Source organism: Mixophyes fleayi, chromosome 11, assembly GCF_038048845.1.
Source record: "Mixophyes fleayi isolate aMixFle1 chromosome 11, aMixFle1.hap1, whole genome shotgun sequence".
Taxonomy (NCBI): Eukaryota; Metazoa; Chordata; class Amphibia; order Anura; family Limnodynastidae; genus Mixophyes; species Mixophyes fleayi.
The window spans coordinates 81,134,386-81,278,564 of NC_134412.1; the positions used below are offsets into that span (position 1 = coordinate 81,134,386).

General features: G+C 40.8%; 2 protein-coding genes across 4 annotated transcripts; both read right to left on the bottom strand.

Moving 5' to 3' along the window:
- Positions 1-1,404: 1,404 nt before the first annotated feature.
- PRDM2 (PR/SET domain 2) lies at positions 1,405-85,634 on the bottom strand. 2 transcript variants are annotated; one of them, XM_075189924.1, is made up of 9 exons: positions 85,518-85,634; positions 70,398-70,468; positions 65,593-65,710; positions 62,673-62,776; positions 49,980-50,132; positions 33,934-34,063; positions 9,881-9,985; positions 4,278-8,505; positions 1,405-2,967 (listed from the first exon to the last, which is right to left on the bottom strand). In XM_075189924.1, exons 2-9 carry the CDS (start codon positions 70,404-70,406, stop codon positions 2,955-2,957), a joined length of 4,860 nt encoding a protein of 1,619 aa, XP_075046025.1. In that variant the 5' UTR covers positions 70,407-70,468; positions 85,518-85,634; the 3' UTR covers positions 1,405-2,954. The 2 variants fall into 2 exon arrangements, with proteins under 2 accessions (XP_075046025.1, XP_075046026.1); XM_075189925.1 differs by lacking the exon at positions 70,398-70,468 and having other exon boundaries at positions 85,518-85,624.
- A 10,494-nt stretch (positions 85,635-96,128) lies between these two features.
- PDPN (podoplanin) lies at positions 96,129-119,310 on the bottom strand. 2 transcript variants are annotated; one of them, XM_075191118.1, is made up of 5 exons: positions 118,978-119,310; positions 106,936-107,018; positions 99,980-100,106; positions 99,041-99,149; positions 96,129-97,727 (listed from the first exon to the last, which is right to left on the bottom strand). In XM_075191118.1, the coding sequence occupies exons 1-5, from the start codon at positions 119,048-119,050 to the stop codon at positions 97,718-97,720; spliced, it is 402 nt and encodes a 133-aa protein (XP_075047219.1). In that variant the 5' UTR covers positions 119,051-119,310; the 3' UTR covers positions 96,129-97,717. The 2 variants fall into 2 exon arrangements, with proteins under 2 accessions (XP_075047219.1, XP_075047220.1); XM_075191119.1 differs by having other exon boundaries at positions 96,129-97,724; positions 118,978-119,302.
- Positions 119,311-144,179: the final 24,869 nt, after the last annotated feature.

Genomic DNA, 144,179 nt, shown 5'->3' on the forward strand with positions numbered 1-144,179 from the left:
GCGTACAAACTGTCGTCCTTAACTAGAATATCCCGGCTTACATGATAAGTGATTGGATAACCCTCCTAAATGTAAGACCTGCAATGGTGGAACTGAAAGGGTGAAGCATTGGTTATGATGGCTCTTTTCTCTGGTGAAGTTGATGGGCTAACATGAATCTCTGTGGCATAGAAATTTAGCTTTAGCCTTTGTGTACCAGCGCAGTCCCCTTTCCACTTAAGAATTAAACATGAACCTAAAATGTAAACTTAACCGTTTCCTTTAAAAAAATAAAAATAAAGAAAACAACCTGGGTAACAGATCAGTAATCTATGCAGCATAATATACTATATACAACTTGTGAACTAAAAGTGATGATCCTGAATACGGACATATGCAAGAACTGGTAGTGGTACCCTTTATCCACATTGTTTGGGAACGACCCCCCTTAAATACAAGGTTTTTGGAGTGAAATACCGAACTTAATTCTAAGATGGAACCCCCAAAAGGTTGTTTCCCTAGTCGTTTCCCTTTTTGGAGTTGCAGAGGATCGTCTGCCTACTCGATGCAAAACAATTGTGTTGAGATTTATTTTGTGCTGTGCCCAGACAACTATTTTGCCAATTAAGGAAACCTAAACTATCTTACTGGGTCCAACTGGTGACTGACGTACAAATTTTTAAGGGTTTCCCTAAATACACATTTTAAAAACATAAGTCCTTTCGTACCACATCTGTTGGAAGAAGATAGAGAAGAAGATAGAGAAGAAGATAGAGAAGAAGATAGAGAAGAAGATAGAGAAGATAGAGAAGATAGAGAAGAAGATAGAGAGGACTCTTAAAGGATGAAGCTCTGTGCAATTGCTCTAATTTATAAGTCACAGAACGCCAATCTCTATTAATTTACTAATATCTCTGGGTAGGGCAACGCCATGAGTTGTCTTATTACGATAAGATTATTATTAATAATAATGCAACATGTTCAATATTCATACCTTCTTGAATGTCCACTTCTCACTAATATATATTAAAAATAAGTGAAAGTTATATTACATATTTATTTAAAAAAATCATCATACCAGCTTATGCACAGCTAAGTCATGCGATTTGAGTTACTGCACTGTATATTAAGTCTTGGGTAAACAAGTTTACAGTAGTGATTCTATATATAGTGATTTAAGTCGATGGTTTGTATTTCACTTTCAAAATAAGTGGTCACATATATAGAATTATCTGCTTGAGTAGAACAGTAAAGGCTGTTTCTCAGCCTTTGCAAACATGCAAGTGAAATCCACTTTAACACGCGGTGCATGCACCAAATTAGTTCCCCAATAGCCTCATGCCATAAACTCAAACACCAAATTGTTCCATCTACATGCAAACTGTGATGAACAAATACTAAGATTTAAATGTAAGATTTCCAAACTTGGTTTAATAAAGTTTTTTTTTTTTATTGATTACAAGTATATAAAAGATATCACGATAGCCCCATCTATAAGGTTAAGTGCTTGAAACAGCATAAAAGTTTTTTTTCCCATTTTAAAACACATCTGACAATCACAAGATTTCATGCCAGAATAAAAATAGCATAAACCACATCTTAAGTTGTATACTTTTAAGTAAAATATATTTGTCAAATGTTGTTAGGTTTAAAAGCAGTGACAACCGTAATCGCTTGTCAAATTTGCAAATTGTAATTTCAATAAAATATTTTCAAATCACCTTTCAAAAAAAACAAAAAACAAAAAAAACAATAGAACAAACGGCAAACTTCAGTACAGGAACAGTTTTAAGATTAACATCCCCCAAAAAGTATAACTTTTCAAAACAAAAGTAATCACATAATACAACCGACATGTCAAAAAACAATTTAAATAATTTTAAATATTTTATTTTTTGCCTTTTTTTTGTACTTAAACTTACTACAAATGCTTTATACAATTCATGAACATAAAAGTCCCAGTTAGAGAAATGTAACAAAAATGGGAATGATAGTTAAAAGCGATAAAGTGGCACAAATTCACCAAACAAGTGTTGAACTACAGTCTAGGAGGTAGATTACTTTTTTAACTGATAACAGAGAAGGGTATATCAAAGAAATCCATGTTGAATAATCTGAAGCATTACAGATCTGAATAATAGTGGCAAAAACAAAAAGTTTATAAAGTTTGCAAAATCTATTAACAGGTCAAAGCAATAACTTTCAGCTACCCTACAGTACTAAGAAACAGATGTGCAATATATGTAATTTCTTAATTACAAGACGTACATGTTTTTCAAAGAGCCTCAGCGGGCTTTATTTTTTTTAAATTTTTGTTTAAATGAATCTCAGAAGAAAAACAAAAACAACTGGTTTCAGTTACATACCTTTAGACTAACAGCTCTGTGAATATAAAAATGTGAAAATCGGGATTTGGTAAAAACGATGTCGTAACCATATTAAATACTATTTTTCCTGTGTCTGGTTGCTTAGTGCTGGGAATCTTAAAGTTCCAAACTGCTTTTATTCATATTTTAGGCTTCAATTGCAGGATTTATAGAAAAAAAAAAAAGTTTTAAATCTGTTTGATACTTCTATCAAAAGTACTTGTGTCAGATGCAGCAATATTTGCAAACCCTGAATTGCCAACTTTTTTTTTTTTTTAAATAAAGATACAGAGTATCAAATGTTATATCCCCTGTATAATAATAATAATAATAAATTCTTTGTTCCAAGTATAATCGCATTAAACTTAAAATGTACTCATGACGATGAGTATCTCAGTCGAATGTACGCGGGTCCTCGTGGAATGAACAGTAGTTGCAGCATGCCAGACTGAGGAAACGCGGGAAATCAACATTGCGGCCACGAGGCTGCCAGACTCAATGTGCAGCCCAATTTGCATTCTCTTGTTTTAATCTTGTAGTGCTTTATATAGCTTGATCATGCAACAGCTATTCCATAGTTCACCGGTCATCATAGGAAGGTATACATCTTTAAAACTGGCTCCTGCGGAGATAAAACACATGGCGATATATTAAAGTCTACAGTGCACACGATGAAGGAGCAGTGTCATTACTGGAAAATATCTATGGACTAAAAGGTGACCTGTCAACCACACGCAGCAAAGATGTCCATTTGTGTGATCTGCCCCCATATTTAATCTATCCGTTAACAAGAGACCTGAGGCTCTTTAACAATTTGTATTCTCAGGAATACATGAGCCCACGAAATGTCAGACTCCATTTTAACCTTTACGATCAGTAATACATCAGTCACTTATTGCATCATGCGGTCAGGGGCAAACGCAGGATTTGTAGAGGGGAATTTCCACACCAGGCCGCCAGTGGGCGTGACCAGCATGCATGGGGGCGTAGCTATCATTTTAGACAGTGCTTGGCTGCTCTCCAACTCTTCCTATCCCCATAATATACATGGGCAATGCTACGTGCGCTACTGTTAGGTGCACGCAGCTCTCCCTTTTCAAGCAGAGCCGTGTGAATCGGGGGCAGGGTCCAGCCACCTCGATTATACCATGCCCCAGGCTTGGAGGGGGTTTCCAGGCACTAGTAACCCCCCACTCGGTTTGCCTATGGCTGTTTACCTGTTGCATGCAAGTGGTGGCGGTGGAGCATATTACAAACATTGGGCCTGAGTCATTAAGGAAAGTAAATCAAAACAAGAGTAAATTTACACCTTGGCAAAACCATGTTGCATTGAAGGGGAAGGCAAGTTAAAATGTGAAGGTAGATTTATAGTTGGGGTAGGGTGTGTCTTAATAGCTTTATTTGTACACTGAAATTTTAAAGCGGATCTAAGTATTTGTGTGCTACATGAAAAAACAGCCAGTATTTTCCTTACATGCAAAATAATAAAAACTAATTTGCACACACTGCAGTGTAACATGGTTTTGTCCAGGATCAAAATTTACTCTTTTTTTTTGCCTTGCTCTCCTTAATGACTCAGGCCCATTGTATCTATACACATACAAATAGAGTGGGCATTTAATTCAATGGGTCAAACAGTTAAACATGGAGAAACAGTGCTGTCACCAATCATATTCTAGTTATTTCTACAGCAGTTTAAAAAAATGGAAAGTAATTATTGGTTGCTCTAGGTAACATCACTGTTGCACCAAAGTTACAAACTTAATTTGAGAAGCGAGTGAAATGCATTAAAACAGAAAGAAAAATACAGTTCAGTAATGTCTCAAGCCGACTAATGTCAAAGAAACGCAAATGAGAAATAAATGTATTTGTAAAAATGTTCCCTTGCACCCAAGTTTCCATAGATTATTAGAAAGGCAGATCTAGAATTACCTAGAATCTTGTCGTCCATCCTCCCTCTTATCGGAAGAGTCTGCAGAGCTACGGGTTCGGGGTCCTCCAACTCTGTCCTTCGATTTACCTTTGAACTTGTCCATTTTTTTCTTCTTAGCTAAGTGTTTGTTTGGCAACTTGTTCTTTTGTATTTTGACATGCAGATTTCGCTGGGTTTTCCCAAAAGACTGGGGTAGGACATGGAGTGCCGCTTTTTTATATTTTTTCCCTTCTAGAGCAGTTTGGCTTTTAGATATTCTTACAGGGCTCGAGTTCCTTACAACAGGTATATTCTGCTTTTTGGACTTCACTTGAGGAGCAGATTTCACACTTTGCTTCGACTTGAAAGGGATTGTAGGTAGCTGAATTGGTGGAGGGACTACGCTCCTGGCTCTCGTTTTCCCCAAATTTGTCCCTGTGCTTTGCATTTGTATTTCGGCGTCTGCCGTCCGTCGCGTGATGTTGGCTGCGTGTTTCTTGGCAGATAAAGACTTCTTTAAGTGTTTAGGAGCATGCTTTTTGGTGGGTGGAGAGACTGGCTTCTTGGGACAACTAAAGGATGCATGTTTGTTCAAACTTTTAATGTAGGTAAACTCGCGATTGCAATACGGACAAACATGAGACGGATAATCGGACGACAGGCTAATTTTCAAATCTGATGATTTTTGTTTGGCTTTCTTATTTTTTTGCAAAATTGCCTTGTGAACGAGCTGGTTTTTCCTTCTTAGTGCACCCAGCTTGAGCTTTCTAGAAGACATTTTGCCGATTTCAATAGTAAAATTAAGTTTTTTAGGTTGACCCATTCGCCGAAATGAGTTGTTATCTGTAGCTTCCAAAAGTACAACTCCTACCCCATTCTTAGGCTGCACAGTCTGTTTCAAGGGTACCGGGTTCTTTTTAGGAGTGTATCGCTTTTTGTCACTAGCAGATGCACATACTAATATGTGCTTGTGTAATTCGGGCATGTTGTCAACCCCCTTTCCACATTTAGTGCAACGTATGGCAGTAGTGAATGTTTGGGGAATATTATGAGTAGTAAAATTAGTTGCAGTTGTGCCAATACCCATGGGATTTTTGGTGTGGTATTGAAAAGGTGGTGGTTTAAAGCTCGGGTAGTGCTGATTAAGCCCCATGCGTACATCTGGGTTTTTCGATTTTTCCCCTGAAGCCATAATCTTAATTGTTGTATATAGTTCTTCGGAAGAATCATTTAAATCCCCATCATCTTCCGGGGACGGTGTCATGGGATCATCATCCATTCTTTGATTTTGAATTAAACTTGCCTTACTGGGGTCTGTGAAGTTCTGTGGCCTAAGAGTCCCACTTTCCAATTCGTGGTGACTGTACTCTTTATCGGCATGCAGATCCTGCTGATGCTGTTGTAAGTTACAAAGGAAAGCAAACTCCTTTTTGCATATGGAGCAAACGAAAATCTTCCCCACCCCATGGAGCAAAGAACGATGGTCTGAGAGATTTGATGCATCTTTGAAAAGCTGCACGCAAAATTCACATTTGAAGGGCCATTCTTCAGCATGCACAACTAGATGCTTGGCAAGGTCTTTAATAGATGCAAATGGCAATTCACAAACATTGCACACAAAGGTCTTGGTAAAACCTTCAGAAATGGAGTCATTTTGACTCGCCGGCAAAGAGTCTTTAGTTACAGCCAATTCCTCCTGCTTCTCTTGTTTAATAAACATCGCTGCAGATTCTAGATTTAAAGAGGGAGAGGAGATTGACACACCCAGAGACAAAGGCGGAGGAGACGAACACGAGGATGAAGAGGACGATGAACTGGTAGAGGAAGAGGAGGAAGACGATGAAGAGGAAAGGGTGGGAGGGCCAGGTGAAGCAGAGCCAGAAGGTTCATAAGTAGTAGGGGAAGGAGATGGGGATGGAGATACTGGACACGAGAGAACTGGAAGTGGGGACTGTGTTATAGCGGACAGGGGTGACGGGCAAGATGGAGTGGGAGGTACACTGCCTAAAGAATCTGGGAGTGAAGGAGCACTAGTAGTTAGAATAGGAGGTGGCAATGTATTGTCCGTCAAAAATGGAGGACATGGAGTAGGAGAAGGTGCCTCTGAAGGAGTCAGAATAGGTGGAGACTGGCAAATTGGTGTACAAGTATGTTCAACTGAAGCAGGGGAAGTAACTTCCGGAGGAAGAGAAAGGTCATCACTCGATCCAGCCTCAAGTTCTGGAACAAGTGTCTGCTCATCGGTTCTGCAGGGAAGCACAGGGTTATCGGTCTGTGAAATATTTTCCCCTGGTACCTCCAATTCGTCATATTCATTTAATAGAACTTTTTTCAACATGCATGTTGTAGGCTTCTTCTTTTTGACACCAATGCATAAGATGTTCCCTTTGTATTCCTTTGTATCACTTTCACAGAAGGGCTTCTTATTAACGCTGAGGTCAAGTACAGACTCCCAAGGAACTTGTGATCGACTTTTGCCTTCAGATTTTTGTTTTACTCCACTGGACAAGTCCAGAGGTTGCTGGTTGCAGACGTTACCAAAAGATATATTTGAAGTCCAATCCTTAGCAACCTTCAGGTCTTCACAAGGACTCAAGTTCTCTCTTTCTTCTCTGCCAGATAAACTCCAGACAGGAGAATGGCTATGACTTTCTAACTTTGGTATTTTTGGACCAAGACCTTCATTCCAAGAGGTTTTTCCATCCCCTTGTTTGACAAATTCTTTAGGAGATGGGCTTTGTTGTGGAGAACTGGGAGGAGATGTTGTGCGTCTTTTAAATCTATTGGAACAGGTTGACAAAGTAGACACCGCTGGGCTCAGCTTGGGAATCTCTGAGAGCAGTGATGGACTTATTGGAGACTTGTTGCTCTCTTGCATTTGAAGAAGCTGTTTTAGTTTTGAAGACAAATAAACATTTTTCTCCTTCTGAAATGGTAAAGTATCACCTACAGACACACTTAGCGGAATAGTTAGAGAGCAAGAAGGTGTCACAGGTTCAAGCTCCACTTCGGTTTTAATTTTTGACAGAAGAGGAGGGCTAATTGTTCTCCTCTTTTTTGGCTCCAATATTCCGCTGCAGGAAGAGTCACTAAGTGGATTATCAGAAACAGCAGATGACAGGGGTCTTATATTTTGAGAAACTTCCACCTTGATAGGGGTAAGCAAGCAATTGATTCCTAACACATCTGTAGAGTTGGCCTCTACTTCTATTATATCAGAAGTAGTATTCACAATGTTTGTTGGTAATTTCCCATCTATGTAGTAGGTCAGATTTTCAGATATATTGTTGGAGATATCCATTATATATACGTCATCCGCTTCTCCGTCCTCCTCAATTTCGGTGTTTGCTACATAAATGTTTTCAGCTGGGGGAGACTGCTCGGATTTGAGCTTTGGATCTTCGAGCAGGTGCCCTTTTCGCCTCACTCCTTTCGGAATGAGATGGCGCTCGTGAACTCTGCGTTGGTGCCTACGCATGTTTGTGTGGGTTCCGAATACCTTCTTACAGTATTTACATGGATGCAACTCTCGGCTCGATTCGCCGTTTTCCTCTGAAAGAACAGAATGCGACGTTTCTCTGTCCGAATCGGTCAGTTTACACTGTAATCTAGAACTGCTGTATTCATCAGTTGCTTTAAGAGAATCAATAATATGTTTGTGAGTTTGACCGAATTCACCGGAAGTTGACAGCACCAAAGTTTTCCTCTTTGGGCCAGCTTCATGCCGTCGCTCGTGTCTTCTACGGTTAATCTGTGTTCCAAAAGCCTTTCCACAGTACCGGCATTTGAAAGCGTGGTTAACTGAGGAAACGTGAATATGCATGTGCCGCTCCAGGCCTTGTTTCGTTGTAAATTTCCTCTCGCAATGCTGGCATGGAAACATGAAAGCCTCTGGTGAATCTCCATTGACATCTCCTTTGGGTTTAGAGGTTTTAACAGGTCTCTTTTTCGGAGAACCTTCTGGAGTTTCATCAGATGTACTTCTAAAGTCATCAAGCATTTCAGCGCTATCTTCCTCCTGATTTACAGACTCTCTCTCTGAACTTTCTTTGTGCAAGTCTTCAACGATCTCCTGCTCAATGGTATCATCTTCCACGCTCTTTTGGTCTGCTATTTTAAGTAGTTTAGGGGTAGGGATGGAAATATGCTCTGGGAGGACATTGTAATTCACCATTTCTTGGATCACAGCCGTCTGTTCAAGAGACAAGACAGGGGAGCCTAGAGGCTTTGCATCCTCTTCATTTGGAGCTGGAAAAGAAAAAAAAAGAAAAGGAAGATTAATCTTGTGATTAAGAAGATTCATCTTTTACGGATCTATTTCAGTCAACTACATATACAACGTAGTCTAAACCTAGCAAAAATTAACAACTACTTCTTCAATATTGTTACCATCACCATTATTAGGAATATAAAGCTTCTATGTAGCCACTTAGCAAGGAGAGGAAGGTGCTTTACATATCAACATCAAGACTATTTTTCACCATTTTATGATGCTTTGGAAATACCTATTAATCCTTTTTAATATATTACGCTACGCAAATAAATTTTGGGACAGAAACCACTTTATTTGGTACTGTATTATAAAAAACAGCTTCAATGCAAAATGTATTATATGGGGTGGGAGTTTATTTTTCTTTTCCATGATTCTGCCCACAAGTATATTCAAGCAATTAGTACAACTATAAGAAGTAACGGAAACATTTAAATCACATTTGCAATTATTGGCATAAGAAATGTGTACTTTCTGGAGTACCCAAATACTAAATTTATCATCTCTCTATCTTGGTATCATCCACATAGATGGCGATGGTATCTGTCAGGTCTCCTTGTGCAACCAGCTTTGGTGTGTAAAGATCATTAGGTGACCACAGCCGAGCATGGACAAGGTACAACTTTCCTGATAAAATCTTCACCCCCAAAAGTACAACAAGACGGTTTAGACAATATGCCGTACATCAGTATGTGTACTAGTTTAAAAATGGTTGTGACTTCGCCACAGATTCTATAGTGCTCCAGAAAATGTTGCCACTTTACAAATTAAAAATAAAAATAATGGTTGTAATGAACTATCAACAAGAGGTCACAATCACTAAAGGTGGCCAATTCAACTTGGTCTGTGCCCTATGTAAAAACACTTTGCTTAATGATGGCCACACAAGTGATATTCAGCAATTGGGCTCATATTGCCAGATGTTTGGCCATAAAGGACTGCAGTGACTGATAATGATCTGAATTTCGATCGTAATATTATTGGGCATGTTGGAAGAGGCAATTGGAAGAGGACTGCAGATTACGGTCATGTCCACAACCAAATCTATGTCTCTAACGTGCTATGTACTGAACGTGCAACTTTGGTTATTGCTAGGTTATCAGTAAAATACATATAAGTGAACAAATCATTACAGCGTTAGCTGTGGAACGCCAAAATGCAACAAGAAGAATTCAGGCACAATGACTACTGCCATTTGTCTAGTTCTCCAGGTTTGAACCACGTTCTGGTCTTATAAAGAAGTGAAAGAGCATGCCTATACCACATGTGTCCGAACCAGGGACGACCTGTGTAACATGAAGCTGATCATGCAGTTTGCTGTATTATAAGACACTACTAATTATCACATCTTACCATCTGGGGAATCCTTCATTTCGGCAGAAGCTATTTCTGGGTCAGTCTTCTTTCCTTGTCTGTTTAGATTTAGTTTATTTTTACCATGGAGTGCTCGCCTTCTTCCTACAAGTGAAAATATAAACAAAATAAATTTAGGAATTATTTTAATACGGTTTAGAATGTAATGCCTGAACTGATTAGGAGAACCACCAAGCTATAAGTAACAGAAACATACATGTAAAAGTTTCAGGAACCTCTTTAAAATAAAATCAATATATACTATAAATTTTAGCAAGCACACACCACTTCCTAAAGCCGAGGAAATTAAATATTTCTGAGCATAAAAAAGGTAGGTTTCCACACATACAACAATTCTATGAGTAGGTGGCTCTCAAAACTAATGAACTCTTATATTTATGTTTTTGCTGAATGCAAGGTGTATACATATACGCACACACTGCTAAGTATGTGGACACCCTTTAAATTTAGTGCATTTTCAGCCAATTTTAGCCATACCTATTGCTAACAGGTGCATAAAATAAAGCATGCAGCCACCCAATCTCCACAGTCAAACAGAAAGAGTAGGGTGGTACTGAAGAGCTCAGTGGCTTTCAATGTAGTACTGTCATAGGATGCCACCTTTCCAACAAGTGCTGTTATTGTGAAGTGGAAACGTCTGGAAGCAACAACGGCTCAGCAGCTAAGTGGTCTGGTTGATGTCTGGAGAACACTTTCTACATGAAAGCGTGATGCCCACGAAAGTTTGGTGGAGGATTAATGGTCTGGAGCTGTTTTCATGGTTTGGCCTGGGCCCCTTAATTCCAGGGAAGGGAAATATTAATCCTACAGTGACACTGTATAGAATTGTGTGCTTCCAACTTTGTGGCAACAGTTTGAGGAAGGCCCTTTCCTGTTTAAGCATGACAATGCCCCAGTGCACAAATTTAAGCTCATCACAAAATGGTTTCTAGAGTTTAGTGTGGAAGAATTTGACTGTCCTGCACAGAGCCCTGACCTCAACCCCATCAAACATCTTCGGGATGGATTGGAACGCCAACTACAAGCTAGGTCATATCGCCCAACATCAGTCCCGACCTCACTAATGCTCTTGTGGCTGAATAAATACAAATCCCCACAACAATGTTCCAAAATCCGGTTAAAGGTCTTCCCAGAAGATTGAAGGCTGTTATATCAGCATTTCTGGGCAAGTCCATATTACTGCCCATAGTTTTGGAAGGAGATATCCAGCAAGCATATGACTGTGATGTTCAAATGTCCACATACTTTTGGCCATGTAGTGTGTGTATAATCAGATTATATATCTATCTCATATATATATATATATATATATATATATATATATATATATATATATATATATATATATATATATATATATATATATATATACACACACACACACACAAACATATGCATACACTCGTATATGGTTATGTGAAAGATTACACTGTTTTGACCAGTCAGGAAATAATTAACAATCATTCAATTTGATAACGCTAATCTCATGTGACAAATTTAGAATACCCTTACTGCTGCTTTATTAACAAAGATGGTGATCCAAGTGCACACCAATCTGTAGTTATCAGGATGTGCTACCACCTCTACATAAAAGCAGATCATTACCTATAGGGGGTGATGTATACTATACTCTAGATTCTACAGATATGCAAAGTCACCGAGTTCAACGTGCCTTTATTCAGGTCATGACTTAATATCCATATAACCTAAACAGTACAAGATACTTTATCTCTAAAATTGCTTTTGCACTTGAACTAAGTAATCAAAGAAATATATTGTTGTAGTAGTAAAGTTAGTGACCGAGAAGAGGAAGTGATATGAGAAAGTGGTTTGTTATGTTCTACTGCCATAAAGGCAGCGGCTTTCAGAACAGACTGCATGCTGGGAAGGAAGAGGGAACCTTAAAACGGGCGGGATTTTTTTTGTTTTGTCGTTTGTGATGTAACGTCTTGTATCCACGTAGCTTCGGTACAACAGAGTACACCCTTATCGAAGCAGCTGTCTGAAAGGGTTAACAAGCAGAATAACTATATCGTAAGTGGATTCTGACATCACTACTTCTCCAATTATAGGTTACTTTGCACTCAAATGTATATGTGCATTATTGTGTAATATGACTAATACTGTCAAAGAGTAATTAAACATAATTAGTCACGACACCAACTCTTTACATTACTGCAGACTGTTTTATTATATCTTGCTTAATTTTAAAAAATCCACAACCCTGTTCCATCTACTGAGATGCAAAGTATCGATACTTGGCCAAAAGTTCTCTGTAAATATAAAACGGACCTACATTAACAGCTAATCCTTGCTTTTAGCCGTCGTATGACAGTTTATCCTGACAGTTGAAAAACCTCATGGGCTATTTTCAATTTCTGCTTTTTGAGAACAATGTCTAACAACTATTAAAATGTTTTGTACAGCTACATTCTGCATTATTCTCTGCTCACAATACATTGAAATAACTAAATTATGCAAACCCTGGTTCATGACATGCCAATATATAGCCTTATATTGGAAATGCATTGTGTGTGTCAATCTGACTCTCTGCATTTATACTCAATTAACCTTGATTGCTCTCTTTGTGGCCTTATAGTAGGTCTCGGGAAGCAATCTCGCAGCTAGTAGTCATTATTGCACCTGCATAGAATGTATCCAGAGAAAGAGAACGTTTCTAAGCAGCTCTAATTGTACATGCTGTATGAAACTAATTGCTATACATTGGTAAAAGCTAACATGAACTAAAGTTACATTTCGGTTACAATACCTTTAAAATGCACACTTTGAATGTGGTGCTATAGAATGTTATAATTGCTTATTAACAATGCCCAGACATATTTAGGAATACAAGGCTTTATCCTCATTATTACAGACGGGAAACGAAGGGGGTGATCTACTTTCAGACAACTTTAATACATTGTTCATGTCCTGCTGCGGCTTTTACTTAACACACTGCTTTATCTTTTCCGTTACTGCGTTTTCCACCAACCCCATTTTATCCAAGTAGATTTATTTTATTTGTCTTTAAGGATAGTGAAAGTAAACCATGATTGAACTATATAAAGTATTTGACGAAGAGCACAGAGAAACAAATCCAGAAAGACAAACCAATATATTTAATAATAGTTACACAAGATCAAATCACTAATAAACTATAGTTCTATGAAGCTGGGAACCACCTTTCCCTGCAGGGATCTCGCTGTAGGTAACACAGGTCAGAATGGTTACTCTCCAAGCAATGAGTAGATTATAATGCAGAAGTTGGTTAATGGGCAGGAGTATTTGGAAGCGAAAAATAGCCAGGCGCATTCACGCTGGACAAAACCGATTAAAGCTCACCAGCAACTGCTAATAGCATGTTACAATCTCTCCCTGTGTAATACACAGAACACACAAATGTTTTCTCAGGAGTATGTATTTATAGAGAATTCCGTGCGGGAAATACTGCAATAATGGTAGAGAAGTGCAGCGCATAGCGATCATTTACTTGTCAGTTACCAGATAAGCAATACAATAGGTAAATAGGGAGCAATCCCTATACTTCACTGTGCTTCAAACTGACCAGGGATGCAATGACATCAAACAAACATATTCCACTGGCAACATTTTTTTACGTTTTACAACCAAATGCAGAATGAGGCAAATATTTAGTGAAAAAAGTTACTACAATTTTGCTCCTTACTACATGTGTATTTCCTGGTTGGACTCTTACGCATTCAAAGAACACTTTCAAAATAAGACAAGCTGGAGTGACTGGATTACTGGGGAGGTGCACTGTGCAAGCTGAATCAGAAACTCTAGCGGTTAAAAACATTTCAGCTATTTACACACTACATTATGCCAGTAGAAAATCTTATTAGGACTTTCGCAAACAGACACTTTCCCACCATCCGTGATATGTTCAGTCTGAGCTGCAATCACCGCTTAATGAAAGCAGCTGGATCGACACTGCAGATATGGTTTATACAAACAGACAGTTCACAATTGTCAAGTGAATGTTGGACAGACATGAATTCGGCATGTTCTATTGTCCTGGGTAAGTGTTCCCACATATGTTCAGATGACACTTTCTTCATAGGGTTCAGTTAGGGCTCAGACCGAAATTTCCCTGGAAGCTGGGTATCTGTGAGTACGAGCCCCTAATATGGTCATGGAATAGCCAACATGTTCTATACATTCCAACGAGTGTATTCCTAAAGTCCTATGTACTGTGCAGAACTTTAAGATCTTAGCTCAAGTTGTCACTAACAAATATACACCAATCAGCCACAACATTAAAACCAATGACAACTGAAGAGAATAACATTATCTTGTTACAAAGGCACCTGGCAGCGGGGTGGGATGTATTAGGCAGCAAGTGAACAGTCCGTTTTTGAAGTTGATGTGTTGGAGAGCAGGAAAAATGGGCAAGTGTAAAGCCCAGAAGAAAATTGTGATAAGTAGACAACTTCGTCAGAGTATCTCCAAAACGGCAAATCTTGTGGTGTGTTCCCAGCATGCAGTAGTTTATACCTACCAAAAGTGGTCCAAAGAAGGACAACTGGTGAACCGGCGACAGAGTTATCCAATCCCATAGAGCTTCTGTAGCACAAACCACTGAAAAAAGTTAATGCTGGCTATGACAAAAGGGTGTCAGAACACACAGTGCATCACAGCTTGCTGCATAAGGGGCTGCATTGCCATAGACCAGAACAGAGTGCTCATGATGACCCTTAGCCAACAATTGGCACATGAGCGCCAGAACTGGACCATGGAGCAATGGAGAAGGTGGCCTGGTCTGATGATGCACGTTTCCTTTCACATCATGTGGATGGGCGGGTCCATGTCCGTCATTTACCTGGGGAAGAGATGGCACCAGGATGCACTATGGGAAGAAGGCAAGCTGGCGGAGGCAGTGTGATGCACTGGGTAATGAATGCCCGGACCCAAGGTTTCCCAGCAGAACATGTGGATGTTACTTTGACATGTACCACCTACCTAAACATTGTTGCAGACCAAGTACACCCCTTCATGGCAGCGGTATTCCCTGATGGCAGTGGCCTCTTTCAGCAGGATAAAGTGCCCTATCACACTGCACAACTTGTTCAGAAATGGTTTGAGGAACACGACAAAGGCTTCAAGGTGTTCCCTTGGCCTCCGAATTCCCCAGATCTGAATCCGATCGAGCATCTGTGTGATGTGCTGGAAAAATAAGTCCGAGCCATGGAGGCCTCACCTCTTGCAAGACTTAAAGCATCTGCTACAAACATCTTGGTGCCAGATACCACAGGACAGCAGCAGAGGTCTTGTGGAGTTCTTGCCTCGATGGGTCAGAGATATTTTGGGGGCACGAGGGGGACCCACACAATAACAGACAGGTGGTTTTAATGTTGTGGCTGATCGGTGTATACTGGCTAACTAGCCGAGATAATGTTGAAAAAAAAAAAACAAACTGCTTCTGGCCTTGTTTATTCATGGTGGAACAAGACTGAACCTGCAGTTGCAAATCTGTAACAAAATAATACACAAGAAACTTATAGAGAACAGCAGCAACAGAGGTCCAGAGAAAACCACAGAACACAAACAGTAAAATCTGCAAAACCTTAATGCCAAATCAGCCAACACTCAGAAGTAGCCGCTAACAATCATTGTTTAACAAACCCGCAGACCAGTAAAATAACAGAACTATAAGACTACAAACATGAATATACAAACAATAATTAATTGGTGAAACGGTGGTTAGATGCATATAAAGGGATCATCGGTGTGTCTGATGCTTCAGATGTCATTGGCTCTTGGTAAATTGGCTGCCTCCCCTGAGGGTATGTGACGGACAGTTACACTTTAAGAACCATACATTTTAATCTAAAATGTACCTATAATGTTAGGGAATTAGAATTACACTATGTGGCAGCATTTTATTTATAATATCAGAAATGGGAATAATGTTCAAAAACGAGATTAAAAGTTAAATAAATATTTGGATATGATTTTTATGCAATTTCTACAACAGACCCGTGTTAGGATTAGAGTGGATTGTGAATCCGAACCACATGGTGCTTTTGGGATTTTTTTTATGGCTTTACTGACATCTAGACAAATAGGGCGAATTAAATAGACAAAACCGCAGCCGGAACACTTCAGCGGTTCAGTTAAAAGTACATATTTAAATTCCCTGAGAATCTTTAATTGTGGACAATGATCCAAGTGTAAGATTAATATGCTAGTGCACAAGAATGTTGAACTAAATGACCTTTGAGTCATTATGTATTAGTCTTCATTGGAAAATTTACTATTCAAAAGCTCCTTATTCAATGGTGTTAAAAAAAACAAAAAACAAAAAACACCCAACAAAGTTTACTTTTTTTTTTACACAAGCAAAAGTAGGTAAACAGGTCTGGGATGGAGCCTACAAGCACTAATGACCCCATAACCCACTTGTGGTTGAGATTGGCGTCAAGGAAGCATCTTTTTAGCAATGCTCCCTTTACTCGTGCTCACACTACATGAATGGAAGGGGGGGGGGGGATCAATGTAGTGCACCCTCCACCGATTCCGCCAAACGCAAGGGCTTGCTACCATAAATAGGATTGTATTCGACACACAGTGGCAACGTCACTCTCTCAATGTCAGTGGGTAACTAGCTGAATAAGGTGTAAGCAACACCGATGGCTACACCAACATGATACAATGTATTCCTGTTGTGTGCACGCATTAATATACATAACAATGAGATTGCCCAAACAACAACAACAACAACAACAACGTATCTTGGATGAATTGGCAAAATGCATCTTAACCCAAAACCAAAAAAACCCCACCACATCTAAAATATTTGATCATCATTTTAACATTTACTAGACAGACAAAATTATAAATACATTATAGCTAGTTAAAATATGAGATATACCGGAGTATGTTATCAGAGAAGCTCTTCTGATCCAGGTTAGATGAAATCGGACATTTTCTGGCACTGGCAACACCAAAAGTTTGATACTGTTTTTTATTATTTGCTATTGATTTAAACATTTATTTATATATTTATTTGCTTATATTGTATTTTTAATGTTGTTTTATTTGCTTTATTACTTCTTACTTAATATTTATTCTACGCGCACCTATTTTTTTCTGCCCTACTCTTCCATCATCATTCTTACCGCAACCATTACTATTCTTCCAACACCCCCACCTCCCGCACAGACAGCCCCACCTCCCGCACAGACAGCCCCACCTCCCACCTCCCGCACAGACACCCCCACCTCCCGCACAGACACTCCTACTTCCGACAGCCTACACATACACCCTTTCTACTATTAGATCCCACCACCTCTATCTCAACTACACATTATTACCACCATATTATATCTACTGCCTACTTTATTCTGTTCTATATTGCTTTCAGCCTATTAACCCAGTTATACTACTTTTCCCTTGCACTTGATATGGTCTATGGGCTTCTCTCCAATAGTACTTAGGGGTCATTAATCACAGAAGTGCTGCACAGCATTACGTCAGAGCGCTACCCGTCGCTCAACAGCAGTTCTAGAACTAGTCCCAGCTTGGGGGTCATAGTGAACTAGGCTACGTAGCAACAGACCCCCCCACCCTAATTCCAGGGACAAAAATCAAAAATATCATCAGGAATACAGGTGTCAAAAGAAAAAACGTACTCCTGCTATGTGCAGTAATATTAATTGTAGCCACCTAAACTCTGAACTAGCATAGCGACTATTCCGTTTACATCTTACTTTTCTTTTCAGGCATAAAGAAACCATCAATAAGAAGGAGAAAAGATTTATTTCAAATCCAAGAAGACCATCAGAACTTACAACGCAACTAAAGAGCAACACAGTGCTGGGATTACACCCCAGGATGTGACGCAAAGGTGACGTAGCTACTCACACAACAAAAAGTACCAGAAAGACCCCATCCAGCGTTGTATGGATAGAAGCAGGGATGGGCAACAAAACCAACGCTGCTCCGGACTAGAATATACATTGCATTTAGAAGAAGGAATGTACCTCTCTCAAAACTTGTGTACACACACACCCATAAAACGAATAGATGTATATTTGGTGAACACACATCAACTATACAGTATACCCCGGTCAGAGATCAACACCAAAGGGAGGACTGCAAGGAAATCACCGTTCTACCAAGTGATTATTGAGAAATCAGATGAAGACGGAAAGAGCTGGCTAAAAACAAGGAGAGAAGCTTCCAAATCGACCAAGGAGGTTTATTAACCTCAATTTATAAATAAAGACGGTATTGCAATTAAAATTTAGGATGATGGAGATACACTTTATGACAATAGGCTGTTTCTAAACATAATAAGCAAACCACAAGGTGTTTTGAGGCACTTGGTGATCAAAATTACATTATGACTGTGGAAAACAGCCTAGTGTAATAATAGTATAATAATAATAAACAACAATAATAATAATAAAATTATAATATAAAAATACTAGCATGCTAATGGCTTTGTGCTTTCTATTAAACACACCAAAACTACACAAAAATCACATGCCCTACAATTAAATGCAATAAGTGAAAAACCCAGACTATGGTGCCAGTGACCTAGGAGATGCATATTACTCATGTGCACACAGGGCTGGAACACCACGTGGAGTGAAAGTGGACAATTTTACATTCAATACTCAAGTGCTGTGCTGTCCAAGTTTTCCTGGGGGGGGGGGGGGGGGGGGGGGGGCAGACATACGTTCACAGGACGGATCCACTAATGAAAAGAATGGCATAGAATATTCTAGTGCATGGAAGTTCTCAGGGAGGCTAACAGCCAAACACAAATTTATGACCCTGAATCTACCTTAAACCAGACTATATCCTGGAAGCTGTCTGTTCCAGATGTGACAGTGATCGTATAAACTGGTGGATTGTCCTCTCATTCCAGGTGCAGTATATGCAAAGTGACAAATGCTAGGGTCAAAACTAAAGGTGGGATTAAATGTAAATGACAAAAAATAAAAAAAATAAAACAAGCAATGAATTACAGTACTTCCTATTTGATGTTTTAGAAAAAGGCCACAAGCAATACATTACCAGTATTGGTATGAAAATACACCTTGATCCAATATAAAAAGTTAGTGTACAAGATTCACAAATGCATTACATAGTTGACGAGGTTAAAAAAAAAAAACAACAACAAAAAAAACAAAAAAAAACAACCACACCAGTCCATCAAGTTCAACCTATTTTGGATCTCCTGTGATCCTGCACTTCTATTTGAAAATTGATCCAGACAGAGTAAGCAACCGCCAATCTGTTTCAATTGTGAAAATCCCCCCACACCCAATATTGCAGTCCTATTTTACCCTATATCCACTACTATCCTTCATTTTAATTAACGGTCGTATCCCTGGATACACTTTTTCGCTAAAAATTTGTCTAACCCTTTCATAAACATATCTATTGAATCTGTCATCACAGTCTTCCCTGGCAATTAATTCCATATTTTGACTGCCCTTACTGTAAAGAACCCCTTCCTTTGCTGGTTGTGAAATTTCCTTTCCTCTAACCTTAGGGGGTGACCGCGTGTCCTGTGTATAGTCCTTGGGGTAAAAAGTTCTGATGTAAGTTCTCTGTATTGACCCTTAATGTATTTGTACGTTAAAGTTCCAAAATTCTAACAACTTGTCGCAGCGGATTATGCATATCTGGTATGATTAGATATTGATTGTTAAGAATGGTTAAACACACACACTGTGCAATGGATGGCCAACACAAGTGTGACACACCGGTCAATCCTGACACTCAGCCAGAGTGCCAGGAAACATTACTAGATTGACCACATGGCCATCCAGTGATGGAGATTAGTGGCTGGTTCCCTCCTGACTCACATAGAAAATTATCACACTTACAGTAAGTATTATAGTCCTCTTTCTGAATTTACTGCATAATGATCACATTGTTTCCCAGCGGATTACGATTGCGCTCGTTATGGGGACAACGCACGTGTGTTGTCAGCCTTAGTCTATAGAAACCTCAAACCCCAATCTGATAACCAACAGCTTTCACGTAAAAGGCCACATATGCAGATATGACCAATATTGACATTTGGGCCAAGTGACTGAATAGCACTGTGACCAGTTTAAGCTAGAAGGTCCATACATATAAATCGAGAATATTAAATTCTGTGAGGGTTGTTGTGTGTAAACTATTCCACACATACAGGTCTAGTGAAGCTTTAAATTACCGAAGTCAAAATGTAATCGCTTGTAATAAAGGGTTAAACTTTCTTTGCAGATCCGTCCGAAGCAGCGAACGTCTATCTAATGAAACTGCCAGGAGAGAAGTACCAGACAAAGGGGATTTCCTTCTTGAAATGACTAACTGATCATGCACATGTCCTTTTAGGACATTAATCTCTTTTTACCAACATTGTGTGCTTGTCAGGCACGTTTCTAGATCAGAAATAATTGTTTACTGAAAGATATGTTCTTTAAAAGAAATTAAAAATTAAGTAAATGTTTTATTAAAGAATACATATATTCTTGCATATTCTTTTATTACAGCATATTTAGCAAATATTTAACTACTTCTGGTAATTTATCAATTTTAAAAGGAAAGTTTCATTAACTTTATTTTCAAGACTTTTTCAAGTTCTTTTCAATGTGTGACATACACAACTCAAACTGCCAACAGGGCTTTCTGTTATACAGAAGCGATGAGTCACAAAACATTCTGCTGCATGGGAACAGATAGGCAAGAACTTGTATGTATGACTACGCACAATATAGAATAAAAAAAAAAGTTTTGCATGGATTACCAAGTAGTATTATATAGCTGGGGCTACAACTGTGAGCTCCTGAAAGGAGACGCGGCTTAGCTTCCAGGCGCTGTGTCATTAATAGTACTGGTATTTGCTCATCCACACAAATGTGGAATCATTAATAGTTATGTTTATCACCAATGGACTGGTGTCGCTGAAGGTTTTCTGTTTTTCTTTCAAATATTAACATATTAGGAATCTATTCACAAAGAATAAATTCCAGACCAGTAGGTCAGTATGGTCACACGTTAGGAACAAAAAGGACATTTACTCAACGTTGGAAGAGACAAGGGGCCCGATTCATTAATGATCTTAACTTGAGAAACTTCCTATTTCAGTCTCCTGGACAAAACCATGTTACAATGCAAGGGGTGCAAATTAGCATTCTGTTTTGCACATAAGTTAAATACTGACTGTTTTTTCATGTAGCACACAAATACTTGATAGCTTATTTGTACACTGACATTTAAAGTTGATATTTGGGTGCTACATGAAAAAACAGTCAGTATTTAACTTATGTGCAAAACAGAATACTAATTTGCACCCCTTGCATTGTAACATGGTTTTGTCCAGGAGACTGAAATAAGAAGTTTCTCAAGTTAAGATCCTTAATGAATCAGGCCCAAGGTGTTGAGAAAAGGCTGGGTATCTACTGGCAAAGCATGCTGGGGCTTGTAGTTTCACAACACCTGGAGAGCCTTGGGTTGGCCACGCCTGTTACAGGAGATACAAACAAGGAATCTTTTATCAGCAAACCTGTGAGCCAAAAATTACCGCCCCAGGTAAGTATGACTGAGGCAGCTGAGAGTTTGATAAATAGCTGCGATAAGAGATTTGTTTATTGTCTCAATATGCGGTAAAAAAAAATAATAAAAAAAAAAATTCACAATTACCGCCACCTGCGCATTACAAATTTCTTAACAGTACATCTAGGGATTGATCTCAATTAAAATTAGGCACAATGGCTACCTGGATCCTGACACTTGTCTATCCTTGATCCAGTAATACAACAGTATATGTTTCAAAACGCATCCTTGTGCATTCAATAATAATGTTCTCGTTTACTGACAGTCAGTCCAATTCAAAACATGTATAATGAGCCATAAACACACAATATAAAAATCGGCAAGTACTATATTCATTAATATGAAGAAATATTCCCAAATGCTGGTACAAGATCGTCACTGTCCCCTCTCCTGTGAGAGTTGCATGAAAATACACCAGTAAAGTTGTAATAGGTGTATGGACCGTCCTGCCTCTACCTTTACCTCTACAGTATCTGATCCGCTTACAAACTGCAGGACCACAAATACTGTAACAAGTGCATCTTAGGCACACAGAATGAATCAGGGCGAAAAATATCACCCCATCTTAACATGAAAAAAAAAAAGAAAATGTATTAAGAGCAAAGAAACAGTTACTGGTAAACTATATATTATTTAATATTCCAAATCAACTTGGTTGTAAAACATGCGTTATCTATTACTCCAGGAAGCTCAGATGTGGTCATTTTACGGCTATATATTTATAGGGACAGATTTTTGGCCAATATAATCTGCGACTTGCAACCAGTTAGGTCTAAAGGTTGAAATTACCTTGATAAAATATTAGATTTTAACAACTGTATTCTCCCAAAGGAATCAATGGCATAAGCTGAAAGTGATCTGTCCCCCTCCTTTAAATCTGATTTATCCAGCATGTCATAGTTGGTGCTATACAGACATTATACAGGATCACTAAAGCCTCGACACCAAATTGTTCAGATATGAACCATAAAAGGTAAAATATGTCCCTCAGTGTTAACCTGACTTCCCATTGGATTTCCACCTCTATCTTACACAACGTAATCTCCTCCTACATCTGTAGGATAGTGCCCGGATGGGGTCTGATACGGGACAAAAAGCTGAGCCTGCGTTACTATGACATCATTGGCCCTTTACATAGAGAAGCACCTCCCCTTAATGTGGCGCCCTGCTGCATAGAAGAGAGAGAGCATGATGGATAATTAGTTAAGTAAAAACTCTTGTTATTTTCATCATTTATTTATATAGCGCCATTAATTCCTCAGCGCTGTACAGAGAACTCACTCACATCAGTCCCTGCCCCATTAGAGTTTACAGTCTAAATTCCCTAATTTACACACATACAGACAGAGAGACACACACAGACTGACTAAGGTCAATTTCTATGCAGCCAATTAACCTACTAGTATGTTTTTGGAGTGTGGGAGGAAACCGGAGCACCCGGAGGAAACCCACGCAAACATGGGGAGAACATAAACACACACAAATAAGACCACATATTTTGAGTATAATATTCAACTCTGAAATATACATTAGATATACAGCACTGTTAAATTCTGCCTTTACTTGCTCTTGATACACTGGGCTAAACAATAAGGGTTCCTTCCTACCTATCAGATTTTAATGTGCGTATTACAGCCGATTAAAAATAGGACTAAAGAGTTGGAGGCATTCATATCGCTTTGTTCTAACACGTTAATACTGCTGTGCAAAAATGCAGCATGTCCAATTTTTCATATGTTAACAGGTGCTATCAGGAGAATAAATTATATTGGTAAAACATCAACTAAAAGAAAGCAGATAATAGACACATAATAAAAGACAGAACAAAAACCCAGTTAAATCGCACGTTAGATTGAACAAGCACTTGCATCCGATTCCTTTGATTGAATCATTATAAGGAACATTTAATCTCTTACTAGTTGATATCCAGAATATTTCTGAATTTATATCTCGGAGAGAAGACAATTTCATTTTGCTGCCCAGAAAATTATTATTTTCCAGAAATATCAGAAAACGGAGTGAAAACCCCCTGGGTACCAAACTTTCAAAAATAAATACATTTGCACAGACATGGGAAAAACTTTCAGTGTGCAAGGTTTTAAAAATCCTCAAATTATTAATTTTCTGCTCAAAGCTTCCCTTGATCCGCTGTTCCTGGAGTATGAACAAGACTTTTCCAATGTTTTACTTTCCTTGTACGTTGTGTTTTTGTATGTAGCACGTAGTATAAATCTCTTATTTTCACATAAAAGCTCAGTGAAAACATTGTACATAGAAATACAAACACAGAAGAAGGGCTACAAATATGGTGTATGAGATGCATTACTGGGCAGCACAGTGGCCTAGTGGTTAGCACCTCTGCCTCACAGCACTGGGGTCATGAATTCGATTCCCGACCATGGCTTTATCTGTGTGGATTTTTTTATGTTCTCCCTGTGTTTGCGTGGGTTTCCTCCGGGTGCTCCGGTTTCCTCCCACACTCCAAAAACATACTAGTAGGTTAATTGGCTGCTATCAAAATTGACGTGTGTGTGTGTGTGTGTGTGTGTGTGTCTACATTAGGGAATTTAGACTGTAAGCTCCAATGGGGCAGGGACTGATGTGAATGCGTTCTCTGTACAGCGCTGCGGAATTAGTGGCGCTATATAAATAAATGATGATGATTATAACACTACTCAGAAAAGACTTCATGAGCATTACATGTACAGCTAAGAAAAGAGATAGGTGAACATTCACATTTATCACAAGCATTAAAATGTTCAGGAAGGCAGTATTTATAAAAATAAAAAAGGTTACTTTTTTTTATTTTTAATTTTTATATAAATGAAAGACAAACACCACTCTATCAGATTCTATGTATTCTCACTTGGCTACCCAAATAATGCTCCGCTGTCTTCTGTCTATGAAGAAACATGGTACAGAGCTTAAAGCTTAAGTATATGTTGAACTTGATAGGACTGAAGTAGCGTGTGTCAAATTAACGTTGGGCGATTCTACCGCTACCGCACAGCGCATGCAGTACAAGTACTCCAGGCGTGATATCAACGTTAAACACCAAACCATTGATTTCTTTCTACATGTAGAACCTTGACTAACCTCATGGCACTGAATGATTGCATATATAGGAGTTCCCAGGGAGAATCACGGTTTTAACCGACGACCACAAGCTGACTTGCAGGTCATTATTGAGTAAGGGGTATATTTACTAAACTGCGGGTTTGGAAAAGTGGAGATGTTGCCTATAGCAACCAATCAGATTCTAGCTGTCATTTTGTAGAATGTACTAAATAAATGATAACTAGAATCTGATTGGTTGCTATAGGCAACATCTATACTTTTTCATACCCGCAGTTTAGTAAATCTAGCCCTAAGAGTTAAAAGAAATAAAAAAAAAAAAAAAAAGGGGGCAATCACTTGCAGTTCTCAACTAATGAGGTGCAGGAACCTATTAACCATGGAATGGGATCCTAGCAGTTCTATCAATGGGTGGGTTACTGGAGTAATATCGCTATAGGGTGGACTTTTTCTTTAAATGCAGTTTAAAGAGGTTAGCACATAACAGACAATACGGAATCAGCTCTACAAACTCTTTTGCCAATTGGAAGCTGCCATGATAATTAGATAATGGCTGTCAAACGTGGACGCCATTAAATACAATGCCGGAATCATAGATGGGCCTAATGGTCCAACTCCACCCTGTCCTCTGCTATTTCTGTTAGGCTTACTTGAAATAAACCCAGCGGGTATCGCTGCTGTAATCCTCCCGCGATGACATGGGACATTAACACCTGCTCCGCTTCTTTCATAGAGGCGGAGCAGGAGGCGGAGAATGGAGTATCTTGCGGGATCCACAGGACCAATCAGGGGGTCCAGGAAACTCAGTGTGGACATTAAATTAAATAAGCGTTTGAATATATTCCATGACAGACCTTTATTGTTTTTTTGTGCAATCTTCATTTACCGGCATAAACAAATTGATATTTACTTACAAAATGCACAGAATATTGTGAGTATCGTTTTATTTTTTCAGTTTCACTCAGGTTTTAAAGACCTGTATGAGAACCGTAAGAAAAGACTAACACAGGGGAGGAGGCGTGAAGGATTGAGGTAAGGGGAACACAGATGGAGTAAAAGGGCGAGTGGCAAGATGGGGTAAATACACCGCCACCAAATTTCATGATGGGGGACGGGGGTCTATCTTGTAGTTAATGTTTGGAGAGCGTTCTTTCCTCTACAGCTGTGTAACTTGGCCAGCTAGATGGAGCAGACCAGACCTTTCTTTTTAATGTCATAAAGTTATTTCTTTTATTTGATTACGCATCAAAAAGAAGTAGTAATGTTTATGCCCTCCCTATTTTCCCACAGCCACAAAAATATATACCCAAATATAAACAGTCATTTGTAATGTTTATCCCAAATCAGTGTTAGTCACATCTAAGAGCCTGTGATAACTATCTCTCCAATACTAGCGGCACACTTCTCTCTATCCCCTGTGGCGAGATGTCAGCAGGGTTTACACCAGTACAGCCTTCTACGCAGAACTCCATGGGCCTGAGTCATTAAGGCAAAATAGGTGTAAATGTTCTCTGGGACAAACCATGTTTCAATGCAAGGGGTGCAAATGAGTTTATTATTTTGCACATAAGTTAAATACTAGTTTTTTTTTTCATCTAACACACAAATACTTAATAACTTTATTACTACACTGAAATTTAATGTTGATCTAGGACATGCCCTACCCCAACTATAAATCTGTCCCCACATTTTAAATTTACCTCCCCCTGCAATGCAACATGGTTTTGCCCAGGTGCAAATGAAACTCCTTTTTTATGCTTTACTCTCCTTAATGACTCAGGCCCCATATCTTTGAATATTTGCAGCATGGAACTAATAGGCAGCACGGTGGCTAATGGGTTAGCACTTCTACCTCACAGCGCTGGGGTCATGAGTTCAATTCCCGACCATGACCTTATCTGTGTGGACTTTGTATGTTCTCCCCGTGTTTTGCGTGGCTTTCCTCCGGGTGCTCCGGTTTCCTCCCACACTCCAAAAAAACATACTGGTAGGTTAATTGGCTGCTATCAAAATTGACCCTAGTCTCTCTGTCTGTCTGTGTGTGAGTGTGAGTCTATATTAGGGAATTTCGACTGTAAGCTCCAATGGGGCAGGGACTGATGTGAATGAGTTCTCTATACAGCGCTGCGGAATCAGTGGCGCTATATAAATAAATGATGATGATGATGATGATTCTTCTGGTTAAATGCAGAACATGGAACCAACGTACAGGATACACAGCCATCATCCCATTACTTGATCAGGAGTGTTATCTCAAAGATAATGTATGTGACATGTGCACTCATTACCGACAAGACACAAGCAGGCACACCGCAGACTATTGAGCTGGTTAAACTTTCACACAGTTTCGAGTAACCTCAAGAGACCAGAAGTGGAAGAAGAACTATAAGGTGTTGTCCTTAGGTAACAGAAATAAGAATATAGGACGTCTTTTCTTTGGTGCTTGTTCTTGTGGGAAAAAAAAAATGTGACAAAAAAAATTGCACTGTCAACACCAGCCAGCCAAGGATGATTAAAGATGTCAAAACTATTTCACAAAGTCATATTTAACACAAACTACTCACAACGTTGAAATTATGCAGATAATTTATTACAGGAATGCTATGACACAAGCTGAAGACTATTTAACCTGTACCTTCAACAGGTTAATTGACCCAGTTCGTAAAAGCAGCACAACATAAAGACAAAAATAGAAAGCATAATATATAAGCAAAAAAAAAAACAAACAAAAAAAAACAACCTATAAAAATGTACTAAACCAAAAAATCAACATTAAACACAACTGAATTCCCACACAAAATGCCAGTAGAGACACTTTACATAAGCTGCACAAATACTACAAGAGAGATGGCAACAAATGTGCTGCTGGTGGGGCTTCTTAAGGTAAACCTGGCTTTTGGATTTGTTTGACGGTCCCTAAATCTCACGTTGTTTGATTTTGTCCTCTGTACCGCAGTTATATGGTGTATATTGATGAGAAAACAGAAGTGACAAGAACAACAACATTCACAGAAGTGATCCCTGTGGTGCCATAAATAAGACAAATACAGTATAACTGAGAAAAACACACAAGGGTGAAGATGTTATCTGCTAAGTTTCCCCTAGTGCAATGTTGGTACTTCCACCACTTGGAGCGTCACCATTTTCCAAAGGATTTCCTCAAGTAACTAAAAGTACAGTGAAATCCAATAAAATGAACAGCTATGAAAAGGTTTTGGAAGAGAGCAGAAAAAACCTCAGACTTACTTTTAAAAAGGCAAAAAGTTTAAATTTCAGTCAATTAACCTATGGTGACATACATGGCCTTGCACGAAAAAATCCACATAATGCAATTCTGTAATAACCAACAAGTCTGAAAAATACTGCAAACCTGAGACTTAGCCTACTATACAAGTTATTATAATTCTGGACAATTAAAGAAAACATACCATGGTGGGGATCGTTGTATAACAAATCACATCTCACGACTACTCTATAAAGGTCCGCTAAGTAGATATAGGCAATGCGTAGTCTTCACGAAAAGCCACAATGGGCCATTTATCACGGCAAGTCAGATTTAATCCACAGTAAAGATGAGCAGCGTAAGAGTTTATCAATGTAAACGGCTGTTTGGAATAGGTTGCAAAGTCCTGCTGAACTCTGAGTTCTGCTTTTGCTTCGCCAGTCCACATTGTATTTGTACATTTGCATTTTGTGAAATGAACAGAGCTGTCTATTCATTCTGGTGAATTGTGAGGCTGTGCAAAGTCTGGGAATACATATATGTGCAACATATGGCAGCCAAGTGGGTACTGAAACAAAGATTTGGCTCATCCTTTAATCCAAAGTTTCTCCATATCAAATACAAAATACTTTTACGAGGTTACAAAGGCATCAACAAAACTGCACCAACATACACGTCTTTCACAGTCTTAAACTCTCTCTCAACTCGGCCCCTCCTCTGTGGACACTCATTACCTGCTCCCGGTTACAGAACATATTTGGGCTGCAGCTGAAAGCTCATCTCTTTAGGCAAACTTATCAAATTCCCAAACTACCCTCTTTACATCCCTAGGCTACTGTACCCAATTACCACCTCGCTACACAGTTCACAACAAGCGTATATGGATTCTCCTTCCATAGTCACAAACCCTCCGACCCCATGACTGGACCACATCACCTCACTAAGCACTTTTCCCACCGCACGCTGGCTGGCCCAATATACACTATGTGGCGCTAACCCTTATATATCGCACTTCTATTTTCCTATAGATTGTAAGCTTGCAAGCAGATGCCCCACACGTAGGGGCTGAGTCATTAAGGAGAGCAAAGCATAAAATAGAAGTAACTTTCCACCTGGGTAAAACCATGTTTCATTGGAGGGGGACAGATTTATAGTTGAGATAGGGCATGTCCTAGATCAATTTTAAATTTCAATGTAAAACTAAAAAGTTATCAAGTATTTGTGTGCTAGATGAAAATACAGCCGTCACTGATAAACTATAGAGGCCAGCCGCATGGAGAGTATTTATTACCTCAGGATCTTTGGAATAGAAATACATCTTTAAACAACAGCTCAAAGTAAAGACCAAGGGGTATATTTACTAAACTTTGGGTTTGAAATAATGGAGATGTTGCCTATAGCAACCAATCAGATTCTAGCTGTCATTTTGTAGAATGTACCAAATAAATGATAACTAGAATCTGATTGGTTGCTATAGGCAACGTCTCCACTTTTTCAAACCTGCAGTTTAGTAAATATACCCCCAAAAGTCACTCGCTGTCTCTTCCCACTCAGCCCCACACGGGCTGGTGACCAATCCCAGCACAGAGGTATAGGAGGAGCTCCAGGAGTGTTCAGCGCTGCAGCTCCTCCCAGGATGACACGACAGCCAATCACTAGTGGCGTGTCGCAGGTCACCTGACAATGTGAAAGCTGTGAATGAAAATAATATACACATATACAGTTGGAGAGAGCAGTGTGCGCACAGGACTGCCTGTTAGCCAAGGTGCATTGTTTAATCACCAAAGGGACTGGTATTTACCTACACGTTCAAAAGCGGTCTATGTCATTTGGGACAGAAGACATCCCACTATCTAGCAAGAGCACTGCCCATATTCACAACTTTGTACACTTCCCTCTCAGTGGCTTTTTCACAACAACAAATTACTTTTCCTTTCATATATGTATTTATATAAAATACCACAGACTTGAAAAAGAGGAAGAAATTGAATAAATTACTAACTATAAAAAAAAACCAAAAAAACAAAAACCTAATTTTTTTAGATCTACTCTGGCAACTTCCCCTCCCCCTTACGCAATGCTAGTTTCCCATCAGCATGTATGTTACACTGCATTGGCAGCAATATGCAATGCACCTGTGGCATGTTCTCAGCAGAACGAAGAAGATCTATTAAACGACCAGGTTCAGTGTATTCTACGTGGCATTATGCAGAAGATAAAAGCCTGACAAGAAGGAATTTCTGGAAAGTGATTACAAGAAAGAACACTTTCTACATGGACAAGTGGTGAGAGATATAGGCAATGGACATTTTATCTTAAAACATATGGGGGTATATTTACTAAACTGCGGGTTTTAAAAAGTGGAGATGTGGCCTATAGCAACCAATCAGATTCTAGCTGTCATTTTGTAGAATGTACTAAATAAATGATAACTAGAATCTGATTGGTTGCTATAGGCAACATCTCCACTTTTTCAAACCCGCAGTTTTGTAAATATACCCCATGGACTTTTCGATTTTGTTCAGTTTGATTTTATGCTGCATAATATGGTTCCACTATATAAACGATATTAAATAATTGGAAACTTAGAAAGAAACCGAGGAAGAGAAAGGAAGAGAGAAACTCACAAGATGTGCTTTCTTCATTTGCACTTTGGATAGAAGCGCGTTTTGATTGCACCTTAACAACTGTTCCTTCTACCTGTAATGCGTACACTCGATTTTTTTACATGCTACAGCTCTGAAAAGACGTGTCCAAGACTAAAAATTATCCATACACAGCAGACCCTGCCACTCAATCCAAGCGGCTGGATCTGTGTACAATTTGGCAGGCGTGTTTGGCCAAATCAGACAGACCCAGCTGCTTGTTCTTAAAATCTGGTTTGTATGGGATACAACTAGTGTGGTTGGATAAAAAGTCCTAATCAACACCAAAATATTCCTAATCGCATGATCAGGATTGACAGCTGTTTAACACTCATATATGCTGGAGTTTGCGGCCGTCTAATACATCATCATCATCATCATCACCATTTATTTATATAGCGCAACTAATTCCGCAGCGCTGTACTCACATCAGTCCCTGCCCCATTGGGGCTTACAGTCTAAATTCCCTAACACACACACACACAGACTAGGGTCAATTTGATAGCAGCCAATTAACCTACCAGTATGTTTTTGGAGTGTGAGAGGAAACCGGAGCACCCGGAGGAAACCCACACAAACACAGGGAGAACATACAAACTCCTCACAGATAAGGCCATGGCTGGGAATTGAACTCATGACCCCAGAGCTGTAAGGCAGAAGTGCTAACCACTCCGCCACCATGCTGCCCACCTTAGATGGCTGTCAGTCAAAGCATGTATGGGCACCTTACGTTGGTTGCAGTAGCCATACTGCATCGACCAACAGAGACGCTATCACGGTATAAATTATTCTGCTGTACTAAAACTGATCAGCCTCGAAGCCACTAAAATTTATGTAACCATAAACCCATAATACAGGTGGTGTTTAGAAAGCAAATACATCCACTACTTATTAAGCTCAGCAATATGCAGCCTTTGTTATATAACTGGTGTGCTTCTACTAAACTAAATATGTCCAATCTGCTATATCTCACACACCTCCGCAGCAGGCCGACATGTAGGGAGAGAGGATCGTCTCTAATTAAGCAGCAGAGTTTTGAGTGACCACTTTACAGAGTTAGGGGAGAAAACTTGTACTAGGAAGGGATAGAAAAATGTACACACACTCCTAATAGTGCCAAATTCTGCTCAAATGACCTTTTAAGTCACTGATGGCCACATGACACTTCTCTGAATGGACACAAGTCGCCTTATGGGACTGCCGGGCCATACCGATAGATTGCGACTGATCCAGATATCAGAAGCTGGTGTCACTTCATGTATCTCAGTTACTGGACATGCTTATCGCCCCTTGACGGAAAAGAGAATGGTTTGAACGCCCTTAACGTGGCCCAATCGTCTACACACAATGAAGGCAGCAGTTGCCTGAACAAAACCAATTTGTACTAGTGACATCACTGAGCCACGAGAAAGCTCTAGCCCTGGGTGAATCAGCAACGGGATGGCTGAGGTTCCCTGTCACACGGACATAGCGCAGATGTGAGAGCGCGTTAGGCTCTGTACCACTTTCCATGTGGCGGGAGAACAGCGGTGTGCCACCACGGTATACTCCTAATGTTGCGCTTTTTTGGAAAGATCGGTGTTCTAAAACACCTGTGTGACTAAAACAGAAACATGTTGGTAGCAATTTATGACTGAATGGAAAGTAATTGGTTAATTGCCATTTAAAAAATAAAAGATCTAATTTTATTCTAACACCTAAGATCCTCCTAAACATCATCTTGCTCAGAAAGTGATACATACACAGCAAACCTGTCACCTTCAGTTATGCTGCTGTATAAAAAAAAGCAACATACAGTTCAGTTTGTTATCGGTCTTGTCTGTTCTTAAGGGTCATATCTGTCCAGACCATAGGCCATGCAGAATGTATTGCTTTAATACATTTGTTTTGCTTCCATCTCTAGTATTTCACATCTTAAAATTAGATCGTTTATAAATAATACTTTAGATTCAATAACATTATTATTTACAAAACAACTGCTAACTCTGGCGAACACGGCTTTGTTTCAAAAGGTGAACTTTTCTATTTAACTATATTGAGTTTTAAATAATAATTGCTTCCCTGTATTTTAAAAAGGATACGACTGATGCAGCAACTCCATTTTACTATGTAGGTCAAATATGATACAATACCGTGTTCCATATTGTTAAGTGTTGGGATTCTCTAGACACAGAACACTTAAGTGTAAGACTATCATTATGTGACAGCCACTAAGACACACACTGGCTTTCTCCCAAAAATACAAATTGCATTAGTTTACTTTGCAACTCACTTGGAAAAAATGAGGAGCTCCACCATGCTTGTTTGAGTCATTGACAACCTCTCTTATATGTAAGAATAGAACTATACTATCAGGTTACCAGAAAAATACACTGCATGGCAAAACTACTTTAATAAAAATGGTTTACAAGCCCCAGCCGATCATCTAATGTTGCATAACCTTTACACTTTGCTAACAAAACACATTATCTATTCACCAAAAAATCTGAATGGACTTGCATGTGACAAGTTAAAAATCAGAATTTCACATGTCTTCTCTGCTTCCCAAGTAGTTGAGCAATAGATCTTTTGATAACTACATCAAAATACTTCACAGATCACCACTTCCTTGTTCCCCCACAAGGCCCTGCCCAGGCTACACGACACAGCGTCTTCAAAACATCTATATAGATCTATCTATATACCTTTATCGCCATCTCTATAAAAACAGGTCGCTGTGCAAATTTATAGTCAGGTTTGGATTCCAAATATACGTGTACGTATGTAAACAGGCTGAGAAGTCAGGTGCCATAAAAGCTGATGCAGAATAGACTACAGGGTGGAGGGAGGGAGATGAAGGTAGAACACAAACAATAAATCAGCCTGCTGTGGAGGAAATGTGTAAGAAAGAGACAAAAACTGGAAGTCACCCTGAGCGCTGCAGCTAGCAGGGTAATCCTTCTACCTAAGGTCTGTCTCTCCCATCATCCTACATGGCTGTCTGAGCTCCAGTTTAACCTCAATAGCAGCCTCCAGACAAGGATGACGCCACAGCTAGAACTTCAGTTGCCATCTAACTCCGCAGCGTCACTGCGAAGACACCAAACTGTCAATAGGATACATAGTTGCCAACTCGCCGCGTAAAAGCGCAGTAAGGCAGGGAACAGACACAATGTATAGGACACAATGTATAGGGCAGAGCGCGTTCTGCTGATCAGATCTTCCCTTTAAATGGTCTTGTTTGATGCAGTTTCCGTCTGAGGAGGGGTAGGGGGATCTCAGGGAGTGTATGCAGCGCTGGCACATACACATCATATGATTCAGCTAAAGGGATGGTGTAAGAGAGAGAGAGAAGGCGATCGGCAGGCAGCGCAGTCTGGGAAAGGTCACAGCGACATCCAGACAGCTCACATACAGACACAGGCACACAGCATGGAGAAATCTCTCCCTCCCTTCCCCAAGTCAATGACAAATGAAGCCCCCCCCCCCCCCCCCTCCTCCCCTCTACCCCCCGGGTCAACGTTCCATACCCCTCCTGGATTTCAGCGAGCTTTTCTTGCCCCGGTGGCTGGCAGCTCTCTCTTCCTCAATAGCAGCTGCTATCTCTGGGTTGTCTTCTCCATTGTACCAGACTAACAGCTCCTCTTCTGGCTCAATTGGCTGGAAGAATTAGAGAGACAAATATAACACCAATCAGAGGGGAGGTTGTTAGTGCATTAAAGAGGGAGAGAGCTAAGGCTGGGGAGAGGGAGAGAGAGGGAGAGAGAAGCAGGCTCAGGGCCAGAGGGCGTGGAACTAGCTATGGGGATTATAAACAGCTGTACTCTGCACTAGCAACATATTTCCTAACTGACTGACTAACCAAACAGGAAGAGCAGTTTAACTATTCAGGCAGTCAGACTGCAAGACAGGAGGAGGGGAGGGCTGGAGGGAGGGATGGAGGAGGAGGAGAGGGGGGGAGAGGGCTGACTGAGCAAATGGCTTCTCAACAATCCCCTCTGCTGGAAGGAGGACTGCATTATTAAACACTCACTGCATGATCACACCAGCAGACAGGACTGGATGCCTGGCAGGGGAGCTGCAGCACAATATTAGACAAGAATGCCCTTTAACCCCTGTGCTCCAAGGAAGCAAGTTTATAGCATCTCATGTCAGTGAGACAGCCTTAACTCTGTCACTGCCATGCATTCAGGGTTATTCCAGTATGATAAGTGGCATCTCCACATTGTTTAAGAAATCAGATGTTAGCTTAAAAAAAAAAAAAATGTAGTTCTATTCTGTAAATGGAGTGTTATCTTATGTGATTATATAGAAAGTAAGAGGTTATGAGAGAAAGATACTTGATTTTTTTTTTCATGCGACTGTATATTTTAGTCATAAACTGACCATAACACCATGCACAGACATAAGCTGGTAGGGCAGTGCTGTGTAACTTGTTGGAAGTGTAAACTCTCTTTTTGCACATGAATTATATAGTTATTTTGCACATGGATTCTATAAACATCAGTTTACATTACAGGAAAGGTCACTGTCTTGGATAACTCATATTGCTTCCTTCCAATAGTACACAAAAAGGAGAAAGGGCACAAAAGTGACCTTGGAGTAGGACGGCTCTTAGGCAATAGCCATAAACAGCAGGGCTGTGATTGGCATCCTAAGAGCAGAGAGGAAGCAGATATGTGTCACACACAGATCACAATCCAGCTCAGGTGTTTAAAACTGAACACAAAACTACAGAAATCTATTTACACTTCTGCATGGTGTCTGCTACAAATGTTTTACTATCAGGCGGTTAAAATATAGTATTTTAATTAGCCGAATTGTACTTTGACCCACAGATATATTTATTGTAAAATATTAACTGAGCTTTTCCAGACTTAATCATATACTTAATCATCACAGGAAGAAAAGTTGTTAACTAGAATAGGTTTAGTGACCAAATAATACACTAGAATATTCTGCACCAGAAAAAAAAAACCACACCATCAACATTCATTGAAACATATACAGTATTTACAAGTTGTCAGAACCAAACAAGAAGTCTACTGTGCAAAAAATAATAGCACATGATTACAACCATGTTAAATATGAAGCTGCCCACATGACTGGTAAATAAATTAATCTGTGGACACTTTGTCCCCTCACGTGATTGGGTGTCAGAGTTCACTGGAGGAAATGTAACCAGAGCACATCCAATAAGGATGCTGCAGGTGCACATTGACGGAACCCCAGTGAGTTCCGCAGAGCTTGCGGCTGGCGTCAGGACAGTGGAGCTCACCACAATCGCTGTACCCTAAACGCAGATTATCTATGATGGGCCAATTGTTTCTGGTTTATTTTAAGATTTTAGAACACCAGGTTCACCTACCAGTGATGACAAAAAAAAATTAATATGTACATTCGTTCCTTCTAGAACCTTGTGACCAATGACATCAGAACCCACTGTTTATACAATTATTATTTACATATATAAACATCACACGTAATATACAGGTATCGACATGCAGTGCTCTAAATTAAAAGTACATGGAAAATCTGCATCTTTTTTGTTAACCCACAATAGCTGTACATAATTTAACAAGCCAAGTAACCATAATGTTGTATATAAACTAAAACAAACCCAAAATAAAGGAGATCAGCTAGATACAGGATGGTGGGCCTTCTAAATCCAGCCTTGCCTATAGAAGAACACATTTTAAGTGTATTTTAGACACTTTTTTGCAATGGATTTTAGCAAGTAGCACGATTCTTCTCTAGCACAGCACTTTTGCTTAGGGTGAATAAAAACCAGTAGGTCTTTCCTCCTGATCATGCATCAAAAACACTCTGCATTTCTGTAACCCTTTCATAACCAGACCACACTTTAATTTTATTGTTGGTTTAAAAAGGTATAGTAAAAATGAAAAAGAAAAAACAAAAAAAACAAAAAAAAAAAACAAACTTCTAAAGTTGATCTAGTCAAGTGAATAGAACACATTTTTTCTGTTGCTTAGGAACAGATAGGACATTCTTATGACAGTATTACAGCAAGTGTAAGCTTTCTCATGTTTAAAAATAGCACAAATACATTTTCTCTTGACTATTTTCCCCAGTTACTTTTAGATAATTAGAGCAATTCCAAAAATGTTACCAGATATGCATACTAGGTGCATGGTTTAATGCAGTTAGAAGACTCAAAGTGCAGTTTTTATTTTTCATAAGTCCATCTTTTTGTGCCAGTTCAGAGGGTAGCCCATGAACAGTACACATTTTAAATGTATTTTTACCTTATTTTTCTTACAGTTTTTGTTGCTGTTTTTTATCTTACCAGGGCAGTGCCTCAGGTTTTCCCTCATGCCGTCATAAATAGATTATGTTTAAAATGCAGCTGACACACTGGTCACGGTTAGATCCAGGTTACACAGGATCAATCAGTACTGGCAAACACAGTCCAGATACAGCTCTCCGCTGCATTTCCCTAAATGGACGGTCTTAACATCACAATGTGATACCAATGGATTTCCTGGTCCAATTCAAAGGCTTGATAAATTTTCACTTTAGAAACAGCCAGTGTTCAGTTCTGTGTCTTTAAATCAGTTAGACACAGCCAATATGAATTGGACTTTATTCTTCTGCAAAGAAATGTCTTCCTATGAAAACTTGTATATAAGCCATCAACAAGGGGGAAGGGTAATACCAGAAATAAAAGTCAATAATGTAGTGCATCTGCTCCTGGTATAAAGGGAGGTGCTGAAATATGTGGCATCATTAAATTGTGGCTCTTAAAATACCATATAGGCATTGTATTAGGTACGGTATATCTTTTTATGCATGAGCAGCTCACCAGCCTTCGGAGGAGCCGCAGAGAGGACAGAGGGAGAGCACAGCGCACTCCCTTTTCCTCAGAGTATGTCATGTGACCTCTCTCCACATTGCTGAGGGAAGTCACTTACGCACAAGTCAGCTGCCCCACCGTTCTGATAAGATCGGGAGCAGCCGGCTGGGGGGCTGGAGGAGGAGGTTTGACGGGCCATCTGTTGCCCACCGCTGTTTTATACACTGCAGATTGTTTTTTAATGTCACCACACACTTTAAACCAAAACTGATCCCAAAACGTGACATTTCCATCTATTATGAAAATAGTTAAATGCATGTTTCAACTTTATGTACACCTGGTTCCAGCAATAGTGTCTACTTGGCAGGTCTCTCAATGGCTGCCAGGGTCAGAGAAATATTCCTTGCTCCTGTTGGCAGCCTGTTGTTGATGGAGAACACACTGTCTCTATGAAAGAGGGCCGCCTCAGTAGGAGCTAGAAGAGCGTACCCCCGACAGTGGCGCACATTGGGACACTCCTGATTAGACAACTTGTTATCCTACAGGCAGCATGTTATCTACTAAAAGACAGGAGCAAGGACCGCCTCCGCAGACTGCTACAGTTACCAAGTCACCACTCCTGCCTAGACATGAGCAAGGACCGCCTCCGCAGACTGCTACAGTTACAGAGTCACCACTCCTGCCTAGACAGGAGCAAGGACCGCCTCCGCAGACTGCTACAGTTACCAAGTCACCACTCCTGCCTAGACATGAGCAAGGACCGCCTCCGCAGACTGCTACAGTTACCAAGTCACCACTCCTGCCTAGACAGGAGCAAGGACCGCCTCCGCAGACTGCGACAGTTACCGAGTCACCACTCCTGCCTAGACAGGAGCAAGGACCACCTCCGCAGACTGCTACAGTTACCAAGTCACCACTCCTGCCTAGACATGAGCAAGGACCGCCTCCGCAGACTGCTACAGTTACCAAGTCACCACTCCTGCCTAGACATGAGCAAGGACCGCCTCCGCAAACTGCTATAGACAGTGGGGAAGTCACCACTCCTGCCTAGACAGGAGCAAGAACCGCCTCCGCAGACTGCTACAGACAGTGGGGAAGTCACAACTCCTGCCTAGACATGAGCAAGGACCGCCTCCGCAGACTGCTACAGACAGTGGGGAAGTCACCACTCCTGCCTAGACAGGAGCAAGGACCGCCTCTGCAGACTGCTACAGACAGTGGGGAAGACACCACTCCTGCCTAGACATGAGCAAGGACCCCCTCCGCAGACAACTATAGACAATGGGGAAGTCCTCAATCCTACCTGCCTGAAATTGAGAGCAATGTACAGACAAAGCTCCTGCATACAAATATCCTTTTCCTATTCAAGATTGGGGGCTTGCTCACTAATTGGCACTTATGTACTCTGATTGCAAGCACAGCACACTAACTGCATTAGGAACAGTGTTATAGCAAGGAATTACAATGCCCAGGGCGAGACCATGATACAGCAGCCCACATACCCCAAACCTCCCCCTCCTATCCTCTTATCTCTCCTGCAGGACAAATTTTTTTTTACGATCAACGATAGTACAATATCAGTGTGTATGCAGATCTCTATAGAGTGTGAAGAGTCACAATCTTTTCAGCAGATGGTTATGAGAGATGAAGATCACAGATCTGGTGGTAAATTGTGTAGGTGTGTACACATGAATCTGCATGCTCATTGGGACTCCGTTGTTGGTAAAATAGTTACAGAAATCGCCAGTTAAAGTAAGATTGCATAGGTGTGTACCCAGCTTAAGTTTAGTATCAGTGTAGATTCTAAAATCTCGCCGTTTAAATATATTCTGTTTTGCAACATAATTAGGGACTTTCATTTATAAGAGCTTATATTACACTAAACCCCTCTCTTTCAGGACAGAAACAAATTGATCCTGCTTTGAAACCTATCAATTGGAGTTAGATGAAGACAGACCTAGGAAGAGATAAGACAACTCCTGTCTTCTCCTGAAAGAGAAATGACAAACTAGAGAAAAAAAAAAAAGACTTAAGCAACTGGGAATTTGAAAAAATAATCAAATGCTTAATTGTAAAAAGTAAAGTAAATTTATATTGACCAGCGTTCAACACAGCTTGCCTGCTTGGGGGCACTCATATCATCAGTGTGCTCATATCAGTAAGCAGGGAAGCAAAAAAGAACACTACCTAGAATTCTCCAGTCCCAGTCCTCATGCAGCAGATAGGTGATACACACGACTGGTAATCGTAACAATCTACACCCAACAATCTAGTCCAGTACATGAAAATACACAAATTGTGGACAAACATCAGCAGATTTAAAAAGAAGAACTGCAAAACTTGTATAAATGGTAAATGAGAAGCAAACTCATTGTATATGGACTGGATTTATAAAAGTAATAAATGTTTGCTCAAGGTGGAAACAAATTTAAGATCCTTTTTATCACTAGCTCTATTATTAATAAGCTAGATTTGGAAAACAGCAAGGGCCCCAGGGAAGTAACCCATATAAATGTGATGGTTGGTCATCTATTACTAGGTAAATAGTCTAAATAATTTAAATAAATGAAGGAACCACATCTGTGACATATGTCAGGTACGATCATGTCACTTCCTCTGACTTCACATACCTGTCTGACACTTCTCCTTTAAAGGTTGATCGACGTGGCCCTGCTTAAAGAATATGAGTTTTAGTACTGCCTGACATGATGAAAGAAGAATACCTCTCTGAAGCTTGTCTTGAAAAATGAAATTCGTCCAATTAAAAAACATTTCACCAAACACTATAGTTCCCACCTTTGTAGAGCATTACAACTTCTAATACTCTGTAACTACTTTTTACCATCAAAGCGCTTCATAATTACCATTCAAATTCCATTATCCACTTAAATTCTCCTGTTCTCTACACATATTCACCCCCTTTGTACGGTCTGCTAACACATTCAAAGCTGAAAAATCGCAGGTTTTTAAAAATAATTTGCCATTAAGTTATTCTTTATATTTTATGTTTCTGTCTTTTCTAGTTAACTAGAATGAATGATATTAGAAGAGAATTATGGGTATTATTAGAAATATGGGACTAACTTTGACTTGGTTGGAAAAAAAAAGTCATGATACGTTAGTGAGTGTTGAAGAATGATGCAGGTTTATTGGAGTTCATACCAAGTTGAATGCAAACTGCATTTTGGCATATAATAGGCTTTTACACTTCTGTTAGTTCCCAAATGGGTGGTTTGTGCTCATGTTCAGATGTCAAAAAAAAAAAATGCAATTTGAGTTCAACTTGAGCACCATTATATTTTAATGTGGGGACATTTCATTTAGAGAATAATTATCACAACTTAATTTTTAATAAAACATTCAGTAAAGACAACTCAAAAACTGAATTTTAGAAGTGCAAATCGTAATCCCCCTGGAGAAGCATTGACGCTTGTACACTAGGAAAGTGTCCATTTACTAAAGCACAGAGACCAATTAGGATTCTTTTTTAATTATTTTAAATATTGTTGTAAGAACATAAAGACAACAACATTTCTAGGAATTAAAAGACAACCATAGAAAAGTACTGGAAATGGTAAGGTAAAAAAAAAAAAACAACAACATTTGTTAAAACTAGAAAGTAACGGAAAATGTATTATGGAACTACAAGGAATTTGTTCAAATACGTAAAAAGGAAAATCAGGATAGCAAATATTGAATCCTAAATGCTGAATGCAAAAGATAGCAAATATAATCCCAAAATATTTTAATGTTTTGACTGTAGTCTGTATTCACAAAGAGGGATAATATGCCAAGAAATAGACTGTGTAACACACCATTAAAGTCGTCATCAACATTTATTTATATAGCGCAAGCAGATTCCGTAGCGGCTTAAAATTGGGAACGAAAAGTAATAAAATGATACTGGGTAATACATACAGAGAGGTAAGAGGGCCCTGCTCAGAGGCTTACAATTTATGGGACAATGAGAGTTTGATACACAAGGGTAAGTGATGCATCATATTACATATTGGTCCAGCCAGAATGCAAAGGTAAAAATACTTTGTGGGCTGTATGTTCAGTCACACAACTATGTTGGTCACTGGGTTGTCGTCTTGTGTTAACTGTCTAGAGGGTGGCAATAGGGTAACCAAAGAAAATTAAGAGGGTAGTACAGGAATATTATAAGCTTGCCTGAAGAGATGCGTTTTCAGGGATCGCTTGATGGTTTAAAGACAAGAGGGAAGTCTCATTGTGAGAGGGAGAGAATTCCACAGAGTGGGTGCAGCCCGAAAAAAGTCCTGTAACCAAGAAAGGGAGGAATTGGCGAGTGTGGAGGAGAGAGACAGATCTTGTGCAGAACGGAGGTGTTGAGCTGGGAGATATTTTGAGACAAGTGAGGAAATGTATGTTGGTGAAATTTTGTTGATGGCCTTGTATGTTAGTAGAAGGATTTTATATTGGATTCATTGAAAAACAGACAGCCAATGTAAAAACTGAGTTGGTCAGTAGGGGAAGAACGATTTACAAGGAAAATCAATCTAGCCACTGCATGCAATATAGATTGTAGGTGTGCGAGTCTGATTTGGGTAAGACAAGTAAGGAGGAAATTGCAATAGTGGATGCAGGAGATGATGAGTGCATTAATTTAAGTTTTTGCAGTGTCTTGTATGAAATATGTACATTTTCTGAAAAATGTAACACAATATAAATATAGAGTTGATGTTGTGTGAGTCAAGGATCACACCTAGGCAGCAAGTTTGAAAGGTGGGATTTATGGTCATTTTGTCAACAGAAATAGAAAGGTCAGGCTTCTGTTGGCGGGTGGGAATATTATTAACTCTATTTTTGAAAGATTGAGCTTGAGTTGGCAAGAGGACGTCCAAGATGAAATGCCAGAAAGACAGTCTGACAACACAAATTTTGAGAGATCAGGAGAGGATAGATAAATTTGTGTATCATCCCCCATAGAGATGATACTGAAATGCAAAAGGAGCTTATTAGTTTTCCTAGAGAAGTGGTATAGATAGAGAATAGCAGAGGACCAAGGACTGAACCTTGTGGTACTGCAACTGATAAAGGAAGTGGAACAGAGATGGATCCAGAGAATTGTACTTATTCAACACAGGATAAAGTAAAATTACTCCAAAATGAAATGAAGACAAATAAATCATCACCTGACCCAGATGGTATCCACCCATGTGTACTAAAGGAACTAAGATCAGTAATGAAAGGACCACTATTTCTTATATTCATTACTTGGTCACAGTCACAAGATTAGTAGAAAGATGATGTGGTGCCAATCATTAAAGTGGGAATTATGAACACATCCTCTACATACATATTACTGGGCATTAAGGAGGCAACTCCCCCCTCCACCCTTCTTCCTAGTCCCCAACCCTGCCAGGTTTCCATCCCATGTTTTCTTGTTGCTATACTGAACCTATTGTAAAATCTCAGATTCTGTCTGATTACTTGATACCAGCTTCTTGTATGTGTGTTATGTATCAGAAGCTTGTTAAATAAAAATAAAAACTATATAAAAAAGGCAATTAGGACATAATAGACCTGCCAGACTGGCTTCAGTCATAAGTAAATTATCTGAAGAGATTTTGAGGTATGCATTTCTACAATATATTGCAAAGAACAATTTGATAACAGTGTTAGCATAGCTTCATGAAGAACTAGTCATGACTAACACATGATTCGTTTTTATGAAGTGGATCATTTCAAACTGGAATTTAGTACTGCAATGATGTGATAGATTTTGTGCAGACATTCATAGATAAGAGTATTTAGTCTGAGGGAATAAGTACCTTCATGGGTAGAGAACTGGTTGAAGAATTGTAGATATTGGCTGGTTATAAACTGAACATATTCAGACTGGACTAAAAGGTTTTTCATAATCTACCCCTGGGATCACCTGACTTTTTCATTTATATTTTATTAATGACTTTGTAGATGACCTAGAATGTGAAGTGTCCACATTTGCTTATGAACTTAAGCTATGTTATGGTTGATGCAGAAATATTTAGACAAAATGGTACATCTATTTTATGGAAATAACGATGCCATTTGCATGCTAAATGGAATAAAACTGGAGAAAATTAAAATGGAAAAAGGACATAGGTATACCAGGTGACAGAGCCGAGTGTTAGCACAGTGCCAGGTAGCAGTTGTAAAGGCCAATACAATTATGGAATGCATATGGGGCACCTCACTGTAAGAAGGACATAGGTATACCAGGTGACAGAGCCGAGTGTTAGCACAGTGCCAGGTAGCAGTTGTAAAGGCCAATACAATTATGGAATGCATATGGGGCACCTCACTGTAAGAAGGACATAGGTATTTTCTTGCTCTGTTTCTATGGATTTGTTTCTTATACAATTTGTTATACCGACTGTACGGTGATGAAGAATTTTGTGGCGCCTTATATATAAACGGGTGATGATAGGAGAACTAACATTGGTTCAGCGATGGGCAACCTCATTAGTAAGGGTAATGGAAAGGTTACAATTTCTAAAGAGATTTGGAAACAAAGGTGCCAAATTAATATATATCAGAGATCAATACAAAGACTTGTCTTATAAAGTTTTAATACTAAGGACTATCCAGGAAGCAAATGTTTCAGCATCAGCATAGGAAGAGATTCTTTACTGGACGAGCGGTTAAGTTATGGAATTCCTTACCGCACGAGGTTGTAGGGGCAAATTCACTAACAGAAGTTAAAAATTAATTGGGTGCTTTTCTAACAGGTAATGGTATCTGTAAGTAAAATTATTAGAGGACATTATGCAGGTGTGGTCGATCCAGGGAATTAATATTTTATGATATCGGGAAGGAATTGTTGCTCCCCTCGGAGGTTAATTTGGCATCCGTCACGCTAGGGGTTTTGTTTTGCATTTCTTTGGATCACAAGTTAAATTTATGAAAGGTTGAACCAGGTGGACCTACGACTTTTCTCATCCTTACTAACCATGTAACATGAGATTAGCAGCAGTTAATGAACAAAGTAACACATTAATATTGTGTCTAATCGCACCTAACCCTTTGTCTTACTACACAATAACCAGGGACCTTGCAGTGAGGAACAGATTTTACCCCATGTTACAATAACTTGGCTACTTCTAGAGACAAGCTACTGTCAATAATATTGAGGTGATTCGTTATCAATTGGATCCAAACAGTTTTGTACGTACTCAAATTATATAGAGGATATGTCTTACATTATTATTCTTTAGGATCTAAAAACAAAACAACTCTCACCATGGAGTATACTTTTGAAAAAAAACCAAAAAAAAAAAAAAACCAACTCAATGATAGTACCTAATCCGTCCACCATGAATTTGGTTTGTTCTAAACAGGCGTCATTGCATTATGACCTATTCAGCTGTCTGAATGATAGCCATGCACACAGTATTGATCATTTAAAAAAACACACGCCCTGCTTTTGCACTAGTGCGCCTGAATGCCGATACCAGCAATACTGGCTCTCCCATCAATCTGGGCCAGAACATTGAAACACTGAGGGAGTTAATGTCGTCACTTTGCAGCAGTTCTTAATATCCTGCGTGTCCGCAAACCTTGATCCTCCTGCGTGTCCGCAAACCTCGATCCTGGACATGGCTATCCTGCGTGTCCGCAAACCTCGATCCTGGACATGGCTATCCTGCGTGTCCGCAAACCTCGATCCTGGACATGGCTATCCTGCGTGTCCGCAAACCTCGATCCTGGACATGGCTATCCTGCGTGTCCGCAAACCACGATCCTGGACATGGCTATCCTGCGTGTCCGCAAACCACGATCCTGGACATGGCTATCCTGCGTGTCCGCAAACCTCGATCCTGGACATGGCTATCCTGCGTGTCCGCAAACCTCGATCCGGACATGGCTATCCTGCGTGTCCGCAAACCTCGATCCGGACATGGCTATCCTGCGTGTCCGCAAACCTCGATCCGGACATGGCTATCCTGCGTGTCCGCAAACCTCGATCCGGACATGGCTATCCTGCGTGTCCGCAAACCTCGATCCGGACATGGCTATCCTGCGTGTCCGCAAACCTCGATCCGGACATGGCTATCCTGCGTGTCCGCAAACCTCGATCCGGACATGGCTATCCTGCGTGTCCGCAAACCTCGATCCGGACATGGCTATCCTGCGTGTCCGCAAACCTCGATCCGGACATGGCTATCCTGCGTGTCCGCAAACCTCGATCCGGACATGGCTATCCTGCGTGTCCGCAAACCTCGATCCGGACATAGCTATCCTGCGTGTCCGCAAACCTCGATCCGGACATGGCTATCCTGCGTGTCCGCAAACCTCGATCCGGACATGGCTATCCTGCGTGTCCGCAAACCTCGATCCGGACATGGCTATCCTGCGTGTCTGCAAACCTCGATCCGGACATGGCTATCCTGCGTGTCTGCAAACCTCGATCCGGACATGGCTATCCTGCGTGTCCGCAAACCTCGATCCGGACATGGCTATCCTGCGTGTCCGCAAACCTCGATCCGGACATGGCTATCCTGCGTGTCCGCAAACCTCGATCCGGACATGGCTTCCTGCGTGTCTGCAAACCAGGATTCAGTGGACTCTACAGTCCTTAGACGTGGCTTGTTCTTGACCCGGGTATCATATGTGTCTGCAAACCTATAACCAGTGGAGTCTGCAGTCTTTGTTCTTGTCCTGATTATCCTTTGCATCCGCAAACCGCTGTCCTGACCTGGTTATATTGTGGATCAGCAAACTTGTAACCAGTGGACAACGCTGTGTTATCCTTTACTTTGCAATCCATGGGAATCTAGACACAATGCTGTCTGTGAGTAATCCTAATTCTTCGTACCCGTGTCCTGCCTGTATTTGTCTCTCCAGCAATAAGGACTCCACAACCTTGTTTATCTTTGTGTGTTTGCAATGAAGATTGATATATTGGGACTCTGACCATATCAATCACAAAAATGGATATAATAGTAGTTATTTAAAACACTTTAATGATATTAATTGATTGAATAGTCTTCTGTAAAATGTTTTTGCAGAAATCATAATTGACACATCTATATCTCCATCTCCATTATCTGGTTGTTGACATCTCATGGAAGTGTGGTTTGGTGTCAGTTATACTTTAAAAAGTGTCATGTAAAAACAAGGCATTTGAACATTTAAAAGGATACGTCCAGTCACCAATTAACTTTTACTTATATAACTGTGGGAATCCCATGTAAGGGACCCCGGCAACTCTGTATTAGACACCCTTATCGGCACTACACCAGATCCTCCTCTGCATTGACAACAGGGGAAGAGGAGGTGAAAACAGCTCTAACAGTCACTGATTGCATGGAGCCGACTCTGTCCAATCAGCACCCGTGTTAGAAATTAACAAAGAGCAGTTTATTCACGCTCTTCCATCGTTGACAATGTTTGAGTTTTTTTGCTTTCCATAAGATTGCATTACAAGGTATAATACAACCTGACTCTCAAACTAAAACGTAGTAACAAAAATGTAAACGTATGTCTACGATAACAATCTGCACTTCCTCTGCTGAGCCACTCTGTCAGTCTCTACATTGGCTGCCTGTATTTCAACGAATCCAATATAAAATCCTTCTACTAACATACAAGGCCATCAACAAAATTGCACAGACAAACATTTCCTCACTTGTCTCGAAATATCTCCCTACTCGACACCTCCGTTCTGCACAAGATCTACCTCTCTCCTCCACTCTCATCACATCCTCCCATTCTCGGTTACAGGATTTTTTCCGGGCTGCACCTACTTTGTGGAATTCCCTCCCATGCACAGTAAGACTTTCCTCTAGTCTTCAAACCTTCAAGCGTTCACTGAAAACCCACCTCTTCAGACAAGGTTATGATATTCCTCAACCATCATCTTATTAATTTCCCTAGATTACCCTATTACAATCCTCTACACAGCTAACACAAGACAACAACCTTCTGACCAACACTGCAACACACATAGCCCACTCAGTACTTTTACCTTTGCAGTCTGGCTGGTCCATTGTGCAATATGATGTAGCACATGCCCTTGTGTTTCTAACTCCCATTGTCCTATAGATTGTAAGCTTTCGAGCAGGGTTCTCTTACCTCTCTGTCTGTATGTATTACCCAGTATTGTCTTATTAATGTTTGTTCCCAATTGTAAAGCGCTACTGAATTTGCTGGCGCTATATAAATAAATGTTGATGATGATGCACTTGTAGTCAACATTACTACAAAATTACATAAAATCTAAAAAAAATAAACTAGGTAGCATAGCATTAAACATGAGAATTTCTCGAGTATTTAAAAGTCTCATATTAACATGGCTTCCATCACATTTACTTTCGGTGTAAAGTCTCTCCATTGTCATATTGGTTGGATGAGAGTAAATTATACTTTCACAATTTACTTGATACAATGTATTTTCAGAAGTAAATCCGTTATTATTTTGTCCAGTATTCTAAGATGACTAACATTCAACAGAGCAACATATGCCACTACTGACAACATTATAGAACAGAAAGTCCTATGTAAGAAGACCCACATAATATACTTAAGAAATTCTATATATTCTTTAAATTAAATATCTGTGTGCCTTCAGAGGTTCAGCATTGACTATACATTAGGCATTCATTGAGGCTTACGTAGTGGGCACAAGCGCCAATAATTTTCAATAGAACAGAGGGAGTTTAAACCTTGTAAGGTGTCCCACCAATGCCCAAGAAACTAAAGTTAGAGACATTTGTGGCATGGTTTGCATATCATTTCAGTTGTGCTGTCCTATGCAAAATAATGGGAGTGGCTAAGTAAATAGCAGAGCCCACAATCAATGGAGACTTGTAACTCAAGCTGGCACCCGGCTGGCCACTTCTCTGAACAGTTGTTACAATATCATAGATCATAAACACATTGAAAATAATTGCCAGCATTGAAAATAATTTTCCAGAATGCAATAAAGCCCCAAATTGGCCAGCATATAATACATTTTAGTCTAACATATATAATACAACTCCAAAATGGTCAACCTATTTTTTTTTATTTTTTTTTACTGAAAGCCCAGAACATGCTTTCTTCACCCAAGTGCCCGAAAAAAGTGTAAAAACCAAAAACACACACAGATACAGTTTCAGACCCTCCTCTAAAGAGGAAAGACCCCTGTATTCCGACCCCCAGAGTCAAAAGGACCCTTAGGGTAGCAGGAAAGGCTAGGGGGGGGGCCACCTTTTGTCTAGGATTCTGGCATAGCTTCCCCCGTAGCACCAAATCTTCTGCCTCCCTCCCCCCCAGAAGGGGAAGCCTTGGAGGGTTAAGGGACCACACCACCTCCCCTAGATCAGTGGGGATGGGACCCATAAGGGCTGCTGCAACTCTTTAAATCCGTGAAAAGACTGTAAAGAGAGATTGAATAAAATTTCAGGCGCCCTTGGGTCACTTCTCCAGGGGCAAAATGTTCTGAGCTTTCAAGCTACCGGCTTTCTGGCATCAGTAGAAGCTTTCCCATGGCCCTTTCATGGGGATTGGTAACCCCATACTCAGATAGGTACTCACTTGATCTTAGCCAAGAGGCTAAGAAGTGACCTATGACACAGGCAAGTCGATCATCATTCTAAAGACATGAAACGGGATCACGTTGACTAAAAAGTTCCTCTTTTGACTCATGTGTCCACAGAATATTGTTTCAGAACCCCTGAAGATCATCCAGGTGCATTTTGGGAAATGTGTGCAATCTCATTAGTTTCCACCTTGGTACTCTACCAAAGGATATCATTTTGCCTATGGAGTCATGGACACAGACCATAGCACAGGTAAGAGAAGCCTGCACATCTCATTCTAAAGTTCTTTGTGATTTCATGGACTTGCTACTTGAAATTCTTGGCAGGATCATTACCTCTGGCATGACTTAACATTAAACCAACCTGTCTCCATTTGGACAACTTATGACATTGTAAAAATGGCCAACTGCTTTTCAGGCTTAACGTTTTTTTCCCCAGAAATTACTTTTTATTGTGGCATGATGTACCACTAGAAAGGCAAACATTATAGGGTCAATCCTGACTTTTCATGAAAGTGGTCCAATAGGTGACCATAAAGATCCCATTATTCCTGTGTAGTTTACTAGGGGAGCAACAACCTTTCCACAACTGAATGCATTCCCGATTGCCGAGGACACCAAAAAATGAAAGCAGCACCAAACTGCTGATGTAACTAGTCCGGAATGAATCAGAATGTGCTAAAATTAGTATGCATCTGGTGGAGAGCTGACCCCCACCCTTGGAGGGCATCGTTTGAACTGGCCAATGACCTGCATTACACTGGACTGTCCTGAAGCCTGAACCTATGGAAGCATGCCAACTCTACTGTTTTCAATGTAACACCAGCAGGAGCTCTGGGGCCAACATTCAGTCTTTTTGACCACAGACTTCAGGACTGAATGACAGTTTGCTGGATCCAGGGCGCCTGCGTATGTAATCGGCTGTACTTATTTTATTGAATTGTTACTCTGCTACTTTTTGCTTTTAAACCGGATTGTGAGTTGGAACCACACTATTTGAAGTGGAAAATCTTCATTGAATAGCGACTAGACGTACATAACACTATATGGAAATTCCCTGTACATATAAAAGTTAAAACAAGTATTGTTCAATCCTGTGTTAAGAATCCTAAGCAGGCTGTGACTCAATCTATTCCCCAAATTACCAAAGCGACAGGTGATCAACGTGCATTCCGAGCAAGCGATCAGATATTAATTAGTAATACAATATCAAAAATAAAATGTTCACACCATACCTTCAATGTCTTATAGTATATAGCCCTGTTGATCTCTAGAGGGCAGAGATTCTGTTCCTTTGCCGAGCGAGCCCAGTTTACATAACGCAACCAGTTGGCTTTCTGTGGATCTGTTGCATCAACGCACATCCAGCCCAGATTGGGGTAATACACCTAAAACACAATAGTACATTGTTGAGCGTTTGCTGTAACACATAAAAGTACAGAGCAGTTCTGTTTGTCGGACTTTCAGGAGCTGGTGATAACATTTAGCATGGGTTTAATAATTGTGCAGATGGCAGCTTCAAAGTGGCACAAGCACACAATACATATCAAAAAGCAATCCTTACCAATGTAAAACAAAATTACAAAACAATGTAATAAAGTCTATAAAATACAGAAACATATGCCTCATCTGTACGAATGATCTTAGGCCCCTTCCAGCACAGTAATTCCACAGGCAACCACTAAACACCATTGGGTTTGAGGAGGCCATGGCTCTGGGCACTTTTTTATATTAAGTTTCTACAAAATCGGTGGCTAATTCTGCCATTGGCTGCGCTGGCTGCTTCCCCTTATTGTAATCTACAGTTGAATTCAATGAATTATTAACAAATACACTGGTTACTTGTCAATGTCATTTTTAAATGGGATCTGGATGTATATTGGTCCGCCATGTATACTAGTCAAATGGATGCTTGACTGTATACTGGTGAATTGGGATTGTACAACTTCGTGGTCTCCAGGGCTTTGCACAACATATCATTTAAGAAGGGCTCCAAGATGCATGCTAGTACGGTTGAAGTGCAAAGGGGTATGGCTTTTAAGTGCCATGTGGTGCAAATGTTCTACTCCCCCTGTACACTTTAAATCTACCCATGCGCCCACATAAGCACTGTTAGCCTCAGGAATATTTTCCTAGAGAGTGACTTGATCTGATCTGCCCATTATACAGCCTCTATTAATTGTTTTTGTTTAATAAAAAGCAAAGGGAAGTTTTTATTTATTATCTTTATTTAAAATTTATGTGTATATCCTCTTGAAAAACACTTAGGGCTAGATTTACTAAGCTGCGGGTTTGAGAAAGTGGGGATGTTGCCTATGGCAACCAATCAGATTCTAGCTGTCATTCTGTAGAATGTACTAAATAAATGAAAGCTAGAATCTGATTGGTTGCTATAGGCAACATCCCCACTTTTTCAAACCTGCAGCTTAGTAAATCTAGCCCTTAGTATATACGTGTGTTTGGATGATATCACCATTCACCAGTCCTTTAGACAAAGAAGCGATATGTCTGGTATTAAGCCCCAATCCTCCAATTCGGGTTCTCCAGTTTCCTTCTGGAACCATGCATATACAGTGGTTTTGGAAAAAAACTCAAAACAATCATAATACATAATAATTATTAAAAGATTATCTGAAAAAGACTTGAACATAAGCAAGCAATGCAGCCAGGCAATGGGTGAAGGTAGCGGCACTGGATTGTATAGATAGGGATATTACCAGTAGGTAGAGAAAGATAAGGATTCCACCTTAAAGAGCTCTAGTTAGGCCACATCTGGAGTACTGCGTTCATTTCTGTAGACCATATCTCCAGAGTGGTATTAACAAACTAGAAAAAGAAAGAAGAGGAACTAGATGGTGCATGGTCTTTTAATACAAAAAAAGTTTTTTTCTTTTTCTCATTCATACCATAAATGTCCCTTTCAGCAATCATAGGAGAGAACCATTATCCAACTCCTGACTACACCTTGCTGTGGATGCTCTAACAATTATTCTTGGACCTACACCAGTTTACTCCATGTAAAATACAATGTAAACACTGGCTTTCTTATATGAAAATGGACATACAAGTCCGTACACCATTCTGTATTTCTTCTGAGTAATCTGACTTACACAGAAAGACAGAATTATACACAAATTACTACCGAGCAATGACTGAAATGCAACGGATACAGTGAAGGCCATTTACGAAGCACAAATCGTCCACTTGTTGTGCCCCTAGATATGTGCCAATGTATCTAGATTTTCGGCGCGCGGGTTTGCAGAGGAGCAGAAGTTTGGTCAGAGTTAAGGCGTTTCTATTGAAGTCCGACGCAGCTGCACCGATGGGTCTCATTTGGTGGACCCTTGGAGAAATTAGATTTCCGTTTGTGGAGTGAGATTACAGAAAGGACATTTTTGTTGCCATTATTTGCCAGGAAGAAGGACGCACAGACATTTCCATTAAGGACAGTTTTGCATCAGCTCGGAGCTGGCGGCCTTTGAATCTCATCTTTTACTTTAAATGAAACTGGTTTTGCAACTCCATATTGCACTTCAGTGGAGAAGAGCAGATCAAGGCTCACTCCAACCAACTCCAGTTTACCACACACAGTTTCCACATGTATTGAGGACAGCCGTGATGTTCCCTCACATTCCGTATTAAGACCATCAACAAGGCTAAAGCAAGTAGAGTTTATTCTAATGAAAGGGGTACTAGTAGAGAGGTAGGAGCTCTGACTTTGATGTAACCTTTAGACGCGCGCCTCTGGAGACTTTAACGCCTCTATGAATACTAGGGGCTAGATTTACTAAACTGCAGGTTTGGAAAAGTGTAGATGTTGCCTATAGCAACCAATCAGATTCTAGCTGTCATTTATTTAGTGCATTCTACAAAATGACAGCTAGAATTTCATTGGTTGCTATAGGCAACACCTCCACTTTTTCAAACCTGTAGTTTAGTAAATATACCCCTAGGTGTACTTTACGTGAAACCAGTTTGTGAAGGTACACAGGCACCTTGGGCGGACCGCCCAGGTGCACCAGGGCAAATCCAAGGCATTTTGTGGTGTGCTTCGTAAATTACCTCCAGTGAGTCTGCAAAGTACAATCCTCCCCTCTTTATAATACCATCTTAAAACACAGAAGGAAACTGGATTTATAGCAAAGATGGTATAATAAAAAGCATGTCAGAAATAACACATCTTAATGTACTTTTGTGCAGAGAATCTAGCTGATGGTAAGTGGGTGTGGAGGTCATCCCAAACAATGTGGCTATCTTTTTCTTTAATTATGCATTATAGTGTATGGCTGCACCTTTTGCTTAATGAGAAATCATCTTTTAGGAGTATAGATTAAATGGGAGAACACAGAGGATATAAGAGAAATCTTTAAATACACATGAAGGCACTTAGCGTTCGTGTTTCAGTGCAAGAGGCCAAGTATTGACAAAGTGGTTTTACTGCAAAGCAGCTGTCCGTATTTAGCAACACTAGCCAGGCAATGTTCTGCTCCACGTCACCTGCTGTATCGCTCTAGTAAAGCCTACAACTCCCCAACACCATACCAACAACAGCTGGAGCCATCACACAGGCTGGAGATATCACTATTTTGTAACTAATACAGTCGTCAGCCTGGCGGCGACTTCTATAATGCTTCTCTCATTGATAAAAACTTAGTAGACTCAACGGACAACAGATGTTGTTGATACCCCTTCCCTCGGTAATTCATCACCACTGTCGCCTCTCCTCCTAAATTGTGCAGCACAATCTATCTAGCTCCAGTGCCCCTCAGTATAGAATAACATTCTGCTTTCGTCTCTGCACTAATGAAAAAGTAAGTAGAGCTTAGCAGAATCCAGGTGATAATTCAAGTCTAAATCAGAAGGACAAAGGAACTAGTGAGATTGCACTGACCGACTGAGGACGCAGCCAATCTCCACCATTCCCTGTATATCAGAAAGATGCCACCTCATTGTAAATGTACTCACCAGGATTTTGGCATCATCCAAAAGCGCAGGACCACAGCATTGTGCTACCGTCACCACCACACCTGGCTGCAGCCTAGCAGATAAGTCCGTTCTCCATGTGCTTTCTCAGTATACCAACACTTCCACCCCTAGTCCCCCCACATGGATGATATATGTATTATAGTATCCACAGACCCCAGGTAACAAGTTCATATACAGTAAGTGCACACACTACAACACACATCTTTAATGTGGTTAAACTGGATTCAACATTTCAAGCTCATTTCATCAGTTGGGCAAATTAACCTCTGGCATTTAACAACAACAACACAGAATATTAAGGCCACATAAGGGCATATTTATTTAGTCATAAACCATGTGGCAATGTCTTTTTTTAGTATGCTTTAGGCATTTTAAAGCAACACACTTATCCAACAAAAGCCTAATGCAGGATATACAGATACGGTCTGCAGTAGGCCAAGTATCACATTAAACTGCAGTTCCCGTAATTTTCAATAGGGACTGTGGACTGGGCCAACTTAATAAGCTGCAGATGGCATTAGTCGTTCTACCCTATGGAGAGAGCATCGCAGGAGAGGGATCGTCAGACTTTATCCTCTCCCCATGTGCGGTAAAGACTCCGGGGGGTAAATGTATCAAGCTGAGAGTTTTCCGACGGGTGTAAAAAGCCAATCTGATTCTAGCTATCATTTGTTTAGTACATTCTACAAAATTATAGATAGAATCTGATTGGTTGCTATAGACAACATCTCCACTTTTCAAACCTGCCGGAGAACACTCAGCTTGATACATTTACCCCCAGGTCTGAACACAGAGGAGTTCGTTATGGAAATTCATCACCAGGACAGCCTATCGGATGCGCTCTTCTTGTATGATTGTTTTTAAGAAATGGCCACGTTGCATCATCCCTTATCATTGCGAGAAGGGATGACACTTAACGGGGTGGGGGGGACGCGGCAATTAATAAAAAGGGCCCCATAACGAGTTGAATTAATGCAATAAAAACAAAATGGAAAAAAGCAACATCAGTAACATTCAGTGAAATCTTTCATTTGAAATCAATAAATGTATCTAATCAGTTAACCCATTTAGGCAGTATGTCAGTATGTAAAGCATATTTCAGCCCCATTTCTGTAATCATAGTATTAGCTACAAAATGCTCACACTTATTATAATCACTAATCAGATCATCCTGCTATATTAGCTGTGGAGTCACCTAACCAAATTGCAATCTATGTGGTAGATTTAGTAAGCTCGTCATAAGTAAACTTTCACCAAAAGGAAATTCCTTTTGTGTTTTCGCCAAATAATTAGCTAAAATATTCGACATATTAGAACAGCCGCTGAATCGGTCTCTTCTTCTTAAGTGAGAGGATGTCCCTAAAAAAAATTAGGGACTTTCTGAAGTCAAAATAGCAGGAACAGGCAGAAAACAAAAAGATAACACTGTAAGCATGTGAGCGCTTCATTCTTTAAATTAATCAAATGCCCATAAATCTAGGAAAAAGCAAGGTATTCCATGGAAGAGATTGTTTATTTATATACGCTAGGACCCACTTTAGAGGTGCTTTGTAATTTGCAGTTCGCTTACATATACAGATAAAGCAATACTAATTCAGACAGACCGCTCAATCTAGCGCCTTACAAAGTAAGGATGCAATCTTGCAATCCAACTGCACTCCGCTAACCATGTTACTACGTTACAATGCAGCACAGTTAGAAATTGGCTCATAAAAAGGCACTAGATGGCGTCATCTAGAAATGCGCAAAGTTTAATCGAAATTTAAAAGACAGATTGAGCCTTGCAGTGGAACAGGCTGTTTCACGAAGGTGCAAAATTTCAACAGTACATTTCTGCTTTTGCAAATTTGAATTTTGCATAATTTATAATATGTAAAATGAGCTGGGACGATGGTCAGTTAATTCTGCTCTGTGGTGTTGTTGGGGGGGAAGTATTTGGAATAAAGATAGGACTAGCAAAGCATTGCAAGACTAATAAATACAGTAGCTGAAAATGTTACAATTGAATTGATCTTGATTTGGCATACCAGAAGTAATATTACTAGTACTGGCTATTCATTTCTATTGTCCAATGGCGACTGCAGCTAACACACCATCTGATCACTGAGAATTGCTCTGTCCTGTTGGACTAAGTAATGCTGTTACACAATCTTATAATAAAGGTGTCTGTCGACAGCCTAGGCACAGTTCCAGAGTACAGCAGCTGAAATTCATACAATTTATTTGGTATTATATGTTGTATGTACCATAAAAAAATACTACTGGTATCTATTTATTTTAAGCCCATACTTGAGAGGAGTGGGTAGCCCTAACATAGATACTGTATGTGACAATTACTCTGTCAGGTAGCACTTACTGATTCTCATTCTCAGACAGCATGTATACAGCGTTCAGAAATTATAGTACATCCTCGACATAGCTACACCACAACTATATCTATCTAGCCTTGATGAGATATATGAGGAGGAAAATATTCAAGCTAAAATGTACCACACAAGTTCTGTGGAAGAAGCTGACTTGTGCATCGGTGGTGTGTTACAATATTGCAGGGAAAAGATAGAATACCCTCAATGTTGTGTTCCTGTTAACACAAATTCAGCGGCCCCCAGCAGAAACAACTGATCAAAAAAGTAACACATGTTCTTTTGTTGCTAATGTGAAGAAGCTGTGCTTTCTCAGAAATAGATTTGTATGGCATATTTATGCCTTAAAGCTTCAAACCATATTTGATCCTTAACTTTTTTTGCAAGCCCACCTCTACCTCCTCAACCGGTCTCTCTCCACTGGCACATTTCCATCCTTCTTTTAAAATGCACTCATCTCACCAATTCTAAAGAGTGACCATCTCTCCACCCAGCCTCTCGCTCTCCAACTACCGCCCCATTTCTCCACTTTGCCTCCAAACAGGGGCGGATCTAGAAAAATGCTGTACCCGGGGCAAGATAGGGGGAGGCGATTTAGGCCCCGCCCCTTTCTAACATCTTAGGCTGCTGACGGCTGCACACTATGTGCAGGTCCGTCCAGCCGTGACAGGCAGGGACAGTGTGCTGCCCGGCTGCTCTGATTGTGTTTTAAACAGTCAGAGCAGCGGGGCAGCACACTCTCCCTGCCTGTCACGGCTGGACGGACCTGCACATACTGTGCAGCCGTCGGCAGCAAGTGTCTGCTAGGGGGGGGGCGATCGCCCCCCCCCCCCCCCCCTGGATCCGCCACTGCCTCCAAACTACTTCAGCGACTTGTGTACAACTACCATTGTCGCTTTCTCTCCTCTCACTCAATTCTCTACTCTCTGTATTAGGCTTCTGCCCCGAACATTCCACAGAAACTGCTCTCACAAAAGTGATCAATGATCTACTTATTGCAAAGTCTAGAGGTATATTTACTAATATTTAACTATATTGCTTTCATTTTTTAAAATGGCAAATGTATTAAAAGCAAAGCCCATTGCGTCTTGTCTTTAATAAAATTGCTGTTTTAAAAACAATGACAGCAAAGCGCAGAGAATTGGCAGTTTCTCCATTCTCATTCTCCTGGATACCTCTTCTGCTTTGGACGTTGTTGATCTCCCTCTTCTCCTACACAACCTTACGCTCCATTGGTTTTGGCAACACAGTTCTTTCCCGATTCACTTCATACCCACTGAACCACTCCTTTAGTGTCACTACCTCTGGCACATCCTCCCCTCCACTCCCACTATTTGTTGGGGTCCCACAAGGCTCTGTTCATGTCCCTCTACTTTTTCCACTGTTCAACTCATCTCTTGGGGAACTAATTCACTCATTCAGTCCTCCGGTATCATCTCCACGCTGACAACACCCAAATATACATCTCCTTCCCTGATCTCTCCCCTTCCGTACCATCTCGTGTAGCCAACGGTTTCTCTGCTATCTCTACATCGATGTTCCAACACTACCTAACACTCAACATGCCCCAAACAGAACAAATCATCTGCCCTCCTCCCAGAGTCACGACCTCCCCTCACATCTCCCTCACCATCAATAACGCCACAATTTTCCAAGTCTCCCAAGTCTGTTGCCTTTGTGTTGTGGTGGCAATAATTCTCCCAATTCAATATCCCAAAAACAGACATCCTCCCTTGTTGCTGTAACATACAGAGATGTTACATGTGCCCCTGCTCAATACAATTCTACCTGGTGAGATAATGATACATTACTCTTGCAATACCTGCTGCCAGTGATGATAAAGGCAATGATGAATCAGCTAGCCTTAGGATTTCATTTAATAGTTCTGGTTGATAAATCTGAGTCAAGTAATAGTTATATAAATTAAATCTTAGTTGACTGGGGCAGGGAAGATTAAATATTAATGGAATTAATAGCATGGTCTCAATTTTTCTGCATGAATATTGCTACAATTTTACAATGCACAGGCTTTATGAATTTAGCGCTAGTGTTCGTCTGCAAATTCATTAGTAAAGGCTGCTTTATATACACTATTATAGTATGGGTTTATACCAACTATATTGTTTATATAGTGTACAGTATACCCTTTATTTTATTGCTGCATGCAAGATCTGCTCTTACTTATCTATCCTCGTGCCTGTTAAATGTTACATACAAGAAATTACCATTGCATACGTTGAAATGGAGCTCTCCATCATAGGTTGTTTTAAGGTGACACAGTGCTCCACAGGACAGTGGGGAAACAGAGCGTGCATAAGACTGGTACATACACGGTAGACAAAAAAAATGCAGATGTGAAAAACAGAGGGCAGATCTTACAATCTAGTGGGAAAAGTGCACAGCTGAGACAAGACGAGCGAGCGTGGCTCAGTGTGGAGGTTGGGATAGTTGTGTGATTGTAGCAGTGTTAGTAGTATAGGTGGGAGTAGGATAAGATCTAGTGGGTACTCCTTAAGTGGGGAGCAGCATGGGTGAAGTCTGGTAGTCGGGAGTTAGCAGTGGTTACGAGAGACGGTGAGATGAAACACAGGTCGGATACAAGAGGGTGTGAGGGAGAGAATTTCGAGAGGAGTTTTGAGATGTATGAAGGGGTGGTGTTGAGGGCTTTGTAGGTGAGGACTAGCAATTTTAATTGGATTCTGGAGTAAATGGATTTGAGATCTGGATATAGGGATTTGGTGGTGCAGCAGCAAGAAGGATAGATCAGTCTTGCAGCGGCAGTATCATGTATTAAAGCGTGGCTAGATGGTTGTGGGGAACAGATAAGTAGGAGGCTGCGGTAGTGATGAGAATGGACAAATGTTTTGGTATCTTAGGTAAAAAAAAGAAGGGGCATCATGTATCAAAATTTCAAAGCTGGTGGCGACAAAGAGACTGAATGTGAAGATTAAATAAGCAACAGCAAACCATGGAGAACTTATGTGGCATCTAATTCAAGATGAAAATCATTCGGTTGTAGAACCTTGAGATTCAGGAACAGAAGACGCACAACTCGGTTGATTAAGCCTTCAGGTATCCACCTGCGGTTCCAACTGGGTGATAACACAGCCGACGGTACAAGACCAATTTCCTGGCTCAAATTTGGACAACAATTTGTCACATATGTAAAAACCCATGAATTCCAGTGCAGACAAACATGGCATCACACATTGGCCCATCCTGAGCAAGCGAAACTGCCTCTCCGATCTCTAATGCCACTTCCAAGGACAAGGGGCACCTCTAGACAAGGGGCACCTCTAGACAAGGGGCACCTCTAGACAAAGGGCCAGGTTCATTACACAAATGCCTTCTGAAAGCAGCAGTTAGTGTGACAGAGCATTTATAGCACGTTCCACGTGAGCGATGATGCAGAACATCACCAATAAGACATCTAGGTGGACGGCGTTTTGTGCGGAACAATTAAGAGTACATTTTGCAGGAGACTTATTCAAAATTCTGCAGATTGAGACAAATATTTTTCTAAGCGGTTTTGAACATTTCTCCAGTGTCATCCAAGATGGTAGTACCTTATTGTCACTGGTTTTATACTAGCGCACTTTTTACTTAGATACTTCCACTAGACAAGTTTTATTGTAATAACATACTAATTAAATAGAACACGTTTAGTAATTGTGATACATTTTCTTTAATAAAAAAAAAGTGAAGCAGAAATATTGTACTTTAGGAATTTAATGGAATTCAGCCTTGGGAAGGAAAAATATAACATTATACATAGAATCTAACTGACAAACCCATACTGAATACTAATACCTCCAGTTGTATTCTGTTTGATCTGCAAAGAGACTGCAACAAAGGACAGCTCCTAATTAAGGACCAGAAACCGTGTGAACTTTGTGTCTGCGGGATACTGTTCCAAGGCTCTCTCTGTATTAGGTGTCCTATTTTATATCAGACATTTATCTGCGAGCACTTCCATTCTGGATGTTAAAAGTACAAATTACATTTGAGGCTTTAACATGACCTTGTGTCAGAAATAAGAATTCATACTGTGAATTCCTGGAGGTAAATCTGAAAATCAAATGATGTCTGTATGTGTGAGGATTTAATTTTTGGAAATGAAAGATGGTGTAAATGACTTATTTGTCCTCTATACGACACGCACTGTGCATGCAGAACTTCTACAGCAGTGATAGACCGCCGAATGATAACGCAGTCCCTAGGTCATGATGAGAAGAGTGAAACAATGGCTTCTTTTCCAGAATTTGGCACATTTCTAATTTGCTGTAAATTCTCTCATAGCGATCAAAGAATATAATCTCCATCTCCATATTATAATGCACCAAACCAATGACTACAGCCTGAGTAGGCTTTTCCTTTACTTAGCTACACATTTCTAATACAGTCTTATATATATATATATATATATATATATATATATATATATATATATATATATATATATATATATATATATATATATATATACACACACACACACATTTTCAAAATACATAAAAAAGCCTAAAGCCTCGATAAAAATGTGACCCCACTAAACGGTGGCTCAGTGGTTAGCACCTCTGCCTCACAGCACTGGGGTCATGAGTTCGATTTCCGACCATGGCCTTATCTGTGTAGAGTTTGTATGTTCTCCCTGTGTTTGCGTGGGTTTCCTCCGGGTGCTCCGGTTTCCTCCCACACTCCAAAAACATACTAGTAGGTTAATTGGCTGCTATCAAACCCTAGTCTCTTTTTCTCTCTCTCTCTCTGTGCATGTTAGGGAATTTAGACTGTAAGCTCCAATGGGGCAGGGACTGATGTGAGCGAGTTCTCTGTACAGCTCTGCGGAATCAGTGGCGCTATATAAATAAATGGTGATGATGATGATGATGATGATGATGATAATAAAGGTCTAAATGTCTTTGGAGCATCATTAATTTAGCAAATGACCAGAGAACAACCAGTCACCTAATTTTTATTGTACTGAAAGTTGGGGTGTGAATGAAGGTGGAAATCATACAGAAGATAGTATTTCAGTCAAAATCATTATAAGGTTCTTGACCGAGAGCTGCCGTGATATTTTATCTCATAGTGGTACGCACTCTATTTCTTTTGTCATAAATTGCAATAAAAACAGAAATAAAGACTTGATAGCAAAAAAGGTTTAACTATTTTCAACAAACAGGTAAATTGACTTAAATTTTTTTTATTTTTTTTTTAAAACAAACTCCTCCTCTTTAGGCGTGTAGCAGCAGCTTGTTTACTACAGGACAGAATACACAGTGCTGTACCAGAATGTATCAGTGTTCAATAAGGAGATGCATTCACAAGAAATATAACGGTTTCCATCCAGGTGCAGTTAACGGGCGTTAAATTGCAGTTGGAACGCGGAGACTGCAGACTGCCTGGGTCCCTTCAGAGATCCCCATTTGAACAGCACCGTGTAACGTTTCTTTTATCCGCTGGCCAGACTAGAACGCGGCTTGTAGTATTTTGGTCAGGCCAGCATTTAAAGAAAACGTCAGTGGTTCCTATAGAGATGAATACATTTGAAGAGGAGATCCATTTACTGCCGAGACGTGGGACTGGACGAGAGCCACAAATAAATTTCTAGGGACTAAATATCCTATGGAGGAGAGAAAGGACTGCAAACCTCATCCTTCTATCCAACAAACATACAACATGTCGTATGACAGTTATAAAAGCAAAGCAAAAAAAAGACTGATGACAACTTCCTATGAAATTTTCAATGCTGAAAGGATTATAAAAATCCCCTCTTGGAACCAGGAATAAAAAGGAGATACTGTTTTTACAAAGTTAGATCCCACAATGAGCCGCTCCAGATGGTGATATTCAATAAGACCGTAAACCAGACTGAAGGGATTATAGGAACCAACATCCAAATTGTAAATTTTGTGATGGATCCTTTTAAAGAAAAGGACCAGTTGTGACGTTAAAGGGAATATCTCTTAATTAAGGTAGTGGGATAAAGAAGGAGGTAGAAAGATGGACAGTTAGTTTAAGAGGTAAACCAACACTACAACAATAGTTTTTAATTCATCACAGATTTCTATTCATGTAGTGACACTAAGAAGACATTAATACGCTCATTTGGCAGAAAGTCCCCAGTGTAATATGTGCCACAAAGTGCAGTATCAAGGTCATCTTCATCATTTTATTACTTAGCGGATTACCCACCTCACTGTGATCACACATTAAGCGTTCAACAGGAAACGATAAACGTCATAAATGTACGTTATCAGTGACATCACAAGCAGTGGCGGATCGCCCCACTAGCAGCACAAGCATAAATTTTAATTTGCCAAGACCCGACCGAAGGGGGCGGGGTCAATCAGAACCAGGGGTGTGGTCAACCGAGACCAGGCAATCAGAATGAAGGGAGCCGTGACTATGCTAAATCGCCCCCCCCCCCCCCCCTAAAAATAAAGTCTAGGTCCACCCCTGATTACAAGGAGACCAAAATGCAGACGCTTGTCTTGGTGAAACGATGGTAGCATTGTCCATGTGTTCCTATCTGTGCCAAAGACGTGGTCACACGAAACAAACCGAAAGCGGTCTTACCTCCCACATGTAGACATTGTTCTTCACTTGAGAACGCTTCTTCTTCTCGCCAACAAAAGGTCCAAACTTCTTTCCTTTAGGAAGCGGCTTTCTGGCCCAGATACCTAAAACATTAATGAAATGACATAACATTTTTGTTTTTAATGTTCAGCCCGCTATTATGAATGGCTTAATGCACTGTAATAAATATTCCACTACCGAGCAGGGGATAGGGTTCCAAAGGCAGATCAGAGAGTACTTACTGCGATTTCCTTTCAGCTTTCATTACATATAAAAGAAATGATAGGGAGAGATACCACTTCCCTTACGGGGCTAACATTAATGGGATTTATCATGGTCACAGTGGACTATCCCATCCACACATTATTATTTTTCCCTTAACTTGGCCATAACATATTACTAATGGTAAATCCAAAAATCTAATTTTGGAAATGAAAGAAGATGTAAATGACTCATTTGCCCTCTATACTACAACCTCAGTTCATTGGTAATATATACGACCACGCTTCAAGTTATCACTCTCCTCTTCACGCACCAAGTGTACATATAGGCCATCACGTAATCTGTTTTAATGAGAATATTCTGTGTGTGAAACAGAAGCACTAAATAAAGATGACCCACATTATTTTTGGAAAGCTAATGAAGACTCTGAATTAATTAGTTTAAAATAAAAATAAATAAATAGATGTTAATGCATAAAATGCTACAATATATTTCTTTAGTATTTACTGTGTGGGACAAAATGGAAGTCTTTAAGTATCAGTTGCCACTTTAAAACTAATGATACGATCATTCAATCTTCATCGAATTAGTAAAGATCAACGTGACGCGTGTGATCTGACCAACAACATCAAACGTAGATGGCCAAATTGAACATTAGTTAATTTTAATTGGAATTGTTTAAATCAGGCCTGTCCAACCTGCGGCCCTCCAGGTGTTGTGAAACTACACGCCCCATGCTTTGCCAATAGACAACCTGTTGATAGCTGGAAGGGCATGCTGGGTCTTTTAGTTTCACAACATCTGGAGGGCCGCAGGTCGGACAGGCCTGGTTTAAATCAAAAAGAATCAGACTGAAGTGTGTTTGGGTTGTAATTGTACTATTAACCTCTGACCATTCCTAAAGCCTTCTACATTGTGCATGGACTGCAAATGTGTTTCTGCTCAGTCAGATCAAAATTGTAATATGTATGAAGCATTCTTTTTTTTTTTTTAATTTACAATCCGATGACCGGAATTAAAATTTCTTGAATGCAACATTGTAGATCAGTTGTTTAATGATGTGTTTGTACAGAAATGCAATATTTCCTTAAAAGACAAAAATACAAGTGGGTGGCCAGGTTACTTTATTTTGTACCACCCAATTCTTCCACAATGTAATACAATAAAATCATTTACTAATACCCCAGTGATTTACTAAGAAATGCATACCCTCTGCATCAGCGTAATTGTCCACATTCAGTCATTTTAAAACCTCCCTCATTCCCACGCTAGTACTTCAGTGGGGTCCATATCTGTTCAATGCAACTGGGTCTCACTACTTACAATAATTTATGACCCCGAGCAGTCACAGCCTCTGAAAATAAGTAGCAGGAGGCTCATAAGTAGGGTGTAGACATTTAGAACTGTTAGCATCGTTCTGATTGGATGGCAGGCAACGCCACTCTACCAATTAGGAGTACGCTGTAATTTCTAAGCACGCATTGGGGCCTTCTCGCCTCTTGCACTCACAAATTGCTATGCAGACTAGCCACTAGAGGTCCCCATTAGTTGCAAGAAGCGACTCATGAGACACTACTGTCTAGTAGTGGGTGTTTCAGGTGAAATACGAGTGTTTCAAGGTGGGAGCCCCACCAAAGTATTAGTGGCTTCTAACAGGAGCATCATCACTTTGATCACAAAAGTGCCTGGTCGGTAATGAATATTCATTTCAATATCTGCCCACCAGTGGTAACGCACCCCTCTGTACATCTCTGTAAGAGGGGGGAAATAACGGATTATGTGTGGGCACCGTTCTGCCCTCACCCCCTCTCCCAACAAAGATCCTGTCTGGCACAATGGAAAAGAAAAAAGAGACAGCAGGAGGTGGGTGGAACAACAGCCTGGACTCAGGTCATTTAAGTACAGCAGAGCTTTCTGCACAGTTAAGACGTGGGTCATTTAAATGCAGCAGAGCGGAGTCAGGTCATTTAGTGTGATTGGACAAATAACACCGTCACTTTGCAAATTACAATCCTGACGTTCGAGTAATCATTTGTAAACAAGGCAATTACAATAAACAATATTGCTTCTAGAACATATATTTCCATAAAACAAACGGCTGGGAATAAAATACATAAGAACATTTAAAGAAGACATCAACCAATAACTTCGAGAACAACATTCTAACTTCTAGTATAGTATAAATAAATCCAACATTCCGCATCAGGCCAATCATTAATTTGTAGAATATTAGTATACAAGTAGTAAAGGCTCATCATCATCATAGAGTCTTCATCTTCTACTTGTCCTGAAGTACAGCAATGCTTTTATTTTATTTTCCACTTCCTAGCCTTTTAAAATGCAGACTGCAACCATCTGGGCTTATTCATAAATGACAGGACTTTGACAGGTCACTAAACCATCCCAGCCAGCGCACTGGAATAAACAGCACAGCTATTCCCGACACGTCAAATCACACATTGGGTGTTTTGAAGTATTGGGTCAATGAATTACATCCGTGCAGCGCTTGAGCTGGAACGCGTCCATCAGTATTACGGCCGTGCATTTAGTTTTACCCAGTACAGAAACAAAAAGGGTTCAAACAAAATGTTGGGTGAGGGAGAAATTAATATTTTGTTTGTAAAAAAAAAAAATATAGTGCCACACACAATTGCCATGAATTAGGATGACTTATTTAGTACCACTAAAAGTCACTTACCCAGTCGCAACGTATCCACAGCAGAGGGGTAAAGCATCACTTCCTCAGGAAGCCCCCTAAGAACATGCTCAGGCACATCAGCCAATACCTCAGCGGCTTGTGAACATTTCACTGCATCCTACAAGTATGAACACAACAGAAGGATTAACAGTGTGAGGCACAAACATCATCACCCCATGCTAAATGTATCCAAACCAGCTGTTTGCAAACAATTAAATGTTTTTGTTACAGTGCAATGTAAACCTCATTGATTCACATGAAAATGATGTACCTAGAGAGCTTAAATTCTACTGTCCCAGGAGAAGACCACTCGTGTCAAGAGAACTGACTAGAGGGCTACTGCCATCACCAGTCTTCTCGATGTATACAGAGTGTAATGCAATGATAGCAATATCTCCCGTTGCCCTCACGGTTTATTAACATGCTTGTCCCAACTTAATTTCTGCCAGCGGTTTACTCCTGGCACATGGGAGATTTTTTTGTGCATCAGTTTTCATTAGTGTCCCTCCCACTAACACTCTCTGATTATTAGTCACTAACCAGTATCTATACCAGTGGTTCCCAAACTGTGTGCCACGGCTCCCTGGGGCGCCACAGCGATCTCACAGGGGTGCCACGGCCAGGGCCGGTGGTAAGCAAGGCGTGGGGGGGTACTTGGTAATTATTTTGGCTTAGGGGTGCCTTGAATAAATTATTGAGGCTCTAGGGGTGCCTCGAACTGAGAAAGTTTGGGATCCACTGATCTATACACATAAACAGTACACTGTAGCTTTTTTTATAGGATGTGTGGCATCATAGAGGTGTGCAAAATTCTAGAATGCCCTTATGTTTTCAGTTAAACTCTAGATGTGGGTCAGATATTTTGGCCCCTTACAATGAAGTCTTGAGTGATATTCCTGACAATCTTACTTGCACAGCTGTGATCTTTACAAATCACAGCCCCAAAGTCTGCACTTCCCCAAGTGCCAAAATGGCTATGGAAAGCAGTACAAATGCTTACTTGGCTTTAAATAGTGAAAAATAAAACACTTTAAAATCAGTCTTAGAGGGGGATTTTAGAACACTGCAATTTTCACACCAGCGGTCTTAAGCCATGATTCGCTCGTGCAACATAACATACAAATCAACTGTAGATGAGGTCACACCAAAAAGACTGTGAAAGTGTTGCATGCTGGGGGAAGATGTGACTAGAGAGCGGAACAGCGTTTCAGATTTTATCTGCATGTTAAGCTGTCTTAACCCATCATGCGTTGGAATATCATGGCATATGGTTGCTTGGCGGAAAATCATCCAAAATCAGATTAATGCTGCCTGGAGAATTTATCGCTGAGTGAAAGTCATCGGAAAGGGCTTCTTTCAAGAGGGTCAGTATTGCCAAAACCAGTTCCTTATCGGTGCCAGCGTACACTGATTAGTAAAAGAAACATTCTAAATAGGCAACTAAAACTGTTTCACATTATCCTTGCAGTGAGAGAAAGAAAGTGAGGAACTGATTTTCAAGAACATGCGACTATAAGGGGCTCTCAGTTTTGCCAATTAAAAAGAATATTCCTGTTTTTAAAATATCAATGTACATTCCACACCCACATTTAGAGCAGGGTCAAATTAACTTCTGAATGAATCTTTGATTATTTTATTATCAAGTAAATACAGGAGAGCAAAAGACCAGAACCCTGTCTTTGTAGCAGTTAATCACTTGTCTGGTTTACAATCACAGTTTTACACTGTACATTAACAAGTCAAATCAAAAAGACACTAAGGGCTAGATTTACTAAGCTGCGGGTTTGAAAAAGTGGGGATGTTGCCTATAGCAACCAATCAGATTCTAGCTTTCATTTATTTAGTACCTTCTACAAAATGATAGCTAGAATCTGATTGGTTGCTATAGGCAACATCCCCACTTTTTCAAACCTGCAGCTTAGTAAATCTAGCCCCTAGGCTGAATACCCATTGGCGCTTAAAGGCTTCGCTTGACTATCTGACCCAAAATATAAAACATGAAGATACATGTAAAATAACACTCACTCTACTCTACTCTATACAACCATGCCAATGTGCGTTTCTACTTGTGTTAGCTGCTGCCCACAACAACAACAGCAAAAAAAAAAAAAATACCGCAATGCAGCTTGTTCCATGCCAGTGTGTTAAAAGAAGGTTACTGTATTTGAAAAAGCCCAAAGAGCTCTATGGGATAGCATTGTGTACACACCCACTATAGGTTAACACAAGCAGTTCAACCACTGCTGTCATATACTTTTCTCATTCATATCAATGGCACATTCATTCCTATGGTCCATTAACTTAAATTAGAAACTGCATTGAAATGAAGAGACATGAACAGAGGTGCACAGGACTGGTAATTTGGGACTCGCCTCACTACCAGCGAATCAAAAGCAGCCAGAACAGAATCCTGGAAACAGCTAGTGATTAGCGAAGTGGCCATTGACACTACCGGCCGTATGATTGAAGTCTTACAGCAGAATAAGAAAACAAAACGGAGCAATTTGTGTAGTTTCTTACACTTTTCTTTTTATTATTATTTTAAATTTCCGGTGGATCAAGATCCATCATTGTTTTCAGTTTCTGCCCCATTTCTCCCACATAGGGCAGCACGGTGGCTAAGTGGTTAGCACTTCTGCCTCACATAACCCGGGTCATGAGTTTGATTCCCGACCATGGCCTTATCTGTGTGGAGTTTGTATGGGTTTCCTCCGAGTGCTCCAGTTTCCTCCCACACTCCAAAAACATACTATTAGGTTAATTGGCTGCTAACAAATTGACCCTAGTCTGAGTGTCTGTCTCTGTGTGTGTTATGGAATTTAGACTGTAAGCCCCAATGGGGCAGGGACTGATGTGAGTTCTCTGTACAGCGCTGCGGAATCAGTGGCGCTATATAAATAAATGATGATGATGATGGAGCCACCCTGTGGGACATTTATTGCACAATATTAGGTATACAACTTTTGATATAGCAAACATGAAGGTACTCTTAATTTTGTAAAGTTGCCTTCATTGGGGAGAAGCAAAAAAAATTTTTGTATTCACAGTAATTCCGTGGCGGCACCAACATTCTCTCCCATGTTGTCTTTGAGTAACTTCCCAAGCTGTACCTGAAACATATAAACAGGCAATATGGGTGGGAATATTGGACTGCCATGGAGTACCTCAAGGAAATGAAAGTACCTTACTAACTCCATGGCAGCCATGCAAGGACGCACCCAAGCAATACATGAAAATGAGACCGTGCTCAAGCAACATCAACATGGACAGTGCCAAGGGACACATTTTTTTATTGAATAACTTCTTGAAGACTTTTCTTCCAAAATTCAGCAGATGTCATGCCCAGAAGAAAATGTCTGGTAAAGGTGTGAATGGATGACCACCCTGCTGTTTTACAAAGATCGTCTGCTATTGCCTGAGCCCCTGTGCCAAGGAGGTTCATCCATAGTCATGCTTCTGGCAAAATGGGTGATCGTGACTAGTGAAACCTCACATGGGAAGTCAATCCCTTCCTTTTCTTATACTATCAATGGTTTTGAGTAGCCGTTAATTTTATATTGTACAGCCTTATACAGGGTATCAGCTCGTACCTGGAAACCGAGGCCACAGCCACACCAGACTTGACCATAGTACCCAAGAAATTGTCCCATCCATGGGGTCTTTCAGTGGTCCTCTGTTCCCTAATGACCATCAATTTTAGGCATATAACCTCACTGTGAAGCCTCTTTATCCTGAAAAGGATACATACAATAAAGTCTCTTGTGATTAGGCCGACATCTGTCCAGCTGTTCTCATTCTTTATTAATGAGATCTTTAACCCTGTGCACTTGGAACTCTCTGCTTTTATGCTAATGACCCTCAAAAAAATCTTGGGAGAGAGGAAGGAAGTGATGTATACTCAATCCCAATGGTTCTATTAATATGTGTGAGGAGGACATTCACAACTTCAATGTTAAATGACATGGGATCTTCTCCAATTTGCCCTGACACACTGTCAGATGAGCCTTCGAGATCACTGAGAGAACCTAATGACCTCCAGGCAGACGTACCAGGCCTAACATCCTCCAGATACACACTTGCCTGTGGTGTGTATCTCTTAAGCCTGTGCATGACATATAAATCCTTCTTTGTGCCAATTTGTCCTTCATTGCTTTCATCATTCCAGAAACTAATTCCGCAAACTCATCAGGGGGCTGACCAGTGAGCCTTTTGGGCTGAAGAAGTGTCTGCAAGAAAGCCCAATCACAATACTCAGATAAAGTTTTGTCAAATGCTCCGCAAACACAGTGATGGGACTTGCTGCTTCTCTTCCTATCTATGTAACGAGCTTACCTGGACTGGGTGCTCTTGAGCTTTTTGGGGGTGGGCTCAGACTCCATAACAGCAGAATATTCTATAGACCGTACTCCTGAAGGGTGCAGGGAACAGTAATAAGTACTGAGGATTCGTTGTGCTGTTTTATGAGCTAGGCTGGTCTATGTTCTCTGAATTAGAAGTGATGTCACACCTATGACCTCAGAACCTGGAAATAAATATGTCACACCAAGGAGAAGGCCCAGAAGCCAGGCCCAGCATTTACTGCACCACTGTAACAAATAGTGTCCTCAGTGGAGCCATCCATGCTCCCGTTTGCAGTTCTGGAGGTGCAAGTCCCAATAGAGGAAAAACAAACTTCTACACTTTTCCTGTTTTCCTTTTAATTTACTTTTAATGTGCAGGTGCTCTTATACTCCATAGGCAATACCTTGCTGTCAGCAGAACATTTACGAAGGATAGATCTTACACATGGCCGTTCTTACACTCACCTGATTCATTTTGAAGTGTTGATGGCTTGTACAAAGATGCACATCACAAATACACTCTGCTTACATGTACCCTGGAAGATAAAAAAAATAAAAATAAATAAACCCTGTAAACTCGAGATTCACTACTTTTAGCTTGTAAAAATAATGCAACTTCACAATAATACATTAAACTTCCCCTTAATATATACTTGTATAAGGTCTGGGACAGTGTAGTGTTTTTTCCACCCTTGCAGAGTCTTTCTACAGCAAAAGAGGGCAAAAAGGACAAAACGGCTGCCCCTCTTATCCCAATCACGCAAGGTGGCAGGGAGGACCCATTTCACGCAAGGTGGCAGGGAGGACCCATTTCACGCAAGGTGGCAGGGAGGACCCATTTCACGCAAGGTGGCAGGGAGGACCCATTTCACGCAAGGTGGCAGGGAGGACCCATTTCACGCAAGGTGGCAGGGAGGACAAATGTTAGGCAAAGTGGGAAAGGGTTAGGGAAGAAAATAACTTTTTTTTTTTTTACACTCTCATAGCTGCCAATATATTAAAATATTCACTCTGCTGCTGAGCCAGTGCATTTATGCAGATTAAACACGACACTGCTCGACGGAAAGTGGATCACTGGAATCTATGTTATATTTCCTCAATTTTTGTAATATTGTACTTTTTGCATTGCAAATAATACTTAACATATGTCATGGTGCATTTGGTTATAGGGACAAATCCTTGAAACAAGGGGCAAGTGCGTATTGTTTGATTTTGCAATGTGTCATCACAATCCACCCCTGCTGCGCAAAGCCACAATTCTCACCATCATTTACAGCGAATTGTGTCATCACAGCTCTGCCCACTTTGCAGAAGATTTGGTGGGATCCAGGAGAGTGGCTAAGCCTTTGGGGAGTCCCCCCCCAGCCATTCTGGGAGATTGGGCAAGTATGCTTTCAAACCTGTGATGTTCCTGGAAGTGAGGGATAGCCTGCAACTATACCTTTTCTTTCCCCCATTTATTTTTTCAAATTTGGGACACCATTAAGCGTGAGGGGATCTAACACTATTAGCTCTAGTGGTATCTGTGAGCAGTTTATACAAATCTTGGTGTCAAGGGAGATCCAAGAAGAAAATTGTATAGACAGCCTTTGCACAACTCTGGTAGGAAGATCCATATGGAGGTCTGACTAGTTGCTCTGTCATTTGTGGGAAACATTCTAGACAGCCTATCTGGGGTATAGTACCACCTATAGTACAGCTTGTATGCAGTTTCTTTAATAAGTGTGGATATTGAGCAATTGGCAATCCCCTCTCTGACCTCCTCCCAGCAAGACTCATCCGGAGGGGGTCCCAGATCTCTCTCCCATTCAAGTTCATGGCGTCCTGGGGTGTCAAAGGATATCTCTATTAGCCAGTTATAAATCCTCATCACCATCCCTTTGGTGAGTGGGGAATGCAAACACATGTACTCAAAGGGAGTGAGGGGCCGAAGAGTGTCAGAGGCGGGCAAGGACATAACGAAGTGTCGGACCTGGAAGTACTCAAAGAAAAGCGGGCGAAAAGATTCCAGTCTGGAGAGGCCCCATAGGGATGACAAGGAAGGGACTCCCACAAAGTGGGTTTCCAAGTCCACCCATGCTACAGTCCGGTAAGGGACATAAGTAACTGCGACTAGGGTCAGATGAGCCGCCAAGTAATAGTGTTCAACATCTGGAAAGCCTCTTCCTCCCTGGGCCCTGGGCTGTTTAAGTACTGCTACTGAGACTCTAGGGGGCTTGCCACACCAGACAAATTTGAGGAAAGAAGAATGTAAGTCCCGAAACACAGAATCCGGCACCTTCACCGGTAGAGTCTGCAAGAGGTAGAGAAGTTTGGGGATCAGATTAATCTTACCAGCAATGATCCTCCCCAGCCACGATATAATATAGCTCCTCCATACTTCTAGGTCTTTTTTTATTTTAATTAGGAGGGGAGAAAAATTTTCTCTATATAATCGGTCATAGGAAGAGGTGATAAGATACTTGATCTTGTTCGTCTGCCAGCGCATAGCAAAATTAGCCTGTAGGGTGGCACGGAGGGGAGGGGAAGCGTGCAGGAGCATGGCCTCTGATTTGGTAAAATTAATTTTATAGCCTGAGAGAAGACCATATTCTGCTCGGTCATTTGTAAACTCTGGAGTCCTGGGTAAGAGCCAGTTGGCATCTACACTAGCTTCTGGATTGCTATAGCACTTATCTACTCCTACAAGAATTAAAAGGTCTCACACATACATTAGAAGCCAAGTTTATCTGTTTTCCATCCCATGGCTGTACGAGAAGATCATGGTTGAAGTAACCTGGGGACCCTGCACCCAACTTTCATAGTTCAGCGTTCAATAAATCATTTAATACTCTATCAAAATGACTTTTACTTTTTATTACCCTCTGCAGCCAAATACAATCCAAGTACTCTTATAGCAGCACTTAACTAATGCTACAGTGAGGTGCTCTTACCCTCTAGACCCTATGCCCAGAATAGGGGCTTTCATAGGCACCCAACATGGCACTACCTGGTAAAAACAGTGTGGCTCATTTGTGTTTGGTACAGAGAGACGACAGAAATGACGACAACTTTTTAACAGCAAAGATGGCGCCCGTTGAGGTCTGAATACAGCTCCACCCACCAATGACATTGTGAAGTGGCAGACTGAGTGGAGTTGTATTGAGATTATTTTGGAAAGAGACAAGATTAAGCCCCTGTTGTCCATGCCAGAGAATGGTCACTGCCATCAGAGAAGACCGGTTGGTAGACCTCTAAGGTGTTTACCATGAGTGAAGTTGCCTATCTGCCAAACTACCGACTAGGGGCAAAGCCCTACTGATCCTACAATAACAATCCATTGCAGTTTTTTGAAGGGGTAGGGAGGAGAGACCTCTCATAATGGTCATATAAGGAGTCCATTGGAAACATTAGTGTATGCGGCAGGAAGATCTGCAAAATTGGTTCTCAATAGGTTTATTGCAGGACATCGTTAGCACAAGCTTCTAGTCTGACGGTTCCATTAGAACTCATGCATTAAGAAATTACGTTTTTGTTCTCCATCCTTTGAGGTTTCCTTACGGTGTATAATTTACATGTTAATTTCTTTGCCAAATTTCTTTGGCTTCTATTTAAATGTTTAACCTAGAAAGGAGAAGCACTTTCAAAAACAGTTGTGTTGGCAAATGGGTAGTCAGTGGCTTTGTCGTGAGTCAGTGTTTCCTTTAAGGATTATCTTGAGGACAGCTCTACAGCAGATACCCTCTTTCTTGTTCTCTCCAGGTCATGAATTTATTCACTAAGTGAGGTTGAAATTTGGTTTCTGTGGTTCTCAATTAGGATCTAATTTCTTTAAATGTGCTGTTTCAGTCTAGTTACTAAGATGGTTCTAGAATATTATTATAAAGGAAGATTTGGTCTTCTTTGATCGACTATAACAAACCTGTAATATTACTTGAGTGACAAAACTGTAGGGACAGTAGGTGGCGCTGTATCTCAGGTTGTCACTATGTAGTCGTTCTTTATTTGTGATAGTATATCCTCATCTATCTCTTCTAGTCAATTACCCATGTTGTGAGTTTATACCTGTATTGGTCACAGTAACCTTTTTTCCCACAATCGTTCCTTGCGTTTTGATGCTTGAACAGAGAATCATAATCTGCTACTAGTTATAGGCCCAGATACTACATAACAGAAGAATACAAGCAATCTGCAAACTCTATGCGAGAAACACACTTTATAATCAAAAGGGAAGGAAGAAAAGAAAATAAATTAAGATAACCAGCAGCGCAGAGCTTAAACTAGCATGGCTCAATGGAATGACAACAATTTTCAGCTGTGGAACTTTAAGGTTGAGATGTTGCTATTCAGAGAAGACATGTGGGAGGTTATTACTACAGACAGACCAGAGGTTAATAACCAAGAACAGGATAAGATAAACAGACAGGAACAAGTCACCCTAAGTGTATTAGTTGAAATTGACCAATTTATTCACATAAGACTACAGTAAAGGACACATGGGATGCATTACAGAAGCTGCATGAACTGTACAGTCTAAACAGTAAGTTATTTCTGCTGAATATACCAAATGAGACTTGAGAAAGTAAAAAAAAAGATATGCAGGAGCATATAAATAGAATGTAGAGACAGTAACGCAACTCCGATCAATCAGCGAGGACATAAAGCAATAGCCACGTGGTAGCTTCTGTACAGTCTACCCGACACATACAGCGCACTGATTAAAGCCGTGAAGCAGAATTAACCTTTGTGAAAAACTGGCCTATAGCTGAACACAAGCGTAAAAAGGAACTCAAACATGACAACATGGAAAGTGACAACGAGATGGCCTTAAAACTAAGGATATAAAGTCACACAATAAGGAAACTAGAGCATGTTTTAGATGCAGGAAACAGACACTTGAAGAAAGATTGCTCAACATGGAAAACAGAGAAAATTTCCTAGCAGAAATCCAAAGCCACACTTACTGACGTATGCACTAATCTGTGGAGTAGAACTTTTAAAGCAACAGTAGGTCAGTCCCGTAGTTGGTGCATAAGTTTAGGATTCACACAATGAATGATATAAACTTTTTCCTAGAACGTGACCTTCATCACAAAGACACAATCTGTCTTGCAGATGGAAGTAGTATCGCCACCAAAGGACCTGGGCACGGTCTACTAATGTGCGCCAATACAAAGAGGGACAATCTGGCAGTATCAGGAAAGGATTTGCTAAATGTTGTTTGCTAGGTTAAAAGGCGGACAATTGTCCGTAAGGCAGTTGGGGGGGTGGCTAAAGCGGCGGTTCCCAAAGTGTGCGCTGCGGCTCCCAGGGGTGCCGCGGCGCTGTCACAGGGGTGCCGCGGGCCAGACATAGAAAAAAACAAACAACACAAAAACTTACCAATCTGCGCGTTGCCGGGACCCAGCATCCACCTCTCTTACGCAGTGACAGCTGCGTGAGAGAGGAGGATGCTGGGTCCCGGCGCTGCGCGGATTGGTAAGTTTTTGTGTTGTTTGTTTTTTCTAGGACTGGTGCGCGGCAGAGGGGGGCAGTGGAGGGGGGACACAGCGTGAGAGGGGCAGTGGAGGGGGGACACAGCGTGAGAGGGGCAGTGGAGGGGGGACACAGCGTGAGAGGGGCAGTGGAGGGGGGACACAGCGTGAGAGGGGCAGTGGAGGGGGGACACAGCGTGAGAGGGGCAGTGGAGGGGGGACACAGCGTGGGAGAGGGTAGAGGAGGGGGGACAGCGTGGCAGAGGAGGGGGACAGCGTGAGAGAGGGCAGAGTGTCTGGGGGCAGAGGGCGCAGAGTGTCTGGATGCAGAGGGGGCATTTTTGCATACAGCTAAATAAGTATTTCTGTCCTGACCTAAATACTTATTACAATTTTTTGACCCAACTACTTCTAAAACAGGACTGCTCAGTAATTATTTTGGAGGGGTGCCTTGAAAAAATTATAGAGACTCTAAAGGGTGCCACGAACTGCAAAAGTTTGGGAACCACTGGGCTAAAGGACTAGTCATCAAATTCCAAGGTGATTAGTGTATTATCCTGGACGGATAAAGGGTAATAGTGAAAATGAATACCTGCATCGTATCAACACTGCAAATGAACAGGTAAGACTAAACACACACAGACAATAATTGTATTCACATGTGGCACAGACACCCACAAAAGCATACAGGAACTGTAAAAGGGAGACCTGACTAAGGATCTCCTATTATCAACTTTTCCAGCAATTATTAGGTGCAAATGTTGCATAAAAACTAAAACCACACAAGTAACAATTCCAAAAATAAGGGTAGATTCTCAAGAACACAATCTCACACCGAGTTGTGTGGGTACTTTCATAGAATCACACTAGAAGGCCACAGATACATAGTGTCTTTTACAGAAGACCATTCAAGTCACTTATATAATGAAGAACAAAGATGAAGTATTGGACTAAATACAGAATTTCTGAGTTTTTCCTATGAGCCCCAGTCAAGAACCTTTTTGTTATCACCTCCTGCATGTCCAGTTGTCCCTAGTTTCTAGTTTCAAACTCCACACAGATAAGGCCATGGTCAGGAATTGAACTCATAACCCCAGTGCTGTAAGGCAGAAGTGCTAACCACTGAGCCACCGTGCTGCCCGATATCACTCATATTTCAAAGTGACACGGATGTTAATTTAATAGACATAAAATAGAGAACTTAAGACAACATGGCATCAAAACACAGTTTCACAATCACCAGAACAAAACGGAGTAGCTGAAAAGAAGAACAGAACCCTGACTGAAATGGTCAGATGCTGACAGACTCTAAATTATGTGAAAAATACTGGGGTGAAGCAGCATTGACAGCTCCAAGGCCCCTGCCTCCTTGCTTTCCCCAGACCCACCACTGTATTAGAGTGTAGCACCCTTCTGAGTCGATGCAGGCCCAGAAAACTCCCCAGCTTTGCTGTACTGAGTGGCAGCCTTTGAGGTTAGAGTGACATCGCTACCAAATGTTGCTATGAGGCCGATAGATGCCTGTTCGACACCTGCACCCTGTCCAAAAAAATAACACTAGCGAGAGCCTCTATCTACTGTCAATTTAGCAGACGCAGTCCACGGCAACTGGGAATTTACTAAAGAAATAAATAGCTTAACAACCACTGACAATAGCCAGGAATAATACCTACACATTATCTATTGCTGAATGACAAAGTGACAGTTGTAGCATTTAGAGGAAAAGAGGTGTTGAGAATTTAATTTAAAAAAATGATTTGTCACTATATTTTGTTTCAAAACCATAGGTTTGAATGGTGTGCATACTTGGGTGGAATATTTTCATTATTTTTTTCTGTTATTTCCAACTGTTACCCATTTAATTTTTGTACAGAACTACCTTACTAAAACTGTCAGCAGGCACAATTTTGGCTATCTAAAGATGTCCATACACTGGCCAATCCAGCAGCTCTACGTGACCATCGAGCAGCTGGATCTCAGTTCGATTTGGCCATATACATGTATAACACTAGGGTAGCAATTGTTAACAAGGCAGACGGCCCATATACAATTATCAACCCGATTAAGTATTTTTGGGCCTGTAAGTGTGATCTGTGAACAATAGCACACTAGGGGTATATTTACTAAACTGCGGGTTTGAAAAAGTGGAGATGTTGCCTATAGCAACCAATCAGATTCTAGCTGTCATTTTGTAGAATGTACTAAATAAATGATAGCTAGAACCCGCAGTTTAGTAAATATACCCTTAAACTTGGAGACAAAAATGTGCTGGGATAATGCACAGCAAAAGGTAATTTACAAACATTGGCGACTGCCGAGATGAAGTCCAAATTTAGTTTTCTTCTTCTTTAGTGACATCATGTACCTTTGTCTTCCAGTTTTAGGAGAACATTCATGACTTGGAGCGTGATGCTTCAGGGGCAGTAGACTTTTGCTCCCTCTGATGGGAGAACATTGGCTGATCAGGTGTGCCTTGCACAATATGGGCTAGCCTCAAAAATGCTGCAACCTGCAGACTAAGGACTTCAAAGGGTGAACACTGTGCATTTACAGGTTTAGTGGGTGTCCACAATATGGTGCAGATCAGGGACTGTTCATAACTTTCACTGTGTCACCATTTACACTAGGCAAAAAAACAATTATTTAAAAGAAAGAAGCATTTTATTCTCATATAAACCATTGTAGCCTATATGCCAACATGTACAATTGTAATACATGTAATAAAAAAAAAACAGTCCTGATTTCTCCTTACTATCACCACTAATTTAAAATAAATATGTATGTTATGGGGATAGGGGAATGGAGTAGAAGTTGAAAAATATATTAGGGGGTAAATCAAGAGTGACTAAACAGGACTTTGATAGTTTTTACTTTTGACAGTTTGCACATTCCTAAGAGGGACTGTAAACCTGCAAAGCATCTGTGCAAACACATTTCTAACATTAAAATGGGGGCATTCACCTGCGTTTGCATTTTGTGGACAAATGGGAAAGATCTGGCCTCGTATTTTATTCTGGTTAACAAATGAACCACAGAGAGTTCCGTAAAAATATACGGAATACATTATGTATTGCTGGATGAAAAGGTGACAGTTGTAGCATTTAGAGGAGGTGTTGAGGATTTAATTTAAACAAGTGATTTGTCGCTATATTTTGTTTCAAAACCATAGGTTTGAATGGTGTGCATACGCTTGTGAAATATTTTCATTTTTGTTTTCTGTTATTTTCAAACTGTAAAAATATAAATAACTAAAATCAAACCTTTAAACTTCAGTTTACTCTTACATGCTGTTCAGACCTGGCAATTTATATGGTTTGAAACGCTGCCACACAATCACCTGGTGACTGCAAAATTACACTTTGAGCTTGATCACCCAGAACAACATTGCTCCATTAGAGGATACCGTCATGCAAATACATACCTCCCAATAGTCCCAATACTCAAACCCCAAAAGTGGTGGAGCCTATCAGAAAGTGATTATGGCAACATCAGATGCTATTGGAAAGTAGCCTAACTTTCACTATAGGAGAAACAACTGCAGTGCTATTAACTACTGTTTCTAGGGAGGCCCACAAGGCCCGCCGGGCAACTGGGGAGGCAGGCCCACAAAGCCCGCCAGACTACTGGGGAGGCGGGCCCACAAGGCATGCCGGACAACTGGGGAGGCGGGCCCACAAAGCCCGCCAGACTACTGGGGAGGCGGGCCCACAAAGCCCGCCAGACTACTGGGGAGGCGGGCCCACAAGGCACGCCGGACAACTGGGGAGGCGGGCCCACAAAGCCCGCCAGACTACTGGGGAGGCGGGCCCACAAAGCCCGCCAGACTACTGGGTGTAGAAAGGTTGGAAAGTTCACATAGGGATCATTGTTACCTATATAGACCGATACAAAATATGCACAGTAATCGTAAAGGATAATGAACATGGATTGCAGAAAGTAAAGCATTCCCAATTTCCCATCCAGTTTTATTATTTTATATATATATATATATATATATATATATATATATATATATATATATATATATATATATATATATATATATATATATATATATATATATATATATATACACACACACATACATACATACATACATACAAGTTAACCCGTGCATGATACTCATGCAATTTTTGGTCAAATAATGTTAGTATACCAAATTTCAGGTCATTCGGATGAGCCCTTTCTGAGAAAATAGTTTTTCCCACACACACACACACTAACACACACACACACACACTAACACACACACACACCGCTACACATGCAGGGGCGGATCTAGAAAATGTTTGTTCCCCAGAAGGATGTTAGGGTGGGCGATTTAGGCCCCGCCCCCTTTTCGACTTCTGAGGCTGCCGGGGGCCTCGCAGTATGTGCAGCTCCGTTTGGCAGTGACAGTGTGCTGCTGTGTTTTAAACACAATCAGAGCAGCCGGGCAGCACACTGTCACTGCCAAACGGACCTGCACATACTGTGCAGCCGTCGGCAGCAAACCCCTGCTGGGGGGGGGGGGGGCATTGCCCCGATCGCACCCCCCTGGATCCGCCACTGTACACATGTGTGTTCATGAGGTAAAATTACCTCACGAAAATGAGTTTGACCCCTCAACTCGTCAATAATGTCAGTATACCAAATTTCATCCCTTTTTGAGTTTTTTTTCCCACACACACTAAGAATTTAGTAGGTCGGGTAACCCGTGCATGATACTCATGCATTCTAGTCACATCAAGATACTTAAGATGTTAAAAACTCCCCACTGTCACCCCCGGCAACCACCAACCACTCCCAACTGTCACCCCCGGCAACCACCAACCACTCCCAACTGTCACTTCTCCTTCAAGAAATATATAGGTCAGTGTATAACTCTGCCCAGCAGGTGGCGCTGCAGCTTGTTGTTTTTTTTTCACACACAGACAGACTAACACACGCCACTAGACATTTATATTATAGATATATATAAAGAAACCTGTGTGTGAAGTCTATGTGTATTTGCAATTAAGGCTATTTATGGATCCTAAGCATAATGAGGACATGTATGAAACCTGAAAATAAAAAAAATAAAAAAAAACACAAAACAACACACTTTTCCATTAACATCCAATCAGATCGTGTTATTTTTCTAAAAAAAATAAAGAGTAAAAATAAAATATTGGTTGCTTTGATGTAGCAGTTTTTCTCCACAGTTACCCACTGAACAGTTTTCAGAATGTCCCGTTAAATTATTGATTTACTTGGCAAAATCTAACAGCTGGGAAAAATAAATTCTCTATTAGTGGAAGTAAATTATAGTTTTGTTAATATTTTACATCACTAACATATAATGTGTGACCAGCCTGCATCTATGTGTGCGATATTAATCCACATGACACCATACCATATTATTGCTGGATTATGTGGCTGCTCCGTCTACCGATTGGCTGCTTATTTATACACCTTTTTCACTTTTACGTATTAGTGTCGCATAATCACACGATTGACACTTAATACGCATAAACTTGTGTATGCATCGGTTCATATGGTATGGACATGTAATAAGGGTAATATATGCACATTTTGATCTAGATAAAGGGTTCTCTTGTGTAAACTGGAACATTGATTTTCTACTACATCTTTCTTTTAACTTTTCTTTACATGTATTTATTTTTTTTCTTTGCTGTTTTAAAGGTCCAGAAACCATTTACCATAGGGGGGGGGGGAAGAAGAACAAGTTTTGGATAAGTACCAACAATTACACACACCTTAGTCTATACGATGTTTACTCATTGAAAGGCGGCTACTTGGAGCAGATGTCAAAGTAACACAAGAGAGAGGCCGTCTGCTCCAACACTCGCTCCCTCCCAGAACTCACAGGAGGATATTAAAGACTACAGCAATACAGACTGCTCAGGAAACCACATCAACAGCAGCTACAAATAAAACCAAATGACACTACGATAACTCTGATAATAATAACATATACACACACACACACATACATAGTTTCACACTTGCCTACACATTATTCTGCAGTATTATATTTATATAAAATATTTTTCAGTAGACTCATAATAAAACCAATGTTTTCATAATAAGTTACAGTAGTAGTGTGTGACTCTTTAATTTTCTTTTTTTTTTTTTACTTCAACTAATAAGATGAATACTGTTTATTAGGTCTACCTTTATATTAGTAACCACCATAACTGACCAAAAGCGATAGAATCAAACTGATTTTTTTTTTTTTACAGTATTTCTATCTATATTTATACATATTACACTAAGAGGCATATTCAATTGTTAGCGTCACTGGAAAAAGTAACGCGGCGTGTGCACTTTTACCGCCATTACGGTAATAGTGTGCGCAAATACCGTTATTACGGTATCTTTCACGCTGGATTTCAGCTCGCGGCTCAGGGAGCTGCGAGCTGAAATCCGGCTTAGTATTACCGTAATAATGGTAATACTTTTAACGCTGCAGGAAATTCAAACAATTGAATATGCCCCTAAAGGCAAGAAAGGTGACAAAACTATGTACAAAGATAAAGAATAAAAAAAAGAGGGTATAAGAGCAAATAAAGAAACGTATTCCAGACCATACAATAAGAATAACCTAATAACATCTCAAAATGAGCACTATGGAGGCTGGCAGAGGTGAACTATAGGAGAACCAGGGTTCCCAAATCACTTTTAAATGTTCCTGCTCTTTGAGCAAAATACACAAGATCTGTGTGATCTTTTATTTATTTACTTCATACACTTAATTTGTAAGATGGATTAATTGTTCAGTCAGACATATATGTCAAAATGGCCGCAAGTAACCTGTTTCTGTCTTTTAAGGCAAACTCTACTAAAATACGTAATTACACCGTCATCTACGTTTCTGTCTTTTCACATAATGAATGTTGGTTTTATATTTAATCAGATCACTTTGTGGGCATCACATTTTTATCACACATTTTGAGCCTGATTGAAACCAAAATGGCTGCCGTCTGTTGTGAACAGTCTTGTGGGGACAAGCGCTGTGACCTTCTATATGCATTGATTTTTTGAATTTTTTTTTACAGTATCATGAAAAGATGATTTTGTGCATGTTTGGTCAGACTGCCCTGTGTCACTGCTTATGTAGCTTACTGACATAATATAACAATTTGTGTTTCCACACAACATGTCTTAACCCTCACAACAAAAAAAATAGGACTATTATCTCAGTTATATTTCCGTTTACAATATGTGTGTGTTGTAGAGGACAGAGAAATAAAATAAAATACTGCAATTACAGTAACACTATGCCCCGTAAATTTCATATACCACATAAAAGACACACAGTACATACGCAATTTTTAATAAACTACCCTAGGAGATTTGGGGCACCAGGAATTGTTTGGAAATGATAAAACAATGCATAACAAACACATTAGTCAAAGACGCAGCGTATGTGTAAACTTTTTGCTATTCAGTTTTTCCATGCACTATTTTTCACATTTTGTCCTGTTTTCTTGTTTTAGGTAAAAGTGCAAAAATGGACATATATTTTTCCTGGTTACACTCACACTGAATGGATTAAAACTATGTGGGAAGACAGGAACATAAACACAATTAAAAAGAAAACACAGAAGATACGCAATACCAAATAAGCAACAAACATGCCCATAGATTACAAAACCTAATATATATATATATATATATATATACACACACACACACACACACACTGGGCAGCACAGTGGCCTAGTGGTTAGCACTTCCACCTTACAGCACTGGGGTCATGATTTCGATTCCCGACCATGGCCTTATCTGTGTGGAGTTTGTATGTTCTCCCTGTGTTTGCGTGGGTTTCCTCCGGGTGCACTGGTTTCCTTCCACACTCCAAAATCATACTAGTAGGTTAATTGGCTGATATTAAAATTGACCCTAATCTCTCTGTCTGTCTGTGTATATTAGGGAATTTAGACTGTAAGCTCCAATGGGGCAGGAACTGATGTGAATGAGTTCTCTGTACAACGCTGCGGAATTAGTGGCGCTATATAAATAACTGATGATATATATATTATTCACAGTCTAACACAAGTTACACATATTTTCTTATTCCTTTCTCCCCGAAATGAACCTAGAAAAGCATTAAAACACTGTCTTGAAAGTAATCTCTGCAAAAGACACCATAACGTAGGTATACGTCTAAAAGTCTGCTTACATTCATGTAAGATAGATGCCTTTTAACCTTTGCATTGCCATACTGGGTGCCAAGTAACTGCCTGTATTTCCTATGGCTCAGGTAATGAGTTGGTTAAAAGCAGGCTTTGGTACAACTGTCTGTTTAATTCACCACAAGACACTATTTCCTTCCTTTCTGTCACCCAACAAAATACCTGCTGCCTCTGTTTAGTCGTTTTTTTTGTTTTTATTCTTGCAAAAAAAACACCCACAACATGGCGAACTAAGAAGATTTGCAATTGTCACTTGGAAGGTGTAATACACTTTGCTTCGTTTTATTAGACAGTAATATATGAAATAAATGCCATCTGTAAAAAAGAGACATTACTCCATGTCACTCCCGGATTACAAATTCACAGCAACACGGCCAAGAACCAGCAACATATTGGCAATATGCACTAAACAGGTTGGAGGTGAAAAATAGACATTTACGGATAGCAATTCACCAAACTGACACCACCCAGTGAAATCTGTATTCTGGAGACAGAAAAGAGGAACATGATACGGGGCCTTTGTCGAAAAGAATTATTAAAATTCTGCCGTGCCACATTGCCTCATCCAGACATTCAAGGACCTCCTGCCGCTGTAAAGCTTGGGAGGAGAAAAGCACTTGAATTCAAAATTAAACAGGTCACGCATTTCCTATTAAGCAGTGAAACCTTTAACACATTTTTTTTTGTAAGAATGCAGATGTGTCAAATATAAAATAAAAAAATAGTGTTACACACATTTCACTACAACCAAATAAACTATATCTACTATACATTTGAAATTTAAATTCACACGCATCTATTTTTATAATGATCATAAAAGGCTGTTAAAAAAACCAGACACCACATCTTTTAACATCACAACTAAATCATATTTGCTAAATAGAGATACAAACTAAGAATTTGACATATATAAATTAAACATGTTTTTTTCTTTGTTAAAACGTAGTTATGTTTTCAATGCTCTATGACAATTATGAACATTTTATTACCAACAATATTGGCCAAGTACCTGAGAAGTATTTTTTTTTTTTTTTTAAATAAGTATATAATACACTGCTCTTTCTACATTTCATCTGCAAATGTGGTGCCAAGTCCCTAACAATAGAACAAAGCCCATCATTGGCTGAGCTGAATTTGAGAAACAGAAAAAAAAACAAAGTCCCCAGATTTTGCCTTATTTGCTATTATTTTAATGGGCCAAAAGAAAAAAGAAAATAGCTTTTTTTTATTAAGTATTCGATGAGCAGCCAAACCCCATGGATGTCTAAATAGGTGTGTCTTGTACAGTACTGCATCTGTAATGAACATACATGAATAGACCAAAATAATTGTTGCAATGGATCAATTATATTCGTCTATATCATACCACACCCTGGTAAGCTATTAAAAAAAAGGTATATATATATTATAATAAATTACTTTAAAATAATTTGATATTTTTTTTAACAGGGGAGGAGACGAACCCCAGCTGAGGTTTTGTCAATGAATGCAACTGGTGAAATATATTTAAATAAGCTTTAAATAATCTGCTTTGGGCAGTGAATGGTTAGTTTGTGACCCCCACCCCCCTTTTTTTTTGACTAAGTGGAGGGAGGGCAAGTAGGACCTATCTGCAAAGTGTTGGGGGAAAAAAAAAAAAGCAAAGCTTGCAGACTGAACAAAGCCATAGCTCACACATACACCTGGTTTATTTACAGGCTCAATGATACAATATTACAAGTATAATAAAAGTCATGCACACAGTATCTAGAGAGCCAGCTCACAGGCAGTAATACAGATTGGGTCACACACACAAACCCTGCGCTCTCCCTGCTGATGGGTCTTAGACAACTTCCTGGGGTTGCAGTCAGTGCCCCTGTGCAGCAGCGCAGAGCTGCCCTCATCAGCTCTCTGTCTATATGGAGTCCCCGGGCCAGGGGGGGGGCTCAGGCTGAGGTCACGGTGTTACCTACCTGTCCCGGGTCCCATCCACCGCGGCGTGCAGCAGCAGCGGCAGCAGCTTCCCATTGACAGAAGCAGCCAGATCAGTCCCCGATTCTATTCTCTCCAGCACAGGCCTGGGGACTGAATAGTACTCCCAGCATGCTCAGCTTCAGCACCAGCTGGGGCTCATCTTAAAGGGGCTATGTCTATTTACTGCGCTCACAAGGGTCTGCACTTCAATGAAAGGAAGAAGGTTTTGCAGATTTAGCACTCAGAAAAAACAGTTTATTATGGGGAATTGTATATTAGGGCAGACTGATCTGTAAGCAGAGTCTGCATAGCCTTATTCATAACCACACCACGTGTATATTATATATTGTCAAAGTGGTTTCAATGTTTCTCTCAGTATTTCAGGGATTTTTTTATTATTAATTATTATTTTTAAAGTTGCCCTTGTTTCATACTGGGCAGCTCTCCCTGAATGTCAGGGAGACTCCCTGAGATAGGGGTGATCTCCCTCACTCCCTGAAGAGTCTGGTATTCTCCCTGATGCTGAGCCAGTACAAGACGTTGGTTGGTTTCGCCATCTGTGGCATGATGACACGGTTCGGAAATTGTGTCCTATGTCCGTGTATTGATGCCTATGGAGGTGGCCATTTTCATGGAGACCAAGATTTAATCAAAGACTGACAGGTAAGACAACATGGCTTCAGTAATGGAGACAAAAATGTAAAAGACACTTCAGCCTCTAGAGATTCATTAGCTGCTTTTTTTTAACGCGTAGTTGCTTACTCTCCCGATATGTCCGCAGGGCAAACTCCCGGTTCTCGCCCCGCAATAGATAAGTGTCAGGGAGCGGAACTTAATGACGAAAATATTGCATCTTCTTAGGCACACCCCCTGCTGTAATTATCCCAAATTGTGACAGTCGTTTAGGGGGCGGGGCTAAAATTATGTGATTTGTCAAGCCCCGCCCCTGCATACACACCACCCCCGGGATCTCCCTGATGCCAAGGAGGAAAAGTTGGCAAGTATGTCTTATTTTTCTTCAAGATCAAGTTTTGGATGCAAACCGTGATGGAAATGAGGGTGTATATGGCGGTATGGCACACCGTCACTTCTCCTACTGCCTTGGTTGTAAAACTATCAAATTGCGTTCACTTACACTTTCCACACTGCCACCACCTTGCAGTGTTTAAACATAATAGGTCTGATTAATTAAGGCACACAAAATGAACATATAGGGCCTGATTCATTAAGAAAAGTAAAGCAAAAAAAAAAAAAGTTGTCACTTTACACCTTGGTAAAACCATGATGCATTGGAGGGGGAGGTAAATTTAAACTGTGTGGGGACAGATTTATAGTTGGGGAAAGGCATGTCCTAGATCAACTTTAAATTTCAGTGTACAAATAAAGCTATCTAGTATTTGTATGCTGCATGAAAAAGCAGACAGTATTTTCCTTATGTGCAAATCAATAAACTAATTTGCACCCCTTGCATTGTAACTTGGTTTTGTCCAGGAGAAAACTAACTCCTTTATTTGCCTTACTTTCCTTAATGAATCGAGGCTTTTGTGCACTTTTTTTTTTTTTTGAAATCCATGTAATTCGGGTATACGCACATCCATATTCAACTACAAGCGGATCTGAAGAAACATCTCTTGTTGAATACGGGTATATTTACGCTGTGCTCTGACAGACAATATACTGCTTTATATACCCAATACATATGTGAAATATACAGTCCCAGCAGAACACACAGGGAAAAAAAAGTATTCAGTGATTGATACCTGGTAACAATATAGTCATCAATGAATAAACATTAAAAAAAATACCTGTTTGCCTTTTTTTGAATGAGACCCAGAGGAGGCATCCAGTTTGTCCACTGATCTAAAATTTATTAAGATTAATTGTAATTTCACTGGATACCTGTCCTTTGGTGCATTCGTATGAATAGTGGAATTGGTGCAGTTTAAGAACTCATACTAAATATTGTAAAACAGGTACAAATGCCGCAATTCACTGAGGGGTGGATGTATTTTAAATTTAAGAGCTGCCTGAGAAGTTTATTCATGCAGGTCTATACATTACAGCTAAAAGAGGGACAATTTGAAATATTTTCAAGTTTCCCCTTTACAGCCTGAATGACAGAGTATGATCATCTATCCTTATATCTATGGAGAAATGCACAGCATCACTTATCTTGCTGTGTGTCCTTTTGCCAATTCTCAGCATGTGTTCTTTTTATATATATATATATATATATATAAGTTAACCCGTGCATGATACTCATGCATTCTAGTCAAATCAAGCCTCCCGACGCAAGCGCCCTTTTTTAACGTGGTTTTGTCCACATGTCACCACCTCATCATTCTTCTCCATCACCTCATCCTTCATTTTCATCGCCACATCTATCCAGATGTCTATCCAGACACAGGGATCTCTCTCAGCGGTCCTGAGTATCACACTCCTCTCACTCTGTCACCCCTGGCAACCACCAACCACTCCCCACTGTCACCCCCGGCAACCTCCAACCACTCCCCACTGTCACCCCCGGCAACCACCAACCACTCCCAACTGTCACCCCCGGCAACCACCAACCACTCCCAACTGTCACTTCTCCTTCAAGAAATATATATATATTTTTTTTAAATCTTTATAAACACTTTTAACAAATTAAATTAACAAATTAAAAACATCTTAGTATACCAAATTTCAGCCCTTTCTGAATTTTTTTTTACACACACTAAGAATTTAGTAGGTCAGTGTATAACTCCGCCCAGCAGGTGGCGCTGCAGCTTGGTTTTATTTTTTCCACACACAGACAGACTAACACACGCCACTAGACATTTATATTATATATATATATATATATATATATATATATATATATATATATATATGTACACATATTGAATAATGCACAGTGCCACTTCTTGTTCTCTATACTGGATGCAGTTGCTGGCATCTGTTCCTATCCTGTATGTAACACCCCCTTTGGATGAATGTGCTCGAGAGCCTCTCTTGAGTGATGTGACATGAGTGGAACCACATCTGGGACGGGCCAGCAGTTTAGTGGCTGGAAACAAACATGGGGAAAAACGTGGTTCTCAGATTGTAACTTTGCATGTACCTCTTTCTTTACTTTGGAGTTTAAACGTTTGAGATTAATTCTGTGCTCAGCATTATAGCCCAGGCAATAAATATCGGGGGCAGGAAATAAATATCAGGGCTAAAGATAGTGACGGGTGTGAGCCAGTGGGGGTCCCAAGAGCATACTTACCGACTTTCTTCAGCTCTCTTCCGGGAGCCAGCCAATGGAGGTGGGCGTGAGTGGGGTGGGGCGGCCAAAATCACGTAATTTCGGCCCCGCGAATCACCGATAATCGCGGCATTTTTGGGAGATTGCCACACTCGCCCGGGAGTCGGGGAGACTCTCGCAAAATGTGGGAGTCTCCCGGACATTCCGGGAGAGTTGGCAAGTATGCCCAAGAGGGAGACCTACAAGACACCAAGGTGTAAAATTTACTAAACTGCGGGTTTGGAAAAGTGGAGATGTTGCCTATAGCAACCAATCAGATTCTAGCTGTCATTTTGTAGAATGTACTAAATAAATAAAAGCTAGAATCTGATTGGTTGCTATAGGCAACATCTCCACTTTTTCAAATCCGCAGTTTCGTAAATATACCCCCAAGTGTATTAAGTGTACTATACAGAACTGTATTATAATTAACATGTCCACTGGTCATGTCATGTTATTGTACTGTAATGATAAGTATTCTTTCTATGCTTTGTTTTTCGTTGAAGCAAACAATAGAACTGCAGAGCTGCGGAGTGAACCTCTGTGACAAATCAAAGCACTGTTGTTACCTTCATGAAATACAGACCTGGCATGTTAGGAATGGGGATGGAGATTTTTTTGGGGTTGTGGATGGAAATATTTCAATATAGAGCACACAAGGGGGAAACAGGAGACTTTGCAGGGTCACTACCAACACGCCAATCACGTCCACCCCACGCTGTCTGCAAACTTTGTGAGGACCAGGGCAGACTGATCATCCAATTCACATATTAAATACCCCCGTCCACCTGGCCGGCCATTCTTACTGGACAGCCTGTTCCACAAAGATCACCAAGAGGCAGGGAAAGGAGATGGAGTACTCTGCCTGTTGAGATTCTTTTTCACATTGTAATAACTTTTATTAATTGTTACTGTTTAAAAATGCAGTGCTAGCCTACTGATAGCCTAACCTTACAGGTTCTATGCTAACCCACTGAATATGTTTCCTGGCTGGTCTCTGTGTGGAGATTGTATGTACTCCCTGTAAATGAGGGGGTTTCCTCCCACTCTCCCAAAACATACTAGTGGGTCAATTGGCTGCTATTAAAAAAATTGACCTTAGTCTCTCTCGATCTGTGTGTGTTTGTATGTATGTGTGTGTCTGTGTGTATGTGTGTGTGTGTGTGTGTGTGTATATGTTAGGGAATTTAGACTGTAAGCCCCAATGGGGCAGGGACTGATGTGAGTTCTCTGTACAGCGCTGCGGAATTAGTGGCGCTATATAAGTAGCTGATGATGATAACGGCTTGACCTATTACAAATGAGTGTTCCACATAGTCTATTGCCACAATACATAGACAAGTGATGGACAACACAGTGTTTGGGGCTTACAAGTGGCTCCTGGTTTATCAAGGGCTCAGGAGGCAAACAGTTAATGGAAAACATTGATTTGTATTTGAATATAGCCAGTATATTGTCTTTTTGTAATATCTCTTATTATTACATAGGAGCACTACATACTGTATTCACTCACCTATATTTGTTCAACCCCATGATTGGCTGGTTTTTCTGGTGGCTGGATGAGAAGACATCGCCAAGCCTGGATTTATAGAAAGACCATATAGGTCCAGGTCTGCGGTGGGAGGAATGAATCCCCAGCTCCAGCTGGTGGTTTGTGATTTATTATTTTTAAATTTTCCTTCTTATTCCATATGTGTCTGTTCTCCTGGAGGTGATGGAGCAAGTATGTTATTAGGTTTAGGTAGTATATATTTATATTATACAGATGTGTTGGAGCTTCATACCATAGAGCTTGGCAGTGATGGGAGAAAGGGAGTGTACTGGTTTCATATCAAGAGCAGCCTATGGGAGAAGAAAAATTTAGTTATGGACATAGGGTTCCATGCTGCCCAATCATGATTTACTGATAAATCACCTTCTCTTCCTATTGAAATAAATCTTACCTCACAACATAGAGGTATATTTACTAAACTGCAGGTTTGAAAAAGTGGAGATGTTGCCCATAGCAACCAATCAGATTCTAGCTATCATTTATTTAGTACATTCTACAAAATGATAGCTAGAATCTGATTGGTTGCTATAGGCAACATCTCCACTTTTTCAATCCCACAGTTTAGTAAATCAACCCCATAGTATGCGTCATTTAGAGAGTGGAACTGCGGATGAAAATGTCATGTTGTGAATCAGTATTTATAGGCTCTGTGTCTCGATATACAGGAACTCAAATGCATTTGCACAATAAAATGGCTGTCATTATGGTCAATCCCGACTCTGTTGGAAAGTATGCCCAAACTAAACATGGAGGGTGTCTCTGGTGTAGGCCCCAATGCAAGGGTGATTTTAGGTAGCAGTGAGTAGCAGTGATGGGGGCACACCTTCCCAGGGGGAATAGCCACAGGGAAGGGCTGGCAATTTCTAGCCCGGGGGGCAAGACTCAACTCAGCAGCCTATTTTAAAGGAAAAGAAATGCAGGTGGCCCAGTGACCCAGCCCAAGCTAGCCCACTATGGGACCGGCCCGGGCGGCAGATACCCCCCTGTCCCCTAGCCCAGGCTGCCCCTGACTGGCCATGCCCATTGTGATGTGACCACTCTGCATTTATATAGACCCTTCCCTTTGAGATCCTCCTAAATGCCCAAATTTCGGTGAACTAAAACTCTGTACTTCTTATTTTCTCTTTTTTTATTAGAGATGTTCACTGACTCCCGTGAACTGGTTTTGGTTTTGGATCTGGATTAGCTTCGTATTTTGGTTTTAGATTTTTTTAGAAAAAATCCTAAAATATGCTAAAATCACATCATTTTGCTTTTTTTTTGTTCCTACATTATTATTAACCTCAATAACACTAATTTCAAGTCATTTGCAGTTAATTTTGACCACCTCACAGATCACAATATTATTTTCATACACTTTCGGACAAATACTGCAGCGACCTGGCTGGATGGTAAGCGACAGAGCAATGACACAAACACACGGCAGTTCCTAGCACATCTAGGACACATTGGCACACAGCAGTGGCAGATAAGAAAAATGATGCAAGTTGGAATTGTCCTTGGGCCTGCCCTCCCTCCGACCGTTATGTTGGATCTTAAAAAGGAATCCAAAAATCGCGAGATCCGAAGACGTAACAATGACGTTTTGCCTCATTTTCAATTCCGAGGGCGCGCAAAAGGGCTCAGTACACGGATCTACTAAGTTCGGTTATGTCCGGTTATCGGGGAACCGAGCCTGAGCATCTTTACTTTTTATGCAACCCAGCAATTAATTGCCACCATGTGCTACTACATGAAGGGTCATATATTTATATTTTTGCACAGTTAACCCCCCTCTCCCCCCCCCCCAAAAAAAGTCCAGAGGTATGTATCTGTCAGGGCCGTCTTTCCCATTGGGCACAATGGGCAGGTGCCCGGGGGCCCTGCAGCCCAGGGGGGCCCGTCGGAGGCAGCAAAAAAAAAAAAAACCTGAAAAAAAGAAGAAAATATTATCTTGCGGTCAGCTGGCGATCCGGCTCCCTCCATGGTCTCCTCCTCCGTGCGGCGCTTGCAGTGCATGTCGGTCGTGATGTCATCACGCCCGCCCGTCCATTGCGGAGCGCGACGGAGGCGGAGTCCATGGAGGGAGCCGGATCGATAGCTGACCGCAAGGTAAGTATTTTCTTCTTTTTTTCAGTTTTGATTTTTTTTTGCTGCCTCCGACGGGCCCCCCTGGGCTGCAGGGCCCATATATATAATCATTTATTTTTTTTGTATATATAGGGCCCCGCTGCACTGTTGTGCCCGGGGGCCCAAGATGTTCTTAAGAGGGCCCTGGTATCTGTGGTGGTAACCCGGGGGCCCAGAGCTGTGAGGCTGCCCACACCTCCGTTCAAATTCAATATGGAAAGTATAACCTTGATAAGAGGAACTGAGAGGGAACAAAGGGGTTGCTATGAATTCCTAGAAATTTAAGGAGATATCGCTGTTCTTTGTAACATACTTGTATTATGAGATGTGTTAATGTGAAACACAAGTGTCAAGGAGGGAAAATTAGAGAATTTATGTTTTTAGTGAGTGTTAATATGTAAGAAAAATTATATGGAAACACATGGCTTGAGAACCACCTAGGGGCACAGACAGCTAGAATCCCCCACTGCCTTTATTCAGTCTTACAGAAACAGTGTAGGCTAAGGGATACTCTCTCTGGGCCTGATTCATTAAGGAAAGTTAAGCAAACAATTGAGTAAATTTTCTTATTCAAGTTTTCTGGACAAAACCATGTTACAATGCAAGGGGTGCAAATTAATTTATTATTGTGTACAAGACGTGGTTGGCTTCGCTATCTGTGGAATGATGACACTGTTCAGAAATTGTGTCCTATGTCCATGTATTGATGCCTATGGAGGTGGCCATTTTCATGGAGACCAGGATTTAATCAAAAACTGACAGGTAAGACAACATGACTTCAGTAATGAAGACAGAAATGTAAAAGACACTTCAGTCTCTAGAGATTCATTAGCTACTTTTCTTTAACGCATATGAGCCTATTCGCCCAGGATGTCCAGGAGACTTCCGCATTTCTGGGAGACCTCCGGGGAGAGCGGGGCAACCTCCCGGTTCCCGCCCTGCAATAGATAAGTGTCGGGGGGGCAGGGGCGTAATGATGCAAATATTGCATCATCTTAGCCCCACCCCCTGCTGTAATTGGCAAATATTGTGACAATCGTTTAGGGGTGGGGCAAAATGATCAATTCGTCAAGTCCCGCCCCCACACGCCCACCTTCCCCAGGATCTCCCTGAAGCTAACGAGGAAAAGTTGGCAAGTATGGTCCCACATTTTAAATCTACCTCCCCTCCAATGCAACAAGGTTTTGCCTTACTTGCTTTTGCTTAACCTTCCTTAATGAATCAGGCCCACTCTGTCTCTGCCATTATTTCCAGGTCTTATGTAAGGATCGATGCATCACTAATTACTTTCTGTAAAAGAAATCTACAAAAGCAAGTGGCATATCAGTGAGTAGCCGCTTTTCCCTTCAAGGTCAAGATTATAAAACCATTATTTCCTCAGTGAGGGCTATACTTATACAAATCTTTTTTTGATGCGTGATACTAAAGCATCAATGTTATTTTTAATTAAAAACTGGCAATTAAAATATTATACCAGCCCTACATAAATGGAAAAAAATATAGATTGTGAAATGGGCGCAATAAGGGCTAGGAATTTGGGGTACAAATAAGAGAATGATTTCTACTAATGATATATATACCACTGAAAAATATGTATTCCAAAATGTATATATAAAAAAGGGGGAATTGTAATAGATCACATAAAGCGTTATAACATTTCTTAGCATGACATTAATGAAACACGTAATATTATTTCAGTCTCATAGAGTATATTGCAAACTATGTGCGACTTAGTTTGCAATATACTCTATGAGACTGAAATAATATTACGTGTTTTATTAATGTCATTAACCCTCTGTATTGCATCCCTCCTTTTTTGCCCCTCTTGACTTACTCCCCTTCCTCTTCTCAAGCTTCCTCCAGGGCAAAACACTCCAGGCCATAGGAGCGTCTCCTCCTGCCTCCTCTCCAAACGCTGCCGTCATTTTTGTTCCCACAGACACACACTGATCCTACCCATTTCTGGTGCCTTTGGGATCTGCCACTTCTCCTGGTTCAGAACACAGAGGCTGCTGGGGAATGCGGTTACTCTGCAGCAGGGGTAACATTAGATTCTACTCCTATTTCTGTGTTGTCAAGGCAAAGATGTGGGAAATTGTCTTGAATTTTCCTGTTGAGCACACTTCTTGCTCACTAGGACCAGGGATTCCTAAACTTTTGGGCTGGTGAGCTACGCATTAAACAATCTGCTGAGGAGGTAGTTTAGTCCACTAAAAACAACCTCACAATATTAAATACTCCTCCCTGTTAGCTAAAAGTCTACAGTACACTATTCTAGACACCCTGTCGAGGGACATTATGTACTCCTAGATATCAAAAATTTATGTCACTAAATTTACCCTACTCAATATCTATACCCCCAATGGAATTTTTCCACCTGATAATGCAACAGGACATATTCAGGGGAGACTACAGCATGATCGACAATCCAAAACTAATCAACTCACCCATTTGCGCAAATCTCAGATCAAGCCATTCTCCTGTCACTTCTTACATAGCATCAACTTGGCATCGTGGGGGGGTGCCACTTGCTGAAAGGCAGGGCCGTAACTAGGGCTGTGCGACAGGGGCGACAACCCAGGGCGCAAGGCTGAAGGGGGGAGCAATTTAGGAATATTTTAAGTACATTTGGTTACATTTTAGGGCTGGGGGGGCGGCATTTGTCTTTCTCACCCCAGGCGCTAGAATTCTAAGTTACGGCTCTGCTGAAAGGTATTGAGACAGCAATTGTGCCCGCCACTTTCCTAAACATCCTCAATCCATTTTGCTCATCCAAGAGAAACTTTTTCATATATTCAGAATGGGCTGGCTTGAAGCATTTCTCAAAAAGGGAAAACAAAGTTGGTGAAACCTGGGAAAATTTGATTGAGGACCTCTCCACCTCCACAAAGGAAGAGATCTGGGGGTGCTTTCGCCACACTGTTTGGAATGAAACCCAATTACGTGTACAACATCATAGGCAAACCGAGAGGGGGTTTCCTAGTACCTGGAAACCCCCCTCCAAGCCTGGGGCACTGTATAATTGAGGTGGCTGGACCCTGCCCCCGCTTCACACGGCTCTGCTCGAAAAGAGAGAGCTGCATGCACCTAACTAACAGTAGTGCGTGCAGCATTGCCCATGTATATTATGGGGATAGGAAGAGTTGAAGAGCAGCCAAGCACTGTCTAAAATTATAGCCACGCCTCCATGCACGCTGGTCACGCCCACTGGCGGCGTGGTGTGGATAACCCCCTCTACAAATCCTGCGTTTGCCCCTGAACATTCACCAATATACTGGTGAGAAACCAATCTCTGGGGCTGGTTTCTACATGTCTCATTCAATGATTAAGAATCACCAGAGATAATATACCTATACAAGTGTTGTTAATAAGATTTTATTCAATGCACTTCCCAATGTACTTCTTCTTTCTTACTCAAAAGTGTCCACGACTTGGACAACGATTATGTTTGTATAAACACTCTGATAAAGGATTAGAAAAATTAAAGTGCTCCATCTGTATTTAATAATGTTAGTATTTCAATAAAATGCACTGTTTTACTTAAAATGACAAAGAGTGTGAAGGTAGACTTATCCTTTAAGGATTCTGGATAACAACAGACAAGAATAGATAAAACAACAGAGATGATATGATATAATTTGATCATGTAACACAATAAAATAACCATTTTATGGAGTACACATTTTATTTTATTACCAGCCAGTTTGTTTTGTTACAATTGGGACTTGCGTGGGTAAACGTTAAGAACCTTCATAAATAATGTCATTTTGCACACAACATGCTCCATTGCCAGCAATTGGAAGCTAACGACAAACATTATACACATTTGCCAATACTGTTTGTTTAATGCACATAATTGGTCACCATCACAGCCAAATATAAGTTTCAATAAGTTATGTAACATTTCATTTGACCACGTTTTATCGAATTTTGCAAAATCCAATGAAAAGGGTGGGAGGGATACAGAAAAGAATAGGGCGATTGGGGTTGGCTTGCACAATGGTATACATTCAAATGGCAAAGACGAAGATAGGCAACATTGACTCCATATGGTAAAGTCATTGACAACGGGAGAAGACTAGGTAATGTGAGGGAGAGATAGTATTCTACCTTCCTTGATAATGTAGTAACTGCAGGGGGAAACGCAGGTGATTAGTGTCACACTGGGCTTCCTCCTGCAATCATGAAGAAATCAGGAGCAGATTTAGGATGCAAGTGAAGAACCTCGTCTCTGCTAACCCTATAGTGCCACCTTAGAATAGATTCTCACCTTGCCTCATGGGATGATCAGCCCAAGCAGTAGCTCTTTTTTGTTATTAAGAAGTTTCTTATTTAAGTCTCCTGGACAAAACCATGTTACAATGCAAGGGGTGAAAATTAGTTTTCTTCTTTTGCACATAAGTTAAATACTGACTGTTTTTTCATGTAGCACACAAATACTTGATAGCTTATTTGTACACTGAAATTTGATATTTGTGTGCTACATGGAAAAACAGTCAATATTTAACTTATGTGCAAACAGAAAACTAATTTTCACCCCTTGCATTGTAACATGGATTTGTCCAGGAGACTTAAATAAGAAACTTCTTAATTTAAGAACCTTAATGAATCAGGCCCCTTGTTGGAGCTGAAGTGATATAATTGTCACACCTAGTAAAAATCTGCACATCAGTCAGCAAACTGCGGCATCTGCCATCTTCCACAATAAGACTTAATTTTGCTCGACTGAACAAAGCATGCAGACGTTTTGGGTTTTTATTTGTGAGGGGATTGTGACTGTGCCGAAAATAAACAACAGTGCAATATCTAAGCAACATTCTGGAACTTGTAGGGTCTATATGTAATGTTTTCTGTGCATTTAGGAACATCCACAAGCACTGTCTTGAAAACAAGTTTGAAATCCATGAAACAAACAATGGCTATCTATATAAATAATAACACATAATAACAAAGAATCTTATATCATAGAATACAAGCCGAAGACCAAACTAAAGTCCTGCTTCGCATGTGTCTGTGTTAGCCTTTTGGATGGAATAAGTATATATTTTTTGGAGACTTTCTCTTGTTTTTCAGCCAGAGAACCTGGGTAAGTGAATTCTTCCCTGTCCTCGGGGACATTTGTTCTAGGTTGTCCTTAGTGCTGTAAGAATGTCTGTTCTCCAAATTACAATCTAGATGTGTCCATTTTTGTCCGTCATTCACAGTCACAAGCTTTTATGTTTCTTCATAGAATAAAATGATTTCCGTTGTATTCACGTTGTTCCATCTCAAGGCCTGCTGAGGAAAATCACATTTATTGAAAGAAATTTAATATAGTTACATTAGTTATCTTGGCTGAATACATGTGTCTGTTAAGTTAAACCTTTTATCTTCAACATCTCCAATGAGATGATTCATAGAAGAACTTTCTGGAGAGTGCTCTGTTCAGGCCTTATATATACAGTGATTGTATCTCTCACTAAACGTCTCTTCATAATGTAAATAAATCTAGTATAGATAGTGTTTCATGTTAAATAAGAACTTCTGGTGTTTGGCAGGCCAGTTGTCTGGGCCCCAAACCTTCTGCTGGCCTCCAAGGCCTGTAAGTTTTCCCCTAACTAATTAATAATGTGCCAGTTGGCTAGTTCAATAGGGCAGAGTCTGTGATCTCTATATGCAATAGGTCTGTCCAAGGTAAGTTTGTAAGAAAGAAGCAACATGGTCATCTGACAGTACCAAAAAATCTACTGTTTCTGTCCACAACTGTCCTGTCCATGTGTTTGTCTATTCTGTCCCATCTATCCTGTCACTGTGTCCGTCTGTCCTGTCAGTGTGTCTGTCTATTCTGTCCCATCTATCATGTCACTGTGTCCACCTGTCATAATTGTGCGCCTGCAATGTAAATTCATCTTTTTTGTGTCATGAATTTATGTTTTGCGAAAATGTGCCCATTTATGTGGGTAAGATTATGTATTTGAAGGTCAAGTTAGCAGCATCTGCAGGTGTGCACATTTTTGCATCTTCTGATGAGAGGAACTAGGCAGATCAGGGTAATCCCGAACTTAATGTGGGCTAGGCACAATTCTGCAACTCTTTTTATGTCCATTCGATTTTCGTGGAAATAGAAAAACCCATATAGTTGCAATACTCAAAACAATCAGTAGATGGCAACATAAAGTCCTCACAGTAGACCAGTGTTAACCAACCCTAGTCCTCATGTACCGCTAACAGTGCAGGTTTTCCATATCTCTTTTCTGGAGCACAGGTGTAATCATTACTGACTGACACATTGTGAAAGATCCACAGGTGGTATAATTATATCACTGGTCACCTGGACAACCTGCACTGTTAGGGGTACTTGAGGACTAGGGTTGGGGAACACTGCAGTAGACTATAAAAAAAAAACAGTTGTATGCTATTAATAACACATAACATCTCATTAGTTGCACAACAATAAAAGTCATCTACTTTACAAATTAATGGAAACAAATATTTACAGTCAGACATTAGAGGGCATAATTATATAAATAAACATTGCTTATATACTCCATCTAAGTTGTATTGTATAGTACTAATACACATCAAGGTTGGTTGACGATTTCTTTACTTACGAATATCTTCCCATTTTTCGGACAAGTAAGATGATGATCATGGCACTAACTCCAATCACAGATATAATACCAGCTACTATTCCAATCAATGTGGGCATATCCACGCCATCTGCCAAATCATAAATAAGATTTATTAATGAAATGTGATGTAATGATAATATTAACATTAGTACTTTATTATTTTTAAGAAACATAGGTTATTTAGTTGGGGTAGAAGACTACTTTTAAACAGAGAGTCACTACCTTCAGCAATACACTGCAAAATTACAAGTGCTTGCAATTCCTACGGTTCATGATATAAAGAAGAACTGCAGTACTGCTTGTAAACATCAGGTGGTGCAATGCAGAGACTGTTCAAATTATGTATTCATTTTACAATATGGAACGGAATAGGTTAAATGTATTATTGAAAAATTAAGCCGCTAAGTTGAAGTTTTCTTTCTCGAAATGTAGTTTTAGATGAGGCCTTATCTGTGAGGAGTTTGTATGTTCTCCCTGTGTTTGCGTGAGTTTCCTCCGGGTACTTTGGTTTCCTCCCACACTCCAAAAACATACTGGTAGGTTAATTGGCTGCTATCAAAATTGACTCTAGTCTCTCCCTCTCTGTCTGTCTGTCTCCCTCTCTGTCTGTCTGTCTGTCTATGTCTATGTCTGTGTCTGTCTGTGTGTCTGTGTTAGGGAATTTAGACTGTAAACTCCAATGGGGCAGGGACTGATGTGAGTGTGTTCTCTGTACAGCGCTGCGGAATTAGTGGCGCTATATAAATAAATGATGATGAATGAGTGACATAATGAGCTACAAATATAGAGGGGCCGTAGTTGGTAGATTCTTACCTGCGAAGCTGCCACCTGCTGCCCCTCCATTGTTTGTAATGATCACTTGTTGAATGATCATGGCACAACCCTGCACACAAGTACAACAAGTAAAACACGTCATACCTTCAGGATCTTCTATAACTACTACGTATGTTGAATTGTCCGTGGTTTGCGTAGCAGTTTCCATTGTAAAGAATCCTTCTGTGCTTCTGTCATAGAGAGTTGACCCACTTATTTCTGCATCCGTGGTCTAAATAACAGGTTCATAGAAAGATAGTATGATATTTAACACAGGAAGCAATTTGAATGTCAAAGAAAAACATGTTTTTTAGTTTTGAGAAAATTTACAACGATTATTTCGATATACAATATACATATATAAGCATAGGGGGCCTGACTCTTAAAGAAATGTAAAGCAAAAAAATGAGTAAATTTGAACCTTGGCAAAACCATGTTGCAATGCAAGGGGTGCAAATTAGTTTATTATTGTGCACATAAGGAAAATACTGTCACACACAAATACCTGATAGCTTATTTGTACACTAAAATTAAAAGTTTATTTAGGACATGCCCTGCCCCAAATACAAATCTGCCATAACATTTTACATTTTACTTTATTTCGCTTTACTTTCCTTAATGAATCAGGCCCAGGGTGTTCAGTTGGTGATATCTCAGTATCTCATGAGTGGCTCCCAAATTAATTTGATTAGATTCATCTTTCAGCACACCATGGCCCTCTCCATCCTGCTCCTGACCTATGCCTCTCCTCCCCTCTAATAACCACCTCCAAGACTTCTCTCCTGCTGCTCCCCACCTATGGAACTCTCTGTCTTGCCCAACAAGACTCTCCTCCAACCACCAATCTTCCAAGCTCTCTCTCTCTCTCTCTCTCTCTCAAAGCTCATCTCTTCACTATTTCCTACCCTACCTCCTCCTAGACCGCTCCTTGACGACTCCCTCAGCCTTCTCCACCTACCACGTCAACTCTTGCCCTATATGTTAATACCGTCTCTGCATTTCCACTCACACTAGACTGTGAGCTCTCAAGAACAGGGGCCTCTGTACACTATATATCACTTATGTGTCTACCTCAAATGTACCTATTATGTTTTTATGCATAATTTTTATTTCTGTGAGTATTATGTTTTTAATACTACCTTTTACTTATGGAACTTGGACTTGAATATCTGCCATTTGCAATTGTACATATTTAATTTGTACTTACATAATTTGCTTTTATGTTTATGTTGTATCCATGTGATGTGTATGCTCACTAGAGGCCGCCTGTGAATTTGTCGCCTTATAAATAAAGGATGATGATAATGATGACCCAATCCTCTGAAGCTATGACCACATTCATCCAACACATGGCCATTTTGGGCTAGACCATGCCCTTTTCTGGCAGGTACTTTTGGCTACAGAATATCTGGACTGCCCTGGGAAAATGAGGACCATTGGTTCCAATCAGAAGAAATGTGATGGTAGTAAGAGCCTGAGGTAGATTGAAAAGAGCTTAAGAAACTCCCTGCTGATTATGGCTCACACTCCTGGAACGAGGGCTGATCCAAGCGGTATGTGCAATAATGTGGCTGGGGAATAGGGAAACACACCAATTCCGGGGCAGGGCCCGGTAAGCCTGAGTCACCCAGACCTCGACCCTGAGTCTCCGACACTGCTCTCTGCACCCGCATTCTAGTTTACAAAAAAAATAAAAATTGAAAATATAAAAAGATTTGATTGATGCTCATGATGTCATGGAACTGCCAGCCTACCGGGAACATTCCCGGTGGGGAATATGGCCATCTGCCCATGATGTCAAATATCTCATGTTCTGTCAAGGTACTTTGCTTCCATCTCCCAATAATCCTGGTAGTGACTTTCCTCTAGAATTCCTAAATTATATTCCATGAAATGTTGGGCCAACCTTCCTTTTTGTACTAACATTACTCAATTTATTCACAACTGTACATTTACAAGTTTCTACTTTTTTACCTGTTATTATTCTACTATTTATATGCCTTTATCTTGTTTTTCCTGATTTTATATTTACCAGCAACTAGTTTTACCTGTTATTATTCTTGCCTATTTCCATTGTCCTTATTACCTCTCCTTCTATTATTCTTTGCCTTCCACGCCCTAATTGGTTATTGTCCTCCATCTTGCTATTGTCTCCCTGCTTATTCTTACCTGTTATCTGCTGTCCTTATTATCTTACTGTTCTGCTATCATTCTTACCTGTCTTCATTGTCCTTATTATCTCACTGTACTGTTGTTCCATGCCCTCCACGCCCTAATTCGTTATTATCTTCCACCTTTTCATTGTCTTCCTGCCTTTGTTCTTACCTGTTTTTCACTGTCCCCACTATCTCACTGTTCTGTTACTCTCTCTCCCTACTATGCCTCCCCGCTCTCACTCCATACCCATACTCTCCCCCCGCCCTACCTCTCCCGTTCCTCCCCGCCATCCCCCGCGCGCTGCTCAGCTTGCTAACCTCATCCCCATTTCCCCCCTCTCCTCTCCCCCTTTCTTCTGTGCCCTCTGGAATGCCAGATCCGTCCGCAACAAGCTGACTGCTATCCACGACCTCTTTCTATCCAACTCCTTTAACCTTCTTGCCGTTACTGAAACCTGGCTCTCTGATTCTGATACTACTTCCCCCGCTGCCCTCTCCTATGGTGGCCTCTCCTTCACCCACTCCGCCAGGCCTGGTGCCCGCCCTGGCGGTGGAGTTGGCCTCCTCCTCTCCTCCACCTGTACTTTTCGTGTCATTCCCCCTGAACCCTCCCTCTCCTTCTCCTCTTTTGAAGCTCACTCCATCCGCCTCTTCTACCCCATCCATCTCCGCGTCACTGTCATCTACCGCCCCCCTGGCCCCACCTCCCTCTTCCTTGACAACTTTGCTAGCTGGCTTCCTCACTACCTCTCCTCCGATCTCCCCTCGATCATTCTCGGCGACTTTAATATCCCCATCGACAACCCCACCTACCCTGCTTCCAGCAAACTGCTCACCCTCTCTTCCTCCCTTGGTCTCACCCAATGGACCTCCTCCTCTACCCACTGCCTTGGTCACTCCCTTGATCTTGTCTTCTCCTACCTATGTAATCTCTCCGACTTCTCCATCTCTCCCTTTCCTCTATCCGACCACCATCTCCTCTCCTTCTCTCTCTCCTCTTCTCCTGCTCCCCTCCCCCTGCCCAAACCTACTCTGTCCATACGCAACCTCGATGCTCTTGACCCTGCCTCTCTGTCCTCCTCTCTCGATACCCTCCTTTCTCCCCTTTCCTCCCAGGCCTGCCCCAACCAGGCGGTCTCCCTCTACAATCACACCCTCACCTCCGCTCTGGACGCGGTCGCCCCTGCCCACTCCGTCCACCCCCGCTGCTCCAAACCCCAACCCTGGCACTCCAAATTTACCCGCTTCCTCCAAAAATGCTCCCGTTCCGCCGAACGTCACTGGAGAAAATCCCGCTCCCTGGCTGACTTCCTCCACTTTAAATTCATCCTTTCATCCTACAGCTCTGCCCTCTCACTCGCTAAACAATCTTTCTTTAAATCCCTCACCTCTTCCCAGTCCTCTAACCCCCGCCGCCTCTTTGCCACCTTCAGCACTCTCCTGGCCCCCTCCCCTCCCCCCACCCCCTCCTCCCTGACTGCCTCTGATTTCGCCTCCTTCTTCTCCTCTAAAATCGAGGCCATCCGACTTGAAATCTCCTCCTCCACTCTCTCTTCCACCCCTCCCACTCTTCTGTCCTCCCCCCCCAACCACCTTCCCCTCCACTCCTTCCGTCCCACCACCGGTGAGGAAGTCCACTCTCTCATTTTATCCTCCCCCCCCACTACCTGCCCCCTGGATCCCATCCCCTCCCACCTTCTTCGCTCCCTTTCCCCCACCACCTGCTCCCACCTCGCTCACCTCTTTAATCTCTCCCTCTCCACTGGCATCTTCCCCTCCTCCTTCAAACATGCTCTCGTATCCCCCATTCTTAAGAAACCTAATCTCGACCCCACTTCTCTCTCGAACTATCGCCCCATATCTCTTCTCCCTTTTGCCTCCAAAATTCTTGAGAGGCTTGTCTGCAGCCGTCTCACCTCCTACCTTTCTGAATACTCCCTCCTTGATCCTCTCCAGTCTGGTTTCCGCCCCCTCCACTCCACTGAAACTGCCCTGGCTAAAGTCACCAATGACCTCCTCTCTGCAAAAGCCAGGGGCCACTTCTCCCTTCTCATCCTCCTTGACCTCTCTGCAGCCTTTGACACCGTTGACCACCCCCTCCTCCTTCACACCCTCCAGTCTTTCGGCCTCTCCGGCCCAGTCCTGTCCTGGTTCACCTCTTACCTTACTCACCGTTCCTTCTCTGTCACCACCTCTGGGTCTCTCTCCCCCCCATCCACCCTTCCAGTCGGGGTCCCTCAGGGCTCTGTTCTGGGACCCTTACTCTTCTCTCTATACACCTCCTCCCTGGGTGAACTCATCAGCTCCTTCGGCTTCAGCTACCACCTTTACGCTGACGACACTCAACTATACCTCTCCTCTCCTGATCTCTCTCCCTCCCTCCTCTCTAGGGTGTCCGCCTGCCTCTCTGCCATCTCCTCCTGGATGTCCTCTCGATTCCTCAAACTTAACCTTGCCAAAACTGAGCTCATAGTTTTTCCTCCCTCTCATACCCCATCCCCTTCTGACCTCTCCATCACTGTCGACAACACCTCTATCTCCCCTGTCCCCCAACTTCGCTGCCTTGGTGTCATCCTCGATTCCTCTCTCTCCTTTGGCCCCCACATCCTCTCTCTTGCTAAATCCTGCCGCTTCCAGCTGCGCAACATCGCTCGCATCCGGCCCTTCCTCTCCCAAGATGCCACCAAATGCCTTATCCACTCTCTGATCATCTCCCGCCTGGACTACTGTAACCTCCTCCTCACTGGCCTCCCCCACTCTCATCTCGATCCCCTTCGATCCGTCCTTAACGCTGCAGCTAGGCTTATTTTCCTCTCTCGCCGCTCCTCTTTTGTCTCCCCCCTCTACCTAGCCCTTCACTGGCTCCCATTCCCCTTCAGAATCCTCTTTAAGCTCCTCACACTCACCTACAAGGCCCTCGCCAACTCCACTGCACCCTACATCTCCACCCTCCTCTCTATTCATGCTCCATCCCGCCCTCTCCGTTCTGCCTCTGACCGTCGCCTCTCTTCCCCCCTTATAACCTCCTCCCACGCGCGTATCCAAGACTTCGCCCGCGCTGCCCCCCTCCACTGGAACAAGCTCCCTCCCTCCATCAGAACTTCCCCTAATCTGTCCAACTTCAAACGGCCCCTAAAAACCCACCTTTTTCTTAAAGCCTTTCTGTCTCCCACTTAACTTCCTACCTTATCTTCTGCCTCTGTCCCCCTACTCTCCCTCTCTCCCCTGCGTCTCTCTGTCTGTCCACCCCTCCCCTTAGATTGTACGCTTCTCTGAGCAGGGCCATCTCTCCTCCTGTTTCCACCACTTCTAACTCTGCTCTCCAGCTACTTAGCCCTCCTCCTCAAAGGTCCTCCACCCCACATCCACTTTCGCTCCCTCCTCCCCCCTGGGGGTCTCCCTGTCTTCCGCGCCCCCCTTCTTGGGCCCCGTCGTTTTCGGATCCTCCCTCCCCCTTCCCCGCCCTCTCTAGCTGTGCATTGAGCGTACTGAGTTGCTGTGTTTACTGTACTGTGCTGTCTCCCATTGTATTGTGATTTTGTTTGTCTCTGTACGGCGCTGCGGATGCCTTGTAGCGCCTTATAAATAAATATTAATAATAATAATAATAATAATAATAACTGGCTGGATCTGCTTAATGTGACTCGTCTGGAACTGGAGTTTAATCAGCTTCCTGGTAATTGCTGTGCTTATTATATGGTATAGGATTTAAAGGTTTGGTTTATAAATGGTACTCCTAGAAGTGACAGTTCCTACAATGGAGAGGCAACTTTGCATATAGTGCGTAGTGAATGGCTTAAACATCTTCCTAACCATTTTTACATTTCATGAGCCTGAAGAGTATAAAACAGCTACCTGTAAATGGGTTTCTAACTTGGCATTTTCCAGTGTCGCGTTCAGAAAACCCAGCAGGTGACATGTAAGGCAAATATTGTTCTAGTACAGTGTTGGCTAACCTGTGACACTCCAGGAGTTGTGAAACTACAAGTCCCAGCATACCCTTCCAGCAATAAGCTGCTATATTTTGGCAAAGCATGCTGGGACTTGTAGTTTCACAACATCTGGAGTGTCACAGGATAGCCAACACTGTTCTAGTAAGTGATAGTTCATGCAGTAGATGCTAATAATAATAATAATTGGCATAGGTTCTAGGAGTGAGGGTATACATGTTCTTTACTTTTGATGACATGGCATGCTGTATGTCAAACCAAATAATAACAAACACAAATATAGAAGTCAAATAACCATTGCAACTGACAAAACATTAAGTGTATTTATAAAAAAATAACCACATTAAAATGGTGATTCACCAATTTGCCAAAATGTGCCTCTGCCTTTTTGTAACGTATCATCATGCACCTATTTGTACCCATTTATGCAAAAAGCATAGGGGTCAATGCATCAAGATAGCGGAATCTTCAGGGGTGCAAAGCTTTGCATCTTCTGATAAGGGGGGCAGGAAGGTTTGGGTCGTTCCTAGCAAAATGCAGTCTAGGTGCACACATGCACCTTGTATTGCTCTCACATGCGTTTCATAGGATGAGATCTCCTGATTTAGGGTGAGACCTGCCGGATTCTAGGGAGAGCAAGCGACTCCCCTGGAAGGGTGGTTACCTGCCCAAGGTGGGTGGGGACATGCACAGGTGTGCAGAAATGCACATATGGATTGGTTTATTCATAGGAGCGGTACGAATGATGTCACATTAACTTAGTCTCAGCTTTATGACATTAAAGTTGTGGGCTTCAGTTGTCTGTTGGGGATTAAAACCGAAAAATGTATTTTACCCTTGTGGTTAATGAGTGAAAATTCCAATTTTAGGGTTCAGTGTTCTTTTAAGAAGATATTTTAGAATTCTGTGGAGACTTCCACTCATACCTTTGGTATCATAGAAACAAAACACTTACCTGAGTTTGTGGTTCTGATGAATTTTCAAAGGAGTTCTCTGATACATTTATGGTTTCAGCTTCGATATCCGGCAATACTGTAACTAGGAAAACAAAATCCGCTTTATAATAAAATATCTTTACACACACGCCAGTAAATATAGCTTAAGACTGTCCAAAAACCCATGACCTCTTCTCTAAGGCTTGTTTCGCGCTTTGTAATACATATTGTATGACCCACCTCCAGGCTGGTCCTTCCATGAGGCGAGAGGTAAGCCTTATCTCTATCTGATGAGGCTCTCACTTTCTGGCCCTCATCCAATAGAGATAACACTCTTTGGCCCATTTATCATACTTGGCAATTTGGCTGATTTTCTATTGCCGTTTAATGCAGCCATAGATAATCAATTATTACCGCAATTCATTAACTGATGCTCAGCTGCTTAGGCAATACTGCTCAGGAGCTGTAACACTTAACTTACCGCTTTGCTGGGCCAGTTTCAGTACATATGTGCATACGTGACCCAGCATAGTGGAAATTAAAGCTTGGGCTTGGTCTTTCAGTTCCACTAATAAAAAATAATAATAAAATAAATATTAAAAAAGAGTTTTCTTAAAAAAATAAACAAATATTTCTTCTGTTATCAGCATGCTGAGATGGTGATAACAGAACAATGATTACAGTGGTACTTGAGTCACCGCGATCCTTGCCAAATAGGCTTGTACGGGGTAGATGCCTCCGACTAGACCTGGATAATCTTTTCGGCAGAGGCTACCCTTTGATAGATAGGGTGAAACCCAATTTCCAGGTACGTAACCATTTTCACAAGATATAGGGCATTTCTCCTTATGATATGTGGTAACAGTTTGTGTATGTGGCTAGTGTAAGTGGTAAGAGTTTATTATTTTTAACTTTTCCCTATATTTCAATTAATACTTTAAGTCAGGCATTAAAATTTAAACTAAAGGACCTAAATCATATTTAAATGGTGCAAAAGTACGGTTGAAATAGGAAAGGCAGTTTACTACGAAAGTAGAATCTGTTACAACAAAATTATCACTGGTTAGAAAAAACATCTGAAATGAATGTGCCCAGCTTAGTATCTATACACAAAGAGCCATTGACCCATGTTTATTAAATGCTACAAAAATGAATAGTTTGACATAACTGCCTTTAAATGAATAGAGCTTTGGAGAAAATTAACACTCATGTAGCCATCTTTAGCAAATAACAGTTTATATAATAACAAGCAACTGTTCAACAACGTCTAAATAAAACCCAGGGAACAATTAGGCCTCAGAATATTTAGCCGGTCTGTTTGAAACTCTTACACGCTGTACGCCACGGTGAAGTCAGGTATTATTATACCGAACGAGAACATATCATTTTTGTGTGTGGCTCTCTCTGTATGCCAGGGAAGGCTGGGGAAAAAAAACATTTTCAGCTACAAGAAACCTCAGTTCCTGCAAACAAGTTAGCCTTTGACTGAACGTGGATGGTCAGCGACTTAGTGGGGCAGAAATTACTATAATAAAGGCTGGTTATATGTAAGTATAGAATGTAGACTTATAAATATACGCTGTTATCTTCTGTACTCATCCTACATGGATCTTAGTGTTTCCGTACTATGTCCTTCACATCCACTTCTGTCAGACAGGACATTTGATGAGGCCAAACCACCCTCTTATTATCTGTATGTTGTCTGCTAAGTTCTGACAAGTTCCTAAACTTTTCATAAACATTTTTGTAGCCTCTAATTGATGTCTTGTATTTTATTATACAGATAGATGATAATTCACAGCAATCGGCTCCCTGCTCCCACCTTGTGTGGTCATAGATTGTAGGGATCTGTAGACATTTCCAAGTAGGTTTTCTGTTTCACTACTGGTGGACGTAAGTAGAAGTACAAGCGGGTGGGAGAGATCCAGGCTTGCATTCTGCAAGAGACCTTCAACTATACCAATGAGCCTAAGGGTGGGTACATACTACAGAGTTTTCAGCTGATTATTGGACGAATCACGCGATAAAATGCCGTTCAGCCCAATATCACATTAGTGTGTACTCTCCAACGAAGAATGTTTATCGTTCCAAAGTACATCGTATCGTTTGATTTGATTTTATAAACAGACTAAAAAATCTCAGTGAGCGAGGGAATTTCGTTCCAATCCTGCAGTGTGTAAGCACTCAGAACCGGCAGTGTCCATAGATCTCTATGGAGCAGGGGCGGATCTAGAGAATTCTTCTACCTGGGGCGATTTAGGGGGGGCGATTTAGGCCCCGCCCCCTTTTTACATCTGAGGCTGCCGGCGGCTGCATACTATGTGCAGGTCCGTTCGGCAGTGACAGGTAGGGACAGTGTGCTGCCCGGATGCTTTGATTGTGTTTAAAACACAATCAGAGCAGCCGGGCAGCACACTGTCACTGCCGAACGGACCTGCACATAGTGTGCAGCCGCCGGCAGCAAGCCCCTGCTAGGGGGGGCGATCGCGCTCCCCCCTGGATCCGCCACTGCTATGGAGTGTGCAGAGTCACCATCTTTTCAGCTGGTGGTTATGACAGATGAAGAGCACAGATCTGAAGGTAATTCTTGTAAAAAGTGTATAGTGCGTACACATGAATCGGCATGCTGATCGGGACTTTCAGTCCTTGGTAAAATCGTTAAAGGTATCACACCGGGAGAAATTTTCTGTAGCGTATGTAACATGTATTGTAACAATTAAATATGATGTCTTCAGCAAATATGAGGTCAGAATATATAAGTAGAAAGACAATGCATTCTATAGGACACCTGCCGACTTTTTGATGTTCCCCTCCAGGAGGGGAGGTGGGGCCTATGTAAGGAGGGGGCGGGGATTGTCGGATAGCATAATTTTTTGGCCCGCCCCTGTGATCTGATGACGCTTACGTGTCATTTAACAGCAGGGGGTAGTGCCAAATGACGGGATTCCCTGAGAATCGTGTCATGGCGGCTGTAATCTTGTCCACTTCACTAGGAAGCGGGCAGATGCGGAAGGATACCCTACTCTCCTGGGAGTTCGGGAGACCTACCCGGAATTCGGGAGTCTCCCGGGCATTCTCGGAGAGTTGACAAGTATGTGTTATAGTCTATTTGGTTTACAACACAATATATGTTATTAATTGCATCTCTTTAGATCAGAGGCAAGAATCATATATTGGTGGAGTGTCATCCATGTGTCTGCATAATCTGATTAAATACTTTAGGGCCCGCCTACATGTGTCACATGACTCTTTTTGAAAGTGTCCTATAATAGTGCGACTTTCCTGGATATCTGCAGCAGTGATGAGTGTAACAAGGATATAGGCTCTTGGGCCCCATTTGAATATCTATACCAGGGGCCTCCAGACATGCAGAATCACCAGTGCAGCTTGTTAAGTAGATATTGGAGACATTTTTGTCTTTAGTTCTGAATTCTCGCAGTCTAGTATAAAGTATCATATCTGCAACCAATCACCAACAAACTGTCCTTGTAAGTAAAATTCAAATAATGCTAGCTCATTCCTGATTGGAATTTCAGGAGACAAACCTGACTCACAAACTCACCCATGATTCATCCAAAACCCACTCAAAACCTGCCCAAGTCATGCCCATTTTTTCTGGCAGGCCGTGCCCCATCTGTCACTGACAACGGGACTATCCCAACATAATTGGGCCTGTTGGTCTTTGTAAGAGAAAGAGCCTTATCTTCTTTTAAATGAACATTAATATATGTGTTTGCAAAGAACATGCCATTTTATTGTATTTTTAAATATCAGTGCGACCTGCCACATTTAGAGATAATTAGGAAATCTCTCCACCATTATAATGATAACATTTGGCACCTTTAAACAGTTGTTTAATTTTATTTCCTGTGAAAATCACGGTGCACTGAAATAAACCTCTCCTTGCAGCACTCTCAGCTGTCAGCTGCATGAATATCAATTTGACCTAGTCACTTGTCATTAATACGATGTGCGACCCATGATCTTTTCATCGCCCCACAAGGTCTAGAAGAACAAGCCTTTTTTTATTTCTTCATGAACTGAGGAGACCTTGAGTCTTTGTACAACTACATTATTGCAAGTCACATAAAATGCTCTCACATATAGTTAGTAGTTATAAATGTTCCATTGAAAACTATATAATTAATTTTAACAAAAAAAGTTTTTACTAAAAGTATACTAGAAGTCAAGTCTATGGAATGGACAATAAAGACAGCTGCCATTGGAGTGAAGAGTCTTGGGGCACAGTTCCAGTACTGAACATAAGTTCTCTCTGCTTTTTTCAATTACCCATCAGCTTAATTTACATTGAAATATAGAGTATCATTAATGCTGGAGAGGCTGCTTATTAGCAGCATGCAAATTGAGTGGGATGAGCAGTCATTCCAAAGGCAGCATTCCTGTCATTATCCAAACGCTACTCAATGGTTGGGTGACCATCATAATTATGGCCTAATCAGGAATTAAAAAAGTAATATATTAATGTCATCATGATCTCTCCCAAAGACATGGGAGGGTTTTGATAACATTGTGTGTAAATAAACCAGGTGTTAATGGACACTGATATCCACTTTAGAGATCTGATTAGTGTCAATCGTTTGAGTAGTTATGTAGAGATGCTTAATGTCACCAATGTGGTTCATGACACCACTCCCAGATGCTAAATGATTTCAGAAATTCCTTTAACAAGAAAGATAAGTTGAGGTTGCGCCCAAGAAATTATATATTTATACTGGAATCCACATGCATCAAAACAATATTTTTCATAATCCTTATTATATATTTTGAATCAGTAAATCTAGTCACATAAATGCGTGATCCATAGATCCAGCCACATACAGAAGATAGAGATAGAATGTATCATCCCAAGCAATCAATCTAGCATATTCATGTTTACTATGTATATGGGTGGAGATTCATAACCTGTGTGGTGGATGTAATAGTATAATTACATTAGTTCCTGAAGAGAGATGTCCAAGCTATAGATTTTTTTTAAAAAAAGAAGTTTGTTGAACAATAGAGCAGTGGTAAAACAGATCAGCACACCAGCACAGCTCCTGCAGTGAGGTCACAAGGAAGGGGGGTTGAGGTGAAAAAAAAAAGTGGTTTTAAGAATTATAGGTTACATTAAAAGTATGTGTAAGTTTTCTATTTCTGATTTTATTCCTGTTTTATTTTAAGAAAACTGTTTTGCATTTATATGTTCTGTATGCAAATTTGTTATCACAATTTTGTCATATTAAACTCCATTTAATAAGGCTCTTTCTTTGTGTTAATAATAAGGAATTATGTGGTTTACAGTATCTGATTAATTTAGGTTGTGATTGTATTTTGGGATAAGTCAGGGATCTACTGAAGCCTTACTGAGAGCTCTTGAACCAAATCATAGAGGTGGCAGAACTGTGTAAGTGCTAAAAATAATTTTGGGTCATTTTAGTCATTCTTAGACAGGCCTGTTGGTTTTGTTTTCATTAATCCTTTCACACCCACACATCTACATGCAAGTGGGCTAACAGGGGAGAGACATGCCCAGGTAAGCTGTTTGGCTTATTGGGTACTCTGCGATTCATATCCATCACGCACACACCCATTCATGCAAAGCACTTGCTTAGAGGCAGTTACAAAAAGAAAGATGTAGGTTTGCACCTTTGTATGCACTGGGGTGACAAATAAGAGTGATTACGGAGTCTAATTGCACTCCATGGGCCTGATTCATTAAGGATCTTAAATTGAGAAGTTTCTTATTTCAGTCTCCTGGACAAAACCATGTTACAATGTAAGGGGTGCAAATTAGTATTCTGTTTTGCAAATAAGTTAAATACTGACTCTTTTTTTCATGTAGCACAAAAATACTTTAGAGCTTATTTGTACACTGAAATTTAAAGTTGATATTTGTGTGCTACATAAAAACCAGTCAGTATTTAACTCATGTGCAAAACAGAATACTAATTTGCACCCCTTGCATTGTAACATGGTTTTGTCTAGGAGACCGAAATAATAAAACTTATTAATTTAAGATCCTTAATGAATCAGGCCCCATGTCTGCATTTTGCAGTTTTGCAAATAAACTTGCTTTTCTTTTTGTATGAATTTGTTGTAAACCTGCAGAAATGGTGTTGTATTAGCCCAGTGTTTCTCGAGTCCAGTCCTCAGGACCCACTAACAGTGCAGGATTGGCAGGTGACCAGTGATATAATTATACCACCTGCTACACTGTGTCAGCCAGTAATGAATACACCTGTGCTCCAGCAAGGAGATGTGGAAAACATGTACTGCTAGGGGGTCCTGAGGACTGGAGTTGAGAAACACTGTATTAGCAAGTGGCGGGCATGGACGATTATTTAACTAACATGGAGGTCCATTAGCTTTAAAAAGAAATCTCTTTACCTTTGAGATCAAAGGTAGAGAGGTCTGTCCTATCTGTAGTGTTGGAGGCAAAGTATATTGCTGATCCAGTAGAGGTGAACCTACAGGACTGCCATGTCTTACAACAATTATATAAATCGGTTTTGGCAAAAAAATGCAAACATTGAGCTTTTCTCAGTAACCTAATACTTAATGTACTTTAAACAAGATAAGTTAACAGCTTCTTCAGCGGATCACAAAGGTCATTATTATTTAAACACTGATGATTGATAGCAAGTTTAAAAAATGATTATATTAGATCCAGGTTCTCCTCTTCACACCTTGGTATTAATTCATAGTTAGAGTCAAAATTAAAGAGCTGTAGGACATTAAGAGGGTCACACAGATGTGGAATGTTAAAAATCACCCAGAACTTTAGGAGCAAGATGGGTTCAATGAGTGAGTGATCTGGGGTAGGGATTATTTTTGTCAGATATATAAGGTCTCTCAAATAAAGTAATTTTTAGCCCTGCAGGAGGAATATACCATCCCTCATAGGATGCTGTGTAGGTATCTTCAATTGTACCCTATACTGAAGGCCCAATCTCATATTAGTAATATTTGTTTTGAACCATTTGCAATAGGTGATATTCTCTCTCTTTGTCGTAAACGAGGCATGATGTCCCAATTGTATGTATGACTGCCCAACTATAGTAATAAATACACCCACTGCCTGCTAGAGCTACAGTAAGTGATTGGTAGGTCCCATAGCCCCATAGAAGTTTGGAGCAAGACAGAGGTAGTCAGACAACTATCACTCCACTGTACACATAAGTGATCCCAGCTATTCATATTGTATATAACGTATTGCACATGTGGATCCATACAAAGCTAAATCATAAATTCTAGCGTGCAACTTTTAACTAGAGATGTTCACTGACCCCCATGTTTTGGTTTTGGATCTGGATTAACTTTGTGTTTTGGATTTGGCAAAACCGGCCTGTTTTGGTTTTGGTTTTGGATCCCCCCTTTTTTTCTTTCTTTTTTTTTTCTTCTAAAATCCCTATTTTTTTTGCTTAAATCACAGGACTTGACTTTTTTTATCCCTACTTTATTATTAACCTCAATAACATTAATTTCCAATAATTTTCAGTCAATTTTTGTCAAGTGACAAGAACACTACAACCCCTCTTGTTTCTGTGTGAGCAATGTCACTGAGCAATGGCACTGGAGACTGGAGAGTGACAAGAACACTGCTATCCCTCCTGTTTCTGTGTGAGCAATGGCATGGAGGAATTTCACTGGAGACTGGAGAGTGACAAGAACACTGCTACTCATGTTTCTGTATGAGCAATGTCACTGAGCAATGTCACTGGAGACTGGAGAGTGACAAGAACGCTGCTATCCCTGTTTCTGTGTGAGCAATGGCACTGAGCAATGTCACTGGAGACTGGAGAGTGACAAGAACACTGCTACCCCTGTTTCTGTGTGAGCAATGGCGCTGGATCTCCTGGGGAGGGAGGTGCATATGGAATCCAAAACCTGCGAGATCCGACAACGCAACAATGAGATTCAGATCCGAGAACACACAAAAGTAACGAGCCGGCTCACGAGCCTACCCAGATCCCCTAAGTTCAGGTGGGCTCGGTTTTCAGAAAACCGAGCCTGAGCATCTCTACTTTTAACATTATTGGCCATGTATTTGTTGTACATCTTCCCACCCTCTGAATGAATGAATGAATGTATGTTAAATTTGAGGTAGATGGATAGACACCCCAGACATGGCTCCTGCCTAAACGGGAAGAAACAGGATTGGTGTAATCTGGGAGTTAGACACGTTTCATGCACCACAAAATATTGAGAACGCAGCCAGAGATAAGGACTATCCTGTTGTGTTATAAATGAGTAGGTGGAATTCATACAGCCTCTCTTTACTCTGGTGTGTCCAGATGACACAGCGTTCCTGTAAAAGGTCTGTTATGAAATGTTCCTGTTTGGAAAATGAAAGAACACAGAAAGAATCTTCTTGAGAGTGTACAGTATTCACTGGTGTTTTCTACACACTGCTCAACCCCACAGACCATGATTTATGCATTCACATAGAGACAGTTGATAGTAACCAATCAGACGTTTGCTTTCATTTTATGAATGTTATTAGGAAAATGACCAAATCTTACAACCCGCTTCCCTTTGCACCAGTTTCCATCAATGTTCCCCATTGTATTCAGAAAGGCTCATTTACAAAGCTGCAAAATTAGGGGCCACAGCACAAGCAACATTGTGTGACATCATACGCCTATTTCGGCGCAAAAAGACTCGCCTTACGTCATGATTTGATGACAAGGATCCAAAGTTAGATTATCACATGGACTGTTAATATGGCCTCTCCTCTGATTTACAAACATTGCATTTAGTTGCATAATGTGCACTTAGTTTACAGCAGCATCTACTCAGCAGTTAGCTTTTATCTGTCTACGGCGAACTAGTCAATGAAAGCAAGTGTCTGATTGGCTGCTATGATGTAGTACAAATATAGCACCTTAATTCAAGGACAGTAAATGAGCCCTACTATATAACCTTTACATAGGGAGATATTTATGAATGGGCATATCACTACCTTTCGGATTGTGATGCATTTTGATGACGTTCTGGTATGGTCAAAAGAGATTCCCTATAAAGTGGAGTTTAATATTTTTTGAATGATGGTTTAATCGGCTCGTCAGTCTTTGCATTTTTCAAAACAGTGATACCAGCCCTTGAAGGGGTTTGCCTGAGACGTCATTGTAACATTTGGCATTAGTCCATGGTGCTTTAGACAGGTAGGGTACTGTGTCACTTCTCTGGTTTAAATATAAACCTTGATGTTCTGGGAACCCCCCTCCCCCTCCCCCTACACACACACACACACACACACATACACACACACACACTACTGATTTGGGGCACTGTAGAACTTAGTCCATATTGCTTCCATAGAGCTCTATTAAAGAGCTATGGATTACTAGCAGTGTGCTTATTTTCTGCAGAGAGAAATAAGCAAAAAAGTAGCAATCTGGTGACATTAACAGGTAGGGTCCCAGGATCTGTCCCCTATTTGCTATAGGTGGAATCATCCCATTTAATAGCAAAATAGTGAATCCTTTTGGGCTGTGATACATCTGTGAAACTGTTTATTATGCCAGTTATTGTGACTACGTCTCACAAGTCTGCTTTCTAAGAGTAATTTAACTGGTCTGACCCAGGCCGTTGGCCGTTTATTTTACAAACAGATGTAAAATTTTATTGGTATCACAGGAATACCATATACACTGTTTTACACTTTATTTCACTTTTCTAAATTATACTTATAAAAGTCAGCAGTGCACATAACAGTATACAGTCCCATGAATGGGAATTATTCAGAACGTACAACGTAAAGATATTTATCCAACCATTCCTCGCATTCCTTCAGTCAACTGTTCTCTATTGCCACATAACCCTTTCCGCTGGGGAGTTCCCCCCCTCTAAACCTAATGAGACCGAAAACACAGATAAGTATTTACTATTGATGTCCCAGAGGAATTGGCCGATATAATTTGGATTTCCAAGTCAGAGTTATTTCCACCATTTAAGTGAATGAAGACCCCTCTGTAAATAGGGTATAAAGTGTCTGTGTTCCTGAAAATAACCTGCGACAGAAACACTTTAAGATGGACCAGAATGTGTTTGTGGTGTGTGAAATAAATAGTGATCATACATTAGCATTAAGATATGTGTGTGTGTGTGTATACATATATATTACATATACATGCACACTAGTAAATATTTATGTATTAAACTTTTTTTTTATTATTATTATTGTAGATTTGTAACGCGCCACAGTAGGAAGAATAGTACATACTTCAAACAGTGACATACAAGGCAGACAAAATAAATTTCAGACATGACAACAAAGGGTATGGAGAACCCTGCTCACTAGAGAGCTTACATTCTAAGTGGAAGAGGGCACAGCTGAAACAGGAGGAGCGAGTGTGGCTCAGAGTGGAGATTGGGACAGCTGTGAGTGTGCATTAGTGGGAATAGTGTTATCGGGGATAAGTTCATCTCTAAAAAAGAGATGGGTTTTCAAAGAGCGTCTAAAGATTTGAAGGTTGTGGGAAAGTCTGATTGAGCGTGGTAGGGAATTCCATAAGTGGGGAGCAGCACGTGAGAAGTTTTGTAGGTGGGAGTGAGAGGTGGTTACCAGAGATGAGACAAGGCGCAGGTCAGAGGTAGATTTAAGAGGGCGGGAGGGAGAGTATTTTGATTTGAGATTTGAGATGTATGCAGGGGTAGTGTTGTTGAGGGCTTTGTAGGTAAGGGTGAGTAATTTGAATTTGATATTTATATAGCGACATAGTTCTCTACCTAGGGTTAACGGATTTCAGAAGGTCCATGTATAGGAAAAAGTTACATCTTTATTTTCACCAACGTCTAAATGAAGTTTAGCATTTCCTAAAATTACGAATGAAGGCAACAAACCACAGTACTATTAGCAGTATCCGTGACTTTGTCACCAAAAGAAATCACAGATATTTTCATATCATATTTGGCGCGGAGGTGGGGGCTGTGAGTAGGCGTGCGTAGGCTCCACCATATTCCCAAAGGGAACCATGGCACAAAAATTGTCTAAATTGTAACTGAAACTCATCAGCCAGTATCTGGTTGCTATGCGTTATAGCATCTTAATGGCACAGTTATCAGTGCACTCGTTTTCATAATTGTATTACATTTATCCCAGAGAGGCCTCCATGGCTGATTTGTCGCCTGCAAAAAAATGCAAGCAGAGGGACAAGTTTTCTTCTGGGTCTTAGACACCTTTACTGCTGGGTCCCATGGTAGCTGCATAGGCTACCAGGGCTATAGTTACACTAGCGAGGGGCCACAGGCGGTCATAGAGCCGTATGCGGTCCTCCGAGCCTTCACCTATGGCCCCCGACTCCTTTCTGTGTCATTGATCGTCATAGAATTCTTACAATGCCTGCTGATATATTATTACAGATCGGTGTCTCTTTCTTTGTTGAAATGTATTGTTTTAACTTATTACTGAGATTAAGGGCTAGATTTACTAACCTGCTTGTTTGGAAAAGTGGAGATGTTGCCTATAGCAACCAATCAGATTCTAGCTTTCATTTATTTAGTGCATTCTGCAAAATGACAGATGGAATCTGATTGGTTGCTATAGGCAACATCTCTTTTTCAAATCCGCAGTTTAGTAAATATATCCCTAAGTGTAATGTGCGGCCCTTTTGTAGGTGAGAGGGCCGCCCATCTTCCCCTGAAGTGCATAAAGTAGCCCATCACTGAGTTACACCCTTGCCTGTGTACACCATGTATATGACAATTCCCCGAAGTAAATATTTTTCACAGTTGCAAAGCCAATCACTGCCTGTTCCAGCGACACTGTAGATTTAGCAGTCCAAGCAATTTGTTATTTAAAAAAGCAAAAATAAAAATCTTCCTTGGACTGCTTCCACGTTGTAGTTACTTAGTATATATGATACAATAAATTTCTATAAATAAAATATGTAAAGGCAGAGTATATTATTGAAGTTATGAAGTATACCAAAGCATTACAATGTGTCCCTCGGCTCAGACAAAGTTACACATATATGCACGTCACAGGGCGAAGAAAACAAAATGTATATAAAATATAACAAAACATTAAAATGGTAAAAAGTTTTGCAGAACTTTCTTACCCTCAGCAGTCACTGCACACAAGGTGAGTCCAGCTAGCAGACAAAGCAGGCTCTGTGTCTTCAACATTTTCATGCAGTAGAAGGTACTTTATCTTCGTCAGTTAGTATAGGGAGCAGCCTCTCACTTAGTAAAGAAGGGTTTTCAGGCAGTTGCTGTTACAGCCTCATTACTAGCTGGAAGTGCAGGGGGCGAATGAGTTTTGGTAAAGGCGTTTGCTAGTGGGGGTTGTCTAAGGTGGTCTCGGAGGCACACGATCCTCCTATGACTGCTGTTTGGTCAGCAGTGAAATATGATTCCCACTCTGGGATTATGGATACAGCTGCCAATGAGTCTTTAATAACATGCTGCATTTTATAGAGGTGTTCCTGCAGTGCATGTACCTCAGTCATAACGTCCCCTTCTCTTCTCAGAGGCTTCATGAAAACTGTACACGGTTGTGTATGAGTTATATGTAGGGCTGCCAACTTTTATTAAGGCCAAGACCAGACAGGTGCAGTCTACCGGCAAATAAGTTTTAAATTAGAGTGCTGGGTTATGGATAAAAGGAAATGCAAAATGTGTTGTGGCTACGACAGTTCAGTGTGGAGGAAAATGCTTTTAACACATGACGTGGTGAATAAACACATTTATTTTGTACTAGCATGAGCTATGGTTAAAAACATGCACTCAGGGCCTCTTACATAGCATGGTGAGTAAATAGACTTTGCTGTATGGGAAAAAAAGCAAATACTGGAAGAGCCTTATTCTGGCGACCACGGTGTAATGCAAAGTACAGGATTTGGTGACCATGGTGTAATGAGCCCATGATCTGGTGCCACGGTGTAATACAAAGCCCATGACCTGGTGACCACAGTATAATGAAAAGGCCATTATCTGGTGACCACGGTATAATGCAAAGTACATGATTTGGTGACCATGGTATAATAAGCCCATGATCTCGTGCCTCGGTATAATGCAAAGTCCATTATCTGGAGACCACTGTATAAATCAAAGCCCATTATCTGGTGACCACGGTATAATGCAAAGCACATGAATTGGTAACCACAGTATAATGCAAAGGCCATTATCTGGTGACCACGGTATAATGCAAAGTCCATTATCTGCTGATCACGGGATAATTCAAAGCCCATGATCTGGTGACTATGGTATAATTCAAAGCCCATGATCTGGTGACCATGGTATAATGAGCCCATGATCTGGTGACCATAGTATAATTTAAAGACCATGATCTGGTGACCATGGTATAATTCAAAGCCCATGATCTGGTGACCATGGTATAATTCAAAGCCCATGATCTGGTGACCATGGTATAATTCAAAGCCCATGATCTGGTGACCACAGTATAATGACCCCATGATCTAGTGACCACAGTATAATGACCCCATGATCTGGTGACCACAGTATAATGAACCCATGATCTGGTGACCACAGTATAAAGCAAAACCCATATTTCTAGGGAAGACCCCATATTTTTTGCGACCACTGTACAATACAAAGCTCTGTTCTTGTGATCACAGTATGAGGCAGAACCTATAGTCTGGTGATCGCAACAAAATGTGGAGCCCATATTCTGGCCCCAAAGTAAATTTTGGTAGGGGCTCTCCAATGCTGCTATAGCCACCCTGGGCCTCCAACTCTGCTCTCAAAAGACCTCTTCTAAACCCGCTCATGCTCTGAGGTCCACGATTCTCTCTTGAGGGGCTGGGGGCCAGAACAGCTAACAAAATTTAGCTACCAGGCCCGGCGATACACTGATCGTCCCTAAGTGCGCTTCATGATAAGCCAGTGACCCAGTCATCAGCTGTACTGAATATACTTCCATATAATAACAATGAATGCTATCATTTCCTATTAGCTTTAGGAGCCATACAAACAGTTTCATAACCCAGTGGAAGAATGTATCCGTAAAGAACAGTGAATGGCCAAAAGGGGAACAACTTTGAGAAAAGTAGAACTGGGGCATTTGCGTTCAAAGAGGGAAACTTCACTGACATGGATGTGGGTTCATGTGCCTACAAAATGGGTATTCATGTTATATATTTTTTTACTTTAATAAATATTCTGTAAAGTCTTTAAGAGGCATTTGATTAGAATCAGAGCACATTTTGCTATCATTTTTTTTATCTCCCACTTGTCCCTATATCTCCATTTTGAAGTGAGTGGGAAGAAAATGACCTATATAAGTGAGTGCTAATTGCTAGTCATATAAAACCTCAAATATGTGTTTGAGAATTAAGTCATAGTGTTAGCTTGGTGTGGCTCAGATGAACTCTGTGTCCAGCAAGGGATTAAGACTGAATTTCTCTTATATATCTCTTTGATTTAGTTTCTAAACTCTTTTGCTCTACCCATGAGGCATTTATGGAGATCCAGAGTTCCGGAGTTCCAGACACCCAGGTACATATGAGTGCCCAATAACAATTTATGGCACGGGTCGTACACCTAAAGCTCTTGAAATCTCTCTTTAAGATTATATCAATAACATCAGTGATATCCAACAAACAGACCCCTCACATTCTTAGTGATTCTATGATATCTCAGGACATCTAAACTCGGTAACTGAGCAGCTGGAGTTTAGGTTTAAATTAAGGGGGAAAGGGACACAGGAAAATGTAATATTTTCTCAAAAATCATACTTACATACATGTTTGATATGCAAATGAAGGGAATCTTATGACTTGTTGTCACTAGTCTGCATGGAGAGATCGGTCTAAGCAGCTACACTGAGCTGGAGGCTACTACACAACTACAACACTATACTGTCGGGTATAATGAACAATGTAACAGCAAAACTATTTATTATTATGTGTTATAGCAAATATTTACTTACACCGAATCCTGAATTTTAGAAAAAGATTTATTTGACTGATAGACTAGGAAGTTGATGTTCTACAAGGCTTATACTACACTATTAGTGATCTAGTCAAATCAAACCTTCTCCTCCAACTGTATTACCGATAACAACTAAAGTTTGAGATGAAACCGTTGAGTCTATTGTGAAAGTAGCTGCAGGTAAACACACAGGGCCCGATTCCTGTTTTCAGACACAATAGGCACACAAGTTGCATTTTAAAAAGTAGCACAGAACTTCAGCTTAGTTGCGACCATATTCATATCCAAGCTGATCACAAGATACTTTTCAATTTGAATCTGAGTGTAAATGTTACTCTGCCTAAACGTTACTTGCCATTTGTAGATACACACAACAGACTGAAGTATAAGCACAAGCATCTATTCATTAAAAGATCAGAACACATAAAAAAATGTAATATTATAAAATAAATTAACAACTCAACGGTATAATCAGTAACAGAAACCTTTTACAATTTTGTTTACATTAAATACATACATAGAGATGCTTTTAATGCGCAATGTACGTACTATGCATTTATATAGTCTATCCTCCGAGCATACACAGGTTCTGTGCTAGTTTTTGTAGTTTTTAATACAAAGACTATATCACGCCATTCTCCACTATCAGTCGGCACTTACACCTGCCCTGTAGCTGGTGCAAATGATACGGCTGAAAACACTTGCTTTCGGAAAATACAAACCTTCAATCGACCGCATCTGTTTTCGAAATGCCGTAGTCACGCCCCTACTGTACGTTGTCTATATGTGTCCGCACTTTCCCTCCCCTGTTCCGCCTCTCCAGTTGTGGGCAGTCATAAGTGTTATTTGCGTTCGCATACGAATTGCCTGCCATTGTGTTCATTGGCGTAAGAGCTATTTCACGCAAGATATGGCACACAAACAGACTGAAGTCCGACCGTGAATCAGTTCTACAGTGTGTAGAGATACAAGTAGAACTGATGGATTTAGGTATAACTATGTGGCTCTAGCATGGGTGAACTCTTGTCTTGAAATCACCAATAGAGGGAGTTTAAGCCAGCGAACGCTCCGCTGTAACAAGCGCAGGGGCATGCAGGGCTGGGGGGCAGGGGGTATCTTCCCCATGGGCCGGGACCATAATAGATTACCTTGGGCTGGGTCATTGGGCCACCTTCATTTTTTTTCCTTTAAAATGTTTCCAAAATACTGTTGAGTCGAATCTTGCCCCCCGAGCTAAAATTTGCCAGCCCTCCCCTGATCAAGCGGGTACTGTGTTCAGTCACTGTCTGTAAAGTATTTTAAACCTGAGTTTGTATGCATTTGGCCAATAAATTGGTACCACACAATAAATTAGCCACTGTGTACATTCATCTTTTCACTCACACAAGGAAGGGGGCATGTGAGGGGTGCATTTGAAGTAGCTGCTGATGCAAGCAGGAATCCCAGCCTGAGTTTCATCTCTCCTCCAGTTACAAGTCACCAGAACATTGGCTAAGACATTTATCCTTCTCTTTTGGCTGTCTGCGAGGTAATATATCCATAATAACAGGTTGGATTTGTATGGCTAATCAGTATTTTTGACAGACATAGGGCTAATTAGTGTCTTTACAATAGGGGTGAGGTTCACAAAGGCTAATTATATGTGCTGAAAATAGGTTATAATATAATTGTGAAGGCAATAGGAATGTGATAGTAGTAGTATCTTTAGTCTTTTACAAATTATTTTAACCCGCATTTCCAACACACAACATGTTACAAAAGAATGTTGCTGGATTCAGAATTCCTTGTTACTAGTCCTTTATATATACTACATCTCCATGCAACTTTATATATGGAACTATTAAGGGTGTAGGGCAGTATTGGCTAACCTGTGACACTCCAGGTGTTGTGAAACTACAAGTCCCAGCATACCGTTCCAGCAATAAGCTGCTATAAGTTTGCAAAGCATGCTGGGACTTGTAGTTTCACAAACACCTGGAGAGCCGCAGGTTGCCTACCCCTGTACTAGACTGATGAGCGTCTGCCCCCAGCACCTGTAACAATGCTGTATATCACTCCGGTGTAGTGGATGTTCCGTCTCCCTCCATCTATTTTGTGTGGGCAAATCTTGATTATATTTAGTACTGTTTGTCAAAATCAGTAGCCAGTAAATGCTCATTATATTATGTTAAGTTTACTCTGTGTGAAACAGAAAACAATCTTTTTTGTCACAAAGGAGAGTTGAGCTATAAGACCAACTGGAGACGAACAGGTGGTCTTACCCCTGAGAGCAGGATTCTGTTAGATGTGAGCTAGACAGGAGTGAGACAGAGACCGGGGTCAGTTAAAGAAAGAAAAAAGACCCAGGGGCTAAATGTATCAAGGTGCGAGTTTCCTGCGGGTTTGAAAAGTGGAGATGTTGCCTATAGCAACCAATGGCGATTTTCTTTTAGTGTTCTTTTGTACTGCTTAGGAAATTACATCATGTTAAAATAACAGTGTTAGTTTCTGTATCTCCTATTCTTTTAGTGTCCTTTCAAAAGAAAAATAAATAAGGATGTAATTCACTATATTTTGTAGCTTTGGTATAAAACTTCCTGACAGCAAATTCACAATCTGAAACTGAAACAGAGTCATTAATTCAGTGAGAAATTTTCAGGAGTATCCAAAGAAAATTAAAAAGACCACGTATGAAATATCTAAAACAACCACTAGAGGGGGCTGTCAGCATAATTATCCTCACAGGATTGTAAAAACTGCATTGAAAATGAGTAACAGATTCATTTTAGATTTTTTTTAGAAAATGAAAGGTCACTGATTAATTTTAGAAATTTCCTGAAAAAGTGTTAAATATGATTTTATAAAGTGTACCTAAAGTGTGTATATGAGCATTTTTTAAAGGGATTCTATGGGTAATTTACTAACTACAGTGCATTTAACTTTGGGCATGGATGCACTTCCTCTTTTAGGAAGTATCTTTATGCAAAATATCTACATGATAGGACTGCACATGCTACAAAAGATACTGACATCACCTCAAAGTCCTACTTACCATCGCTTCTGGACCATCATTACCCACTATTCCTTTCATCACTTAAAAAGATATTTATTGTATTTTTGATTACATATGCTTTCCTTGATCTGGCTGAAGGTAAAAGCATCTGACTGTAAGAATGTGTTGATGCCTATATATGTATACATATAAAATATGTATCTTTCAGGGAGAAAGTAGCTCATTTATATACACAGCCAAAAATATTGGCATCCTTATGAGCTTCCTGCACCTCTCTACTGATAGTTTGGACTCTTTTTGTGCAAACTGCTCCAGTTCACCTAGATCTGAAGGCTGCCTTCTCCCATCTGCTGTATCCAGATCTCTCCATACATATCCTATGGGATTTAGATCTGGGGGTAAATTTATCAAGCTGGGAGTTTGAAAAATTGGAGATGTTGTCTATAACGACCAATCAGATTCTTGTCTTCAGTTATTTAGTACATTCAACAAAATGACAACTAGAATCTGATTGGTTGCTATAGGCCACATCTCCACTTTTCAAACCCGCCGGAAACTCGCAGCTTGATACATTTACCCCCTGGGTCTTTTTTCTTTCTTTAACTGACCCCGGTCTCTGTCTAACTCTTTTTCTAGCCTGTCTGCCTTGAAAAAGCCTAATAGCGAAACGCGCGTTGGCGGACGCCGCGCTCGCTGCTTCTCTGACCAGTTTAACTATATTGATTAATATTCATCCATACACACATAGGCAGATAGCACAGCACTCTACCTATGGCTAGATTTCATGATTGAATTATTCGCTATATACAAGATAAGATCTAAGACTTTGAGGTCTATACTTATACTTAGAACAGAGTGAAACTCAGTGATACGACTCCTCACTGTTTAAAAAACACTGCACGTAGCAGGGAATTTCTCATATCAACTTTAGCTCCTGTATACTATTTCAGCTTCTATATTATTAAATACAGGGTATAAGCTAATCCATCTCTGACTCGATCTAAGGTCCTGCTATTTAGGAAAACCTCAGCCTTATTATATTGGCTTAATATACACATCAGTAGCAAACTAAATGAGCCAATTGAATTATGGTCTCATTTAGAGCTTTATTATGTGACCTTCAAAATATGATCGTGTTATGATGTTACAAGTCCTATGTGTGTATGACTATGTAAATTACGAGTCAGCATATTCCCTTTGATACACGATAACTTAATCAAGACGAAGTTGGGGAAATAAAAAGGACAATATAGAAAATATAAAATCCCTAAAACTATAAAGGGTTTTTCTCCTTGTATATATTGGGGGACTTTTGCATGACTCATATTATTGACTCTTTTATATATGGTCAGATATGTTAATATCAGCGATATTTCCACATATACTTATAAACAATAAGGATACATAAAGAGTTATCTCAGCAGCGACACGCCCAGGTAGTCTTTTGTTACTACCTTTTTAACTGTAATTTCTTCAGTCAACAAACCTATTTTCCTATTTTTAACATTTTCGCTATAGGTCCTTTCTGGACTTAATAAAATGAGAATTTTTAATATATATCAATAAAATTTAAGTTTTAAATTGTGACCATTTGAGTGCCTCTATGTACAGACACACTTCTTCCTTCTTCTTTTGACCTTAACATTGATTTCAGTACAGTGTGTGAGTGGACCCTCCAACATAGGTAATACGAAATTTACCCACTATATATTATATAGGAGTATTAATGGTCTACCTGGTGCGGTGTAAAATAACCACTTTATAGCTTCATACATTTACCACCTGGCCACTTCAGAACAGTTCGGTATCTTTGTCTTGAGCTATTCCTGGGTGTGTTTGAGGGTCATTGTCCTGGTGGAAGACCCATGACCTTTGATGGAGTCCCAGTTCTTTGATACTGGGTTCAACGTTCCACTCCAAAATCATCACTGAGCCTCCTCCAGGTTTGACTGTGGGGAAGATGTTCTTCTCTTTAAAAGCTTCATTTTGCAGTTGTACAAACCCAGGTGATATCACAAAATGACAATTTGTTGCAGCCTTTGGTATTTGCAGCTTTGTAAATCACCCTCATCATGCAAAACAATTACCTGAGTGGCTGCATGTTAAAGCAAATCATATCTTTATTTATACTGTAGATTGTACTGAGGTTTCACTGGGGTTTATACCTACGTTTTTTCTACGCAAATCAAACACCAATAGGTATAACATGCTGAAAATGTTTTGAGTCATGTACCACTATACAGTATATTTATACACATCCCAAAAATCTCATTCACACAAACCTTCGGAACTTTACTAATTACCAATGTTCCTTTTCTCCTCTGGCAAACATAAAGCTGAATGTCACATATATCATGATATAATTATACACTGTGAGTCATTAGCAGCCTGAGGTCCAACAAATACGGATGGATGAAGGAGAATATTCTTTTTTCGTACTATGAACTGCAAAATGTTCTATTAATTTTATTTATCGACTGGCTAGACCGGTCTGGCAGCTCTGGCTTGTGCTGGTGGAGCTGCCTTACTAGAAGGTAGAGCTGCCAAATCGCCATACTATTCTTGCCGGTCGACCGCGAGGTTGACTCCTGCTCTGTGCTTGACCCCCATCGTACTGAATTGGGATAGATCCAATAGTCAGACACTGCTGTAGTTGGAAGCTGCGCACAGGTGGGTCCCGTTGGCTCATGATGTTGCCATCTACAGTTCTTTGCCGCTTATCATGGTGATGCTAAGCTGCGGTGCTACTGGTGTGAAGCAGCATGGGTTAACTCACCGCTTCGCTGGACCAGTCCCTGCTTATGTGCAAGTGCCTGAGCTCAGACTTGGGTTTTCAGTTTAACTTAGATTTATAACATAATAATAATAAATAATAATAATAATAATAATAATAATAATAATAATAATAAAACGTTTAAAATAGGTTAAAATAATATTTAAAAATAAAAATATTTTTACACAAAACCCTTTCTGCATTGATAGGGCATATTTATATGGTTTTGTGGGTGTATTCTAAAAGTAATTTTTTTTTTTGCAACTTACATTTGAAAGCGAGGAGAAATATTATATCTTCTGTATTACATTAAGCTTGCTAACATGTGTTTTTTGCTATCAAAACAAATGTTAGTAAACTTTTCTTGTGCTTGTGGGTGTTTGTTTGTGTATGTGTGTGTATGTATGTATGACTTTTTTTTTTTACTGTAAATTACACCCAATATGCATCCAATACAATATTAGACATACTTGCCAACTCCCGGAAACTTGCTTCCGGGAGTTGGGGGCGTGACTGGAGGGTGGGAGGGGGCATGGTGAGGCCAATCGCGTCATTTTGGCCCACCCCCGCGAAACCATACTGTACAATGCGGGGGGGGGGCGGGCCAAAATGACGCGATTGGCCGCGCCCCGCCCCCTCCTGCCCTCCAAAATGGCGTGATTCTCTGTGAAATCTTGGATCTGGGAGAAATGCCAGCTCCCCCGGGAGCCCGGGAGACTGACCCGAATTTCGTTTCGGGAGTCTCCCGGACTTTCCGGGAGAGTTGGCAAGTATGATATTAGACCTTTAGTTTTTCTCCGATGCTCAACCTGTGCTGTACTGCATACAATATGCTGAGGCAAAGACATTTCATTGCATGTTAAAATGATGTGTACTCTGCATACTCACTGGCTATTGAAAAATTAAAGTAAAAAGATGATAAATACTCATATTCAGCACATTAAAATTGCAATCATGGAAGTTAATATACACAAGTCAGCTCAGGACCACAAGGAAGTCAGACAATTGTAGATATAAAGTAATCTTTCTGTGATCTTAGTTGTTCAGGAAAAAATGCAGATAATACTCAGAATTCTTCAGAACATCAGATACACCTTTTTACTGTACCTATTGGAATCTATTGATTCAAAATAATATGAGAGGGAGAGAAAAGAAGAAAAGAAAGAAGATGAAATAGATAAGAGGAAGATAGAGAGAAGAAAAAAGTGAGAAAAGAGAGAGAGCTGAATAGGGGATTCAAAAATCTATCTATCTGGAGATAGTAGGCTCAGGAAGATGAAGAAACTGCCTTTTTTTTGTGATTCTATCAACAGTAGCAGATCTGCACTTCATATGTTGTTGGTGACTTATGATGTTACTGTAGAGCTTCAACCGGGTCAGGGCACAACAGACGACGTGGAGGCAACACTATTTCCTTCTGTCTCTACTGACCGGGCATCCATAGAGGTCTAGTACAGGCATACTCACTTATGGTTAGATGAGATGTCTGTGAAGGACTAACTGGGTTCCTTGTATGTGCCAGATACTTATCGAAATAGATCCTGACATTGCCGCCTGCTGCTTGGAGTCAACAATGTCGCTGCTCCAGGAAGATGGTCGGCGGTGGAGTTAGCAGAGGTGGGAGAAGGTTGGTGAACAAAGGACCAGGACTTCTGCCACTGCCCATTACCCATAAAATACCTTTCGTCCTCAAAATTGGGTTCAAAAAGCCAGAGGCAACAGTCAGGTAGGCCGGGCAAAATCAGGGGATTATGTATTGCAACAGTGTGAGCAACACATGGTGGGACAAAGTGATGTGGGCGATGTGGTTTCACTTTTCTTCTGTGCATTCTGTAAGAGTTCCACTGCTGGGAAAGTAAGGTTTTGGACAGTTCAGGCCACTTGACTTGAAAGGAACATTATTTACTGGCGCAAAGAGAAAGTGTGTGGGCCAGCTTTCTGCTCACCTCCCTATCAATATATGTTAGTACTAGATTTATATATTTTTTTTTATTGTGTTATATGAGGGTTATACTACCCAATGCCATTAAATTGTTTCGTGAAACGCCTTCTGTTTCTTCTTTGTCACTAGTGTGTGATGTAGGTGTTTGCTACACTTGCATCTACACTTTGATTTGACTTAGATACTAATCATTCTTGAATGGAATTTAGACTCTTCAGACCGACCCATGAAGAGGTTTTCAAGGAACCTTTAGAGCTCGATAGAGTTACTCCTCACATAGGAACCCCTTGTAGGATTAGAGAGGGCCTTCTGAATCCTCACCCCCCGCCACTTGTTCTCTGATCTCCTCCCTCCCCCCTCAGGATGGTACCCCCAATACATACTAGCTATTGAGCGATGTCAACTAAACGGTTCTTAGCCAAGGAGCTTTACATCTAATATATGTATATATTGTTTTTTTTTATTACAGCTGGGTAGAATAGGAGAGCAAATGTTTGATTAGTTGTTGTTAGTTGCAGCCCTTAATTGCACCAGGTAATTAAAAAAATGTCATTAGGGTTTTTATAATAAAACATATAACTGATATAACTCATATAAACCAATGAGACATCTTCCATTATAAGCCTACTGGTTGCTATGGGTTACAGCAAATGATTGCTTTCTGTACCATATTATTGAACAATTTCTAAACTTCCTTTTTTGTATGAGCTGTGAATAAAAGGAAGACAATTTCAAGTATGCGTTGCAACTGTAGCTCTTTGTACAAAATGTAATGAAACAAATTAATAATCTCAGCACTTCCCACAGAGCATACAACTGGAAACAAATTCAGCAGCAGCAAAATTAAAACAGGACTCATGAAAATAACTGCAATACTATTTATTTTGATTAATTTGTTAGCTAGAAGTTTTGTCCACCCACCACATGTGCAGTTGCAAAGCTTGCAATGTATCAGATGCAAAACCACACATCGAACTGCATGATTTAATTCTGCCAAAGCACAAACTGACCTGGGAAACATACAAACGGTGCAATGTATGAAGTAGCGGTTTAGGAAAACACAAGGGGAAAAAGGCAAATATGTTAGACATGGTTCTGATTGGTGCGTTTGCTCAAACTGCATATGGCTTGAGCATGTTGCCTTTAAAAAGTAATAAAGTGTGGCTGATATTGGTGTCATCATTTTCTATTTGTTTGTGTTTTGCATAACATGAAGCATCGGGTTAGGAGAAGCAGGGAGGGAAATAAGCTGCATGTATTGCAGATGTGCTTCAGGACACCTCTCTGATCAGCAGGTGATTCAGAGGTTAAAGACAGCTCACAGTAATCAATATCTAGTTATTATTATCTAGCTGTACCAATACCACTCCTTCTCCACTCTCCTCTGGCTCCTGTCAGTGATAATGAGGCAAGTTATTTAGATATAGCCTTAAGAACTTGAGGTCACAAACTTGCGATTTTTGTGAGCCAATATAAAATCACACTGTAAAAACCACAGTTTTACCATGAAGATTGGATTGAAACCAGCGGTGTGCTCAAAATCACGTCCTTTGTTTATTTCCAGACCATCACCACACAAGACGTGTGATGTCATGCAAACCATACTGCAACATATGTTTTCAAATCACACCCTGTGTAATACAGAAATCTGCAGCTTAATGAAACCCGGCCAAATGTCTGCTAAAGGATGCAGCTGACTTAGAAAACCCACTGAAAGCACTTATGAAGGTGGTGGTGGTGATGGAGGACTGGGGTAGTGATAGGACTCTGTATTAGGCCTGCAGTACCTCTGAGCTACCATACGTGCTGCTCTACCTGGACATTTTCTCCTTGCCTGAAAGAGGTTAAGCCATTATTATCTCCTGGATCCTAAGCACCTGTGGCTGGCCTTTAAGAGACTGCCTTTCCCAGCAATCTGTTTGTCTCTGCTGCTGCTGTGTATGCCTGTGTTCTGATTTCCTGGTAATTGTATCCTGCTTGTTCTACATTCTGTACCTCTTCTTGTGACCCAGATCTTTGCTTTGTTTTGACCTTGCTCCTGCCCATTCCCTGGCACTTTTGTGAATTTATCGACTTGTGACCCCTAGCTTGTCTGACCCTCCTTTTGCCTGATTCTCCAGCAGACACCGGTGTTACCTGCTCCAGTGGCTAAATCAGTTCATCCGTTGTACCTGGAAGCCTGCATCTCCAGCCTCGGAGTCAAACCTGGTAATCCTGCTACCCTGTGCTGCAGTTCACCCCTTGTGTCTAGGAATCTACATTTACCATTATACCTGATATTTTTGCTGTTGTGAACCTGCTGCCTCTATGAACTAAGTTTGCCAATAACCACTCACTGCACCTGTTGCTTTCTGTGTCATCCGTGTATACCTGCTATTATTGCTGTTGGAACCCGCTGCTTCTATGAACGGAATAGCTGTTTACAAATTGACTGCACCTATTGATTTCCCGTGTATCTCTGCTGTAATAAAGACATTTTGTTTCACTAACACAACTCTCCATGGTTCTGTCAACTAACGGGTAGACTATTGCTTGTACTTGACTACCTAATTGGTATCATAAATTAGTATTTTTAATTAAACTGGATACATGGTACCATGTTTTAGACTTGATATATTTTCTTTAATAGCATACAAGTTTCTGGCTACTGTGTTGTTGTTTTGAATGCACATACTTAGTTGCAAAAAATTATTTCCAATCAAGAGTGATTTTATTTTATTGCCTTCCCTTATCTATACTCTTGTCACGCATGTACCTCATCCACGGCACTCTGTTTGCTCCTATTGAGTAGGTTAATTCCGCATATAAACTGTTGCGACGCAGACGGAGTACACATGTCACAAGGTGTGTGCGTAATGATACATTCACCAGGTCGCACAAGTCTTAGTGGTCCATTCATCAACCTATACTCCCCCCGATAACTGCAGTTTTCGGGGGATTAAAGCATAAAAATAGTAAGACTATTTATTAATAGAGGACCACAACAGTTGTCCCTGATATTTGCTGCAATCCCAGTCACTTCAATCGCAATTCCAGTCCCCAAAGGTGCCCATGGGGACTGTGATTTTGCTCTAATTATCAAGCTTCGAATTAGGAGCTTGATCCTGGCATCTGGAGCTGTAATAGCCTATGGCGAGAGCATCACAGAATCCCTCCCTGCAGGCTTCGTGCTCTCCCCATCGCAAATTCAGCTATGCCATAGAAACCTGTACATAAAGTAATCACAATTGTGCTCACTTCACTAAAGATTGTTCTCTGAGACCGGCTCCTATCAGAGTCGCTGTTCAAACTAATCAATTTTAATTAATTGCCATGTCAATTCATTTTTTTTATCATTGCGATAAGAAATTAAAATTAACGTGAGCAATTTACGTTTGGTTATAAATAGCTTCATTACTATTTAAACCTCTTTCACTACCTGTTATATCCCCAATTAGTTTTCCCCAGTTACTGTCCTTTTTACTTGTTTTTGGGAGGCCAATGGAGGTCACACTTAGGGGCACATTTATCAATATTCACATAAAGTGAAAAGTAGTTTTCAATCCTTATCGCAATGATAAGGATTGAACTATTTCTCACATTTATGTACAACTCTGCACAGAAACAGCAGTTCCGAAAAACTGCTGTTTCTGCGATGTAAAAAATCATACTTACCCCCCTCTTCGGAAGCGCTGCCTCCAGGTCTTCTCCTCGTTATTTTCATTCTTCAATTGCGCATGTCCAGTTCCAAAAACTAGACATGCGCACACAGATCCCCTCTCTGTCTGTGCAACGATAGTTGCAGAGAGAGCGCGCTGAGTGACAGGGAGGGATCATGTGATCCCTCCACACATGCGCTGTCCAGCTCTGCTCTTCGGAGCAGAGCTGACAGCATTAGATTTCTTCCATTCCGATGATTTACGCAGCGTACATTAACATGACAAGTTCCCAAAAAAAAAAAAGTTTTTTCGGGACTTGTTAGATTGCGGCCAGGAGCAGTCACCATTCTGTTGAATGGTGACTGCTCCCAAAAACGAAGAGGAATGCAAAGCAGCAGATATCCATGATATCTGCTGCGATGCACCCTTAATAAATTTGTGGAGGACAGGAGGCACCTTAATGACCCGTTAAAAGCACTATCGTGCTTTCTTAAATATGCCCCTTAGACAGAAGTGGCACAAAAGTAGGTAAAGACTTATTCTGCATGCAGATGGGCACCCGTTTTGTGCCGTCATAGATCCTGTGATGTTGGATGGTTAAGGCTACTACACATGAAATCATTATAACTTGCAATGCCTATAACTGAATCTCCTTCCAATCGTATGGAGTTGTGTTAACACCCGGATGCAAATAGTCTCACGCAGCTATTAAAAGGTTTCAGGGACATCAGCAATGGTGTCAGCTTTGATCATAGCATTTCCCTGATCATTGCAGCATAAAAACACAATTTAGCAGTTTGAAATAGCTGGCAGTTCATGTCAACATGCGGTGCCAACCTCTATTGCAATCCATCAAATTGTAGGTTTGTAGGTATTATTTGATTTATTTCAATTTATACTTCTATATCTAAAAATATACATAAAATTCTATATGCATGCAATATAAATGATAGCATTGTATGTTGCATGCACATTTATACTGTTCCCTGTAAGGCATGTCCTTTCATTCCAGACCCACATCACCGATAGTACACAAGTGGTGCGAAGGCGAACCTCTCAACAGTCCTAAATTAAGCCAAATTGGTCATGCCCCCAACTCACCCAGGCTATGCTCTTTCCTACCAAGGCAATTTAACACCTTGGGCTAGATTTACTAAGCTGCGGGTTTGAAAAAGTGGAGATGTTGCCTATAGCAACCAATCAGATTATAGCTGTCATTTTGTAGAATGTACTAAATAAATGAAAGCTAGAATCTGATTGGTTGCTATAGGCAACATCCCCACTTTTTCAAACCCGCAGCTTAGTAAATCTAGCCCCTTGTCTGCTTGGTGAATGGATGTGGTGTGTGTGTGTGTATGTGTGTGTGTGTGTATATATATATATATATATATATATATATATATATATATATATATATATATATATATATATATATATATATACACACACACACACACACACATACACACACATTACAAATACCCCTCTATAGCTATTCGGCAAACCCCGCGGCTGTAGGTCAGTCTCTCTGACCTCTTCTGTAGGTGGACAACACATCGGAGCCTCTGCAGATGTAGGCTTAGTAATAGCAAAGTGTGTAAGGATGTACCAGTGTTGAAATATATGTACCCTGGGAAACCTCCTTTGATGAAAGTAAATGAGGTAGATCTTTATTTACATCTTCAACTTCACTCTTCAGCACAGTTCACTAAGTTACATAGGTAGTAGTTTCATTTGGCTTCAGAGCTGACATTCTCGCCTAGTGGGACTGTCACTCTTCCTCTTTCACTCCTCTGTCTCTGCACAATAATATTAGCATACTCACACACCTCCTGGTACTGTCTCACTTTCTTCTGTTCGTGGCTACACTTGGGGTACTAACGAGTGCAGTCTAGTACCTCCCGGGTCCCTCTTTGAGCAAACACGTATGCTCAACCTACTCGACTGACATATAGGACAACATACTAATAAAGTTCTGGTAAGTGTTTCATTTTTTTCGTAGGGGGGCGGAGGGGAGGGGGAGTAATGTTTTGTGGGTGGTTGTAGTAGATGTTAATATTATGGGGGGCTATTAATGCTTAGGAGAGCTAATAATAAATTGTATGGGCTATTAATGTAATGTGGAGTCCATATTAAATGTGGGAGGTAGTAAATTGTCAGGGCTTATTGGGGGAAATTTGAATGCTATTAACTTGATATTGGGCTGGTTAGTAGAAATAGGAATACTTATTAAATGGGAATGCTATTAATTTAATGCCGGGGCTTGTGGGCAGGAAATATAACTATTATGAAATAGAAATGTTATCAATTTATCAAGATGAGTGCAGACAGGTTCCTATAGCTCAACAGGAAGTTTAGGGTAGATTTAATGTCTATGCAAATGTTGGGTCATACGGATGTCCCAGTTTTTAATTTTTGAGATATCTAGGTATAATAAAGAGCATCTCCCTATATAGGGTGTATATAATAGACTGCAGTAGACAGTGGACCTGTTGCTCAGATCTTGGGCCAACCCACAACATTGTAACATTTTGGGCTAGATTTAGTTGGGCACTCGCTCCCTGCCTTCAGATCAATACGACTCATATATACCTATTTTACTGGAATGTCCAGAAGACACCCGAATTTCGGTGAGTAAATCACCCTCTCGGATACCACTGCACGAGGATGTGAGGTTTAAAATGTAGGCACGTATGAAATGTTACATTCAATGCACCTCTTTAATATCATACTGTGAGCATACATTATCAAACACTTGGCTACAATAAGTTGATTTAAAAAATTGTTTTTCTATTGATAAACAAACTCAAACCATACAGTGAAATATATCACAGGAGTCTGAAAACAATTTACTTTAAATATTTTGGAAGATGGGGGGTAGATTTGTCAAAATAATATAGAAGCTGCCAAGCCAAAGATAGTTGACAAAATCCAATTACATTTACCGTTTTTTTCCTTCACTGGCAAAAGACAAACAATGTTTCCATTGCGGCTAATGGAATTGATGGTCAGATAAAGCAGGGTGTCAAGAGATTCGCAATTAAAAACTTTAACGCTGCATTAATCCTTTACGTCCATGCTTCATCTAAATTTTAATGACTTTGTATGATTAGCATGTCAAAACCTCGCCACACTATAAATAGGTAAGTGCAAGTCTTTTGTGCTGTGTTGGAGATCATTTAACAAGTTGATTTAATTTTTTCTGACATTTCACTCATTTTATTAGCAAGGCGAATGAAATGTCAAATTAAGTAATGTCACAATGTTCTGTACCAGTAGAGGGTCCTGCAAATACAACTATTCAGGCAGAACATGACATATTTTTATGAATATCCACTGGAACTTACACATTCTTGCACTAAAGGAGGCAGAACAATTACAGTTATTTTCTGTATTTTAAAACCAGAAAATGGGCACAGTTGTAACTCTCAATTTGAAGCAGCAATCTCATGAAACAAATCAGGTGTGCTTGCTTAACATAAATCACTGCGGCAGGCTAGAAGCATGTTGGTATTTATCATTTCCACATATTTTTTCATCAGGCTGGTATAAATGGTTTATAATTCTGCAACAGTCATGGACTACCATGGCAAACACAGGCACATGATGTAGAGAGCTGAGAGGTTTTGGAACACCCCTCTGAGCTCTTCTGCACTGTGAAAGCCTCCTTCCTCTGAGCCTGTATCGGTATAATAGACTGACTGTGTGTTTCTGGCAGCCATTTTTATTTGTCAACCAGACAACTTCTGAAAAGCAGATGGATAGCTAAGAAAAATCAGATGCCAGCTTAAAAAGGTACTTAACTTGTTATTTAAAAGAAACAAATATTCCATGTGGGAATGGTGCTTTAATATAACTTTTGATAATGGAGAGTGCTTGGTAACAATATAAATATTACAGATGTCTGGTATAGTTACATTTATTGATCGCTTATGAGTGTTCCATATTGACTGTAACTTATTACAGAAGTGAGTGGTATACAGTGCCTAGAAAATTGTAGTAACTTTGGGCAAATAAAATGGGTTTCCATCTTTGTATGGCTCCAATGTATTGGCAGAATTTTTACTAAACACAATGATTTAAGTTTATTGATCCGTGCTTTCTCGACTATTCATTATATAAGGCATCTTAAGGTGAAAATCTGTTTAGTAAAATTTTGGCAGTAATCATTTAAATTAAAAACGTAATGTTGACTGGTGCTCAATTCTAATTAGATCTATAACAGAGGCAAGATTTGTAGTAATGCTGCCACACACTATGCAGTACGGTCCTGTTAACAATAATAGATCAGACGTTCAGACCATTGGCGGAACTGATTGGTTCATTCTGACCGTTAGGGTGAGGTAGGGCACGTTCTGTGTAATATTGAGCCAGTATTTTGTCGGGGGGGAAAAAACTCTGCATTCTCTAATTAAGCTGACATAAAATGTTTCACTGTAGAGAAATAAATAGCACCCTGTTAAAATATACAATGCCAACTTGATTGAAAGTTTTTTACTTTCACTTCATATATATGAAGATAAATATGAAGTGGTGGAAACATTTTTTTCCAGTTTTTCTGCATTGGAGGAAAGTTTCAACCAATTAGAACTCTGGAGATCTACATAAAAGATTACATTATATAGTTAACTTGTTTCTCGAATCTTGGGCCAAACAACAGTATTGCAGTGTTTGGGGCTAGATTTGGGACACTCTTGAGATATGAGCTGTTAAATATATTATTATTCTCAATGCAGTGGCGGAACTACCATTGCTGCAGCAAGTGCGGTGCACCGGGGCCCATGGAGATAATGGGGCCCGCTGCATGGCAGATGCAGAAGGTCGGGGGCCCCGGTTCCCTCCTCCCCGCACCGGGGGCCCACAGCTTGCTAGTTCCGCCTCTGTCTCAATGCAGCACTACCAAAAAATAACATTAAAGCATCTTACCAGCATTTTAATGAAGGCAATGCCAACTAAGGTCTAATGGCCAAATACACAGCGGTGATTTGACAACAACATTTTTTTTTTTTTAATTCTTGAATGTTGCTGCAATAAAACTCAGTCTTTTTGATAGAACGGTCATTCATGATGGAAAAGGGCTCTCGTCACATGGGCAATGGTAGCAGAAATAGTCACTGACAAGACACAGATTAGAGGTTACACACTATGGTAAAACAAAGATGTCTAATATTGTTCGATAAAAGAGGGCCAAGGTATACTGATCGCTATATCTTTTATCATTATATCCCAATTCTTGACGTCTAGTAGAGCTATTAACTTGTGACGACAAAATGCCCATGTGTGGCCAGATAATGGTCCCATCATGTTGGTGAACGAAGAGTTACAGTAGAGCCCCAACACCAAATTATCCCTCTCAGACGCTCTCTTATGAAGGACACGAAATGCTGTCAGCAACACAGTAGACTGTAGGCATCAGACTTGTCACTTCATGTTACTTCATGGGTGATCACTATTCCTTATAGTTAGTGAATGTATATGCTACATTCTCATTAACATTGTCGCAGCCAACAAAACGGCTGCCTCCACTATGTGCAGACGACAGAACCATACGCATACCCCTACATACCTGCCAACATTCAAGATTTTCCCGTCCAATCCTGAGCTTGTGTAGCTGAAAGGGGAGTAGTTTGCCAGAAATGGGAGTGGTCTCATCTGAAATTGTCACTCATTGGATAGTCCTGGGTGGGATGTGGGAAGACTGGGTGTGGCCTGTTTTGGTCCAAATTTCCAATAAGGAATGTTGGCAGCTCTGCCCCTAGTATCCATCTCCATACCCACATACTTTGCAAAAAAACACTTTTCTAGAAAACTGTCAGGCGCCGCTCGGCGACCGCCCGCCCGTCTGCATAGCGCGTCTGGTTGCCTAGCAACCAGACGCTTCACTTCCCCTTCCGCCCGGCCGGCCAGCTACAGATCTGAAAGCGTTCCCGTTGCTAGGCAACGGGACGCTGCATGTAGATAGCGCTACGGCGCTAAAGGATGACATGCGCTACGGCGCTGCAGCAATGACAGTACTACTAGTACTGAGGGCATTGGCTAGCAGCACTATTTAAGCCTCTCTGACCCCACCTCCTGTGCCAGAGTTTCAGGTCCTTTCCTATCCTCCAGCGTTCCAGTGTTCCTGTGTTCATCTGTTTCCTGACCTCTTTCCTCCCTCCAGTCTATTGCCGTTTGCCTGTGACCATTGTGACCCGGATTGCCTTTACTACCCTTTTGGATCTCCCTTTTGTACCTCGCTGTCAGAACGTTATCGACCCGGCTTGACTCACTACCCCTTCGGATTCTCCTTGTGTACCTGCGTTGTCTGCACCGTTGCCGAACCGACCTGTCTGACATTCCTCTCGTACTTCGCTATCTGACTCGTGGAAGGACCGCGACCTGCGTGTTTCCTGCAGCTAAGTCCAAACCTCCTTGCGGGGGTCCCTGGTGAACACCAGGGGCACGTTAGACTCCGCACCTTCCTCCGAGTAGTGCCAACGATAGCAGGTACGCTATACTAGTCGTGACAAAAACATTCCTTGCACCTTCGCTCTGTATTTATTACACCTGATATAATTGTTTTCTTCCTGGACAAGGCAGTGTATGTCTATGAAGAATGAAAGCATTACCTACCAGTTTTTCTTCATATTAATTTCCTGCATGTTATCCTATAGTGGAATTGTACACAATGGGACGACCTTGGAGCATCCATAAGATCTTATCCTCATAGAAAAATATAAGACCTTATAATTTGATTTATCAGGTCAATTTCTTTGTTAAATTGTCACTGCATAAAATAAATGTGCTTTTCCTGTGCTGCGCACCTTAACAAACAGGGTTATTTCCATCATTTATCTTCATGAACCAAACACATCTTGGGGCATTTCATCTTACAAATCCCCATCTCTATTAATGATATAGCAGCCACATTCATTTGGCCATTACATGCCTAAAAATAGTGTTACCTTAAGGTTCCCAAAAGTACAGAGGCCTATCAATCATGTCTAAGATGATCTGGCCCAGTGTGTCTCAGACATCACAGAGGTTAATGACAATCTTCTTCTAGCTACTTGCACCAACATATTTCACAGTCTGCTTTAATGATCTTTCAGAATGATATCATTCCCCTGCTGTGGTACACAATACAGGTCATTTACAAACAAGAACAACGGCAACCGTACACTGGAAAAGCTGGATTTGCCCATTATTCCACCGCATTTTACGTATCGCACGTGTGTTCCTGTAGCAAGATAATGGCCATTCCTACCAGGAGGTAAGAACCTCATTCTAGAGGTGGCGGAGGTGAGGTTCTCATCTACCAGCCTTTTTTGCATCTTATCAGCCAGTTGTGGTTTCCTCGGAGCATACTCGTCTATCCTCCCGGAATGTCCAGAATACTTTTCCCAGACTCCCAAGCGAGTAAGCTATCTTGCCGTGTCCAGCTCCTACTCCTGGAAAGTGGGCACAAACCTTCCCGTACCACGCTTCTCCTTCTGTAAAGAGGGCAGGAACCATCCTGTACCACGCTTCTCCTTCTGTAAAGAGGGCAGGAACCATCCTGTACCACGCTTCTCCTTCTGTAAAGAGGGCAGGAACCATCCCGTACCACGCTTCTCATTCTGTAAAGAGGGCAGGAACCATCCCATACCACGCTTCTCCTTCTGTAAAGAGGGCAGGAACCATCCCGTACCACGATTCTCCTTCTGTAAAGGAGGCAGGAACCATCCTGTACCACGCTTCTCCTTCTGTAAAGAGGGCAGGAACTATCCCGTACCACGTTTCTCCTTCTGTAAAGAGGGCAGGAACCATCCCGTACCACGTTTCTTCTTCTGTAAAGAGGGCAGGAACCACACTTGCCCTCCTTTGGACCACCCTGGAGGGCATGTGTTACTACATGATTCTCATCATCACTGTCCCGACCCCAGCTGCACACTGATTTTGACAGTGGGGGTGTGGGGACCATTATGACTTCCCTTCCGGGATCTTCTGGAGCTGGAGTCTAGATAGTACGCAAGTATAGCTCACGGAGACCTGTGTCGCTGGGTGCATCCTCCTATAATCACTGTACGAGGAAGCTGGATGGTAATCAGTGATATGTGTCCGTCAGAGCTTCTCCCTTAGTCCTAGGAATAATTATGCCACTGATGGTGGTGGAGGAGGGGTGGGTACAGGTTTGCCCCTAAAGGTATGTCTAGGTTTCAGATGGCATCTCTTGTGGTTTGTACTCAGGCTGGTGGAAGGATCTTAGCAGATAGGAAATTACGTATAGAACGCGGACAGGCAAATTAGTGTGGTGGATTATACGGACATACAAAAAAAAAAAATTCTGCTGGATGGAATATTATAATGAGAAGAGTTTGAGACCTTTTTTGTTTTTTTTAAACTCAAAACTTTTATTAAATCAGCATGGATGACAGCAATCAATTAACAGAAAACAGGGGGAGAAACTCCAAACACTGCCACGATACATATCAGAATTGCATTGCATAACACGATATGATAATGACAAAAAGAAAAAATATTTGAACTGCGTCAAACAATATCAGTATAGTTAGGGGGTGTGTGGGAAGGGGCGGAGTGTAATGAGGGAGGGGTCTCCAGTTGTGGAGGACCTAGCAGAGGAGGATTCTCAGAGCCGAAGAAAAGAATAGGAAGAGACTCAAGGTCAAAAGGAAAAGCAACAACAACAACAACAAAAAAAACAAACAAACCAAAAACCAACTATGAACAGGTGTACGGGGTATGTAGGAGGCAGCCTATGGGGGGTATCAGTCGGGAGCATTACTGATATAGCCAGGGGGCCCAGATTTGATGAAACCTGCCTTCTTTGTCTCTTAGCTGGAAAGTGATTTTCTCGTTTGAGGCTAAAGGCCTGGTGCCTGCTAACGCTAAGGGCCATGTGCCCTGCTAACTCTAGGGCCTTGAGCCCAGTTAAACCTACCTACTCTCTAATGCAGCTGGGCCTTGAGCCCACTACTTGCCCACAGGCCTAATGTCCGAATTGTACCACGGGCCTTGTGCCCGACCTAACAAGGAGAAATTATACTTATCTACTCTGCACAGGAAACTCAACTTGTCCACATTGTCTTTGGATCTTCCAGACCCTCCAGCCGACAGCGCCTCTTCTCCTCTTCGGCGCGCTGGCTTCTTTTATCTTCTTGGCGGGGGCACTCTTAGCCCTTACAAGTGCTCCCAACCACCAAAGTCTTTTTCCTCTTCTTTCTGTCTTCTTAACTCTTCTATCTGGTGGGTGCCTCTTACGGTTTCTTCTTGTGGCAGTGTAGCTCCTAGCCTAACAAGGCTGTCTTCTAGTCTCGACGCAGTATATCTGGACGTCCCGTGGCATCCTTCTTCTCTTACCGCCGCTGGACTTCTGGAAAATGGCGGTGCACATCCGCAAAACCGGGGGGACAAATAGCTTGCAGTCAACCTGAAAAAGCCACTACCAGCATTATACTATGGCAGGCTGGGTTGGTGACACTATAATAGGAAAATCTACAGCATGGCCATAATGTCAACCAGATCTCAATTCAGCACATGGAATGGGGCCCACAAAAAAGTTTGTCCCCCCTAGAAAAATACAGCCTTGTGCTGAAAGCAGGTCTGGTGGGTGGGAGGTAATTAAATGGTTAAGACATAGATCAAATGTTTTTGAGGGTTTTTTTGCTGGTGAGCTACAGGTCCCAGCAAGCCTTGCATAAAGTGGTAGGGAACGCTGGTGCATGTAGAACTATAAGTGGCAGCATGCCCTTCATCCATCCAGAGCCTGCAGTGAACAGTAGTTCACCTGTAAAAAAAAAAACACTGGAAATTAGATACACCAACACTGGGAAAAAATCCTTTATTTAAATAAAAGCTTCCTGAGTTAAAAAGGATTACAATATAAAAGACAAAAAAACACATTAGCGACAAAACAGCTGCTTCTTACAGGAGCCGCTGCATAAGCAACAGGCTCAAAGCCTGAGCAAAGGTGCTCGGAGAGGTTAGAAGGGCGATTAGTTAGACGGATCTAGCCGTAATTAAGTAGATTGATACAGTGCACTTCTTTGTATCCAAATCCTATGTGGGTTTAGTCTCTTCTAACCAATTAGAGCATCTTTCCCACGTTCTGACCAATCAGCAGGGAGGGTAGGATCCTGCATTTTTTGCGGACCCCAATCACCTGGGGAATTCAGCTATGCTGAACGGGCTAGGGTTAATTTACATTATGGTGGACCGACCATACTCTGCAGGTTTCCTTTCTACAGTGTCATGCGTGTCCAGCCTGTCTTGGCCTAGGACTGGTGGCACTTTTTCAAGTTGGGGTGCGGGAGGGACCCACGATGTTTATCCCCGTTATTTTTTGCTGATACTAGCCTCTGTGAGTGCACATTGAGTAGCACTTTATTTACACATTGAATCATAAAATTGATTATGTTGACTGCACTCTGTACCGCATGGTGATACTCTTTAAACGTATCGTCATGCACCACACGCATTTAACGTAATATGCTGAATCGTATGTACCTTTAGAGACATGCAGCTCTGCATACACTAGTAAATGGCTTGTTTTTTTTACGCAATTTATGTTTGCATTTTTTTACGTAAATTGTGTTCAACTTTATATATGTGTTCCAAATTATAACGCACTACCGAGTATGGTTATATTGGGCCTGATTCCTCTTCGAAAGTTAATTTACTTGGTGTATGTTGCATGATCTTTTCAGTGCTTATTTTTGAATTACGCCAGTGAAAACAATTGCATACAATTCAAGTCTGAACGCAAATGACACTTACGACTGCCTAAGAGTTGAGATTTGGAACAGGAGAGGGAAGGGGCGAATGAATGTGGGCAATGTACAGTAAGGCTGTGACGATGCAGATGCGGTTGATTCAAGATCTCTGTTTCTCGCAAGAACGTGTTTTTTTCCGTATAATTTGCATCAGCTACAGGAAAGGTGTAAGTGCAACTGATAGTGATGACTATATAAATTGTCTGTACATTATATGTACAGTACGCATTAAACATCGTGATTTATGTATTTCATGTAAAAAAAAAATATGTA

What these genes read in the sequence shown, in the direction of transcription:
- PRDM2 (XM_075189924.1), bottom strand. An exon ending in TATACTATAAGACATTGAAG is followed by an intron (nt 34,064 to 49,979) that starts GTATGGTGTGAA and finishes TAATTCTTCCAG; the next exon opens with CCAATTGAGCCAGAAGAGGA. An exon ending in AATGAAGGATTCCCCAGATG is followed by an intron (nt 8,506 to 9,880) that starts GTAAGATGTGAT and finishes TTTCTTTTCCAG; the next exon opens with CTCCAAATGAAGAGGATGCA.
- PDPN (XM_075191118.1), bottom strand. Translation starts at nt 119,050, where the DNA reads ATGAAAATGTTGAAGACACAGAGCCTGCTTTGTCTGCTAGCTGGACTC. An exon ending in GTGTGCAGTGACTGCTGAGG is followed by an intron (nt 107,019 to 118,977) that starts GTAAGAAAGTTC and finishes TTGTTTTCCTAG; the next exon opens with TTACAGTATTGCCGGATATC. An exon ending in AGTTATAGAAGATCCTGAAG is followed by an intron (nt 99,150 to 99,979) that starts GTATGACGTGTT and finishes ATGATTTGGCAG; the next exon opens with ATGGCGTGGATATGCCCACA.